General features: G+C 52.3%; 15 protein-coding genes and 1 pseudogene across 15 annotated transcripts; all 16 read left to right on the forward strand.

The window, feature by feature from the left end:
- The first annotated feature begins 3,624 nt into the window (after nt 1-3,624).
- Nucleotides 3,625-10,590, forward strand: LOC134521999 (protocadherin beta-15-like; annotated as a pseudogene).
- A 1,072-nt stretch (nt 10,591-11,662) lies between these two features.
- Nucleotides 11,663-16,079, forward strand: LOC134521992 (protocadherin beta-15-like). Its single transcript, XM_063349169.1, has one exon. It carries the CDS (start codon nt 11,987-11,989, stop codon nt 14,426-14,428), a length of 2,442 nt encoding a protein of 813 aa, XP_063205239.1. The 5' UTR covers nt 11,663-11,986; the 3' UTR covers nt 14,429-16,079.
- Nucleotides 16,080-20,825: 4,746 nt separating this feature from the next.
- Nucleotides 20,826-30,744, forward strand: LOC134521954 (protocadherin beta-15-like). The gene has a single exon (XM_063349099.1). The coding sequence runs from the start codon at nt 24,018-24,020 to the stop codon at nt 27,108-27,110; it is 3,093 nt and encodes a 1,030-aa protein (XP_063205169.1). The 5' UTR covers nt 20,826-24,017; the 3' UTR covers nt 27,111-30,744.
- A 1,079-nt stretch (nt 30,745-31,823) lies between these two features.
- LOC134522062 (protocadherin beta-15-like) lies at nt 31,824-35,684 on the forward strand. The gene has a single exon (XM_063349329.1). The coding sequence runs from the start codon at nt 32,148-32,150 to the stop codon at nt 34,587-34,589; it is 2,442 nt and encodes an 813-aa protein (XP_063205399.1). The 5' UTR covers nt 31,824-32,147; the 3' UTR covers nt 34,590-35,684.
- Nucleotides 35,685-39,270: 3,586 nt separating this feature from the next.
- LOC134521942 (protocadherin beta-15-like) lies at nt 39,271-49,736 on the forward strand. The gene has a single exon (XM_063349083.1). It carries the CDS (start codon nt 39,595-39,597, stop codon nt 42,034-42,036), a length of 2,442 nt encoding a protein of 813 aa, XP_063205153.1. The 5' UTR covers nt 39,271-39,594; the 3' UTR covers nt 42,037-49,736.
- A 4,245-nt stretch (nt 49,737-53,981) lies between these two features.
- Nucleotides 53,982-57,878, forward strand: LOC134522117 (protocadherin gamma-A12-like). The gene is made up of 2 exons (XM_063349421.1): nt 53,982-56,414; nt 57,867-57,878. The coding sequence occupies exons 1-2, from the start codon at nt 53,982-53,984 to the stop codon at nt 57,876-57,878; spliced, it is 2,445 nt and encodes an 814-aa protein (XP_063205491.1).
- A 1,270-nt stretch (nt 57,879-59,148) lies between these two features.
- LOC134521940 (protocadherin gamma-B1-like) lies at nt 59,149-61,782 on the forward strand. Its single transcript, XM_063349079.1, has one exon. The coding sequence runs from the start codon at nt 59,296-59,298 to the stop codon at nt 61,780-61,782; it is 2,487 nt and encodes an 828-aa protein (XP_063205149.1). The 5' UTR covers nt 59,149-59,295.
- A 3,149-nt stretch (nt 61,783-64,931) lies between these two features.
- LOC134522118 (protocadherin gamma-A12-like) lies at nt 64,932-68,532 on the forward strand. Its single transcript, XM_063349422.1, is given in 3 exon segments — nt 64,932-67,485; nt 67,487-67,542; nt 68,517-68,532. Coding segments are annotated over 3 exon segments (2,508 nt in total). The 5' UTR covers nt 64,932-65,049.
- Nucleotides 68,533-81,315: 12,783 nt separating this feature from the next.
- On the forward strand, nt 81,316-83,833 carry LOC134521977 (protocadherin gamma-B5-like). Its single transcript, XM_063349144.1, has one exon. The coding sequence runs from the start codon at nt 81,329-81,331 to the stop codon at nt 83,831-83,833; it is 2,505 nt and encodes an 834-aa protein (XP_063205214.1). The 5' UTR covers nt 81,316-81,328.
- A 2,571-nt stretch (nt 83,834-86,404) lies between these two features.
- LOC134522119 (protocadherin gamma-A12-like) lies at nt 86,405-89,242 on the forward strand. Its single transcript, XM_063349423.1, has one exon. The coding sequence runs from the start codon at nt 86,603-86,605 to the stop codon at nt 89,240-89,242; it is 2,640 nt and encodes an 879-aa protein (XP_063205493.1). The 5' UTR covers nt 86,405-86,602.
- Nucleotides 89,243-97,410: 8,168 nt separating this feature from the next.
- Nucleotides 97,411-99,906, forward strand: LOC134522095 (protocadherin gamma-B1-like). The gene has a single exon (XM_063349395.1). The coding sequence runs from the start codon at nt 97,432-97,434 to the stop codon at nt 99,904-99,906; it is 2,475 nt and encodes an 824-aa protein (XP_063205465.1). The 5' UTR covers nt 97,411-97,431.
- A 2,428-nt stretch (nt 99,907-102,334) lies between these two features.
- Nucleotides 102,335-105,103, forward strand: LOC134522120 (protocadherin gamma-A12-like). Its single transcript, XM_063349424.1, has one exon. It carries the CDS (start codon nt 102,464-102,466, stop codon nt 105,101-105,103), a length of 2,640 nt encoding a protein of 879 aa, XP_063205494.1. The 5' UTR covers nt 102,335-102,463.
- Nucleotides 105,104-111,688: 6,585 nt separating this feature from the next.
- Nucleotides 111,689-114,175, forward strand: LOC134522157 (protocadherin gamma-B5-like). The gene has a single exon (XM_063349477.1). It carries the CDS (start codon nt 111,689-111,691, stop codon nt 114,173-114,175), a length of 2,487 nt encoding a protein of 828 aa, XP_063205547.1.
- Nucleotides 114,176-116,355: 2,180 nt separating this feature from the next.
- On the forward strand, nt 116,356-119,013 carry LOC134522122 (protocadherin gamma-A5-like). The gene has a single exon (XM_063349427.1). It carries the CDS (start codon nt 116,371-116,373, stop codon nt 119,011-119,013), a length of 2,643 nt encoding a protein of 880 aa, XP_063205497.1. The 5' UTR covers nt 116,356-116,370.
- Nucleotides 119,014-122,683: 3,670 nt separating this feature from the next.
- On the forward strand, nt 122,684-125,323 carry LOC134522088 (protocadherin gamma-B5-like). Its single transcript, XM_063349387.1, is given in 1 exon segment — nt 122,684-125,323. A coding segment is annotated over 1 exon segment (2,601 nt). The 5' UTR covers nt 122,684-122,722.
- A 4,388-nt stretch (nt 125,324-129,711) lies between these two features.
- On the forward strand, nt 129,712-132,634 carry LOC134522123 (protocadherin gamma-A10-like). Its single transcript, XM_063349429.1, has one exon. The coding sequence runs from the start codon at nt 129,845-129,847 to the stop codon at nt 132,632-132,634; it is 2,790 nt and encodes a 929-aa protein (XP_063205499.1). The 5' UTR covers nt 129,712-129,844.
- The last annotated feature ends 5,686 nt before the right edge of the window (nt 132,635-138,320 follow it).

Genomic DNA, 138,320 nt, shown 5'->3' on the forward strand with positions numbered 1-138,320 from the left:
GGAAACTGGCCCCCACCCTAACAGGGACCGTGGGTGTGCAAAGGCCTCTGCAAAGCAGTGCGGTTGGGGATAGTGACCTATCCCACTCTTCCTAGAGTGCCAGCTGCAGAGGGCAACTGGGAAGGCTTTGAGCACAAAGTATTCTGATTCCAAATGTTTTGATGGATGACAGCATACATGTTGCTTTGGAGAAGTCTTTCGGGGAGTCCCAGGAGGTTGGGAATTGGTGGATGAAGAACTACTACCAGGGATACGGTTCACTCTCAGGAAACGCAGAGCACTACAGGCATCTGCTCCACAAAGGCCTCAAGAAAAGGATAAGGCCTGAGGACAGGCCGCTGTAGTGATGCTGACCAGAAGACAGTTGTACAGCGAGGGGTGAATGATATACTCTCCAGCTAACCTGAGAGGAATCATAGAATCGTTTGGTTTGGAAGAAATCCTTGAGACCATTGAGTCCTGCCGTTAAGCAAACACTACCAAGTCCACCACTAAACCCTGTCCCTCAACACCATGTCCAGGGATGGCAGACACTACCTTTGGCAGCCCATGTTAATGCTTGGCAATCCTTTTGATGAAGAAATTGTTCATAATATCCAGTCTAAACTTCCCCTATCACAACCTGGGGCCATTTCCTCTCATCCTATCACTTCATACTTGGGAAAAGAGACCGACACCTACCTCCTTAAATCTTTCAGGCAGAGGCCTGTGCTGTCCTGTGCTGTGTTGTATGGCACAAATCCTTTGGTGGGAAGATAAACTCAGCTCATTGTAATCGCAGAGGCTGCAGGCAAGTCCTGCTTGGTACTGGTTAGAAAGCCACCTGCAAGCAAGAAGTCCACCTGCCAAAGTCTTTTACTGCAGCTGTAGAAATGATCAATAGAATTGCTTTCTTGCAGGGAAGTCCTAAGATGGCTTGAATGACTGAAACGGGGACACTCTGTCTTTTCTATGACCAGGGTCTGCACGGCATGTTGTGCATGGCTGCCGTTCTTTCATGAAGCTCCTCTGCTCAGGGTTCTCCACATCTACCCTTCCAGTAGGGTGATCTATAATGGAGAGAGTTGTGAATGACACTTTAGAGAGTGGGCGTGTTTCTCCTGCTGAGATCACAAGGAACCAGCAGCTCCTGGTATAAAAGTGCTGGTTCTCGGGTCGTTCCAGGTCGAAGGTCCAGGTGTCTGATGCAGTTCATAACTGGAAGGTTTCTTACAGTTTGTGACCTATGAAAGGGGACATGGCGTTTCCTGCATTGGAGGGCCAGCACACACGGCTGCGCTTTCCCAAGGGGCTCTTTGCAGGTGCCCTTTAGGAAGGAAAACTTCTAGGCCAGGTAATAGACAGCCCTAGCAGAGGGGAGGCTTTTAACCCCCTGGAAACTGCTTTCAGGGACAAGGGAGCACGAGAGAGCTGGCAGATGTTTAAGGATGCTTTCCACAGAGTGCAAGAGCTCTTGATCCCCACATGTAAGAAATGAGGGAAGGAAGGCAAGACACCAGCATGGCTGAGTAAAGACCTGCTTGTCAGACTAAAGGGCAAGAAGGAAACGCACAGTCAGTGTACAGGGACCTTGCGCAGTTTTGTAGGGATGAGGTCAGGAAGACCAAGGTGTGGCTGAAGCCGAACACAAAGTACAACAAGAAGGGCTTCTAGCGGTATGTCAGACAGAAAGGAGGGTCAAAGAAAGTGTACCTCCGCTGATGAACACGAGTGGCAAACTGGTATACAACAGGCAAGGAGATGGCTGAGGCAGCCAGCAACTTTTTTTGCTTCAGTTTTCACTGTCAGTCTCTCTTCCCACACTTCTCGAGCGGATGGACCTGTAAGCAGGGACCGGGGGAGCAAAGTCCCTCACGCTGTAAGAGAAGATCAGACCAACTGAGAAACCTGAACATAGAGAAGTCTCTGGGACCTGAGAAGATGCCTTCCGGAGTCCTGAGGGAATTGGCTGATGTGGTTGCTAAGCCACTCTCCATGATATTTGAAATGTCATGGCAGTGAGGTGAAGTCCCTGGTGACTTGAAAAGGGAAACATTACACCCATTTTTAAAAAGAGTAGAAAGGTGGACCCTGGGAAGTACCACCTTGACATCCTCCCCTCTGTGACTGGGAACATGATGGAACAGATCCTCCTAGAAATTATGCTAAGGCACATGGAGGGCAGAGATGCACGTCAAGACAGCCAGCATGGTTTCACCAACGTCAAGTCTTGCCTGACCAACCTAGTGATGTGGGTCAACTTATAGGACGGAATGACTGTATGAGAGGACAAGGGAAGACTGGACTGCTGTAAGGCCTTTGTCACGGTTCCCCACAACATACCTCTCTCTAAGTTTGGACACCTGGATTTCACGGATGGAGTATTTGGTGGGTAAGGAATTGTCTGGATGGTCCTATCCACAGAGTCATGGTCAACTCTCAATGTCTGGATGGAGATGAGTGGAGAGTGGTGTCCCTCAGGGGCCCATATGGGGACAAGTCCTGTTTGACACCTTCATCAACGACACAGTGGGATCAAGTGCACTCCCAGCACAGTTGCAAATGGCACCAGGCTGAGTGGTACGGCTGACACGCCTGCAAGGCGAGACTCCGGGCATGCCTTTTGCCTCCCTCGGCCCGCTGCTACGCTGACAGCGACTTCACCGCCGACAGCGTGGATGTGGCCGGCACGGGCACTCTGTGGCCGGCTGAGCGCTACGAAGTGTGCCTGAGCAGCGGCTCGGGGAGGAGGCAGTTCCAGTTCCTGAGGCCCGTCCTGTGCAGCCCACAAAGCAGCGTTGCAGCGGGGCCGGGAAAGAAGAACGAAGATCCCCTGTGCAGCTGGCAGGCCGCGGGCGAGAGGGAAGGCGAGGCGGGGAGCACGGCCCCTCTGCCCGTTCAGCCGCCGGACTGGCCGGACGACAGGCGCGTCCATGCGTGAGCCTTGTTGAAACCCGCCTGCCTTCCCCGTCCTCAGCCCGAGACTCCTGAGTAGATGTAGTGCCGTGCTGGGCTGTTACCTGCGTGCTGCGCCTGCGGGGGTTTCCGCCGGGCTTCCCCGGCCGGGGAAGGCGGCTCGATCCCTCCGGGCTGAGACTCCGCCCCACGGTGCTCCAGGAAATGCCCTGCCCCTCTCTCGACGCCGTGCTCCTGGAAGTGCAGGGAGCGGCCGTCCGGGAGCCAAGGGCGCCCACCTGCCGGAGGGCTCTGGGCAACGGGCATCGGGGAAAGAGACGGGGCAGCTGCCGGCGCTGCCCGTGCAGTCGGAATCAAGCGTCGGCCCCGCAGGACTCCCGGGGCTTCTGCGCTGCGCTTCCCTCGCAGGCGCCGAGTGCGCGCCTCCTGCCGCGGAGCCCCGAGGCGGGCGAGCGGCCGGAGCCGCGCGTGTGCGCGCGGGCCCGTGTGCCGGTGCGAGGCGGCAGCGCGGGCAGCGGGCGGCGGCGGGCGCAGTCCCGCCGCGGGCCGCAGGGTGGTGCTCCCGGCCAAGGCGGCGCCGAGCGGCTGCGGGCGGGGAGGCGGCCCAGCCCAGCCCGCCGCTACACAGCCCAGCCCAGCCCAGCCGATACGAGCCGGGCAACGGCGGCGAGCGGCGGCCAGCGGTGCCCCGTGCCAGCGGCTGCCGGGCCAGGGCGGCCGCGCTCCGTACCGCCATCCGGAGTCGGCGAGAGGGAGGCCGCCCGACCGCCGCCCCGCCGCGCTGCTGCCGGGCGCCGCTCTCTGCGGAGGAGTGCGCGGGCGATCCGCGAGACGGAGGCTGTCCGCCGGCCCGAGATGGCGATCGCAAGGCAAGTGCTTTGTCTCTGTGCTTTCCTCTCCCTGCCGCTCGCTCGCTCCGAGCCCATCCGCTACTCCGTAGCCGAGGAGGCGGCGAGCGGCTCCGTGGTAGCCAACGTGGCGGAGGACGCGGGGCTGTCCTCGGCGCAGCTGGCGGCTCGCGGCGCCCGCCTGGCCTCGGAGGACGGCCGGCAGCACTTTCGCTTAGACCCCGCCACCGGCAGGCTCGTCGTGGCCGAGAGGCTGGACCGGGAGGAGCTGTGCGGCCAGTCCGCTACGTGCACGCTCCCCTTCGAGCTCCTGCTGGCAAACCCGCTGCAGTTCTTTCGGGTGGAGGTGGCCGTGGAGGACATCAATGACCATTCCCCCATTTTCCCGGAGGAAACAGTCACTTTTAAGATCCCGGAAACGAGCAACCCTGGCTCACGTTTCCCTCTGGAGGGTGCTCGGGACCTGGATGTTGGCAGCAACAGCATCCAGGCTTACAGCATTTCTCCCGAGAACGAGTACTTTAGCGTCTCTTCTGGGAGTCGGGTTAAAGGCAAGAAGTACGTGGAACTGGTCTTGGAGAAGGCTCTAGACAGAGAGGAGGAGGCAGAGGTGGTTTTCTGTCTCATTGCCGTGGACGGAGGCTCTCCTCCCAGGAGTGGGACCACAGAAATCCACATTGTTATTTTAGATGTAAATGACAATGCTCCCATCTTCACACAGGAGCTGTATGTTGGGCAGATTTTGGAAAATGCACCTGTAGGTTGGGTATTACTCAGAGTAGTGGCAACTGATCAGGATGTGGGAATTAATGGGGACATCACCTATCGGTTCAGTGAAGGGGTGGGCCAGAGCAACTCAGCATTCACAATTGATCCTACCAGTGGTGAAATTAAACTCACGAAGCCTCTGGACTTTGAGGTGGCAGAGAATCATGAGCTCAGTGTGCGGGCCATGGATGGCGGTGGCCTGTCAGCTATCTGCAAGGTGTTGGTGGAGGTGGTGGACGTGAATGACAACGCACCTGAGCTGGTGGTGAATTCCTTCAACAGCCCCCTCCCCGAGAACGCATTGCCTGGAACAGTGGTTGTCCTCTTTACTGTCAGGGACCGGGATTCTGGTGCGAATGGGAAGATCTCCTGTGCCCTTGAGGACCAGCTATTGTTCTCCCTGCGTCTGGCCTATAAGAACTACTATGAGCTTGTCACCGTCAATGCTCTGGACAGGGAGGAGATGGCACGGCACATCCTCATTGTCACAGCAGCAGACGCAGGGTCACCTCCTCTCACAACCACCCAGACCTTCACGGTGGACATCTCCGATGTCAACGACAATGCACCTGCCTTCAACCAGACATCATACACGATGTATGTGCGTGAGAACAATGTCCCCATGGTGCTTGTTGGAGCTGTCAGTGCTGCAGATGTTGATGTGGGGCCCAATGCCAAGGTGTCATATTTCCTGGCACTGTCCCATCCCACAGAGCAGCCTCCCTGCTCCTGCATCTCCGTGAACTCTGAGAATGGGCACGTGTTTGTGCTGCGGCCTCTGGACTATGAGCAGGTGAAGCAGATTGATGTGCTGGTGAGTGCCTCCGATGCCGGATCTCCTCCTCTCAGTGCCAACGTCACCGTCCACCTTGTTGTGGTGGATGAGAATGACAATGCGCCTCTGGTGCTGTACCCATCACAGGACAGCGGTCCACCATCCAGCGAGCTGGTGCCTGTATCAGCTGAAGCAGGGTACCTCATCACCAAAGTGGTGGCTGTGGATGCAGACTCGGGACAGAACTCGTGGCTCTCTTACCACCTGCTGAAGGCCACCGAGCCCGGGCTGTTTGTGGTTGGTGCCCAAAGTGGAGAGGTGCGGCTGAAGAGGCCAGTGACAGAGAGGGACGCTGTGAAGCAGAAGCTGGTTGTTGTGGTGCGAGAGAGACAATGGGCAGCCACCGCTGTCCGCCACTGCTGCACTGAACGCCCTCCTTCTCAATGACTTCTCAGAAGTGCGCCTACCGCACAGCAGCCTGGCCACGGAGGATGAGAGTGACTCCCTGACAACCTATTTAATCATTTCCTTGACCTTTGTCTCACTCCTCTTCCTCGCATCCATGACAGCCTTCATCACTCGCAAGGTGTGCAAGAGAAAGGAGCTGAAGGCAGGGCACGTGCTTTATGGTGCTGGCAACTTGCAGAGCAGCCTGGCTGATGCAGCCACAGCGGGGACCTTGCCCCATGGCTATTGCTATGAGATCAGCCTCACAACGGGCTCTGGCAACAGCGAGTTCAAGTTCCTGAAGCCCATCCTCCCCAGCCTGCCACCACAGCAGTGCACCACGGTTGGGGGCACCCGCGATGAACAGGATTTCCCCTGTGGCCCCATTACTGCAGAACACTTTGCACCAGACAATCGTGGGACCGTCTCTGCAGAACAGTTCAATAATCTTTCCTTTAACTAGCATGGAGTCAGCACATACAGAGGCTTCATTCACGCCTCACGATAGGAAGGGATCACTGTTACAGCATGTGGCAATGGTTCCTCCCAGGTTAATCTGCATTTGCAATTGGTGTCAGTGATTTCTGCCAAATTCTATGTCAGAAGAAATTTTGTCTCCCCCTCCAAACAAACAAACAAACAAGCAAACAAACAAAAGGACCTCAAGCCTCCTTCACCCAGGAAATAATATTCTTCAGCTGTGAAATGCTTTGAGAGTGGGGTTAGGTCCAGGGTCACCAGTCAAGTTCTTGTCTCGCTTGCTGTTAGGCAAGATCCTGGCCCTCTTATTCTGTGCTGTAACGCAATGGCAAAGTCAGGCAGACAAATCCCATTGTCCTGGTTTCAGGTGGGATAGAGTTAATTTTCTTCCTAGTAGCTGGTAGCCTAGTAGCTGTGTTTTGGATTTAGCATGAGAATAATGTTGATAACACACTGATGCTTTAGTGGTTGCTAAATTGTGCTTGCACTGAGTCAAGGACTTTTCAGCTTCTCATGCCCTGCCAGTGAGGAGGCTGGAGGTGCATAAGGAGTTGTGAGGGGACAGAGCCAGGACAGCTGACCCAACCTGGCCAAAGGGATAATTCATAGCATATGACATCATGCTCAGCCTATTGAGTGAGGGGAACTGGCTGGGCATCTTGGGATGCTACTGAGGAACAGGCTAGGCATAGGTTGGTTGGTTGTGAGCAGTTGTTTTTCATTTGTATCACTTGTTTTTTCTTGTGTTTTAGTGAACTTTTCGTTGTTTTTATTTTCACATTCTTTTTCTTCTTGTTGTTCTTATTATTATTTCATTTTATTTCAATTATTAAAGATTTCTCATCTCAACCCATGAGTTTTCTCACTTTTAGTCTCTCAGTTCTTTCCCACATCCCACCATGGGGCTGTCTAGGGGGGTTAGTGAGTGAATGGCTGTGTGGTGCTTAGCTGCCAGCTGCGGTTAAACTATGACACAGGAGCTCACGGAAATGCCCATAGCCCTTGTCCCAGTTCAGAAAAGCAAGGAAGTTGTGAGTACTGTGTTACTATGTGGTGGAAGCATGGGGGGCTGGCTCTTCCCTGGGTGCTGGATGTCTCTGTCTGAGATGTTTGGGGTCTATGTGTTTTGCCTTCTTGTCACGATGTCTGTCTGGACAGCCATTGTGTGTCTGCATATGCTGCACTAGTGCTGCGTGGTGAGGCAGGGAGTTGCTTACATCAAACCCCTGTGGTGCACGCAGTTCCAGCTCATTGGGCAAGAAAGGTATTTTGTCCCTTTGAGTACAGCAGTCTCCTCTTCTCTAGGGGAGAGCAGTAAGGCACACAAGATCTTCTTTTGGCCCACAAGATGTGGTGGGCGTGCTGTCTTCCTGGGATTACCTTGGAAATATAGCAGTGCTAACAGGAGTGGAATGAAATGGTGCCGAGCATAGCAGAATAGACTAGACTAGAGAAGACTAGAATAGAGGAGAATATTTCAGTGGGGACGGACTTGCCACGATCATTTAGTCCAACTGCCTGAGCACTTCAAGACTGACCAAAAGTTAAAGCATGCTTTTAAGGACATTGTCCAAGTGTCTCTTGAACAATGGCAGCCATGGGGCATCAACCCATTGACTCTAGGAAGACTGTTCTAATGTTTGACCATCCTCTTCATGAAGAAATGTTTCCTAATGTCAAGTCTGGACGTCCCCTGATGCAGTTTGCACCATTGCCACGCGTCCTGCCTCTGGATACAAGGGAGAAGAGATGAGCACCTCCCTCTCTCAGCCTCCTTTTCTCCTAACTAGGCAAACCCAAATCCTTAGCCACTCCTCATAGGACATTCCTGCCAGACCTGTCACCAGATCAGTTGCCCTTCCTCTGGATGCAGCTGAGTATCTTAGCATCCTCCTTTAATGGTGCGGCCCAGGACTGCACAGAGAACTCAAGATGAGGCCGCACCAACACTAAATAGAGTGGGATAATCACCTCTTCTGACTGGATGGTTTCACTGTGTTTGATGCACCCAAGGATGCAGTTTGCTATCTTGGCTGCCAGGGCCCAACGCTGACACGTCCTGGGCCTGCTGTCAACCAACACCCCCAGATTCCTTTCTGCAGGGCTGATCTCCAGCCACTCCTCTCCCAATTTATACTTGTGCCCAGCATTACTGCATCCCAGGCACAGAATCTGGCACTTGGACTTCTTCAATTTCATGCTATTTATGATTGCCCAATGCTCCAACCTAACTAGATCCCTCTGCAAGCCCCATTGTCCCTTGAGAGAGCGAGCAGCACCTCCCAGTTTGGTATCATCAGCAAAGTTGCTAATGATGCATTCAACTCCTGCATCGAGATCATTGGATAAATATTGAACAGAACTGGCCTGAGAATTTCACCCTGAGGAACATCGCAGGTGATATGTCAGCAGCCAGATATAGCCTCCCCCAGCCCCATTGACTACAACGCCTCTTTAGCCTCTTCTTTAGCCAGTTCACCATGAACCTGCTCATCTCAGAGTTGGACAACGTATCCAGAAGAATTCTCTGAGGAACAGTGCCTCAAAATGTACTAAAATCCAGAAATCTACATCCACAGCGTTCCTTCATCCACAGGGCGTGTGACTTCATAATAGAAGGACATGGACCTGTTGGAGCAAGTCCGGAGGTGGGCTGTGAAGATGATCAGAGTGCTGGAGGACCTCTCCTATGAACAGAGGATGAGAGAGTTGGGGTTGCTCAGCCGGGAGAAGGGGAGGCTCCAGGGAGACTTTATAGCCCCTTCCAGTCCCTAAAGGGGGCCTTCAGAAAAGCTGGGGAGGGATTCTTTACTGGGGAGCGTAGCGATAGGATGAGGGGTAACAGTATAAACTGAAAGAGGGTAGATTTAGATTAGTCATTAGGAAGAAATTCTTAGAGTGTGGTGAGATGCTGTCACAGGTTTCCCAGGGAAGTTGTGTATGCCCTGTCCCGGGAAGTTTTCAAGACCAGGTTGGGTGGGGCTTTGGGCAACCTGGTCTTGTGGAAGGTGTCCCTGCCCATGGCAGGGGAGTTGGAACACGATGATCTTTAAGGTGCCTTCCAAATCTAACCATTCTATGATTCTATGATATCAAAGCAGTTAAGCAGGACTTTCCCTTGGTGAACGCACGTTGACTGTGCCTGATGATTGCATTGTTCTTTAAATGGCTGTCATTAGTAACCTGTATGATCTTCTCCATAATCTTTCCAGGATCTGAGCATAGACTAACAGGTCGGTAGTTTTCTGGGTCATCCCTCTTGCCCTTCTTGTAAATTGGAGGAACATTGTCTAGCTTCCAGTCAGCAGGGACCCCTCCCCAGTCTCCCAAGGCCTCTGGCAGCTGATCAAGAGGTCTCTGGCTGTAACATGAACTAGCTCCTTCAGTAATCTGGGACAAAAAATTCCATCAGGCGCCATGGACTTGTGAACATTCTGCTGATGCATCTGATCCCTGACAATTTCTGCGTCCACCAATGGAAAGTCACTGTTCTCGCACTCGCAGCCCTCTGACTCAGTGGACTGGGCAGCCGAAAGTTGATTAGGAGTATTAAAGATTGAGGGAAGAGAAGCATTGAATGCCTCCTCTTCTTCTTCATCCCTGTTGGTCAGGTTACCGTCTTCAACAAGTATCAGTCTCATGTTTTCTTTAGACCTCCTCTTGATATTGACATACTTTAAAAAGCCTTGATTGTTGTCTGATACAATGCTGGCCAATTTCCGCTCTAATTCTGCTTTGTGCATTCGTGTCTTCTCCCTGCATATACAAACCTCAGCTCTGCAGTCCTCCTGCAAAGCCTGACCTTGTTTTCCGAGATCACACAATTTCTTTTTCCTCTTGAGCTCCAGCAGGAGTTCCTTCTTTGGCCAAGCTGCTCTTCTGCCCTGTTTGCTTGACTGTTGACACAGTGGAATTGCTTGCTTGTAGACTGTAACTGTTCAGAGCTGTGAAAACATGCTCATTGCCTTTGGGTGCATTGTAAGGAAACTGCACAAGTTGCTTCAAAGGACTTTGTCTGAAGGTAGAATCGAGATGGACTTGGAAAAGGGCCATTGAGTTTGGTGTCATCTTTGTTGTTCCTGAGTTCAGAGGCTTCTTGATGGGAGGGGAAATCTGTCCCACCAGGATTTCCTGGTTTTGTGTTAGAGTATTTGCATTCTCCTTTTTGCCCTTTCTCCTTCTACTTTGTGAACTGTGTTTGAGCATTGTCTTACCTCTTCCTCTTAAGAAGGACTGTCACTCCATGTATAATATGAGATTGCTTGAATGAAAGCAGTGTGGCACAGAATATTTGGAAACACTGACACTGTGTTGTGCTTGAGTTATAAACTGTACCATTGTAAACAGGGATACTCTTGTGTGTAAAAATGAAATAAAGAGAACTCTGGAATGCCTTGTATGGAGACAGTAGTCTTTGTAGAGATGTTTATTTTTGTTGGAAAGGTCTGTCAAAGTTTTTCAAAAGGCTGCAATTTTTTTTTTCTCATTTTGTCCCTTGCCTGATGTACATCTGAGTGGGTGCAATTCTTCCATTTGGAGATGAAGCCTAAACCGCATTCAGTGATATTGTGGGGAGCAGGGCTTTGCTGGCAGTCCTGCATGGGTCTTTGGGGCACTGAGCTTCTGGTTGCCACAGGGCCTATTTAGATCCAGGTCATTGGAAAGCGGAAATCCCAATTGGTCAATGGAAATCCCATTCTTCCTAGAGCGTCACCTGTGGATGGCAGCTGTGACGTGTTTGAGCCAAAAACATTTGTGACATTAAAGGTGTACGAGTTTCAGAAGATGGATGGCCGAAAAACAGCATACATGTTCCTTTCGGGAAGTATTTGTGGGCACAGGAGGAGGTGGGTATTTGATGAGCGATATCTGCTACCAAGGAAAGGCTTTGATCTCAGGAAATGTAGAAGACTTCACCCATCCCTTCCACAGGGACCGGATAAAAAGGTAACACCGGAGGCTGGTGTAGTGAAGACAATTATCTGTCAAGATGTGAATGCTGCACTATCCAGTTAACCGAAGAAGAATCATGGAATCATTTAGGTTGAAGAAGACCCTTGAGAACATCGAGTCCAACTGTTAAGCTTACATTACCAAGTCCACCACTAAACCCTGTCCCTAAGCACCACGTCCACGGACGCTGGGCGCTTCCGTGGGCGGCCGGTGTAAAGGATTGACAATCCTTTTTGGGTGCAGAAATGCTTCCGAGCAAGGGCAACAGGGATCGGGGAAAGAGACGGGGCAGCTGCCGGCGCTGCCCGTGTGCTCGGAGTCAAGCGTTGGCCCCGCAGGACTCCCGGCGCTCCTGCGCTGCGCTTCCCTCGCCGGCGCCGAGTGCGCGCGTCCTGCCGCGGGGCCCCGAGGCGGGCGAGCGGCCGGAGCCGCGCGTGTGGCGCGGGCGCGTGTGCCGGTGCGAGGCGGCAGCGCGGGCAGCGGGCGGCGGCGGGCGCAGTCCCGCCGCGGGCCGCAGGGTGGTGCTCCCGGCCAAGGCGGCGCCGAGCGGCTGCGGGCGGGGAGGCGGCCCAGCCCAGCCCGCCGCTACCCAGCCCAGCCCAGCCCAGCCGAACCGAGCCGGGCAACGGCGGCGAGCGGCGGCGAGCGGTGCCCCGTGCCAGCGGCTGCCGGGCCAGGGCGGCCGCGCTCCGTGCCGCCATCCGGAGTCGGCGAGAGGGAGGCCGCCCGACCGCCGCCCCGCCGCGCTGCTGCCGGGCGCCGCTCTCCGCGGAGGAGTGCGCGGGCGATCCGCGAGACGGAGGCTGTCCGCCGGCCCGAGATGGCGATCGCAAGGCAAGTGCTTTGTCTCTGTGCTTTCCTCTCCCTGCCGCTCGCTCGCTCCGAGCCCATCCGCTACTCCGTAGCCGAGGAGGCGGCGAGCGGCTCCGTGGTAGCCAACGTGGCGGAGGACGCGGGGCTGTCCCCGGCGCAGCTGGCGGCTCGCGGCGCCCGCCTGGCCTCGGAGGACGGCCGGCAGCACTTTCGCTTAGACCCCGCCACCGGCAGGCTCGTCGTGGCCGAGAGGCTGGACCGGGAGGAGCTGTGCGGCCAGTCCGCTACGTGCACGCTCCCCTTCGAGCTCCTGCTGGCAAACCCGCTGCAGTTCTTTCGGGTGGAGGTGGCCGTGGAGGACATCAATGACCATTACCCCGTTTTCCCAGTGGAAAAAGTCGTTTTTAAGATCCCGGAAACGAGCAACCCTGGCTCGCGTTTCCCTCTGGAGGGTGCTCGGGACCTGGATGTTGGCAGCAACAGCATCCAGGCTTACAGCATTTCTCCCGAGAACGAGTACTTCAGTGTCTCCTTTGCAAGTCAGAGTGAGGACGACAAATATGTTGAACTGGTCTTGGAGAAGGCTCTAGACAGAGAGGAGGAAGGAGAGGTGGTTTTCAGTCTCATTGCCATGGATGGGGGCTCTCCTCCCAGGAGTGGGACCACACACATCCACATTGTTATTCTAGATGTAAATGACAACTCTCCTGTCTTCACACAGAAGCTGTATGTTGGGCAGGTTTTGGAAAATGCCCCTGTGGGCTCTGTTGTTCTCAGAGTGGTGGCAACTGATCAGGATGTGGGAGTTAATGGGGACATCACCTATCAGTTCAGCGAAGCAGTGGGCCAGAGTAGGTCATCATTCATGATCGACCCTACTAGTGGTGAAATTAAACTCACGAAGCCTCTGGACTTTGAGGTGGCAGAGAATCATGAGCTCAGTGTGCGGGCCACGGATGGCGGTGGCCTGTCAGCAATCTGCAAGGTGTTGGTGGAGGTGGTGGATGTGAATGACAACGCACCTGAGCTGGTGGTCAACTCCTTCAACAGCCCCCTCCCCGAGAACGCATTGCCTGGAACAGTGGTTGCCCTCTTTACTGTCAGGGACCGGGATTCTGGTGCGAATGGGAAGATCTCCTGTGCCCTTGAGGACCAGCTATTGTTCTCCCTGCGTCTGGCCTATAAGAACTACTATGAACTGGTGACTGTGAGTATGCTGGACAGGGAGGAGATGGCACGGCGCATCCTCATTGTCACAGCAGCAGACGCAGGGTCACCTCCTCTCACAACCACCCAGACCTTCACGGTGGACATCTCCGATGTCAACGACAATGCACCTGCCTTCAACCAGACATCATACACGATGTATGTGCGTGAGAACAATGTCCCCATGGTGCTTGTTGGAGCTGTCAGTGCTGCAGATGTTGATGTGGGGCCCAATGCCAAGGTGTCATATTTCCTGGCACTGTCCCATCCCACAGAGCAGCCTCCCTGCTCCTGCATCTCCGTGAACTCTGAGAATGGGCACGTGTTTGTGCTGCGGCCTCTGGACTATGAGCAGGTAAAGCAGATTGATGTCTTGGTGAGTGCCTCCGATGGCGGATCTCCTCCTCTCAGTGCCAATGTCACCGTCCACCTTGTTGTGGTGGATGAGAATGACAATGCACCAATGCTGCTGTACCCATCACAGGACAGCGGTCCACAATCCAGCGAGCTAGTGCCTGTATCAGCTGAGGCAGGGTACCTCATCACCAAAGTGGTGGCTGTGGATGCAGACTCGGGACAGAACTCGTGGCTCTCTTACCACCTGCTGAAGGCCACCGAGCCCGGGCTGTTTGTGGTGGGTGCCCAAAGCGGGGAGGTGCGGCTGAAGAGGCCAGTGACAGAGAGGGATGCTGTGAAGCAGAAGCTCATTGTTGTGGTGCGAGACAATGGGAAGCCACCGCTGTCAGCCACTGCTGCACTGAGTGCACTCCTGCTCAATGACTTCTCAGAAGTGCGCCTACCGCACAGCAGCCTGGCCACGGAGGATGAGAGTGACTCCCTGACAACCTATTTAATCATTTCCTTGACCTTTGTCTCACTCCTCTTCCTCGCATCCATGACAGCCTTCATCGCTCACAAGGTGTGCAAGAGAAAGGAGCTGAAGGCAGGGCACGTGCTTTATGGTGCTGGCAACTTGCAGAGCAGCCTGGCTGATGCAGCCACAGCAGGGACCTTGCCCCATGGCTATTGCTATGAGATCAGCCTCACAACGGGCTCTGGCAACAGCGAGTTCAAGTTCCTGAAGCCCATCCTCCCCAGCCTGCCACCACAGCAGTGCACCATGGTTGGGGGCACCCACGATGAACAGGATTTCCCCTGTGGCCCCATTACTGTAGAGGACATGGCACCAGAGAACCCCGGGACCGTCTCTGCAGAACAGTTCAACAGTCTTTCCTTTAACTAGCATGGAGTCAGCACATACAGAGGCTTCATTCATGCCTCACGATAGGAAGGGATCCCTGTTACAGCATGTGGCAATGGTTCCTCCCAGGTTAATCTGCATTTGCAATTGGTGTCAGTGATTTCTGCCAAATTCTATGTCAGAAGAAATTTTGTCTCCCCCTCCAAACAAACAAACAAGCAAACAAAGAAACAAAAGGACCTCAAGCCTCCTTCACCCAGGAAATAATATTCTTCAGCTGTGAAATGCTTCGCGAGTGGGGTTAGGTCCAGGGTCACCAGTCAAGTTCTTGTCTCACTTGCTGTTAGGCAAGCTCCTGGCCCTCTTATTCTGTGCTGTAACGCAATGGCAAAGTCAGGCAGACAAATCCCATTGTCCTGGTTTCAGGTGGGATAGAGTTAATTTTCTTCCTAGTAGCTGGTAGCCTAGTAGCTGTGTTTTGGATTTAGCATGAGAATAATGTTGATAACACACTGATGCTTTAGTGGTTGCTAAATCAAGCTTGCACTGAGTCAAGGACTTTTCAGCTTCTCATGCCCTGCCAGTGAGGAGGCTGGAGGTGCATAAGGAGTTGTGAGGGGACAGAGCCAGGACAGCTGACCCAACCTGGCCAAAGGGATAATTCATAGCATATGACATCATGCTCAGCATATAAAGTGGTGGGAAGTGGCCGGGCATCTGAGAATGCTACTCAGGAAGAGACTGGGCATCAGTCCTTTGATAGTGAGCAGTTGTTTTTCATTTGTGTCACTTGTCTTTTCTTGGGTTTTAGTTATCTTTTGGTTGTTGTTGTTATTTTCCTTTAATTATTATTAGCATTAGTTTTTGTATTAGTATTGGTATTTTAATTTTTTATTTCAATTCTTAAACTGTTTTCATATTAACACAAGAGTTTTTTCACTTTTACTCTTCCAATTCTATCCCCCTTCGCACTGTGGGTGGAAGGGAGGGGCAGTGAGTGAATGGCTGTGTGGTGCTGTGCTTAGCTGCTGACTGCGGTTACACCACGACACACACACTCACTGAAATGCATGCAGTTGTCCACCCGGGTCAGAAAAGCAAGGAAGTTGTGAGTACTGTGTTACTGTGTGGTGCAAGCAAGGGACTCTTTCTTCTTGGGGTGCTGGGTGGCTCTGTCTGACATGTGTGGGCTCTGTCTGTTTTTCCGTCTGGTCTCAATGTCTGTCTGGACAGCCGTTGTGTGCCTGCCTATGCTGCAATAGTGCTTCCCAGTGAAGCAGGGAGTTGCTGCCATCCAGACGCTCTGATCAGGCAAGAAGGGTATTTTCAACCATCACCCACAGATCCCTTTCTGCAGGGCTGCTCTCCAGCCACTCCTCTCCCAATGTATACGTATACACAGTACTACTCTATCCCAGGTGCAGAATCTGGCCTTTGGACTTCTTAAGTGTCATGCCGTTGATGATTGCACAATGCTCCAATCCATCTAGATCCCTCTGCAAGGCCTCTTTTTCCTTCAGAGAGGGAGCAGCACCTTTCTCTTTGGTATCATCAGCAAAGTTGCTAATGGTACCTTCAACTCCTGCACCCAGATCACTGAAAATAGTATTGAACAGGACTGGCCCTAGAATTGAACCCTGAGGAACACCGCTGGTGACATGTCACCTGCCAGACGTTGCTCCCCTATGCACTGCAACCCTTAGAAGCCCTGCCCTTCAGCTGGTTCTTCACCCTGCTGATAGTGAACCCGCTCATCTCACAGTTGAACAATGTATCCAGAAGAATTCTCCGAGGGATGATATCTACAGTCACACAAGAATCCAGAAAAACTACATCCACAGCCTTCCTTCACGCACGGGACAGGTGACCTTATAATAGAAGAGTGTGGACCTGTTGGAGTGAGTCCAGAGGAGGGCCATGAGGATGACCAGAGCACTGGAGCACCTTTCCTATGAAGACAGACTGAGAGAGTTGGGGTTGTTCAGCCTGGAGAGGAGAAGGCTTCAGGGAGACCTTATAGAAGCCTTCCAGTATGTAAAGGAGGCCTCCAGCAAAGATGGGAAGGGACTCTTTACTAAGGAGTGTAGCAATAGGAAAAAGGGGAATGGTTTTAAACTGAAAGAGGGGAGATATAGATTAGATATTAGGAAGAAATTCTTTACTGTGAGGGCGATGAGACACTGGAACAGGTTTCCCAGGGAAGTTGTGGATACCCCTTCCCTGTAAATTTTCAAGACCAGGCTGGATGGGGCTTTGAGCAACCTGGTCTAGTGGGAGGTGTCCCTGCCCACGGCAGGAGTGGTGGATCTAGATGATCTTTAAGGTGCCTTCGAAATCAAACCATTCTATGATTTTATGACATCAAAGCAATTAAACAGGACTTTCCCTTGGTGTACCCACGTTGACTGCGCCTGATGATTGCATTGTTCTTTCAATGCCTTTCAGTAGTACTCAGTATCATCTTCATAATTTTCCCAGGGTCTGAGGTTGGACTAACATGTCAGTAGTTTCCTGGGTCTTCCCTCTTGCCCTTCTTGTAAATTGGAAGAACATTGTCTAGCTTCCAGTCAGCAGGGACCCCTCCCCAGTCTCCCAAAGCCTTTGGCAGCTGATCAAGTGGTGTCTTGCTGTAACACTAACTAGCTCCTTCAGTAATCTGGGACGAATCCCATAAGGCGTCATGGACTTGTGAACATTCCGCTGATGCATCCGATCCCTGACAATTTCTGCGTCCACCAATGGAAAGTCACTGTTCCTGCATTTGTGGTCCTCTGACTCAGTGGACTGGGCAGCCGAAAGTTCATTTGCAGTATTAAAGATTGAGGCAAGAGAAGCCTCGCGGCTTCTTTTCTTTCCTTTACCTAGCATGTAAGTCTTTCCTTTACCTAGCATGGAGTCAGCACATACAGAGGCTTCATTCATGCCTCACGGTAGGAAGGGATCCCTGTTACAGCATGTGGTAATGATTCCTCCAGAGTAAATCTGCATTTTTATTTGGCATCAATGATTTCCTTCAAATTCTATGTCAGAAGAAAGACTATAACCCTCTCCAAATTAGAAACACACAAAGAAAAGAACCTAAAGACTCCTTTAGTCATGAAAGTATATTTCCACTCTGTTACAACCTCTTCCAAAATGCTTTGAGAGGTACAGGTTCCCCAGCGTAGTTTTTGTGTCACTTACTGTCAGGCAAGCCCATGGACCTCTTTCTCTGTGCTGTAACGCAATTTCAAAGTCATGCAGTGAAATCACATTGTCCTGGCTTTAGCTGGGGTAGAGTTAATTTTCTTCGTAGTAGCTGGTATAGTGCTGTGTTTTGGATTTAGCATGTTGATAGCACACTGATGTTTTTGTGGTTCCAAGGTAGTGCTTACAGTAAGTCGAGGACTTTTCAGCTTCTCATACCCTGCCAGTGAGGAGCCTAGGGGTGCAGAAGAAGTTGGGATGGGGCACAGACAGGACAGCTGACCCAAGCAGGCCAAAGGGATATTCTATACCATAGGACGTCATGCTCAGCATATGAAGTGGGGGCAGTTGGCCAGGGGTAGGCTTCGGCTCGGGAAGTGGCTAGTCATCAGTCAGTTGGTAGTGAGTAATTGTTTTTCATTTGCATGATTTGTCTTTTCTTAGAGTTTTGTTATCTTTTCCTCTCCCCCCCCCTTATTATTATTTTATAGTAATATTTTATTTTATTTCAATTATTAAGCTGTTCTCATCTCAGACCTCGAGTTTTGTCACTTTTACACTTCCAATTCTCTCCCCCTTCCCACTGCAGGGGGAGGGGAGGAAGAGTGATAGAGTCGCTGTGTAGTGCTTGTCTGCTGGCTGAAGTCACACCATGACACACATGCTTGCCGAAACGCACGTAGCCCTCTCCCTGCGTCAGCAAAGCAAGGATGTTGTGAGTACAGTGTTACAATATGGTGCAAGCAAGGGGCTCTTTCTTCTCTGGGTGCTTGGCTCTGTATAAGATGTTTGGGGCCTGTGTGTTTTGTGTTCTGGTCACTATGTCTGTCCAGACACCCGTTGTGAATCTGCATACTCTGCACTAGTGCTGCCCAGTGATGCAGGGAGTTGCTCACATCCAGCTGTTGTGATGCACACAGTTCCAGCTCATTGAGCAAGAGTGGTATTTTTTCCCTTTGAGTACAGCAGTCTCATCTTCTCTAGAGGGGAGCAGCAAAACACAGAAGATCTTCCTTTGTCCCATAAGAGGGTGGTGGGCGTTCTGTCTCCTTGGGATTTCCATGTAAGTATAGCAGTTCTAACAGTGTTGGGATGGAACAGAGTAGACTAGACTAGACTAGACTAGACTAGATTTCAGCAGGAAGGCACCTGCAACGATCATCTAGTCTAACCGCCTGACTACTTCAGGGCTGACCAAAGTTAAAGCATGTTGTTAAGGACATTGTTCAAGTGTCTCTTAAACACTGACAGCCATGGGACATTGACCCATCAACTTTATGAAGCCTCTTCCAGTGTATGACCGCTCTCTCAATAAAGAAATGCTTCCTAATGTCTGACCCTCCCCTGATGGAGTTTGAACCATTCCCAGGTGTCCTGTCGCTGGATACAAGGGAGAAGAGATGAGCACCTCCCTCTCTCAGCCAAGTTCTCCAAACTAGACAAACTCAAATCCTTAGCTGCTCCTCGTAGGACTTCACTTCCAGCTTTGTCACCAGCTTTGTAGTAGAAAAACTACATCCACAGCCTTCCCTTAATCCAACAGTCAGGTGACCTTATCGTAGGAGGACATGGACCTGTTGGAGTGAGTCCAGAGGAGTCCACAAAGATGATCAGAGGGCTAGAGCACCTCTCCTATGAAGACAGGCTGAGAGAGTTGGTGTTGTTCAGCCTGGAGAAGAGAAGGCTCTGGGGAGAGTTGATTGTGGCCTTCTAGTACCTAAGAGGGGTCTATAGGAAAGCTGGGGAGTGACTCTTTATCAGGGAGTGAAGTGATAGGATGAGGGGTAATGGTTTTAAACCAGAAGAGGGTAGATTTAGATTATATATCAGGAAAAAATTCTTTACTCTGGGGATAGTGAGACGCTGGAACTGGCTGCCCAAGGAAGTAGTGTATGCCCCGTCCCTGGAAGTATTCAGTGCTGGCTTGTGTGGAGATTTGAGAAACCTTGTCTTGTGGAAGGTGTCCCTGTCCATGGCAGAGGGGTGGGAACTAGGTTATTTTTAGGTCCCTTCCAACTCTAACCATTCTATCATTCTATTATGTCAAAGCAGTTAAGCAGGACTTTCCCTTGGTGAACCCATGATGACTGCGCCTGATGATTGCATTGTTCTTTCAATGCCTTTCTTTCACTAGTACACAGTTATGATCTTCTCTATAGTTTTTCCAGGGTCTGAGGTTAGACTAACAGGTCAGTAGTTTCTTGGGTCTCCCCTCTTGCCCTTCTTGTAAATTGGAAGAGCTTTGGCTGGCTTCCAGTCAGCAGGGACCCCTCCCCAGTCTCCCAAGGCCTTTGGCAGCTGATGGAGAGATGTCCTGCTGTAACATCGACTGGGTCCTTCAGTACTCTGCAACGAATCCCATTAGGTGCCATGGACTTGAGAACATTCCTCTGATACAGCTGGTCCCTGATAATTTCAGTGTCCACTGATGGAAAGTCACTGTTCGTTCACTCGCGGCCCTCTGTTTCAGTGGACCGGGCAGCCCAGCATCAATCTCTATTATTAAACATCGGGTCAAGAAAAGCATTGAATGCCTCCTCTTCTTCTTCATCCTTGTCGGTCAGGTGAGCATCTTCAAAAAGTATCAGTCTAATGTTTTCTTTAAAGCTCCTCTTCCTATTAACATCCTTATAGACTGTAACTGTTCAGAGTTGTGAAAACACGCTCATTGCCTTTGGGTGCATTGTAAGGAAACTGCACAAGTTGCTTCAAAGGACTTTGTCTGAAGGTAGAATTGAGATGGACTTGGAAAAAGCCCATTGAGTTTCTCTGATCGTTGTTCCTGAGTTCAGAGGCTTCTTGATGGGAGGGGAAATCTGTCCCACTAGGATTTCCTGGGTTTGTGTTAGAGCATTTGCATTCTGCTTTCTGCCCTTTTTCCTTCTACTTTGTGAACTGTGTTTGGGCATTGTCTTACCTCTTCCCCTTAAGAAGGACTGTCACTCCATGTATAATATTGGATTCTTTAAAAGAAGGCTGTTTGAATGTTTGAATGGCACAGAATATTTGGAAACGTGACGTTGTGTTGTGCTGCAGTTATTAACTGTAAAGCAGGATACCCTTGAGTGTAAAAATGAAATAAAGAGAACACCTGAATGTCTTGTGTGGAGACAGTAGTCTTTGTTGAGTTGTTTGTTGTTTTTTTTCTGGGGAAGCTCTGTCAAGGTTTTTCCAAAGGTTGTGAGCTTTTTTCTCCTTTTTGTCCCTTGGCTGATGTAAAGTTGAGTGGGTACATTTCTTCAGTTTGGCAATGAGGCCTGTATCACATTGAGTGAAATTGTGGGGAGCACGGCTTTGCTGACAGACCTGTATGGGTCTTCTGAGCACTGAGTTGCTGGTTGCTACAGGGCCCAGTTAGACCCAGTCAGCGGAAACTGGCCCCCACCCTAACAGGGACCGTGGGTGTGCAAAGGCCTCTGCAAAGCAGTGCGGTTGGGGATAGTGACCTATCCCACTCTTCCTAGAGTGCCAGCTGCAGAGGGCAACTGGGAAGGCTTTGAGCACAAAGTATTCTGATTCCAAATGTTTTGATGGATGACAGCATACATGTTGCTTTGGAGAAGTCTTTCGGGGAGTCCCAGGAGGTTGGGAATTGGTGGATGAAGAACTACTACCAGGGATACGGTTCACTCTCAGGAAACGCAGAGCACTACAGGCATCTGCTCCACAAAGGCCTCAAGAAAAGGATAAGGCCTGAGGACAGGCCGCTGTAGTGATGCTGACCAGAAGACAGTTGTACAGCGAGGGGTGAATGATATACTCTCCAGCTAACCTGAGAGGAAAGATAGAATCGTTTGGTTTGGAAGAAATCCTTGAGACCATTGAGTCCTGCCGTTAAGCAAACACTACCAAGTCCACCACTAAACCCTGTCCCTCAGCACCACGTCCAGGGACGGCAGACACTTCCTTTGGCAGCCCGTTTTAATGCTTGGCAATCCTTTTGATGAAGAAGTTGTTCATAATATCCAGTCTAAACTTCCCCTATCACAACCTGGGGCCATTTCCTCTCATCCTATCACTTCATACTTGGGAAAAGAGACCGACACCTACCTCCTTAAATCTTTCAGGCACAGGCCTGTGCTGTCCTGTGCTGTGTTGTGTGGCACAAATCCTTTGGTGGGAAGATAAACTCAGCTCATTGTAATCGCAGAGGCTGCAGGCAAGACACCTGCAAGCAAGAAGTCCACCTGCCAAAGTCTTTTACTGCAGCTGTAGAAACAATCAATAGAATTGCTTTCTTGCAGGGAAGTCCTAAGATGGCTTGAATGACTGAAACGGGGACACTCTGTCTTTTCTATGACCAGGGTCTGCACGGCATGTTGTGCATGGCTGCCGTTCTTTCATGAAGCTCCTCTGCTCAGGGTTCTCCACATCTACCCTTCCAGTAGGGTGATCTATAATAAAGGGAATTGTGAATGACATTTTAGAGAGTGGGCATGTTTCTCTTGCTGAGATCACAAGGAACCAGCAGCTCCTGGTGTAAAAGTGCTGGTTCTCGGGTCGTTCCAGGTCGAAGGTCCAGGTGTCTGATGCAGTTCATAACCAGATGGTTTCTTACAGTTTCTGACCTGTGAAAGGGGACATGGCGTTTCCTGCATTGGAGGGCCAGCACACACGGCTGCGCTTTCCCAAGGGGCTCTTTGCAGGTGCCCTTTAGGAAGGAAAATTTCTAGGCCAGGTAATAGACAGCCCTAGCAGAGGGGAGGCTTTTAACCCCCTGGAAACTGCTTTCAGGGACAAGGGAGCACGAGAGAGCTGGCAGATGTTTAAGGATGCTTTCCACAGAGTGCAAGAGCTCTTGATCCCCACATGTAAGAAATGAGGGAAGGAAGGCAAGACACCAGCATGGCTGAGTAAAGACCTGCTTGTCAGACTAAAGGGCAAGAAGGAAACGCACAGTCAGTGTACAGGGACCTTGCCCAGTTTTGTAGGGATGCGGTCAGGAAGACCAAGGTGTGGCTGAAGCTGAACACAAAGTACAACAAGAAGGGCTTCTAGCGGTATGTCAGACAGAAAAGGAGGGTCAAAGAAAGTGTACCTCCGCTGATGAACACGAGTGGCAAACTGGTAACAACAGGCAAGGAGAAGGCTGAGGCAGTCAGCAACTTTTTTTGCTTCAGTTTTCACTGTCAGTCTCTCTTCCCACACTTCTCGAGTGGATGGACCTGTAAGCAGGGACCGGGGGAGCAAAGTGCCTCACGCTGTAAGAGAAGATCAGACCACCTGAGAAACCTGAACATAGAGAAGTCTCTGGGACCTGAGAAGATGCCTTCCGGAGTCCTGAGGGAATTGGCTGATGTGGTTGCTAAGCCACTCTCCATGATATTTGAAATGTCATGGCAGTGAGGTGAAGTCCCTGGTGACTTGAAAAGGGAAACATTACACCCATTTTTAAAAAGAGTAGAAAGGTGGACCCTGGGAAGTACCACCTTGTCATCCTCCCCTCTGTGACTGGGAACATGATGGAACAGATCCTCCTAGAAATTATGCTAAAGGCACATGGATGGGCAGAGATGCGTGTCAAGACAGCCAGCATGGTTTCACCAACGTCAAGTCTTGCCTGACCAACCTAGTGATGTGGGTCAACTTATAGGACAGAATGACTGTATAAGAGGACAAGGGAAGACTGGACTTCTGTAAGGCCTTTGTCACGGTTCCCCACAACATACCTCTCTCTAAGTTTGGACACATGGATTTCACGGATGGAGTATTTGGTGGGTAAGGAATTGTCTGGATGGTCCTATCCACAGAGTCATGGTCAAGTCTCAATGTCTGGATGGAGATGAGTGGCGAGTGGTGCCCCTCAGGGGTCCATATGGGGACAAGTCCTGTTTGACACCCTCATCAACGACACAGTGGGATCAAGTGCACTCCCAGCACGGTTGCAAATGGCACCAGGCTGAGTGGTACGGCTGACACGCCTGCAAGGCGAGACTCCGGGCATGCCTTTTGCCTCCCTCGGCCCGCTGCTACGCTGACAGCGACTTCACCGCCGACAGCGTGGACGTGGCCGGCACGGGCACTCTGTGGCCGGCTGAGCGCTACGAAGTGTGCCTGAGCAGCAGCTCAGGGAGGAGGCAGTTCCAGTTCCTGAGACCCGTCCTGTGCAGCCCGCAAAGCAGCGTTGCAGCGGGGCCGGGAAAGAAGAACGAAGATCCCCTGTGCAGCTGGCAGGCCGCGGGCGAGAGGGAAGGCGAGGCGGGGAGCACGGCCCCTCTGCCCGTTCAGCCGCTGGACTGGCCGGACGACAGGCGCGTCCATGCGTGAGCCTTGTTGAAACCCGCCTGCCTTTCCCGTCCTCAGCCCGAGACTCCTGAGTAGATGGGGGCCGTGCTGGGCTGTTACCTGCGTGCTGCCCCTGCGGGGGTTTCCGCCGGGCTTCCCCGGCCGGGGAAGGCGGCTCGATCCCTCCGGGCTGAGACTCCGCCCCACGGTGCTGCGGGAAATGCCATGCCCCTCTCTCGACGCCGTGCTCCTGGAAGTGCAGGGAGCGGCCGTCCGGGAGCCAAGAGCGCCCGCCTGCCGGAGGGCTCTGGGCAACGGGCATCGGGGAAAGAGACGGGGCAGCTGCCGGCGCTCCCCGTGCGCTCGGAGGCAAGCGTCGGCCCCGCAGGACTCCCGGGGCTTCTGCGCTGCGCTTCCCTCGCCGGCGCCGAGTGCGCGCGTCCTGCCGCGGAGCCCCGAGGCGGGCGAGCGGCCGGAGCCGCGCGTGTGCGCGGAGGCCCGAGTGCCCGTGCGAGGCGGCAGCGCGGGCAGCGGGCGGCGGCGGGCGCAGTCCCGCCGCGGGCCGCAGGGTGGTGCTCCCGGCCAAGGCGGCGCCGAGCGGCTGCGGGCGGGGAGGCGGCCCAGCCCAACCAGCCGCTACACAGCCCAGCCCAGCCGAGCCGAGCCGAGCCGGGCAACGGCGGCGAGCGGCGGCGAGCGGTGCCCCGTGCCAGCGGCTGCCGGGCCAGGGCGGCCGCGCTCCGTGCCGCCATCCGGAGTCGGCGAGAGGGAGGCCGCCCGACCGCCGCCCCGCCGCGCTGCTGCCGGGCGCCGCTCTCCGCGGAGGAGTGCGCGGGCGATCCGCGAGACGGAGGCTGTCCGCCGGCCCGAGATGGCGATCGCAAGGCAAGTGCTTTGTCTCTGTGCTTTCCTCTCCCTGCCGCTCGCTCGCTCCGAGCCCATCCGCTACTCCGTAGCCGAGGAGGCGGCGAGCGGCTCCGTGGTAGCCAACGTGGCGGAGGACGCGGGGCTGTCCCCGGCGCAGCTGGCGGCTCGCGGCGCCCGCCTGGCCTCGGAGGACGGCCGGCAGCACTTTCGCTTAGACCCCGCCACCGGCAGGCTCGTCGTGGCCGAGAGGCTGGACCGGGAGGAGCTGTGCGGCCAGTCCGCTACGTGCACGCTCCCCTTCGAGCTCCTGCTGGCAAACCCGCTGCAGTTCTTTCGGGTGGAGGTGGCCGTGGAGGACATCAATGACCATTCCCCCGTTTTCCCAGTGGAAAAAGTCGTTTTTAAGATCCCGGAAAGGAGCGACCTGGGCTCGCGTTTCCCTCTGGAGGGTGCTCGGGACCTGGATGTTGGTAGCCACAGCATCCAGGCTTACAGCATTTCTCCCGAGAACGAGTACTTCAGTGTCTCCTTTGCAAGTCAGAGGGAGGAGGACAAATATGTTGAACTGGTCTTGGAGAAGGCTCTAGACAGAGAGGAGGAAGGAGAGGTGGTTTTCAGTCTCATTGCCATGGATGGGGGCTCTCCTCCCAGGAGTGGGACCACACAAATCCACATTGTTATTCTAGATGTAAATGACAACTCTCCTGTCTTCACACAGAAGCTGTATGTTGGGCAGGTTTTGGAAAATGCCCCTGTGGGCTCTGTTGTTCTCAGAGTGGTGGCAACTGATCAGGACGTGGGAGTTAATGGGGACATCACCTATCAGTTCAGCGAAGCAGTGGGCCAGAATAGGTCATCATTCATGATCGACCCTACTAGTGGTGAAATTAAACTCACGAAGCCTCTGGACTTTGAGGTGGCAGAGAATCATGAGCTCAGTGTGCGGGCCACGGATGGCGGTGGCCTGTCAGCAATCTGCAAGGTGTTGGTGGAGGTGGTGGATGTGAACGACAATGCACCGGAAGTGGTGGTAAGTTCCTTCAACAGCCCCATCCCCGAGAACGCATTACCCAGAACGGTGGTTGCCCTCTTTACTGTCAGGGACCGGGATTCTGGTGCAAATGGGAAGATCTCCTGTGCCCTTGAGGACCAGCTATTGTTCTCCCTGCGTCTGGCCTATAAGAACTACTATGAGCTTGTCACCGTCAATGCTCTGGACAGGGAGGAGATGGCACGGCACATCCTCATTGTCACAGCAGCAGACGCAGGGTCACCTCCTCTCACAACCACCCAGACCTTCACGGTGGACATCTCCGATGTCAACGACAATGCACCTGCCTTCAACCAGACATCATACACGATGTATGTGCGTGAGAACAATGTCCCCATGGTGCTTGTTGGAGCTGTCAGTGCTGCAGATGCTGATGTGGGGCCCAATGCCAAGGTGACATATTTCCTGGCACCGTCCCATCCCACAGAGCAGCCTCCCTGCTCCTGCATCTCCGTGAACTCTGAGAATGGGCACGTGTTTGTGCTGCGGCCTCTGGACTATGAGCAGGTGAAGCAGATTGATGTCTTGGTGAGTGCCTCCGATGGCGGATCTCCTCCTCTCAGTGCCAACGTCACCGTCCACCTTGTTGTGGTGGATGAGAATGACAATGCGCCTCTGGTGCTGTACCCATCACAGGACAGCGGTCCACCATCCAGCGAGCTGGTGCCTGTATCAGCTGAGGCAGGGTACCTCATCACCAAAGTGGTGGCTGTGGATGCAGACTCGGGACAGAACTCGTGGCTCTCATACCACCTGCTGAAGGCCACCGAGCCCGGGCTGTTTGTGGTGGGTGCCCAAAGCGGGGAGGTGCGGCTGAAGAGGCCAGTGACAGAGAGGGATGCTGTGAAACAGAAGCTCGTTGTTGTGGTGCGAGACAATGGGCAGCCACCGCTGTCAGCCACTGCTGCACTGAGTGCACTCCTGCTCAATGACTTCTCAGAAGTGCGCCTACCACCCACCAGCCTGGCCACGGAGGACGAGAGTGACTCCCTGACAACCTATTTAATCATTTCCTTGACCTTTGTCTCACTCCTCTTCCTCGCATCCATGACAGCCTTCATCACTCGCAAGGTGTGCAAGAGAAAGGAGCTGAAGGCAGGGCACGTGCTTTATGGTGCTGGCAACTTGCAGAGCAGCCTGGCTGATGCAGCCACAGCAGGGACCTTGCCCCATGGCTATTGCTATGAGATCAGCCTCACAACGGGCTCTGGCAACAGCGAGTTCAAGTTCCTGAAGCCCATCCTCCCCAGCCTGCCACCACAGCAGTGCACCACGGTTGGGGGCACCCATGATGAACAGGATTTCCCCTGTGGCCCCATTACTGCAGCAGACATGGCACCAGACAACCCAGGGACCCTCTCTGCAGAACAGTTCAATAGTCTTTCCTTTAACTAGCATGGAGTCAGCACATACAGAGGCTTCATTCATGCCTCACGATAGGAAGGGATCTCTGTTACAGCATGTGGCAATGGTTCCTCCCAGGTTAATCTGCATTTGCAATTGGCGTCAGTGATTTCTGCCAAATTCTATGTCAGAAGAAATTTTGTCTCCCCCTCCAAACAAACAAACAAGCAAACAAAGAAACAAAAGGACCTCAAGCCTCCTTCACCCAGGAAATAATATTCTTCAGCTGTGAAATGCTTTGCGAGTGGGGTTAGGTCCAGGGTCACCAGTCAAGTTCTTGTCTCACTTGCTGTTAGGCAAGCTCCTGGCCCTCTTATTCTGTGCTGTAACGCAATGGCAAAGTCAGGCAGACAAATCCCATTGTCCTGGTTTCAGGTGGGATAGAGTTAATTTTCTTCCTAGTAGCTGGTAGCCTAGTAGCTGTGTTTTGGATTTAGCATGAGAATAATGTTGATAACACACTGATGCTTTAGTGGTTGCTAAATCATGCTTGCACTGAGTCAAAGACTTTTCAGCTTCTCATGCCCTGCCAGTGAGGAGGCTGGAGGTGCATAAGCAGTTGTGAGGGGACAGAGCCAGAACAGCTGACCCAACCTGGCCAAAGGGATAATTCATAGCATATGACATCATGCTCAGCATATAAAGTGGTGGGAAGTGGCCGGGCATCTGAGAATGCTACTTGGGAGGAGAGTGGGCATCAGTCCTTTGATAGTGAGCAGTTGTTTTTCATTTGTGTCACTTGTCTTTTCTTGGGTTTTAGTTATCTTTTGGTTGTTGTTGTTGTTATTTTCCTGTTATTATTATTAGCATTAGTTTTGGTATTAGTTTTATTATTCTAATATTTTAGTTAATTTCTTAAACTGTTTTCATATTAACACAAGAGTTTTTTCACTTTTACTCTTCCAATTCTCTCCCCCTTTCCACCGTGGGGGCAGGGGAGGGGCAGTGAGTGAATGGCTGTGTGGTGCTTAGCTGCTGACTGGGGTTACACCACAACAGACACGCTCACTGAAATGTATGTAGTTGTCCACCCGGGTCAGAAAAGCAAGGAAGTTGTGAGTAATGTGTTACAATGTGGTGCAAGCAAGGGACTCTTTCTTCTCGGGGAGCTGCTTCTTCTCTGCTCTGTCTGACATGTGTGGGCTCTGTCTGTTTTTCTGTCTGGTCACAATGTCTGTCTGGACAGCCGTTGTGTGCCTGCCTATGCTGCAATAGTGCTTCCCAGTGAAGCAGAGAGTTGCTGCCATCCAGACGCTCTGATCAGGCAAGAAGGGTATTTTCAACCATCACCCACAGATCCCTTTCTGCAGGGCTGCTCTCCAGCCACTCCTCTCCCAATGTATACGTATACACAGTACTACTCTATCCCAGGTGCAGAATCTGGCCTTTGGACTTCTTAAGTGTCATGCCGTTGATGATTGCACAATGCTCCAATCCATCTAGATCCCTCTGCAAGGCCTCTTTTTCCTTCAGAGAGGGAGCAGCACCTTTCTCTTTGGTATCATCAGCAAAGTTGCTAATGGTACCTTCAACTCCTGCACCCAGATCACTGAAAATAGTATTGAACAGGACTGGCCCTAGAATTGAACCCTGAGGAACGCCGCTGGTGACATGTCACCTGCCAGACGTTGCTCCCCTATTCACTGCAACCCTTAGAGCCCTGCCCTTCAGCTGGTTCTTCACCCTGCTGATAGTGAACCCGCTCATCTCACAGTTGAACAATGTATCCAGAAGAATTCTCCGAGGGATGATATCTACAGTCACACAAGAATCCAGAAAAACTACATCCACAGCCTTCCTTCACGCACGGGACAGGTGACCTTATAATAGAAGAGTGTGGACCTGTTGGAGTGAGTCCAGAGGAGGGCCATGAGGATGACCAGAGCACTGGAGCACCTTTCCTATGAAGACAGACTGAGAGAGTTGGGGTTGTTCAGCCTGGAGAGGAGAAGGCTTCAGGGAGACCTTATAGAAGCCTTCCAGTATGTAAAGGAGGCCTCCAGCAAAGATGGGAAGGGACTCTTTATTAAGGAGTGTAGCAATAGGAAAAAGGGGAATGGTTTTAAACTGAAAGAGGGGAGATATAGATTAGATATTAGGAAGACATTCTTTACTGTGAGGGCGATGAGACACTGGAACGGGTTTCCCGGGGAAGTTGTGGATACCCCTTCCCTGTAAGTTTTCAAGACCGGGCTGGATGGGGCTTTGAGCAACCTGGTCTAGTGGGAGGTGTCCCTGCCCATGGCAGGAGTGGTGGATCTAGGTGATCTTTAAGGTGCCTTCGAAATCAAACCATTCTATGATTTTATGACATCAAAGCAATTAAACAGGACTTTCCCTTGGTGTACCCACGTTGACTGCGCCTGATGATTGCATTGTTCTTTCAATGCCTTTCAGTAGTACTCAGTATCATCTTTAATCTATAATTTTCCCAGGGTCTGAGGTTAGACTAACATGTCAGTAGTTTCCTGGGTCTTCCCTCTTGCCCTTCTTGTAAATTGGAAGAACATTGTCTAGCTTACAGTGAGCAGGGACCCCTCCCCAGTCTCCCAAGGCCTCTGGCAGCTGATCAAGTGGTGTCTTGCTGTAACATGAACTAGCTCCTTCAGTAATCTGGGACAAATCCCATCAGGCGCCACGGACTTGTGAACATTCCGCTGATGCATCTGATCCCTGACAATTCAGCATCCACCAATGGAAAGACATTATTCCTGCATTCGTGAACCTCTGACTCAGTGGACTGGGCAGCCGAAAGTTGATTAGGAGTATTAAAGATTGAGGCAAGAGAAGCATTGAATGCCTCCTCTTCTTCTTCATCCCTGCCGGTCAGGTTACTGTCTTCAACAAGTATCAGTCTCATGTTTTCTTTAGACCTCCTCTTGATATTGACATACTTTAAAAAGCCTTGCTTGTTGTCTGACACAACGCTGGCCAGTTTCCACTCTAATTGTGCTTTGTGCATTCGTGTCTTCTCCCTGCATAAACAAACCTCAGCTCTGCAGTCTTCCTGCAAAGCCTGACCTTGCTTCCCGAGATCACACAATTTCTTTTTCCTCTTGAGCCCCGGAAGGAGTTTCCTGTGTGGCCAAGCTGCTCTTCTGCCCTGTTTGCTTGACTGTTGACACAGTGGAATTGCTTGCTTGAAGACTGTAACTGTTCAGAGTTGTGAAAACATGCTCATTGCCTTTGGGTGCATTGTAAGGAAACTGCACAAGTTGCTTCAAAGGACTTTGTCTGAAGGTAGAGTTGAGATGAACTAGGAAAAAGCCAATTGAGTTTTCTCTGATTTTTGTTCCTGAGTTCAGAGGCTTCTTGATGGCAGGGGAAATCTGTCCCACTAGGATTTCCTGGGTTTGGGTTAGAGCATTTGCATTCTGCTTTCTACCCTTTCTCCTTCTACTTTGTGAACTGTGTTTGAGCATTGTCTTACCTCTTCCTCTTAAGAAGGACTGTCACTCCATGTATAATATGAGATTGTTTGAATGAAAGCAGTGTGGCACAGAATATTTGGAAACCCTGACACTGTGTTGTGCTTGAGTTATAAACTGTACCATTGTAAACAGGGATACTCTTGTGTGTAAAAATGAAATAAAGAGAACTCTGGAATGCCTTGTGTGAAGACAGTAGTCTTTGTTGACTTGGGTTTTTTTCTGGGAAAGGTCTGTCAAAGTTTTTCAAAAGGCTGCAATTTTTTTTTTCTCATTTTGTCCCTTGCCTGATGTACGTTTGAGTGGGTGCTATTCTTCCATTTGGAGATGAAGCCTAAACCGCATTCAGTGATACTGTGGGGAGCAGGGCTTTGCTGGCAGTCCTGCATGGGTCTTTGGGGCACTGAGCTTCTGGTTGCCACGGGGCCTACTTAGATCCAGGTCACAGGAAAGCGGCCCCTACCATAAGAGTGTGTACAAAAGCTTCTGCAAAGGAGTGAGGTGGGGGAGTGACCTATCCCATTTTCCCTAGAGCGTCACCTGTGGATGGCAGCTGTGAGGTGTTTGAGCACAAAGTGTTTGTGACCTTAAAGGTGTAGCAGTTTCAGAAGATGGATGGCACAAAGACAGCATACATGTTCCTGTTGGGAAGTATTTGCGGGCACAAGAGTACATGGGCAATTACTGAGTGAAATCTGCTATCGGGGAGAGGCTTTGATATCAGGAAATGTAGAAGATTTCATCCATCCCTTCCACAGGGACCAGATAAAAAGGTTAACACCGCAGGCTGGTGTAGCGAAGACTGTTGTAGGTCAAGACATGAATGCTGCACTATCCAGTTAGCCCGAGTAGCATCATGGAATCATTTAGGTTGGAGAAGATCCTTGAGACCATCGAGTCCAACTGTAAAGCTTACATTACCAAGTCCACCACTGAACCCTGTCCCTAAGCACCACGTCCACGGACGCTGGGCGCTTCCGTGGGCGGCCAGTGGTAAGGCTTGACAATCCTTTTCGTGAAGAAATATTTCCGAGCGCTGGGCAACAGGGATCGGGGGAAGAGACGGGGCAGCTGCCGACGCTTCCCGTGTGCTCGGAGTCAAGCGTCGGCCCCGCAGGACTCCCGGCGCTCCTGCGCTGCGCTTCCCTCGCCGGCGCCTTGTGCGCGCGTCCTGCCGCGGAGCCCCGAGGCGGGCGAGCGGCCGGAGCCGCGCGTGTGCGCGCGGGCCCGTGTGCCGGTGCGAGGCGGCAGCGCGGGCAGCGGGCGGCGGCGGGCGCAGTCCCGCCGCGGGCCGCAGGGTGGTGCTCCCGGCCAAGGCGGCGCCGAGCGGCTGCGGGCGGGGAGGCGGCCCAGCCCAACCCGCCGCTACACAGCCCAGCCCAGCCGAGCCGAGCCGAGCCGGGCAACGGCGGCGAGCGGCGGCCAGCGGTGCCCCGTGCCAGCGGCTGCCGGGCCAGGGCGGCCGCGCTCCGTGCCGCCATCCGGAGTCGGCGAGAGGGAGGCCGCCCGACCGCCGCCCCGCCGCGCTGCTGCCGGGCGCCGCTCTCCGCGGAGGAGTGCGCGGGCGATCCGCGAGACGGAGGCTGTCCGCCGGCCCGAGATGGCGATCGCAAGGCAAGTGCTTTGTCTCTGTGCTTTCCTCTCCCTGCCGCTCGCTCGCTCCGAGCCCATCCGCTACTCCGTAGCCGAGGAGGCGGCGAGCGGCTCCGTGGTAGCCAACGTGGCGGAGGACGCGGGGCTGTCCCCGGCGCAGCTGGCGGCTCGCGGCGCCCGCCTGGCCTCGGAGGACGGCCGGCAGCACTTTCGCTTAGACCCCGCCACCGGCAGGCTCGTCGTGGCCGAGAGGCTGGACCGGGAGGAGCTGTGCGGCCAGTCCGCTACGTGCACGCTCCCCTTCGAGCTCATGTTGGCAAACCCGCTGCAGTTCTTTCGGGTGGAGGTGGCCGTGGAGGACATCAATGACCATTCCCCCATTTTCCCGGAGGAACGAGTTACTATTAAGATCCCGGAAACGAGCAACCCTGGCTCGAATTTCCCTCTGGAGGGTGCTTGGGACCTGGATGTTGGCAGCAACAGCATCCAGGCTTACAGCATTTCTCCCGAGAACGAGTACTTTAGTGTCTCCTTTGGTAGTCGGAGTAAGGGTGACAAATATGTTGAACTGGTCTTGGAGAAGGCTCTAGACAGAGAGGAGGAAGGAGAGGTGGTTTTCAGTCTCATTGCCGTGGATGGGGGCTCTCCTCCCAGGAGTGGGACCACACAAATCCACATTGTTATTTTAGATGCAAATGACAACGCTCCTGTCTTCACAGAGGAAGGATACATTGCGCAGGTTTTGGAAAATGCGCCTGTTGGCTCTGTGGTTCTTAGAGTGACGGCTATTGATCGGGATGAGGGAGTTAATGGGGAAATCACCTATCAGTTCAGGCAAGCAGTGGGACAGAGCAACTCAGCATTCACGATCGACCCTACTAGTGGTGAAATTAAACTCACGATGCCTCTGGACTTTGAGGTGGCAGAGAATCATGAGCTCAGTGTGCGGGCCACGGATGGCGGTGGCCTGTCAGCTATCTGCAAGGTGTTGGTGGAGGTGGTGGACGTGAATGACAACGCACCTGAGCTGGTGGTGAATTCCTTCAACAGCCCCCTCCCCGAGAACGCATTCCCTGGAACAGTGGTTGCCCTCTTTACTGTCAGGGACCGGGATTCTGGTGCGAATGGGAAGATCTCCTGTGCCCTTGAGGACCAGCTATTGTTCTCCCTGCGTCTGGCCTATAAGAACTACTATGAGCTTGTCACCGTCAATGCTCTGGACAGGGAGGAGATGGCACAGCACATCCTCATTGTCACAGCAGCAGACGCAGGGTCACCTCCTCTCACAACCACCCAGACCTTCACGGTGGACATCTCCGATGTCAACGACAATGCACCTGCCTTCAACCAGACATCATACACGATGTATGTGCGTGAGAACAATGTCCCCATGGTGCTTGTTGGAGCTGTCAGTGCTGCAGATGCTGATGTGGGGCCCAATGCCAAGGTGTCATATTTCCTGGCACCGTCCCATCCCACAGAGCAGCCTCCCTGCTCCTGCATCTCCGTGAACTCTGAGAATGGGCACGTGTTTGTGCTGCGGCCTCTGGACTATGAGCAGGTGAAGCAGATTGATGTCTTGGTGAGTGCCTCCGATGGCGGATCTCCTCCTCTCAGTGCCAATGTCACTGTCCACCTTGTTGTGGTGGATGAGAATGACAATGCGCCTCTGGTGCTGTACCCATCACAGGACAGCGGTCCACCATCCAGCGAGCTGGTGCCTGTATCAGCTGAGGCAGGGTACCTCATCACCAAAGTGGTGGCTGTGGATGCAGACTCGGGACAGAACTCGTGGCTCTCATACCACCTGCTGAAGGCCACCGAGCCCGGGCTGTTTGTGGTGGGTGCCCAAAGCGGTGAGGTGCGGCTGAAGAGGCCAGTGACAGAGAGGGATGCTGTGAAGCAGAAGCTGGTTGTTGTGGTGCGAGATAATGGGCAGCCACCACTGTCAGCCACTGCTGCACTGAACGCACTCCTGCTCAATGACTTCTCAGACGTGCGCCTACCGCACAGCAGCCTGGCCACGGAGGATGAGAGTGACTCCCTGACAACCTATTTAATCATTTCCTTGACCTTTGTCTCACTCCTCTTCCTCGCATCCATGACAGCCTTCATCACTCGCAAGGTGTGCAAGAGAAAGGAGCTGAAGGCAGGGCACGTGCTTTATGGTGCTGGCAACTTGCAGAGCAGCCTGGCTGATGCAGCCACAGCAGGGACCTTGCCCCATGGCTATTGCTATGAGATCAGCCTCACAACGGGCTCTGGCAACAGCGAGTTCAAGTTCCTGAAGCCCATCCTCCCCAGCCTGCCACCACAGCAGTGCACCACGGTTGGGGGCACCCACGATGAACAGGATTTCCCCCGTGGCCCCATTACTGCAGCAGACATGGCACCAGACAACGCTGGGGCTCTCTCTGCAGAACAGTTCAATAGTCTTTCCTTTAACTAGCATGGAATCAGCACATACAGAGGCTTCATTCATGCCTCACGATAGGAAGGGATCCCTGTTACAGCATGTGGCAGTGGTTCCTCCCAGGTTAATCTGCATTTGAAATTGGCGTCAGTGATTTCTGCCAAATTCTATGTCAGAAGAAATTTTGTCTCCCCCTCCAAACAAACAAACAAGCAAACAAAGAAACAAAAGGACCTCAAGCCTCCTTCACCCAGGAAATAATATTCTTCAGCTGTGAAATGCTTTGCGAGTGGGGTTAGGTCCAGGGTCACCAGTCAAGTTCTTGTCTCACTTGCTGTTAGGCAAGCTCCTGGCCCTCTTATTCTGTGCTGTAACGCAATGGCAAAGTCAGGCAGACAAATCCCATTGTCCTGGTTTCAGGTGGGATAGAGTTAATTTTCTTCCTAGTAGCTGGTAGCCTAGTAGCTGTGTTTTGGATTTAGCATGAGAATAATGTTGATAACACACTGATGCTTTAGTGGTTGCTAAATCATGCTTGCACTGAGTCAAGGACTTTTCAGCTTCTCATGCCCTGCCAGTGAGGAGGCTGGAGGTGCATAAGGAGTTGGGAGGTGACAGAGCCAGAACAGCTGACCCAACCTGGCCAAAGGGATAATTCATAGCATATGACATCATGCTCAGCATATAAAGTGGTGGGAAGTGGCCAGGCATCTGAGAATGCTACTTGGGAGGAGAGTGGGCATCAGTCCTTTGATAGTGAGCAGTTGTTTTTCATTTGTGTCACTTGTCTTTTCTTGGGTTTTAGTTATCTTTTGGTTGTTGTTGTTATTTTCCTTTAATTATTATTAGCATTAATATTAGTTTTGTATTGGTATTAGCATTTTAATTTTTTATTTCAATACTTAAACTGTTTTCATATTAACACAAGAGCTTTGTCACTTTTACTCTTCCAATTCTATCCCCCTTCGCACTGTGGGTGGAAGGGAGGGGCAGTGAGTGAATGGCTGTGTGGTGCTGTGCTTAGCTGCTGACTGCGGTTACACCACGACACACACACTCACTGAAATGCATGCAGTTGTCCACCCGGGTCAGAAAAGCAAGGAAGTTGTGAGTAATGTGTTACAATGTGGTGCAAGCAAGGGACTCTTTCTTCTCGGGGAGCTGCTTCTTCTCTGCTCTGTCTGACATGTGTGGGCTCTGTCTGTTTTTCCGTCTGGTCTCAATGTCTGTCTGGACAGCCGTTGTGTGCCTGCCTATGCTGCAGTAGTGCTTCCCAGTGAAGCAGGGAGTTGCTGCCATCCAGACGCTCTGATCAGGCAAGAAGGGTATTTTCAACCATCACCCACAGATCCCTTTCTGCAGGGCTGCTCTCCAGCCACTCCTCTCCCAATGTATACGTATACACAGTACTACTCTATCCCAGGTGCAGAATCTGGCCTTTGGACTTCTTAAGTGTCATGCCGTTGATGATTGCACAATGCTCCAATCCATCTAGATCCCTCTGCAAGGCCTCTTTTTCCTTCAGAGAGGGAGCAGCACCTTTCTCTTTGGTATCATCAGCAAAGTTGCTAATGGTACCTTCAACTCCTGCACCCAGATCACTGAAAATAGTATTGAACAGAACTAGGCCTAGAATTGAACCCTGAGGAACGCCGCTGGTGACATGTCACCTGCCAGACGTTGCTCCCCTATGCACTGCAACCCTTAGAGCCCTGCCCTTCAGCTGGTTCTTCACCCTGCTGATAGTGAACCCACTCATCTCACAGTTGAACAATGTATCCAGAAGAATTCTCCGAGAGATGATATCTACAGTCACACAAGAATCCAGAAAAACTACATCCACAGCCTTGCTTCACGCACGGGACAGGTGACCTTATAATAGGAGAGTGTGGACCTGTTGGAGTGAGTCCAGAGGAGGGCCATGAGGATGACCAGAGCACTGGAGCACCTTTCCTATGAAGACAGACTGAGAGAGTTGGGGTTGTTCAGCCTGGAGAGGAGAAGGCTTCAGGGAGACCTTATAGAAGCCTTCCAGTATGTAAAGGAGGCCTCCAGCAAAGATGGGAAGGGACTCTTTATTAAGGAGTGTAGCAATAGGAAAAAGGGGAATGGTTTTAAACTGAAAGAGGGGAGATATAGATTAGATATTAGGAAGACATTCTTTACTGTGAGGGCGATGAGACACTGGAACGGGTTTCCCGGGGAAGTTGTGGATACCCCTTCCCTGTAAGTTTTCAAGACCAGGCTGGATGGGGCTTTGAGCAACCTGGTCTAGTGGGAGGTGTCCCTGCCCACGGCAGGAGTGGTGGATCTAGATGATCTTTAAGGTGCCTTCGAAATCAAACCATTCTATGATTTTATGACATCAAAGCAATTAAACAGGACTTTCCCTTGGTGAACCCATGTTGACTGCGCCTGATGATTGCATTGTTCTTTCAATGCCTTTCAGTAGTACTCAGTATCATCTTCATAATTTTCCCAGGGTCTGAGGTTAGACTAACATGTCAGTAGTTTCCTGGGTCTTCCCTCTTGCCCTTCTTGTAAATTGGAAGAACATTGTCTAGCTTCCAGTCAGCAGGGACCCCTCCCCAGTCTCCCAAGGCCTTTGGCAGCTGATCAAGTGGTGTCTTGCTGTAACATGAACTAGCTCCTTCAGTAATCTGGGACGAATCCCATAAGGCGTCATGGACTTGTGAACATTCCGCTGATGCATCCGATCCCTGACAATTTCTGGGTCCACCAATGGAAAGTCACTGTTCCTGCATTTGTGGTCCTCTGACTCAGTGGACTGGGCAGCCCAAAGTTCATTTGCAGTATTAAAGATTGAGGCAAGAGAAGCATTGAATGCCTCCTCTTCTTCTTCATCCCTGCCGGTCAGGTTACTGTCTTCAACAAGTATCAGTCTCATGTTTTCTTTAGACCTCCTCTTGATATTGACATACTTTAAAAAGCCTGGCTTGTTGTCTGACACAACGCTGGCCAGTTTCCACTCTAATTGCGCTTTGTGCATTCGTGTCTTCTCCCTGCATAAACAAACCGCAGCTCTGCAGTCTTCCTGCAAAGCCTGACCTTGCTTCCCGAGATCACACAATTTCTTTTTCCTCTTGAGCTCCAGCAGGAGTTCCTTCTTTGGCCAAGCTGCTCTTCTGCCCTGTTTGCTTGACTGTTGACACAGTGGAATTGCTTGCTTGTAGACTGTAACTGTTCAGAGTTGTGAAAACATGCTCATTGCCTTTGGGTGCATTGTAAGGAAACTGCACAAGTTGCTTCAAAGGACTTTGTCTGAAGGTAGAATCGAGATGGACTTGGAAAAGGGCCATTGAGTTTGGTGTCATCTTTGTTGTTCCTGAGTTCAGAGGCTTCTTGATGGGAGGGGAAATCTGTCCCACCAGGATTTCCTGGGTTTGTGTTAGAGTATTTGCATTCTCCTTTTTGCCCTTTCTCCTTCTACTTTGTGAACTGTGTTTGAGCATTGTCTTACCTCTTCCTCTTAAGAAGGACTGTCACTCCATGTATAATATGAGATTGCTTGAATGAAAGCAGTGTGGCACAGAATATTTGGAAACACTGACACTGTGTTGTGCTTGAGTTATAAACTGTACCATTGTAAACAGGGATACTCTTGTGTGTAAAAATGAAATAAAGAGAACTCTGGAATGCCTTGCATGGAGACAGTAGTCTTTGTAGAGATGTTTATTTTTGTTGGAAAGGTCTGTCAAAGTTTTTCAAAAGGCTGCAATTTTTTTTTTCTCATTTTGTCCCTTGCCTGATGTACGTCTGAGTGGGTGCAATTCTTCCATTTGGAGATGAAGCCTAAACCGCATTCAGTGATATTGTGGGGAGCAGGGCTTTGCTGGCAGTCCTGCATGGGTCTTTGGGGCACTGAGCTTCTGGTTGCCACAGGGCCTATTTAGATCCAGGTCATTGGAAAGCGGAAATCCCAATTGGTCAATGGAAATCCCATTCTTCCTAGAGCGTCACCTGTGGATGGCAGCTGTGACGTGTTTGAGCCAAAAACATTTGTGACATTAAAGGTGTACGAGTTTCAGAAGATGGATGGCCGAAAAACAGCATACATGTTCCTTTCGGGAAGTATTTGTGGGCACAGGAGGAGGTGGGTATTTGATGAGCGATATCTGCTACCAAGGAAATGCTTTGATCTCAGGAAATGTAGAAGACTTCACCCATCCCTTCCACAGGGACCGGATAAAAAGGTAACACCGGAGGCTGGTGTAGTGAAGACCATTATTTGTCAAGATGTGAATGCTGCACTATCCAGTTAGCCCGAGTAGCATCATGGAATCATTTAGGTTGGAGAAGATCCTTGAGACCATCGAGTCCAACTGTTAAGCTTACATTACCAAGTCCACCACTAAACCCTGTCCCTAAGCACCACGTCCACGGACGCTGGGCGCTTCCGTGGGCGGCCGGTGTAAAGGATTGACAATCCTTTTTGGGTGCAGAAATGCTTCCAAGCAAGGGCAACAGGGATCGGGGAAAGAGACGGGGCAGCTGCCGGCGCTGCCCGTGCGCTCGGAGTCAAGCGTCGGCCCCGCAGGACTCCCGGCGCTCCTGCGCTGCGCTTCCCTCGCCGGCGCCTTGTGCGCGCGTCCTGCCGCGGAGCCCCGAGGCGGGCGAGCGGCCGGAGCCGCGCGTGTGCGCGCGGGCCCGTGTGCCGGTGCGAGGCGGCAGCGCGGGCAGCGGGCGGCGGCGGGCGCAGTCCCGCCGCGGGCCGCAGGGTGGTGCTCCCGGCCAAGGCGGCGCCGAGCGGCTGCGGGCGGGGAGGCGGCCCAGCCCAACCCGCCGCTACACAGCCCAGCCCAGCCGAGCCGAGCCGAGCCGGGCAACGGCGGCGAGCGGCGGCCAGCGGTGCCCCGTGCCAGCGGCTGCCGGGCCAGGGCGGCCGCGCTCCGTGCCGCCATCCGGAGTCGGCGAGAGGGAGGCCGCCCGACCGCCGCCCCGCCGCGCTGCTGCCGGGCGCCGCTCTCCGCGGAGGAGTGCGCGGGCGATCCGCGAGACGGAGGCTGTCCGCCGGCCCGAGATGGCGATCGCAAGGCAAGTGCTTTGTCTCTGTGCTTTCCTCTCCCTGCCGCTCGCTCGCTCCGAGCCCATCCGCTACTCCGTAGCCGAGGAGGCGGCGAGCGGCTCCGTGGTAGCCAACGTGGCGGAGGACGCGGGGCTGTCCCCGGCGCAGCTGGCGGCTCGCGGCGCCCGCCTGGCCTCGGAGGACGGCCGGCAGCACTTTCGCTTAGACCCCGCCACCGGCAGGCTCGTCGTGGCCGAGAGGCTGGACCGGGAGGAGCTGTGCGGCCAGTCCGCTACGTGCACGCTCCCCTTCGAGCTCCTGCTGGCAAACCCGCTGCAGTTCTTTCGGGTGGAGGTGGCCGTGGAGGACATCAATGACCATGCCCCCATTTTCCCGGAGGAACGAGTTACTATTAAGATCCTGGAAAGGAGCGACCTGGGCTCGCGTTTCCCTCTGGAGGGTGCTCGGGACCTGGATGTTGGCAGCAACAGCATCCAGGCTTACAGCATTTCTCCCGAGAACGAGTACTTCAGTGTCTCCTTTGCAAGTCAGAGTGAGGAGGACAAATACGTTGAACTGGTCTTGGAGAAGGCTCTAGACAGAGAGGAGGAAGGAGAGGTGGTTTTCAGTCTCATTGCCATGGATGGGGGCTCTCCTCCCAGGAGTGGGACCACACAAATCCGCATTGTTATTCTAGATGTAAATGACAACTCTCCTGTCTTCACACAGAAGCTGTATGTTGGGCAGGTTTTGGAAAATGCCCCTGTGGGCTCTGTTGTTCTCAGAGTGGTGGCAACTGATCAGGATGTGGGAGTTAATGGGGACATCACCTATCAGTTCAGGCAAGCAGTGGGACAAAGCAACTCAGCATTCATGATCGACCCTACTAGTGGTGAAATTAAACTCACGAAGCCTCTGGACTTTGAGGTGGCAGAGAATCATGAGCTCAGTGTGCGGGCCGTGGATGGCGGTGGCCTGTCAGCTATCTGCAAGGTTTTGGTGGAGGTGGTGGACGTGAACGACAACGCACCTGAGCTGGTGGTCAACTCCTTCAACAGCCCCCTCCCCGAGAACGCATTGCCTGGAACAGTGGTTGCCCTCTTTACTGTCAGGGACCGGGATTCTGGTGCAAATGGGAAGATCTCCTGTGCCCTTGAGGATCAGCTATTGTTCTCCCTGCGTCTGGCCTATAAGAATTACTATGAACTGGTGACTGTGAGTATGCTGGACAGGGAGGAGATGGCACGGCACATCCTCATTGTCACAGCAGCAGATGCAGGGTCACCTCCTCTCACAACCACCCAGACCTTCACGGTGGACATCTCCGATGTCAACGACAATGCACCTGCCTTCAACCAGACATCATACACGATGTATGTGCGCGAGAACAATGTCCCCATGGTGCTTGTTGGAGCTGTCAGTGCTGCAGATGCTGATGTGGGGCCCAATGCCAAGGTGTCATATTTCCTGGCACCGTCCCATCCCACAGAGCAGCCTCCCTGCTCCTGCATCTCCGTGAACTCTGAGAATGGGCACGTGTTTGTGCTGCGGCCTTTGGACTATGAGCAGGTGAAGCAGATTGATGTCTTGGTGAGTGCCTGTGATGCGGGATCTCCTCCTCTCAGTGCCAACGTCACCGTCCACCTTGTTGTGGTGGATGAGAATGACAATGTGCCACTGGTGCTGTACCCATCACAGGACAGCGGTCCACCATCCAGCGAGCTGGTGCCTGTATCAGCTGAGGAGGGGTACCTCATCACCAAAGTGGTGGCTGTGGATGCAGACTCGGGACAGAACTCGTGGCTCTCATACCACCTGCTGAAGGCCACCGAGCCCGGGCTGTTTGTGGTGGGTGCCCAAAGCGGAGAGGTGCGGCTGAAGAGGCCAGTGACAGAGAGGGACGTTGTGAAGCAGAAGCTCGTTGTTGTGGTGCGAGACAATGGGCAGCCACCGCTGTCAGCCACTGCGGCACTGAACGCACTCCTGCTCAATGACTTCTCAGACGTGCACCTACCTCACAGCAGCCTGGCCACGGAGGATGAGAGTGGCTCCTTGACAACCTATTTAATCATTTCCTTGACCATTGTCTCACTCCTCTTCCTCGCATCCATGACAGCCTTCATCGCTCGCAAGGTGTGCAAGAGAAAGGAGCTGAAGGCAGGGCACGTGCTTTATGGTGCTGGCAACTTGCAGAGCAGCCTGGCTGATGCAGCCACAGCAGGGACCTTGCCCCATGGCTATTGCTATGAGATCAGCCTCACAACGGGCTCTGGCAACAGCGAGTTCAAGTTCCTGAAGCCCATCCTCCCCAGCCTGCCACCACAGCAGTGCACCACGGTTGGGGACACCCATGATGAACAGGTTTTCCCCCGTGGCCCCATTACTGCAGCAGACATGGCACCAGAGAACCCCGGGACCCTCTCAGCAGAACAGTTCAGTAGTCTTTCCTTTAACTAGCTTGGAGTCAGCACATACAGAGGCTTCATTCGTGTCTCACGATAGGAAGGGATCCTTGTTACATCTGCATTTGCAATTGTTGTCAGTGATTTCCTATCAAATTCTAAGTGAGAAGAAATGTTTATCTCTACCTGCAGGAAAAAACCAAACAATAGTAACTGAATTTTCCTTCAGTCCAATAAGAATATGGTTTTGCTCTCTTACAGCCGCTTCTGAAATTTTTCAAGAGTGGTGTTTGTTCCAGTGCTCCCAGCTAAGTTCTTCTCTCACTTGCTGGCAGTCCAGCCCGTGGACCTCTTATTCTGTGCTCTAACACAATGTCAAATCAGGCTGACAAATCACATCCCTGCTGAAATGCACATAGTCCTCTTCCCAGCAATGAAGGTGCGAGTACTGTGTTACAATGTGATGCAAGCATCAAGCTCTTTCTTCTCTGGGTGCTGGGTGTCTCTGTCTGAGTTGTATGGGCTCTGTGTGTTTGTCTTCTGGTCAGCTATGTCTGTCTGGACAGCCTTTGTGTGTCTGCCTGTGCTGCAATAGTGCTGCCCAGTGAATGCAGCAGTTGCTCTCAACTACTGTGGTGACCTCAATTCCAGCTCATCAGGTAAGAAGGGTATTTTGTCCTTTTGAGTACAGCAGTCTCACTTCTCTAAGGGAGAGCAGCAAAACGGACAACAAGATCTTCCTTTGGACGATGAGATGGGGGAGGGTGGTCTGTCTTCTTGGGGTTTCCTTGGAAATATAACAGCTGAAGTAAAGTTTGCATAGACTGTAACTGTTCAGAGTTGTTAAAACACGTTCATTGCGTTTGAATGCATTGTAAGGAAACTCCACATGTCACTTCAAGGGCTTTTTCTAAAGTTAGTATCAAGATGAACTTGGAAAAGGACTATTGAGTCTGGTTTCGTTATTGTTACCAAATTCAGAGGTTTCTTGATGGGAGGGGAAAGTGGTCTCAACAGGATATTCTCTGTTTTTGTTAGAGCATTTGCATTCTGCTTTTTGCCCTTTTTCCTTCTACTCTGTGAACTGTGTTTGAGCATTGTCTTACCTATTCCTATTAAGAAGGACTGTTAACCCATGTATAATATCAGATTGTTTGAATGAAACCAGAGTGTGGCACAGAATATTTGGAAACCCTGACACTGTGTGTTGCTACAGTTATGAACTCTACTGTTATAAACAGGGTTATCCTTGTGTGTAAAAATGAAATAAAGAGAACACCTGAATGGCATGTTTGAAAATGGTCTTTGTAGACATGTTTTTTGTGGGAAATCTCTGTGAAAGTTTTTCAAAAGGCCGGGATTTTTTTTTTCTTATTTTGTCCCTTGGCTGAGGTTAGGATGAGCGGGTAGATTTCTTCAGCTTGGAGATGCAGCTAATGGAGTATTCAGGAAAATTGCGGGGAGGAGGGAATTACTGGCAGGCCTACATGAGTCTTCTGAGCACTGAGCTTCTGGTTTCAACAAGGCCCAGTTAGATCCAGAAACTGGCCCCTACCCTAACAGGAAACTGGCCCCTGCCCTAACAGAGGCAGTGGGTATGCAAAGGCCTCTGCAAAGCAGTGAGGTGGGTGGAGTGACTTTTCCAATTCTCTCAACAGCTCCAGCTGCAGATGGCAACTGTGAGGTGTTGGAGCACTAAGTGTTTTGATTCTAAATGTTTTGGAGGATGGATGGCAAAAGGAGAGCATACGTATTCCTTTAGGGAAGTGTTTGGGAAAGCCCTCGGAAGTGGGCAATTGCTGGGATAATACCACTACCTGGGAGAGGATTCACCCTCAGGAAATGCAGAGGACTACACCTGTCCCTTCCTTAAAGGCCCCAATAAAAAGGTAAGTCCTGAGGGCATGCTGATGTAGTGATACTGACTAGAAGACCATTGTACATTGAGGATTGAGTGATCCACCATCCAGTTAATCTGGGAAGGCATAGGCCTGTCCTGTGCTGTCTTATTCTTTGTTGTGCTGCATAAATCCCTGGGTGGCAGGATGAACTCAGCCAGCTCACTGGGGAGCTGGTAGGGAGGGGGAGGGTGGTGTTGTCATGCTGGAGTTGCTGCTTGGAGCGCCCTGGGCTTTGGGTTCTGGTCGGTAAGTGGTGGTACATTAATGGCACTTTGTGTATTCCTCTATCAGTATTATTGTTGTTTTCCCCTTTCCTTTGCTGTTCTGTTAAACTGCCTTCATCTCAGCCCACGAGTTTTGCCTTTTTCTTCTGGTTCTGCCTCCATCCCACTGCTGGGGGAGAGTGAGCAAAAGACCATGTGGTTCTTTATTGCCAGCTGGGGCTAAACCACAACAGTCCTTTTTTGCACCCAACATGGGACGCAAAGGGTTGAGATAACAACAGATCTGACTAGAATATGTTAAAATGAATTTGTTATACACATTTATTTTATTAGTTAAATAGTCACTGGTCACAATGTTGCTTTGTTTGTTTGCATGGCTGTATTATGAAAATTCATATATGCTCATGAAAATTCTTATATGCTCTATGTACACCCTGTGATCCTGTTCACCTCCTCTGGGAGAGAGATCAGATTATCGTTTTGCCGTCCTGTGTAATATCAGCTTATGATATGATAACATCACTCTTCAGGCTGTTATATTGGTGTGTTTATGCAGCATTGCTGTCCTGTTTGTACCTCAGGCACCATCTCTTGGAATTTATTAATAATCGCACCCAATTTATGGGGAAAAAGGGGATTTAGGGGGGGCTAGTTTCCCCAGCTTTTTCACCTCCATTTTCTCCTTTGGGATGAGTACATCGGCTTTTGAGAATTTTGAATATCCTTGGCATGTTCAAACCAGCATGGTTCTGTTGCTACGTATCCTGAAAGTGTTTCAGGTCTTGTTTAGGGTTAAACAACTATTTAAGAATACTACCCAGAGATGTGCCCGAGGCTGGATAGTCATGGGTAGCATGGCATGTGGGAGAATATGAGTGGGTATCTGGAGAACTTCTCACCTCCAATGGTTTGGAACTTCACCTCCAGACAACTACAGGACCCTGATAAAGTGATAAAATATTTGAAAGGAAAACGCTGTGGCTATTCCAGAGAGGCACAACTTACTGCACTGTCCTGGGCCCTGGCCAGTATCTACCAATCACGGCTCAATACTATGCAGCACCCTCAGAGGAAAGAAAGGGAAACCAGACCATCAGACAGGACAGCTACTGCAATCCCTGAGACAGGCACTGATACAGGTACTATGGCTGCTCAAACCCTGGTAACAGGCACTGCAGCTGAATCAGAAAACCAACCCATGAGAGTATCAGGTGCCCCTATTCAGAAGAATAAATACACAAAGAAATTGGTTCACTTAGTAAGGGATGATGATAAACCAGGGCCATCACAAGAACCAGACATAATCACCCAATCCCTATCCCTGAGTGAACTTCGAGTTATACAAAAGATTTCAGCTGCCATCCAGATGAGCACATTGTCATGTGGCTGCTCCAAAGCTGAGATAACGAGGCCAGGAGCTTGGAGTTAGAGAGTAGGGAAGCCAAGCAACTGGCATCCCTGTCTAGGGAAGGGGGCATTGACAAGGCAATTGGGAAAAAGACACAAGCCCTTAGCCTCTGGAGGCCACTCGTGTCAGGCATGAAGAAAAGGTATTCCTTCAGTGAAGATGTTGCATGTCCTCCAAGCAAGTGGACCACCATAGAGAGAGGTATCCAGTACCCCTGAGGGAATTAGCCATGCAGGAGATAGTTTATTATCACCCGGACAATGCATACTTACCCACAGATCCTGATGAAGTCCAATGCACACAGCCCATGTTGTGGAAGTTTGTACAGAGCGCACCATCATCGAATGCCAGTTCATTGGCACTGATGGAATGGAAAGGCGAAGAAGTACCAATGACGGATGAAGTGGCTGGCCAACTCCAGCAATACAAAGAAAGTTTCTCTTCCTCCCTCATCTCAGCTGTGGAGAAACTGTCCTGGAAGTTACAGCAACTCAAAGAATATGTCCTGCTCCCCACCTGTACAGGCCAGTATCTCAGTTCTTAGCAGGAGGCGTCTCTCTGCTCAAGAGACAAGATGTAGAGGGTACTCACCACAAGGCACTGTGTGGTTTTACCTGTGTGACCATGGAAAGGACATGAGGAAGTGGGATGAACAACCTACCCTGACCCTAGAGGTACAAGTACATGAGTCACAAGGAAGAACAATCCAGGAAAAGTGCTTCTCCAGTTTCCAGTGGACAGTTCCCCACACAGAGTAGAAGGCTTGATCTTATTTCTGATCCCCTTGAAGGGACTTATAAGTCATTTTTGCAAGATGTGAGTAAGAGATATTATGGCCATGATTAGAGAGGCCCTGCCTACAGCCAGGTAGAGGAAAGGGACAACCTCATTTATTGGACTGTGTGAATTCAATGGCCTGGCACATCAGACCCACAGGAGTATAAGGCTCTAGTGGACGTTGGTGCACAGTGTACCTAATACCATCAAGCTATAAAGGGGCAGAACCCATCTGTATTTCTGAAGTGACAGCGGGATCCCAACAGTTGACTGTATTGGAAGCTGAAGTGAGCCTAACTGGGAATGAGTAGCAAAAGCACCCCATTGTGACTGGCCCAGAGGCCCTGTGCATCCTTGGCACAGACTACATCAGGAAAGGGTATTTCCAGGACCCAAAAGGGTACCAGTGGGCTTTTGGCATAGCTGCCTTGGAGGCAGAGGAAATTAAGCAGCTGTCTACCTTTCCTGGTCTCTCAGAGGACTGTTCTGTTGTGGGCTTGCTGAGGGTCGAAGAACAACAAGCGACAACTGCACAACATTGCATTGACGACAGTATCACACCAATCGAGACCTTTTGATTCCCATCCATAAGCTGATTCATCAACTGGAGACCCAAGGAGTGATCAGCAAGACTCGCTCACCCTTAAATAGTCCCATGTGGCCAGTGAGAAAATCTAATGGAGAATGGAGACTAACAGTGGACTATCATGGCCTGAATGAAGTTGCGCCACCACTGAGCGCCACCATGCTAGAATGTTAGAATTTCAATATGAACTGGAGTCAAAGGCAGCCAAGTCATATGCCTCCATTGATACTGCTAATGCATTTTTCTCAATCCCTTTGGCAGCAGAGTGCAGGCCACAGTTTGCTTTCACTTGGAGGGGTGTCCAGTACGCCTGAAACTGACTGCCCCAGGGGTGGAAACACAACCCCACCATTTGCCATGGATTGATCCAGACTGCACTGGAACAGGGTGAAGTTCTGTAACACCAGCAATACATTGACAACATCATTATATGGGGCAACACAGCAGAAGAATTTTTTGAGAAAGGGAATAAAAGAGTTCAAATCCTTCTGAAAGCCAGTTTTGCCATAAAACAAAGTAAGGTCAAGGGGCCGGCACAGGAGATCCAGTTTGTAGGAACGGAAAGGCAAGATGGACACCATCAGATCCCAATGGATGTGATCAACAAAATAACAACTATATCTCCACTGACTAGCAAAAAGGAAACACAAACTTTCTTAGGCATTGTATGTTTTTGGAGGATGCATATCCCAAATTACAATCTGATTGTAAGGCCTCCATATCAAGTGACCTGGAAGAAAAATTATTTTAAATGGGGCCCTGAGCAATGGCAAGACTTTAAACAAACTAAATAGGTAGTAGTTCATGCAGTAGCCCTGGGGCCAGTCCAGGCAGGGCAAGATGTTAAAAATGTGCTCTACACTGCAGCCATCAAGAATGATCCTACCTGGAGACTCTGTCAGAAAGCACCGGAGGATACTCAAGGTCAGCCCCTAGAGTTTTGGGGTTGGGGATACAGAGGATCTGAGGCCCACTAAGCTCCAACTGAAGAGATACTGACAGCATATGAAGTGGTTCAAGCTGCTTCAGAAGTGGTTGATACCGAAGTACAGCTGCTCTTAGCACCTCGACTGCCAGTGCTGAGATGAATGTTCAAAGAAAGGGTCCCCTCTGCACATCAAGCAACTGATGCTACATGGAGTAAGTGGGTCACAATGATCACACAGTGAGCTAGGATGGGAAACCCCAGTCGCCCAGGAATTCTGGAAGTGATCATGGACTGGGCAGAAGGCAAAGATTTTGGAATATCACCAGAGGAGGAGGTGACGCATGTGGAAGAGGCCCTACCATATAATAAACTATCAGAAAATGAGGAGAAATATGGGCCCTGTTGTATTGTAGGAAAACATCAAAGGTGGAAGGCTGCTGTGTGGAGTCCTACATGACAAGTTGCAGAAGCCACTGAATGACAAGATAAATCAAGCCAGTTTGCAGGGGTAAAAGCCATCTGGCTGGCTTTAGACATTGCTGAACAAGAAAAATGGACAGTACTTTACCTCTATAGTGAGTAATGGATAGTGGCAAATGCTCTGGGGGGGTGGGCTTTACAGCAATGGAAGCAGAGCAACTGGCAGCACACTGACAAACCCGTTTGGGCTGCTGCACTGTGGCAAGATATTGCTGCCCAGATAGAGAATCTGGTCGTAAAAGTACCTCTTCTTTGATGGTCTGACCTATGAATAATTCAGTCTTATGTTGCCAGTCCAGATCCACCTGAGCCACTTTAATCTTAGCAGCCTGAGGTACTTGCTTGTTGTTTTGATGTTCCCCAGTGGCCCGACTCTTGGGTGAGTATCTATGTGAGGACGACGGCTGAAATATAATTATGGGGAGGCCTGGTGGATTGATTATATCACACTCCCACAAACTGGCCTAGGTAAGTGCCATGTGCTTACAATGATGAGATGGCTGGAAACATACCCTGTGCCCCATGCCACCTCCCAGAACACTATCCTGGGCCTTGAAAAGCAAGTCTTATGGTGACATGGCACCCCAGAGAGAACTGAGTCAGACAACAGGACTCATTTCCAAAACAACCTCATAGACACCTGGGCCAAAGAGCATGGAATTGACTGGGTATATCACATCCCCTATCATGCACCAGCTTCTGGGAAGATTGAAAGATACAGTGGACTGCTAAAACCTACACTGAGAGCAATGGGTGGTGGGACCTTAAAACACTGGGATACACGTTTAGCAAAAGCTACCTGGTTATTTAACACCAAGGCATCTACCAATGGAGCTGGCCCTGCCCAGTCAAAACTTCCACGTACTGTAGAAGGGGATAAAGTCCCCATGGTGTACATGAAGCATATGTTCAGGAAGACACTCTGGGTTAGTCCCTCCTCAGGCAAAGGCAAACCCATCCACAGTGTTGCTTTTGCTCAAGGACCTGGGTGTACTTGGTGATGCAAAAGGATAAGGAGGTTTAATGTATACCTCATGGGGATTTGATTTTGGGTGAGAATAGCCAATAAAACAAATTGTATGATGTTAATTGCCAAATAACCCTGCCACTGTATGTCATCACTACGACAATTACTATGTGCTATATCAATGGAACTATTTTAAGAATCACCGTAACTAATGATGCATGGACTTTGATGAAACTGAATATAGAGCAGCGGTGATGGGACCAGAATGGGCTTCAGCAACTGGTGCCCAGCAACTTCCTCGAGATCAACATCTTCAACCCAGAGACGTTGGGCACAGGCTGCACCAGATACACCAGCCACAAGCTCCAAACTCAGCATGTAACTGTCCAGCACCACACACCTTCTCTCCTGCCCTAAGAGACCGTGATAACAGATGGAGCCCAAAGTAATAGATTAAATGAACTCAATGGATATTTCAGAGAGATTGCCCATAGACTAAGATGATATCTGCATGTACATATATATAAATATATATATAAATATATATATATATATAAAACAGGGAAAAGTGGTTAATTGGAAAGTGTTAAGATCTGGGCATGATATAGATGGTATAGGATAAGGGGTGAATAATGTCCTGTTTCTGGCAGGGATAGGGTTAATTTTCACAAGGAGCTTGGATGGGACAGAGGCAGTTTGGCCGACCCAAACTGGCCAAATGGGTATTCAATGACAAGTGAGTCATGCTCAGCATATAGCTGGGGGAGCTGGTGGCAGAAGGTGGGGGGGGGTTGGGCGGGAAGAGGGACGGGCAGTAGGAGGGGGAGAGGGGGCTTCTCAGAGTGGGCTGGTCTTCGGGTTCCAGTTGGTGAGCGGTGGTACATTAATCATGTTTTGTATATTCCTCTATCAGTATTATTGTTGGTTGTTTTTCTTATTCCTTTGCTGTTCTGTTAAACTGCCTTTATCTCAACCCACGTGTTTTGCCTTTTTCTTCCAATTCTCCACCTATCCCACTCCTGGGTGTGTGTGTGCGTGTGAGCAAAAGACCATGTGGTTCTTTGTTGCCAGCTGGGGCTAAACCACAACAGTGTGTCTGATGCAGTTCATAACAAGATGGTTTATTTTGTTTTTTACACTACGGGAGGGCAAGGCTGTTTCCTGTATTGGAGGGCCTGAACACATTGATGAGCTTTCCCAAAGGGCTCATCGGAGGTGCCCTTTAGGAAGTATAACTTCTTAAGCCAGGTGTTGCATTAAAAAGGTCTTAGTTTTGTCACAGAAACAGGGCCCTGCCAAGGGCCTTCACTGAAACAATTCTGTTTCAGAGCCAATGGCTCTGACTAAGACAGTTTAACATTTGCCCATTTCAGAGACCTGCCAAGGGCTTTTACTGAAATAGCATGACAAAGCTGAAAAGATAAATATTTCCTGCTTCGGAGCCCTGCTAAGGACTTCCACTGAGGCAGTTTCACAAAGTTGAAAAGATAAAATGATTTATTGAAGCAACAGATATAATAGTTTCTGAATTGCTGTTGATAAATGCACTAGCTGCAATAGCGCTAATATACTATAATAATGATAGCAAAATAAATTGATAAATGAATAAATGTTATCACAGGTGTTCTTCACCAAGAGGTGAAGGTGCAATGCTTACCAAGAAGGTGTCCCTGTTTTGGTAGAGGAAGAGGAACACAGCCCATTGACTGTCTCTTCTAGGTCTCAAGTTTCTTCTCCCTCGGAGAGATCTCTCTCTCTCCTGATACTCTCCTCAACATCCCTTACAGAATCATAGAATGGTTTAGGTTGGAAGGGACTTTGAAGATCCCTAGTTCCAACCCCCCTGCAATGGGCAGGGACACCTCCCATTAGACTATAATACACCATATCATATAACATATCAGACCATAATTTATATCCTAATCTTACCTGATCCCTTCCCTGGGGTGATGTTTTAGCATGATTTGGGTGGAGAGTTGGGTGCTATAGTCATATATGTTTAGTGTGTTCTTCTTTTAGCTCATTGCCATACTTAGGGGTGCCAACTTTAATATTTATTTAATGGATAATTAAGCAAAAAGTCTAACTCTGGGCACCGCGGGCTTCCAGATTCTGTGCTGAAGCTGTTTATCTGCCTATTCCTGCATTCACGAAATTTTGAGCCAAAACAGGACTGACCTGCTGCCACAAGACTCCCTTCTTCAACTGTTCTTTACACTGACCTCTCAGCTCTTCCCCACAAGGTTTGCATAGGAGATAAACAGTCATTAGCGTTGTTATCCTCTTACATATTAAATTCCCATATCAGGTAATAGACAGCCCTAGCAGAGGGGATGTGTTTCTGGACCTCTCGGTCACCAGCGCAAGTGAGCTAATCATAGATATCAAGATTGAAGGCAGACTAGGCTGCAGTGACCATGCACTGGTGGAGTTCTCAGTCCTGAGGGATATGGGACAGGTGAAGGGTAAAGTCAGGACCCTGAATTTTAAGAAAGCAAAATTCCAGCTGTTCAAGTCAAAGAGACACCCGGGGAAACTGTCTTCAGGGACAAGGGAGCAGGGAAAAGGAAGGTCAAAGAAAGCGTACCTCCCCTGATGAACACAACTAGCAAACTGGTAGCAACAGGCAAGGAGAAGGGTGAGGTACTCAAGAAATTTTAGCCTCCATCTTCACTAGCAATCTCTCATCCCACACCTCTCGAGTGGATGGGCCTCAAGGCAGGGACAGAGGGAGCAAAGCCACTCTGAATGTAATAAGAAGATCAGGTTCGAGACCACCTGAACATATGTAAGAGAACCTGAGCATATGTAAGTCCATGGGACCTGATGAGATGCTTCCCCGAGTCCTGAGGGAATTGGCTGATGTAGTTGCCAAGCCACTCTCCATGACACTTCAAAAGTCATGGCAGTCAGGTGAAATCCTTGGTGACTGGAAAAGGGGAAACATTGCACCCATTTTAAAAAAAGGTAGAAAGGATGACCCAGGGAACTACCAACCTGTCAGCCTCCCCTCTATGACTGGCAAGATGATGAAACAGATCCTCCTAGAAGCTATGCTAAGGCACATGGAGGACAGAGAGGTACTTCGAGACAGCTAGCATGGCTTCACCAAGGTCAAGTCTTACCTGACCAACCTAGTGGCTTCTAGGACAGATTGACTACATCAGTGAGCAACGGAAGAGCTATGGATGTCATCTATCTGGACTTCTGTAAGGCCTTTGACATGGTCCCTAGCAGAATCCTTCTCTAAATTGGAGACACATGGGTATGATGGATGGACTATTCAGTGAATAAGAATTGGCTGGATGGTTGCACCCAGAGGGTTGTGGTCAATGGCTCAATGTCCAGAAGGAGATCAGTCAAAAGAGGTGCTCTCAGGGGTCCATATGTGCACCAGTACTATTTAATATGTTCATCAATGACATAGTTGGATTGAGTGCTCCTTCAGCACATTTGCAGATGGCACCAAGCTGAGTGGTGCGGTTAACATGCCTAAGGGATGAGATGCCATTCAGAAGGACATGGAGAAGGTCAAGAAGTGGGCCCATGTGAACCTCATGAGGTTCAACAAGGCCAAATGCAAAGTCCTTCATCTGCGTTGGGGCAACCCTCAGTATCAATACAGACTGGGGGAAGAAGGGATCAGGAGCAGCCCTGTGGAGAAGGACTTGGGGGTACTGGTGGATGAAAAAATGGACATGAGCTGACAATGTGCGCTTGCAGCCAAGAAAGCCAGCTGTACCCTGGGATGCATCAAAAGAAACATGGCTGAGGGAGGGGATTCTGCCTCTCTGCTCCACTCTCCTGAGGCCCCTCCTGGAGTGCCACATCCAGTTCTAGAGTCCTCAGTACAAGAAAGACATGGACCTATTGGATCAGGTCCAGAGGAGGACCAGGAAGATAATCAGTGGGACGGAACACCTCTGCTATGAGAACAGGCTGAGAGTGTTGGGATTGTTCAGCCTGGAGAAGAGAAGGCTCCAGGAAGACCTTATTGTGGCCTTTCAGTACTTAAAGAGGGCTTACAAGGAAGATGGAGACAGACTTTTTAATAGGGCCTGTAGTGATAGGGTGGAGGGGTAATGGTTTTAAACTAGAAGAGGGTAGATTCTGATCAGATATAAGGAAGAAATTTTTTATGACATGAGTGGTGAAACTCTGGAACAGGTTGCCCAGAGAAGTGGTAGATGCCCCATCCTTTGTAACATTCAAGGTCAGGCTGGACGGAGCTCTGAGTCATTTAATCTAGTTAAGGATATCCCTGCTTATTGCAGGGAGTGGACAAAATGATCTTTAAAGGTCCCTTCCAACCCAAACTCTTCTACCATTCTATGACTCTGTGAAGCCATGCGGTGGGCAGGACTTGTCAGAGATACTATCCCGAATGCATACATGTAAGGAGTGTTAACAGGGATGATCGCGAGCGCGGGGCTGCAGCAGACGCTGCTCGCTGAGCAGGAGTGGAAGAGCCCGAGCGCTGCAGTGTCTGTCTGCCGCTGCGAGTGTCGCTGTTGGCTGACGCTGAGCCGAAAGGCGGGCGGCGGAACAAGGGCAAGAGGCGAGTGAGCCGCGGGGCTGCAAAGTGCGAGTCCGAAGCAGCACGGGGGGAGCGATCAGAATCGGGCTGCTCGGGGGAAGGTGCGGCGGGAAGAGCGCGGCGGCAGCGGCGACCCGCAGGTCGGCACCGGTGGTCGGAGGGACGAGCGGGCAGCTGGTGCCGGGCTTTGCAATGGCGGAGAGAGGAGGACGCCGGGGCTGGTGGGGACGAGCCCTGTTGTGGTGCGTCCTGGTGGCGGCGTGGGAGGCGGCGTGGGGTCAGCTGCGCTACTCGGTTCCCGAGGAGATGCCGAAGGGCTCGTTCGTGGGCGACGTGGCCAAGGACCTGACGCTGAAGCTGCCGGCGCTCCGCGCCCGCGAAGCCCGCGTTTTTGACACCGGTAGGACGCAGTACTTCGTTTTCGACTTGCAAAACGGCCACTTATCGATGAAGGAGAGGGTGGACAGAGAGAAGATATGCGCAGCTGTTGCTAAATGCGTTCTAAATTTTGAGATTCTTGTTAAAAATCCAGTGAACCTTTACAGAGGGGAGGTAGAAATACTGGATATTAATGATAATTCGCCGACTTTCCCCGAAAGGAACAGCGTCTTGGAAATCAGCGAATATACTGCACCTGGCACGCGTTTCCCATTGGAGAAAGCTCAAGATCCCGACATAGGAGTGAACTCTCTACAGAATTACGAGTGTACCGAGAGCACCTATTTCACCTTGGACGTGAAAAACGGAGACGACGGTATGAAATATCCGGAATTAATATTGGTGAAATCTTTGGATCGGGAACAGCAGGCTGCTCATAATTTAATCCTGACAGCCACAGACAGAGGGACTCCTGTGAAATCGGGATCGACAACAATCAAAATAATTGTGTTAGATGGAAATGACAATGCTCCGGAATTTACTCAGCCCGTTTATAAGGTGACCGTGAGAGAAGACGTGGCCGTGGGAAGCCGGCTGTTACAGGTGTCAGCGACTGACAGAGACGAGGGGCCAAACGCCGAGGTGAAGTACTCGTTCTTTAAAATCCCGGAGAAGTTCGACAAGACTTTTAAACTAGATCCGGAAAGTGGAGAAATTGAGATAACACAGAAGCTGAATTTCGAGGAACAGGAGTTTTACGAATTGGACGTGCAGGCTCGGGACACGGGCGGACTCTCGTCCCACAGCAAAGTTCTCATCACGGTCGCTGATGTGAACAACCATGTCCCTGAGATTGTGATTATGTCCGTGCTCAGTCCGGTCCCGGAAGATACACCGCTGGGGACAGTCATTGCAATTTTCAGCGTTCAAGACCGGGACTCGGGAGCGAACGGCGAGGTGAGGTGCAGCATCGACGGACGCCTCCCGTTCCGTCTGGAGAAGACCTTTGAGGACTACTACCGCGTGATGACTGCTGAGGAGCTGGACCGTGAGACGGTGTCGGAGTACAACGTGACGGTGCGGGCGTCGGACGGCGGTTCGCCGCCGCTGTGGAGCAGCGCGGTGCTGTCGCTGCGGGTGCTGGACGTGAACGACAACGCGCCGGTGTTCGCGGAGGCGCGGTACAGCGCGCGGGTGGCCGAGAACAACGCGGCGGGCGCGCTGGTGCTGACGGTGCGGGCGGCGGACGCGGACTGGGGTCAGAACGCGCGCGTGCGGTACCGGCTGTGGGAGGGGCGCGTGCGGGGCGCGCCGCTGTCGTCGTACGTGTCGGTGCACGCGGAGACGGGCGCGCTGTACGCGCTGCGCTCCTTCGACTACGAGGAGGTGCGCGAGGTGGGGCTGTGGGTGCGGGCGGAGGACGGCGGCGCGCCGTCGCTGAGCAGCAACGTGTCGGTGCGCCTGGTGATCGTGGACGAGAACGACAACGCGCCGCAGGTGCTGTACCCGCCGCCGGCGTCGGGCGCGGGCTGGGCGGGCGTGGAGCTGGCGCCGCGGTCGGCGGAGCCCGGGGCGCTGGTGGCCAAGGTGGTGGCGGTGGACGCGGACGCGGGGCAGAACGCGTGGCTGTCGTACGAGCTGGCGAAGGCGACGGAGCCGGCGCTGTTCCGCGTGGGGCTGCACAGCGGCGAGGTGCGCACGGCGCGGGTGCCGCTGTCCCGCGACGCGGCGCGGCAGAGCCTGGTGGTGGTGGTGAAGGACCACGGGCGTCCGGCGCTGTCGGCCACGGCCACGCTGACGGTGGTGCTGGCCGAGAGCGTGGGCGAGCTGCTGTCGGAGCTGGGCAGCGCGGCGGCGGCGGCGGCGGCGGGCGAGCCGTCCGTCAGCCTGACGCGCTGGCTGGTGCTGGCCGTGGCGGCCGTGTCCTGCCTCTTCCTCGCCTTCCTGCTGCTGCTGCTGGCGCTGCGCCTGCGGCGCTGGCGCCGCTCGCAGCTGCTGGCGGCGGGCAGCGGCGCCTTGCGCGGCGTCCCGGCCTCGCACTTCGTGGGCATCGACGGCGTCCGCGCCTTCCTGCACTCCTACTCGCACGAGGTGTCGCTCACCGCCGACTCGCGCAAGAGCCAGCTCCGCTTCTCGGGCGGCAGCTGCTGCGACACCCTCCCGGCGCGCCCGCCAGCTGAGTCTTCAGGTGATTTCGTGCCTACGGGAGATCGAGTTACCGAGAATGATGGCCAAGTTTCCTTTCAGGTACGTTAATTTATTTTCTTTTGTTTACGCAATGCTTAGGATTGTTAAGGTAGCCACAGACATTTCGAAGTGCATCGTTCGCAGTCTTGTAAATAACATTTTACGATGGTCACCAGTTTATGAATGTCACCTCCTGAACACGTACTGAGTCTGCTGCCTGTGTTTTATGTGTCATGTTCTGTACCTGCTGGGCGGAGCTCGCCTTATCTAGCTGTCTCTAAGACTGGAAGGTTCTGTTGCGTGTGCAGCTGCCCAAGGAAATTTCGGTTTCTAGGTCTTATGACACTTCCTTGACTTTTTTAAGTACTTTTTAATACCCAGTTCCCAGCATTTAGTTGCTATCCCCAGTATTAGCTCTCAATTGCTGGCAGAATTGGGCAACCTTGAACCTGAAAGCCAATAACTGAAGTCCCATGTTACTTGGAAATCTACCTTCAACGAACGAATTAATCAGTCCCAAATAAAGACACTCAAATTTTACAAATAGGTTCGTATTACACGGTGAACCAATTCCTCTGATATCCCATCGAGTTTTTTCCCACTGGTGGGCTTCATGGCTTAACCATTCGATACAAAAGTAATTGCCGGTTAGTGTACAGGCGAAATAGAATATATTTACTAGACTACAGATGGAAAATATTTTAAAAGAAAGTACGATGCATCACAGTCTGTTTATCCTGCGTTTAATTTCGAAATGTGAGTTAATCTCAGACTACAAAATATTTTACTTCTTGTTTTCTTTATAATATAAAACATTCTTTCCTGCCAAACACGCTATTCTGTTCTGAAAGCACATCTACCAAACAGGCTATCTTGGAAGCGGCCTGCCTTATTTCCTCCATTACTGACCTTTCATCAAGGACTGGACAGGCTTTTAGGACTTCAGGAATATAATTAATAAATAATATTACATTGCTGTATTGTTTGTTATTCTGCTATTTATGCCGGTGATACTTTGTATCGTTGCATTTTCAAAAAAATCAACTAGTGGCACATAAAAATGACTGCTTTCAAACTGAGAGAAAATCATACTGTAAGATTCCCAGTGAAGGTCTGCACACGGTTTTTTTGTGCTGATCTTAGATCTTGCCAAAATATTGTGATTTTCTACTGGTGTATACTGTGTGTAGTGGGAATGTAAGCCGAGACATAATCTTCACATGAACTAACCTTGTGGTCGTTACCTCTTTCTGCTGCCACCCATCAGACACAAACTCACATGCATGTGGGAAGAACATGTTTCCCTTTCTGATGCAGGCTTGTTCTTAGCTGCGTCCTCCCGGGATTTCACTGTGCTGTGGCCCGCAGTATCGGGTACAAGGGCGAAGAGAAAATCCTGGAACTAGGAGACATCAATCTCTGCTCGGAAACAGCGATTTGGAGGGTGCTTCGGTGTGTGAAGATACACGAAAATGTGTTTCTGGGTTGTGATATGCAATTCTCGCTATATAGGAGGTGAATTGACCCCATAAATAGCCACATCCTTCTCTTGTCCTCATATACAGATGCCCACATGATTGCTACCCTTTGATTCCTGAAACACTACAAATTCAAACCAGCTTCTTGTTCTGATAGGTTATTCATTTGTTACCGTGAGTTGTGTATAGGTGCAGCTGGAGGAAAAGACGTTATCCTCCACTGGATAAATGGCCAGCGTTAGCAGGAAAACATATTTTCTAACGACACCTTACTGAGAAGGGGAGGAGATCTTCACATTGGCGCCTACAGAGAGTCAGCGTTGGTGTACGCGCGAGAGCTGCTCCTCTAGGTAGGTCGTGTGGAGTGTTTTCTAACCGTTTCTTGTCTTCTACATAAGGGGCTGTGGTGGTATATCCCTCCTTCAGATCTTTTTTTTTAATTTATTCTTCAAAATATGAGAGACAAGATTTTAATGTACAGGTGAGATACCACGGCTTTTCATGAGGATGGGATCTATCTATTTTCTCTTGGCTTGTTCAAGCAACAGTAACGGCCGTCGACATTTGCCAGAAAAATGTTCTTAAGGTTCGAGACCCGCTGCAGCAACGGCCGGCTTAGAAATTGAGGCCGTGGTTTGTGAGAGACACAGACAAAAGAAATTCGGGATTGGATTGTATGGCACTGATACGGTGATGCTGGGTTTTGAATGTCGAAAGAGATGGGATCCAGTAGGCCTGGTGTGCCTGCTGTGGTTTTCTCAGTGGCTGGGATTCCCGGCTTTGCTTGTCCATCAGCGACCACTGTTCGAAGTGGGAAAGCTGAGCGCTAAATCGGGATCGTACAACTATCGAAAATAAAACGACTATCTCCAAGCAGCGTCCATCCCGTCCTGCCGTTTCTCTCACAGTGGGCGGACAAGCCCGCGCCCTCACATTAGAGACCAGTAAGATCACTGTGGGGCAGAGATGGAGATCCTCTCCCACATCCACCAAGCAACGGGGGAGGGTTTTTCTTGCAGAATACTTGCAAATTTAAGAAATTCCTACAATGGGAATTCCTAGATGTACCGTTGCAGCACAGATACAAGTTTTCTGTTTCGCGCTACTGGTAACACCTGCGCTTTCCGGGCACGCGTGTGAGTACGAATTAAGGATGTGCACGGCAGGACCTTCGGGCTGTCGTCTTCCTCTCGGACGCTGCGGTTCTCAGGCACCGGCTCAGGGTGTCGCTGTTGGCCAAGGCGGAGAAGCGGCTCCGCAGTCGTCTCCTCCCCGGACCCTGCGCCCGCGCAGTGCCGGTCCGGGCAGAGCAGAGCAAAGAGAAGAGCAGGAACCGCCCAACTCAGCCGGTCCTCCGATCGGCAACAGGGATTTTATGTATTTATTTCTCTCAGGTACTGATTCAGCTGCTCGGAAAACCCATTTTAAAATCGTCTGCAGGATACGCTTCATCAAAGCAGAGAATGGAGGTCCGACCGGCAGCACAGGGCCGGGTAGCCGCAGGGCGGGTCGCGCTGTTGGCTGTGCTGCTGGTGTTGTGCTGCCGGGCGGCGGCGGAGCGGATCCACTACGCCATTCCCGAGGAGCTGGGCAGAGGCTCGCCGGTGGGGCCGCTGGCGCGGGACCTGGGGCTGAGCCCGGCGGAGCTGCCGGCACGCAAGCTGCGGATAGTCTGTGGTGATGAAAAGCAATACTTCACTCTCGGGGAAGACAATACAAATCTGCGGGTAAACGGGAGGATAGACCGAGAGGGGATCTGCGGGGCCGTGTCGCCCTGTGTCCTCAGCTTGGAGGCAGTAGTGGAAAACCCATTCAATATATTTCATGTAAGCGTTACTATCCAGGATATTAATGACAACGCTCCGCAATTTGACAGAGAATTTGTTGCCATAGAAATGATCGAGTCCACCCCTCCTGGGGCCAGGTTCCCATTGGGCAATGGCAGGGACCCCGACACTGGGGTGAATTCATTGCAAAACTACCAACTTACCCCCAACCCGCTTTTCTCCCTTGTTGTGAGGGAGAGTCCTGATGGGACGAAGCAACCTGAATTAGTGCTGGAGAAAAGCTTAGACCGAGAAAAACAGAGAAATCACCATTTGATACTGACGGCGGTGGATGGTGGGGATCCAGTCCGATCCGGTACCGCCCAGATTAAGATTAACGTGACGGACGCAAATGACAACCCGCCGGTATTCACGAAAGATATTTATAAGGTTCGACTGTTGGAAAACCTGCCAGAGAGCTCCTTAGCTTTTCAGGTGAAAGCTACTGACGGCGACGAAGGCACAAATGCAGAAATTACCTACTCTTTTAGTGACATTGCAAACAGTCCTCATCATCTTTTCACTCTGGACTCCAGGACGGGGGATGTGAAGGTAGCAGGCCCCTTAGATTATGAAGAAGGGAAATATTATGAAGTGACTGTTGAAGGCAAGGACGGGGGTGGGCTGAGTGCGCACGCAAAAGTGCACATAGACATTCTAGATGTGAACGACAATGCGCCAGCGCTTTCCCTCCTGCCTATCCTGAACCTGATACCCGAAGACACGGTTCCAAGCACTGTTGTAGCTGTGATCAACGTCCGTGACAGAGACTCGGGAGATAACGGCAAAGTGAGCTGCAACATCGACGGCGATTTGCCTTTCAGATTAGAGCCGTCATCAGAGAACACCTATAAACTAATAATAGCCAGTGCCCTGGACAGGGAAAAGGACTCCGCTTACAATATCACCATCACTGCCAGGGACCGTGGCAGCCCGTCGCTGTCGAGCCGCGCGTCTCTGGTGCTGGAGGTATCGGACGTGAACGACAACGCGCCGGTGTTCGAGGAGGCGGCCTACAGCGCCTACGTGGCGGAGAACAACGCGGCGGGCGCGCCGGTGGTGCGCGTGCGCGCGCGGGACGCGGACGCGGGCGCCAACGGGCGCGTGAGCTACTGGCTGGCGGGCGGCAGCGCGGGCGCGGCGCCCTACGTGTCGGTGGAGGCGCGGAGCGGCGCGGTGTACGCGCAGCGCTCCTTCGACTACGAGCAGTGCCGCGAGTTCGCGGTGGCGGTGCGGGCGCAGGACGGCGGGGCGCCGGCGCGGAGCTCCACGGCCACGGTGCGCGTCTTCGTGCTGGACCGCAACGACAACGCGCCGCGGGTGCTCTGGCCGGCGGCGGCGGGAGCGGGAGCGTCGGGGTCGGGAGCGTCGTCGTTGCCGGCGGCGTTCGAGGTGGTGCCGCGTTCGGCCGAGGCCGGCTACCTGGTGGGCAAGGTGGTGGCGGTGGACGCGGACGCGGGGCGCAACGCGTGGCTGTCGTACGAGCTGGTGCAGGCGTCGGAGCCGGCGCTGTTCCGCGTGGGGCTGCACAGCGGCGAGGTGCGGACGGCGCGGGCCGTGTCGGAGAGGGACGCGGCGAAGCAGCGTGTGGTGGCCGTGGTGAAGGACCACGGGCAGCCGGCGCTGTCGGCCACGGCCACGCTGCACGTGGTGCTGGCCGAGAGCTTGCAGGAGGCGCTGCCGGAGCTGAGCGAGCGGGCGGCGGGCGCCGACTCGCCGGCCGAGCTGCAGTTCTACCTGGTGCTGGCGCTGGCGCTGCTCTCCGCCCTCTTCCTGCTGAGCGTGGCGCTGGCCGTGCTGGCGCGGCTGCGCCGGGCCGGGCCGCCCGCCGTGCTGCGCTGCCTGGGCGCGCAGCGCTTCTCCGTGCCCGGCGCCGCCTTCCCGGCCGACTTCTGCGAGGGCACCTTGCCCTACTCCTACAACCTGTGCGTGGCGCCGGCCCGCGCCGTGGCCGAGGGCGCTTGGCTGCCGCCGCCGCTGCCCAGCGTGCCCGCGGAGGAGCTGCTCGGCGCGGAGCCCTGCGGGAAGCCGAGCCCGAGCAGCAGCGCCGGCGCGGGAGAGCCGCCCACCGACGCCGACGCCCCGCAGGTGTGTAACCCCTCTCGCTCTCGCTTTTTTCTTTGATTTGTGCTGAACTTCCGTGCCTATTCCCCTGGGATTTCGGGGGGTGATGTGGATGGGGAGTGCTGGTCCTTGTGTCCCTGAAGAAATGAAAGATCGGGGTAACATTATTCCATTCAGAGCAAGCCGTTAGCCGTGCTCTCCTTGATTTATGGGTGCTCACGGGTTGATGTTCAGCTGAGGGGTTTTGTCTCCAAGTCTTGTGCTGCCTAAAGTCTTCTGAGGTATTAAGGGTGAAGGGAATGCTTATTGTGTAGAAAGAGATCCGCTGATTCTGCATGACAGACTCGGGATTGAGACGTGCAGTTGGAGATGTTTCATTTCTGTTCGATTTTTCCCGAAACTGTTCACTTGGGCCTGGTTGATAACTGGACACAAACCCGTTGGTTAATGTTTTTTTCGGTATTGGACTCTAAAAGGAAACGTACTTGTGTCTCCATGAACGGAAAAGTGACGGATTTCTCATCCCTAGTGAAAAAAGAGTGTCGCCCGTCTTTTTTGGAAATGCTGCTGCAGAAATTCCAATAGTGGGACGGGTTAATTTTGTGTTTCTGTGGAGTGCTGATCCTCGTTTCCATGAAAGAAGGAACACCGTATCCCCCTTCCACTCACATCAGGAATCAAGCGTCGGCACTTCTTAGTTCTTTGGTGGTCGCAGGTTCAGGTGAGAGCTTTTGGCTACAACTCTCGAATGAGTTAGTAACGGTGAACCCGGTAAATTAATGATTCTGCATGACGAAGTCCGGAAAATGTGGTGTGGAAAGGAAAGGTGCGTGTGGCTCCATGAATTGAGAAGTGACAGTTTCTTCCTCCCTCGTGAATGTTCCCCTGTTCCACCGTCTGCCCTCATCTTTTGGGGAAAGATTGCTGCAGAAACGGCAGGATTAATGGGATAGATAAACTCTTTTTCCAGGCAGACCTTTTCCGAGTTCTTTGTGCAGTTATTTCTCTTTTTTTTTCTTCCATGCTAGGTGGTAGCTCCCTCTTTTTTTCCCGTTCCTGATCAGTCTTTCATACACAGGTGAAGGTGTAAAATGAGATCTCAAGGGGAAAAAAAAAAACCAACCAAAAAAAACCCCCACAACAACCCCAACAACCTAAATCGGCGTTTAGTACTTCAGAGCCTGTCTTCTTTACCTCTCCCCTTTTCCCAAAACGAGGTAATTGGACCTAATTGATTGCGTTTACGGGGCAATACTTTTTGCAGCAGTTGTTGTGTCTGCCTGTTTACAAGAGGAGGGCTCTACCAGTCCTGAAAACATATGGAAAACAACGGTAGAATACTCAAAATGACAGCAATTAGGCACTTGAATAGACTCCATTTGCACATTTACAATTGGTCCGCTCATAGTTTAAGGGTGTGCAGCCGTACTTGTCTTCTGTCGTCCTACAGTGTGTGGTCGAAAAGGTGAAGAATCAAGAAATAGATGAATACTAATAAGCATCAGTGTTTTACACTATGATTTCTGAGAAAATCAAAGCCCCTTCCTGGTTGTTCGAGCTACTGAATTACTTGTTTAAATGTAAATGTGTATAAACTCTAAAACCCCTAAATCAATGTGGGCTAATGAAAAGGGAAACCACACTGTAGAGTCCTTCAACTTTCCTTTTCCACTATTAGCTGTCACTGTAAATGTACCAGCAGTTTAATGTAATTCATCTTCTCTCAACCAATTTAAAAATACTGTTGAGAAGATACTAATATCCAGAAAATAGCTGGACAAGAAGAATTTAGAGAAAGTCAGCTCTGCCGTATGACTGCTTTCAGCCCCTTTTGCTGGTGTGGGATACAGACTAGGCAGAGAAGCAAAGGCAGATGTGCCTGTTATTCTTCTTGCTGCACTCACAAAGCCATTTTCCCTGCAGATTGCGGGGAACCGAGCAGAAGATTCTGGCCAGGCTCACTGCAGGTGTTTCCCGCCTCCCGGGTAGCTGTAGTACAATGAGTGCAAAGTGATGAAGTGATCTACAGCCTGCAAGCGGAGTGGGTGGGAGAGGGTGATTTTCGAGAAGTAGGGGAGCCTTCTCCTGCGCTGTGTTCTCAGGAATGTCTTCTAGGGAGAAATCCCAAATTAAATGGGATTCTCTCTTGATTGCCCACACCTTCTTCAGCCTTTAAATGTTTAATCTCAGTCAGTAGTGGTGGTGGTGTCATTAACTTGAAGCGTGTTCTGTGTGAACTGTAGTAATTACAGCAAAGTTCCTACCGCTCAGGTTTTTGAACCTAATACCTGGAAATCTGGTTCTCTGCGGCGGGGTGGGTCTTAATATCAGGTTTTCTATGGCAGAGCCTGTTTTCTTTTGCTGGCCCTGTACCAGTCATTCAAGCATGACTGCTACACAAATTCGTGGTGGGGATTGTTATTTGGGATGAATGGGATAAGACTCGTAATACTCTGCGGGTCATATTACGAAGTTGTTTTACTTTACATCTGTCGCCATTAGGAGGTCATTTTTCCCGTGCAGTAGAAATTACACTCATCGTTAAAGAAAGGAACATCTTAGAGAAAAGCCAAAGGAGGTCTCCATTTGAGGGAGGATCTTCATTGCTACTTTGTTCTATTGGTCGGGATGTGGGGAATTAATGTGGCTGCATGACTCTCTTTTGATCTGCAGAAAGGATGAGTGAAAAGTAATGAAACACGACTGCTACAAAATGCCGTGCAATTCGTGATGGCGATTGTGCTGTCGGGCTATATGGATAATGCTTGTAGCATTCTACACGCCATATTCAGAAAAAAATAATAGCTATAATATATCACCATTACAAAAACACGTTTCCCGTGCGATAGAAGTCACACGCCCAGTGAAGGCGTGTTATTTCTTCTGGTCGTGATTTCCTCGAGGATCAAATGAGAGATGCTCTGGAGAAAGGGCATTGGAGGAGATCCGCGGTGGACGGGAAGCGAAGTGTCCGTGGCGAGTGTCCCGTCGGCGCGAACTGACCGTGGGAAAGGGCGGCGGGCAGCGCTGGGTGGCTGCAGTACCGGGAGGAGGCTGCGGGCGCCGCTGTTGACCGAGGAGGAGCGAGAGGAAGGCCGGAGCGGTGCAGGCAGCCCCGCCCGCTGCGTCCAGGCTCGCTCGCTGGCTGGCTGCGTGTCTGGGCGGGCGGGCGGGCGGCCTGCGAGTGTCCCCGCGGTGCGGAGCCGCGGTGCAACGAGGTGGAGGGTCCGGCGGCAGCATCCTGGAGCGGCGACACAGGGACGGAGCTGGAGAGGGAGGCGACACAGCGAGGGGTGGTATTGCGTCGCCGGCGGTGCCGCGTTGGAGATGTTTGCGACGGGGAGGCACTGGGTCCGTCAGGATCGAGCCCTGCTGTGGTGTATCCTGGTGGCAGCGTGGGAGGTGGTGTGGGGTCAGCTGCGCTACTCGGTTCCCGAGGAGATGCCGAAGGGCTCGTTCGTGGGCGACGTGGCCAAGGACCTGACGCTGGAGCTGCCGGTGCTCCGAGACCGCGGTTTCCGCCTCTTGGACAAAGGTAGGACGCAGTATTTCGCTCTGCACGGGAAGACGGGACATTTAGTGACAGCGGAGAGGATAGACAGAGAGCAGCTGTGCGAGAGTGTGCAGCAATGCGTGCTGCGCTGTGAGGTGATCGTGGAGGGGGAGATGCGGGTTTACGGAATCGAAGTGGAAATCAGGGACATTAACGACAACGCCCCCAGCTTCCGAGAGGTAGAAACTGAATTGAGGCTTGCCGAGACGACAGCCCCGGGTTTGCGGTTTCCCCTCCGTGAAGCGCAAGACCCAGACGTGGGACGGAATTCCCTGCAGAGGTACGAGCTGAGCGGCGACGAGCACTTCTCGCTGTCCATGCAGACGGGCCCCGGCGGGGACCAGCGTCCCGAGCTGGTGCTGGCGAAGGCGCTGGACCGGGAGGAGGCGGCCTTTCACGAGCTGGTGCTGAGGGCGAGCGACGGCGGCGAGCCGTCGCGGACGGGCACGGCGCGGATCCGCGTGGCGGTGCTGGACGCCAACGACAACGCTCCCGCGTTCAGCCAGGCGGAGTACACGGTGCGTGTGGCGGAGGACGTGCCCGCGGGCTCCGCCCTGCTCACCGTCACGGCCACCGACGCCGACGAGGGGACAAACGGCAACGTGAAATACAGTTTCCATAAAATTTCAGACCGGGCGTCGAAACTTTTTTCCCTGGACTCTGAGACAGGAGAAATATCCCTTAAGGATGATTTGGACTTTGAGGAAACGTCCGTACATGTATTGCAGGTGCAGGCACGAGACGCAGGAGAACTGTCTGACACGGCGAAAGTTGCGATCACAGTGACAGACGTGAATGACAACGCACCCGAAATGACAGTGTCGTCGGCGCTGAGTGCGATCTCTGAGGACGCCCCGCCGGGGACGGTGGTGGCCCTGCTGCACGTGCAGGACCGCGACTCGGGCCCCAACGGCCAGGTGACCTGCTCGCTCGACGACGGCGTCCCGTTCCGTCTGGAGAAGACTTTTGAGGACTACTACCGCGTGGTGACTGCCGAGGTGCTGGACCGTGAGGCGGTGTCGGAGTACAACGTGACGGTGCGGGCGTCGGACGGCGGTTCGCCGCCGCTGTGGAGCAGCGCGGTGCTGTCGCTGCGGGTGCTGGACGTGAACGACAACGCGCCGGTGTTCGCGGAGGCGCGGTACAGCGCGCGGGTGGCCGAGAACAACGCGGCGGGCGCGCTGGTGCTGACGGTGCGGGCGGCGGACGCGGACTGGGGTCAGAACGCGCGCGTGCGGTACCGGCTGTGGGAGGGGCGCGTGCGGGGCGCGCCGCTGTCGTCGTACGTGTCGGTGCACGCGGAGACGGGCGCGCTGTACGCGCTGCGCTCCTTCGACTACGAGGAGGTGCGCGAGGTGGGGCTGTGGGTGCGGGCGGAGGACGGCGGCGCGCCGTCGCTGAGCAGCAACGTGTCGGTGCGCCTGGTGATCGTGGACGAGAACGACAACGCGCCGCAGGTGCTGTACCCGCCGCCGGCGTCGGGCGCGGGCTGGGCGGGCGTGGAGCTGGCGCCGCGGTCGGCGGAGCCCGGGGCGCTGGTGGCCAAGGTGGTGGCGGTGGACGCGGACGCGGGGCAGAACGCGTGGCTGTCGTACGAGCTGGCGAAGGCGACGGAGCCGGCGCTGTTCCGCGTGGGGCTGCACAGCGGCGAGGTGCGCACGGCGCGGGTGCCGCTGTCCCGCGACGCGGCGCGGCAGAGCCTGGTGGTGGTGGTGAAGGACCACGGGCGTCCGGCGCTGTCGGCCACGGCCACGCTGACGGTGGTGCTGGCCGAGAGCGTGGGCGAGCTGCTGTCGGAGCTGGGCAGCGCGGCGGCCGCGGGCGAGCCGTCCGTCAGCCTGACGCGCTGGCTGGTGCTGGCCGTGGCGGCCGTGTCCTGCCTCTTCCTCGCCTTCCTGCTGCTGCTGCTGGCGCTGCGCCTGCGGCGCTGGCGCCGCTCGCAGCTGCTGGCGGCGGGCAGCGGCGCCTTGCGCGGCGTCCCGGCCGCGCACTTCGTGGGCATCGACGGCGTCCGCGCCTTCCTGCACTCCTACTCGCACGAGGTGTCGCTCACCGCCGACTCGCGCAAGAGCCAGCTCCGCTTCTCGGGCGGCAGCTGCTGCGACACCCTCCCGGCGCGCCCGCCGCCCGCCGAGCCCGCGCCGCTGCTCGCCGAGGACGCTGACGGCGCCCGCCGCGCCGACTCCGCCGCTCCCCCGGTGAGTTCCTCCCACCACGCTTGCTCCGCGATTTCTTCCTCTCCTGCTTCTCTGCCCTTTCTTACCCATGTTGAGGGACACAAGAGATAGACTTTTCTCCTTTCCTTGTTTAGTGTCCTGCTGTAGAATCGTTCAGTGTGAGGTTTGCCTTCGCAGGGAAGTTTTACCTAGGACACGTTATTCCATCTGTATTGTGAGTCCTGGGAGATTCTTGCAATTTGTCTTCTATCCTTAAGCAATAGCTCAATTATGTACTTATGACCAATGGCATAAGGGGAGCTTTGGGAAGAACAATCTGAGTATTCACTGCCTGCTAAACACCTTTGGATCTGATAGTGTGTGGAAGGCCACATCTGTTATATTGGACTGTCCTATGTGTGAGTTTGATGTTTACAGCTGTAAAGGGAAAGACTTTTATAGACCTGTTTTCTTAAAATATTACTGTAAGAAATGCTCCTGCTTGTGACATAAACATGGTTAGAAGTCAAATATTATCCATGGTAAGAATTTGTCTGAGCACCTTTTCTTTGGATGGAGTCTATCTGCTATTTATGAAGAGCTGTGGCAATAATGCAAGCTACAAAGGGTTTTAGGAGAGTCTTGGGGATGACATGGCACATATTTTCTTGATTCCCAGGGTTTATTCCTGGCCTTCTGAAAATGCATCTGTAGGTGTCCTAAATTTTGAGTTTGTGAGTACATCAGTTTGCTTTCCTGTGGCATGTTTTTCCTTGTGATGGTAAGTACATTCTCAACAGTGCTTCTCAGTGGAAGAAATGCTTTTATTTGTTACATACACACGGTGAGAAGTCAGTGCAGGATCAGCAAGAGACTGGCCTCGAAGTGGAAAAAGAGGGGGTTGTATGGTCCATCTGGCCTGGTGGTGCTTTAATATCCTGCCTACTGCCAAGGCCCTTTTCCTGCATCCTGAGAGCAGATGACAATGTTCTGATGAATTTGTCTGCAAGCAATAGCCGTCGAAGTGCAGCATACTTCAGGGGTGCTATTTCTAGTAATTGCTGTGTGAAACGTTCTTCTTCCAGCTCTATGTCCTTCTGAGACTGTGATGTAGAGTTTCATTTTGTTTGTATTAAAGCTTTTCCTAGCCTTGACCGACCATCAGGTGTTATTAGTGGCTCTTGCTCTTGTGAAAGTTACTTGTGAAGTAACTGCTGATGCTTTGTTGGTATCAAAATTGATGTAAATGTAGGGGATGGGAAGGTATTTTTGTGATGAATTTCTGTCATGTCCGGTGCAGGTTTTCCTGTGAAATGTAGTTACTTCATGTGGATGTAAACATTGCATTAATGGTAGCAGAGTTGCATATCTTTGAAATTGCCCATATGCTAAGGAGGAATGATGGTGTCTTTGAGCAGATACTGATGACTGAGTCTTCAACTGGGCATATTGCTTATGTGCTTTAGAACATGAAGAACATGTTTCTTCAAAGGAGTGCAATGAGCAGAGAAGTTGCTCTGCATGTGTCTGCATTGTGATCCTTCTTCTCCCTCAGAAGAAGGATTTATTTCAGTGATGTCTGTCTGCAAAGTTAGCTTCCCCATTGCATGATGTTTGTGCACGTTGAAGGATTCTGTCTGCACAGAGACTCAGCAGGTGGAAGAGTTCACTGTGGTGTGTCTAAAAGGGATATTAAATGTTCAGTTTCTGCCAGTAGTTTTACGAATGCATAGGTGTGGTCCTGTGTATTTTCTTTTTCTTATTGTGCAAAAGAATGACTTTGAGAACTGTGTCTGCGGTGCTTGTTGTGAACTCCTGTGTGATCCTCCCTTGTACATTTTACCAACAAGGTGACCTCCTTGTGACCCTACTACAGTTGACATAATCTGAAATCTTAACTGTGATGCCTTCACTTCTGTAAATTTCCCATTACTTCCTTGTTTTCTCTCATGTTCTAAAGCTAGGCCTTAATTTGGCTGATAGCCCTTAATAATCTATTCAACATTTAAGGCTGGGGAGCAGTTTACTTCCACACCCTGAGGGTGTTCAACTGCCAAGAAACAGACTTTGATATACTCTGTTTCCCTAAGATGTTGCTGAATGAAATGCTCTTTCACCTGTGGCTGAATACATGGCCAAAAGCTGGATTTAGTCTGTGGTGCACCTAAAGTCTGAGAATGTAGAGCAAGGATGGTGGGGAGGACAGATTCCAAACATAAAAAGACGTGGGTCAATGTGGTTTTGTCTGCACAGTGGTTTGATTTCATGCCTGGTGCCAAGGCCTGTGCCATTCATGTTATGTTCCTAACTTCACTGTCCGTAAAGGTTATTGTAATCCTCTGATAATAAAATATTTAAGCATAAGTGTGTTCCTAGAATGATGATGCATGGATAGAATGGCTTAAAATGCCTGTGTGAAACTGTCTTTATCCGCCTCTATCTCCCTGGAACGTTGCGATGTAAAGGTTCTTCACAGTTGTAATTAGACTTTCTTTCGGGCCACTGTTTCCTGGAAGGTCATGGTTTATTTTCCCCATTTCTGGGTTCTGCGATTGCATTTGAAACAGGGAGTGTTGTTTTGTGACAAGTACTTCAACCACTTAAGAAAGAATTTTATGTGTGAGGAAAATAAAGCAGGAGCTAAAGAGGAGTCTCTTCTATATTTTCATAGCTTTAGAAAGATGCCCTTAACAAAGTGCTTACACTTAACAGAATTTTATTGGTAGGGGGATTAGCGGGTGACATAGTGGGGAAAAAAATGGATGTGAGCTGATGAGTATTTCGTGAAATGAAACCCTCTACTATGCAGTCCAGAGTAAGATTTTTAAGGTCACAGCTGGACCTTGAGACCTCAGTGACTTCCAAGTGCTCTGGGGGATGAATTTCAATACCTGCAGTGAAGACCGAGATGTCCTCCCAGTGACTTTCCTCTGACAACAGTTTTCTCTGTTGAGGCTTCCTTCTGTTGCTTGTCTGTTTGGGGTTTTTTTGTTTGGTTGGGTTTTTTCTTTTTTTTGTTTTTTTTTTTTTTTTTTTCTTTTTCTGGTCTCCTATGTTGAAAGATATTATTTAGCTTAGATAAGTAAGTTTTAATTAGAATAATTTACTTAGGGTTATACTGTGGTGTGATTTACGCTGTTTGCCTAGCTTTATTTGGCATCAGAACTAGACTTGCTGAAGCCTTTAGGCTGCAATAGAGCTCATAGTAATTTTCCTAGCAGCTGTGCTGTGTTTGGTCTTTTAGTATGAGGTACATGTGGATTACATGTTGATGATGTTTTGGTAGTGTTTTCCCTAAGTTAGCTGTGTCATATTTGGAAACATCTAAAAGATACAAGTAGAAGTTCAGTTTCTCCTAGTTGATCTAGGAGGCCCACTGTTGCAGTTACATGCATTTTCAAGATGAAAATTGTCCAAAGAAATTACTTTGAGGAACAGTGGCTCTGGTGTTTTGTGTGACCCCTTTGTAAGCCTCTGGTGGACTTTTTACTAACTAGATAGCTTTCTTCTGTACATACTTCAGTTGTTCTCATATAAGAGGAAGTTGTGTGTGCAACTTTTCCTTCAACGGTGTCTTCCTGCAAAAGTAGCTTTCACGTTGTGTGATGTTTGGTCGAGGTGGAAGATTCTGTCTGCCCAGAGACAGGGAAGGTGAAAACATTTGCTGTGATATAATTTGAAATATCTGAAAGATGGGATTAAAGGTTAAATTAGTCCTAGTTTTTATATGAGGCCTACAGTTGTTCCATGCATTTTCCCTATTTCATTGTCAAAAGAAATCACTTTGAGGCACTGTGGCTCTCGGTTTTGGTGTGAGATTCTGTGTGAGCCTCCTGTGGACTTTTTGCCAACTAGATACCCTTCTTGTGTACCTTCTAATCTGACATACCTGACGCATAATCTGTGTATTTGACAAAATCTGAAATGTGAAGCTATGATTCCTTCACTCCTGCAAGCTTCCCATTCTTGTATTAGTGTTTTTGTTTTGACTTGGTTTGGTTTATTTGTTTGCTTGTTTTGTCCAGGTCTGAAGCTGGGCCTCATTGTGGCTGGTAACCCTTAAAACATTGAAAGATCTCTTAGAATTGTTGGGCTGGGGAAGCAGTTTCCATCCATACCTTGAAGATGTTCAACTGCCAAGACAAAGACTTTGATAGACCTCTGTTTCCCTAAGATGTCACTGAAGGAAATGCTCTTTTGCCTCTGTCTGCCATATGGCCAAAATATTGGATGTTGTCCATGGTGCAAGTAAAGGCTGTGAATGCAGAGCAAGGAGCGTGAGAGGCTGGCTTCAAACCATGAAAATAGGTGGGTGACTGTGTCTTTGGCTGAACAATGCTTTGATTTCATACCTGCTTGTCGTGGTTTAGCCTCAGACGGCAACAAAGAACCACGTGCCGCTTGCTCGGGCCTTCCCGATACAGGAAGAATCGGAGGAAAAAAAAAGGCAAGACTCTTGGGTTGAGACAAAGGCAGTTTAACAGAACAGCAAAGGGAACAGGCAAACAACAACAATAACACGGATAGAGGAATATACGAACACGATTACGGAACCGCCGCTCCCCGCCGCTCACTGACCTGACCCGGTAGCCCCAGCCTCCTCCAAGCGGCAACTTCCTGCCCCCTCCCCCGGCAGCTCAGGGTGGGCATGGCTCACATGGCATGGAATACCAGGAAAAATTAACCCTATCCCCGCCGGAACCAGGGCATTATCCACCCCTTATTCCATACCATCTATGCCATGCCCAGCAGGTTCCAATGAATTGCCACCACTTTCCCCTGTCATGTATATATATATACATATATATTCATGCAGATATAATGCCCTTAGTTTATGGGCCATCCCTCCAAAGTGTCCGTTGAGTTCTTTTAATCCACGGCTTTGGGCTCCGTCTGTTAGAACAGTCTCTCAGGGCAGGTGAGATGCTGGGTGGTGCTGGTCTGTTGCATGCTGGTTTTTTCGGAGCTTGTGACTGATGCACCCGGTGTGGCTCATGCTTACAGTCCGTGGGCTGAAGATGTAGATCTTGAGGAAACTGCTGGGCGCCAGCTGCTGAGGTCAGTTCTTATCCCATCATCCCTGTGCCTTACTTGTAGTACAACTGATAGCAATTATAGCAATGAGGACATACAGTGACAGTGTTACTTAGCAATTAACAGCACACAATCTGATTCATTGGCTATTCTCGCCCAAAATCAGATCCCCATGAGGTACACATCGGACTTCCCCATCCTTCTGCATCACCCACCAAGTGCATCCAGGTCCTTGGGCAAAAGCAATCCCACGGATGGGTTTGCCTTTGCCTGAGGCAGGACTAACCCAGACTGTCTTCCCTAGCATATTCTTCATGTGCACTACGGGGACTTTATCCCCTTCTACAGTACGTGGAAGTTTTGATTGGGCAGGGCCAGCCCGATTGTTAGATCCCCTGGTGTTAACTAGCCAGGTAGCTTTTGCTAAATGTGTATCCCAGTGTTTTAAAGTCCCACCACCCATTGCTCTCAGTGTAGTTTTTAACAGTCCATTGTATCGTTCTATCTTCCCAGAGGCTGGTGCGTGATAGGGGATGTGATACACCCACTCGATACCATGCTCTTTGGCCCAGGTGTCTATGAGGCTGTTTCAGAAATGAGTCCCCTTGTCCGACTCAATTCTCTCTGGGGTACCATGTCGCCACAGGACTTGCTTTTCAAGGCCCAGGATAGTGTTCCGGGCAGTGGCATGGGGCACAGGGTATGTTTCCAGCCATCCAGTGGTTGCTTCCACCATTGTGAGCACATAGCGCTTGCCTTGACGGGTTTGTGGCAGTGTGATATAATCAATCTGCCAGGCCTCCCCATATTTATATTTCAGCCATCGCCCTCCATACCAAAGAGGCTTCAAACGCTTGGCTTGTTTGATCGCAGCGCATGTCTCACATTCATGGATGACCTGTGCAATAGTGTCCATGGTCAAGTCCACCCCTCGGTCACAAGCCCATCTATATGTCGCATCTCTCCCTTGATGGCCTGAGGAGTCATGGGCCCACCGAGCTATGAATAGTTCACCCTTACGTTGCCAGTCCAGATCCACCTGAGCCACTTCAATCCTAGCGGCCCGATCCACCTGCTGGTTGTTCTGATGTTCCTCCGTGGCCCGATTCTTCAGTACGTGGGCATCTACATGGCATACTTTCACAACCAGATTCTCTATCCGGGCAGCAATATCTTGCCATAGGTCAGCAGCCCAGATGGGTTTGCCTCTGCGCTGCCAGTTGCCCTGCTTCCACTGCTGTAACCACCCCTACAGAGCATTTGCCACCATCCATGAGTCAATGTAGAGATAAAGTACTGGCCATTTTTCTCACTCAGCAATGTCCAAAGCCAGCTGAATGGCTTTCACCTCTGCAAACTGGCTCGATTCACCCTGTCCCTCACTGGCTTCTGCAACCCGTCGTGTAGGACTCCACACAGCAGCCTTCCACTTTCGATGCTTTCCCACAATACGGCAGGACCCATCAGTGAACAGGGCATATTTCTTCTCATTTTCTGGCAGTTTATTATATGGTGGGGCCTCTTCTGCACGCGTCACCTCCTCCTCTGGTGACATTCCGAAATCCTTGCCTTCTGGCCAGTCCATGATCACTTCCAGAATTCCTGGGCGATGGGGGTTTCCCATTCGAGTTCGCTGCGTGATCAGTGCAGTCCACTTACTCCATGTAGCATCAGTTGCACGATGTGTGGTGGGGACCCTTTCTTTGAACATCCAACCCAGCACTGGCAGTCGAGGTGCTAAGAGGAGCTGTGCTTCTGTGCCAACTACTTCCGAAGCAGCTCGAACCCCTTCATACGCTGCCAATATCTCTTTTTCTGTTGGAGTGTAGCGGGCTTCGGATCCTCTGTATCCCCGACTCCAAAACCCTAGGGGTCAACCTCGAGTCTCCCCTGGTGCTTTCTGCCAGAGGCTCCAGGTAGGGCCGTTCTCCCCGGCTGCAGTGTAGAGCACATTTTTAACATGTTGTCCTGCCCGGACTGGCCCCAGGGCCACTGCATGGACTATTTCCTGTTTGATTTGTTCAAAAGCTTGTCGTTGCTCAGGACCCCATTTAAAATCATTCTTCTTCCGGGTTACTTGATACAGAGGGCTTACAATTTGACTGTAATCTGGGATATGCATTCTCCAAAAACCCACAATGCCTAAGAAAGCTTGTGTTTCCTTTTTACTAGTTGGTGGAGACATAGCTGCTATTTTGTTGATCACATCCATTGGAATCTGACGGCGTCCATCTTGCCATTTTATTCCTAAAAACTGGATCTCCTGCGCAGGTCCCTTGACCTTACTTCGTTTTATGGCAAAACCAGCTTTCAGAAGGATTTGGACTATTTTACTCCCTTTCTCAAAAACTTCTTCTGCTGTGTTTCCCCATACAATGATGTCATCAATGTACTGCAGATGTTCTGGAGCTTCACCCTGTTCCAGTGCAGTCTGGATCAGTCCATGGCAAATGGTGGGGCTGTGTTTCCACCCCTGGGGCAGTCGATTCCAGGTGTATTGGACACCCCTCCAAGTGAAAGCAAACTGTGGCCTGCACTCTGCTGCCAAAGGGATTGAGAAGAATGCATTCGCTATATCAATCGTGGCATACCACTTGGCTGCCTTGGACTCCAGTTCGTATTGGAGTTCTAGCATGTCCGGCACGGCAGCACTCAGCGGTGGCGTGACTTCATTCAGACCACGATAGTCTACAGTTAGCCTCCACTCTCCATTAGATTTTCGCACCGGCCATATGGGACTGTTAAAGGGTAAGCGAGTCTTGCTGATCACTCCTTGAACCTCTAGTTGACGAATCAGCTTATGGATGGGAATCAGAGAGTCTTGGTTAGTGCGATATTGCCGCCGATGCACCGTTGTGGTAGCAATCGGCACCTGTTGTTCTTCGACCCTCAACAACCCCACAACAGCAGAGTCCTCTGAGAGACCAGGCAAGGTACACAACTGTTTGACTTCCTCTGTCTCCAAGGCAGCTATGCCAAAAGCCCAGCGGTACCCTTTTGGGTCCTTAAAATACCCTCTCCTGAGGTAATCTATACCAAGGATGCATGGAGCCTCTGGGCCAGTCACAATGGGATGTTTTTGCCACTCATTCCCAGTTAGGCTCACTTCTGCCTCCAGTACAGTCAACTCTTGGGATCCCCCTGTCACCCCAGAAATACAAATGGGTTCTGCCCCTCTATAGCTTGATGGTATTAAAGTACACTGTGCACCCGTGTCCACTAGAGCCTTATACTCCTGTGGGTCTGATGTGCCAGGCCATCGAATCCACACCGTCCAATAAACCCGGTTGTCCCTTTCCTCCACCTGGCCGGAGGCAGGGCCCCCCTAATACTCGTCATAGTATCCATTACTCACTTCTTGCATAAATGACTTGGAAGTTCCTTCAAGAGAATCAGAAGCAAGATCAGGCCTTCTGCTCTGTCTGGGGAACGGCCCACTGGAAACTGGGGCGGCACTTTTCCTGGAGGGATCCCCTTTTGTGGTTGTTCTTCCTTGCAACTCCTGTACCCGTGTCCGCAGGATCGAAGTAGGTTGTCCATCCCACTTCCTCATGTCCTCTCCGTGGTCCCGCAGGTAGAACCACAGGGTGCCTCGTGGTGTGTACCCTCTGTACTCTCTCTCTTCAGTGGGGAAATGCCTGCTTCTAATAGCTGAGACGCTGGCCCGTGCAAGTGGGGAGTAGGAGATATTCTCTTCAAGTTGCTGGACCTTCTGCGACAGTTTCTCCACAGCTGAGACAAGGGGGGAAGAGAGACTTTCTTCATATCGCCGGAGCCGGCCAGCCACCTCATCCACCGTTGGTCCCTCTTCACCTTTCCATTCCATTACTGCCAGTGAGTTGGCATATGACAATGGTGCGCTCCGCACAAACTTCCGCCACATGGGCCTTGTGCATTGCACCTCATCAGGGTCTGTGGGTAAGTCTGCATTGTCAAAGTCATAATAAATCATCTCCCGCACGGCTAATTCTCTCAGGTACTGGATACCTCTTTCCATGGTAGTCCACTTGCTTGGCTGACATACAACACCCTCACTGAAGGGGTACCTCTCCCTCACACCTAACAGGAGTCGTTTCCAGAGGCTGAGGGCTTGGGTCTTTTTCCCAATTGCCTTGTCAATGCCGCCTTCCCTAGACAGGGATCCCAGCTGCCTGGCCTCCCTACCCTCTAATTCCAGGCTACTGGCCCTGTTATCCCAGCACCGGAGCAGCCAGGTGACAATGTGCTCGCCTGAAAGTCGGCTAAAATCTTTTCGCATATCCCGCAACTCACTCAAGGATAGGGATTGAGTAATTATCTCTGGTTCTGCCTCTTCCTCCTGCTCTCGTGATGACCCTGGTTCATCATCATCTCTTACTAAGTGAACTGATTTCTTTGTGTACTTCTTCTTCTGTATGGGGGCAACTGATACCGGCACGGGTTGGTTCCCTGGTTCAGTGGCAGTGGCTGCCGCAGGGGTTGCAGTAGCAGCAGTGTCTGTCGCAGGGGTTGCAGTAGCCGCAGTGTCCGTCGCAGGGGTTGCAGTAGCCGCAGTGTCCGTCGCAGGGGTTGCAGTAGCCGCAGTGGCTGCTGGTCTGGTTTCCATCTCTTCCCCCTGAGGGTGCTGCATAATTCTCAGCAGTGCCTGGTAGATACTGGCCAGGGCCCAGCACAATGTGGTGAGTTGTGCCTCTCTAGAATAGCCACAGCATTTTCCCTTCAAATATTCTACCACTTTATCAGGGTCCTGTAATTGTTCAGGGGTGAAGTCTCAGACCATTGGAGGTGAGTAGTTCTCTAGGTACCTGCCCATGCTCTCCCACATGCCGTGCCACCCCTGACTATCCAGCCTCGGAGCAGATCTCCGGGTGGTAGTCTTAAATAGTCACTTAACCCTAAACAAGACCTGGAACGTATTCAGGAGACATAACACTAGGAACACGCTGGTTTGAGTATCCCAAGGATATTAAAAATTCTCAAAAGTTGTCATACCTGACCCGAAGGAGAAAAGGGAGGCAAAAGAGCTGGGGAAAGTGCCCCGCCCTGTTTCCCCCACAGACTGGGTGTAATTATTAATAAATTCTGAGAGACGGTGTCCAATGTACGGACAGGACAGCAAAACCACATAAACACCCCAAAATAGCTGTCTGAACAGTGATGTTATCATATCATAAACAGATATCGCACAGAACAGCAGAATGATAATCCTCATCCCTCTTCCAGACACAGTAAACAGCATTGCAGGGAGTACATAAGCCATATAGGAATTTATATAACACAGCCATGACAACAAACCAAGCAACATGATGACCAGCGACTATTTACCTAATAAAATAAATGCATACAAAAAAAAAATATCTGTTTTTCCACGTTCTAGTTGGATTCTGTCATTATCTCAACCCTTCGAGCCCCACGTTGGGTGCCAAAAAGGACTGTCGTGGTTTAGCCTCAGATGGCAACAAAGAACCACATGCCGCTCGCTCGGGCCTTCCCGATACAGGAAGAATCGGAGGAAAAAAAAGGCAAGACTCTTGGGTTGAGACAAAGGCAGTTTAACAGAACAGCAAAGGGAACAGGCAAACAACAACAATAACACGGATAGAGGAATATACGAACACGATTACGGAACCGCCGCTCCCCGCCGCTCACTGACCTGACCCGGTAGCCCCAGCCTGCTCCAAGCGGCAACTTCCTGCCCCCTCCCCCGGCAGCTCAGGGTGGGCATGGCTCACATGGCATGGAATACCAGGAAAAATTAACCCTATCCCCGCTGGAACCAGGACACTGCTGCCAAGGCCTGCGGCATTCATGCTGTGATCATGGATTCTCTGTCCTGAAAGATGATGCTAGTCCTCCAATCATAAGGTATTTGCACACTAAATGTGCATGTAGAATGATGATGCATGAGTAGAAGGCTTATAATTCCTGTGTGAAACCTCCTTGATATAGTGCTGTGTTTTGTATTTGGGATGGACATAGTGTTGGTAGAACAGTGATGTTCTTGGTTGTGCTAAGCAGTCAAGGCCTTTTCTGCTCCTCACGCTGCCCTGCCAGTGGGTAGGCTGAGAGTGCACAAGAAGTTGTGAGGGGATACAACAAGGACAGCTGACCCCAACTGACCAAAATGCTATTCCATTCCATGTGACATCATGCTCAGTATATAAAGTTGGGGGAAGAAGAAGGAAGGGGGAGACAAATTTGGAATTATGGTGTTTGTCTTCCCAAGGAACTGTTACACGTGATGGAGCCCTGCTGTCCTGGAGAGGGCTGAACATGTGCCTGAACATGTGCCTGCCGATACGAAGTGGTGAATGAACTCCTTATTTCACTTTGCTTGTGTGTGTGGTGTTTTCTTTACTTATTAAACAGTCTTTATGTCAACCCATGGGTTTTCTCACTGTTACCGTTCTGATTCTCTTCCCCACCCCAAATGGGGGAGAGAGCAAGAGGCCATGTGGTCCTAGCTGCCAGCTGGAGTTGAACCTTGACAGTGATACAGATGGTAGGATTCAGTGTACCCACAGCATTTTGCAGACAACACCAAGCTGAGTGGTGCAGTTAATTCACTAGAGGGAAGGGATGCCATTCAGAGGGATCTGGACAGGTTGGAGGGGTGGCTCCATGTGAAACTCATGAAGTTCAAGAAGGCCAAGTGTGAGGTTGTGCACCTGGGGCAGGGCAACCCCCACATTTTATAGAGACAGAGGTAGTGAGAGCAGCCGTAGAGCCCAAGAAGGACGTGACCAGCAGGTCGAGGATTCTCCCCCTCTACTCTGCTTTCATGAGACCCTACCTGCAGTGCTGTGTCCAGTTATGGGGCCCACAGTCAAAAAAGACGTTGACGTGCTACAGTAGGTCTACAGAAGGACAGAAAAATGGCCAAAGGACTGGAACACTTCTGCTTGCTATGTAGAATGGCTGAGAGAGTAGAGGTTCTTCAGCCTGGAGAAGATAAGGCTCTGGGGAGACTTTATTGTGCCTTTTCATTAAATAAAGGGGGCTTCTAAGAAAGATGGAGAGTTTTTACCAGGTCCTGTTGTGACAGGAGAAAGGCAATGGTTTTAAACTGAAAGAAGGTAGATTTCAATGGAACATAAGGAAGAAATGTTTTACGATGAGGGTGGTGAGATGCTGAAAGAGGTTTCCCAGAGAAGTTGTGCATGTACCATCCACAACTTGACCAACAGGTTGCGGGAAGGGATTTTCCACCTCTGCTCTGCTTTCATGAGTCCCCACCTGGAGTGCTATGTCCAGCTATGGAGTCCACAATTGAAAAAGACATGGACCTTTTAGAGTAGATCCAGAGAAGGATCAGGAAATTGGTGAAAGGGCTGGAATATTTCTGTTTGCTATGTAGCAGGCCTGAGAGAGTAGGGGTTCTTCAGCCAGGAGCACAGAAGGTTCTGAGGACACTTTATTGGACTTTCTTATTATATAAAGGGGGCTTCTAAGAAAGACAGAGAGTACTTTTTACCAGGGCCTGTTTTGATAGGAGAAGGGACAACAGATTTAAACTGAAAGAGGGTAGGTTTCAATTGGACATGAGGAAGAAATGTTTTACAATGAGAGTGGTGGAAGAGGTTTCCCAGAGAAGTAGTGGATGTGCCATCATTGGAAGGATTCAAGGTCAGGTTGGGTGGGCCTTTGAGCAATGTGATCTAGTGAAGGATATCCCTGCTCTTGGCAGCCAACTAGATGATCTTTGAAGGTCCCTTCCAACCCAAACTTTTCTATGATTCAATTAAAGACTCGATGTGGCTTTGCACTTTCCCATTGTCAGTCCCTCAAGTATGGACGTGCAAAAGAAGGAACTTTTGTGAACTACAAACAAAATAGCTAATGTTCCTCTGCTAACTTGGAGCTATAAACCTTCCTTAAGGGTGATACTTTTCTCAGTGTGATACTTCTCCCTAAAAAAAAAAAAGTCAACAGTGGTCAAACGTGAGAGATTTCAATGAGACAAAGGGGGAATTGCAGGGAAGGTGGAAACACTTTGGAGGTCTGGCGTGACAGGATTGAAAAGACTTGTGCTTCATTCTTTTTCTGATCACTTATGAATTACTGAAATACAAATATTTCCTTCTGAGTCCCCCATAAAGGAAGCAGAATTGAAAATACCTGACAGAGTGCTAAAAGTCTCCTAATGCATTCTGTAGTTGTAGCATCATATCTTGCTCTTATAACTCTCTCTTGATGTTCTTAAGTGCAGCTCAGTTCCTCTACGTATTGCTCTGCCACAAAGATTTCCTTCAAATATTCACTATGACTCAAGGAGATGACCTAAAAATACTTGACAGCGTATGTCAGTTTTAAAAGCCTTTGAAGTTGAACCAAGAATGTGTTTCTGTACTTCCGGATTCTGGTGCACAAACTGTATCTCAAGTACAAGAGTTACACAAAAAGTGTAAAGTGTCTTAGAACATGGCATTTAAGATTTTGAATTCAATTCTCAGAGTGTGCATGAGGAAACTTCTTTATTGCCCTTGAACACTTACTTCCTTCTTGGTTTTCATGCCAACTAACACCACAAGCCCTAAAAGTCCTTTATCAAGCGTAATAGTAGTTTAAAAATCCACTGCAAGTAGAAAATCCTTTTCAGTATGAGACTGCTGTTGGTGTTAAAATGAAGAGCGTTCCTGCTAAGAATTAAGCAAGTGCCTCCGTGCTTACTGAACCTAAAAAAGGAGAGACCCCAAAGCTGGGGGCAGCCACTGAAAAGCGGCCAAAAGTCTGGGCCCCGGGAGCGCGGACATGGGCCGGCTGCGGTGTCGTGGCGGCGCCTCCGGGTGCCGCTGTTGGCCGACACGGAGCCGCGCTGGAGCCGCAGCCGAAGCCGGAGTCGCGGCAGCGGCAGGAGGGAGGAGCGCGGCAAGCTCTGGCGAGAATGGCGGTGAGGCAGAATCAGACTGACTGTCGGCGGCGAGCGGCCGGGCGAGCGGTGCTGCTGCCCGCTTTGCTGCTGGTGTTGTGCTGCCGGGCGGCGGCGGAGCGGATCCGGTACGCCATCCCCGAGGAGCTGGGCAGAGGCTCGCTGGTGGGGCCGCTGGCGCGGGACCTGGGGCTGAGCCCGGCGGAGCTGCCGGCACGCAAGCTGCGGGTGGCGTCTGCCGCTAACAGGCAGCTGAAATACTTCACGGTGAGCGGGGAGAGCGGGAACCTGTACGTGAGCGAGAGGCTGGACCGGGAGGAGATGTGCGGCGAGTCGGCGTCCTGCTCCGTCAGCTTCGAGGCGCTGGTGCAGAACCCGCTCAACGTTTTCCACGTCGAGGTGGCCATCCAGGACGTCAACGACAACGCGCCGACCTTCAGCAAGGCTGCTCTCCACCTCGAGATCGCAGAGTTGACCCTTCCCGGGGCTCGTTTTCCGCTGGAGATGGCCCGAGACGCAGATGTGGGCAGCAATTCATTACTGACTTACCAGCTCACTGCCAACCCGTCCTTCACTCTGGCCCTCAAGGAGAGACCGGGTGGAAAGAAGCAGCCGGAATTAGTGCTGGAGAGAGAGCTGGACCGGGAGAAGCAGAGCTCCTTTGAGCTGGTGCTGACGGCGGTGGATGGCGGGGACCCCGTGAAATCGGGGACTGTCCAGGTTCGCGTGAACGTGACGGACGCCAACGACAACGCGCCCGTGTTCAGTAAGAGCGTGTACGAGGCGCGAGTGCGGGAGAATGTGCCGTCTGGTTCGCTGGTGGTGCGGGTGCGAGCCACGGATGCGGACGCGGGGTCCAACGGGCGGGTATCCTACTCCTTCGGCAACGTCCCGGACGGCGTCCGCGCCTTGTTCAGTGTCGAGAGCGACAGCGGCGAGGTGAGGACGGCGGGGCCCCTGGATTTCGAGGAGAAGAGGAAATACAGCTTCGGTCTGGAGGCGAGAGATGGCGGAGGTCTGGTGGCGCACTGCGAATTGCAGATCGACATCAGCGACGAGAACGACAACGCTCCCGAAATCACGGTGTTGTCGGTGTCGAGCCCTGTGCCCGAGGACGCGCCGGCCGGCACGGTTGTGGCCCTACTGAACGTGAACGACGCGGACTCTGGGGAGAACGGTCAGGTGTGGTGCGAGCTGTCGGGCGAGGCGCCGCTGTCGATGGTGTCGTCGTCGGTGGGGTCGTACAAGGTGGTGACGGCGAGCGCGCTGGACCGCGAGCAGGCGTCCGAGCACCGAGTGACGGTGGTGGCCAGGGACCGGGGCAGCCCGTCGCTGTCGAGCCGCGCGTCGCTGGTGCTGGAGGTGTCGGACGTGAACGACAACGCGCCGGTGTTCGAGGAGGCGGCCTACAGCGCCTACGTGGCGGAGAACAACGCGGCGGGCGCGCCGGTGGTGCGCGTGCGCGCGCGGGACGCGGACGCGGGCGCCAACGGGCGCGTGAGCTACTGGCTGGCGGGCGGCAGCGCGGGCGCGGCGCCCTACGTGTCGGTGGAGGCGCGGAGCGGCGCGGTGTACGCGCAGCGCTCCTTCGACTACGAGCAGTGCCGCGAGTTCGCGGTGGCGGTGCGGGCGCAGGACGGCGGGGCGCCGGCGCGGAGCTCCACGGCCACGGTGCGCGTCTTCGTGCTGGACCGCAACGACAACGCGCCGCGCGTGCTCTGGCCGGCGTCGGGGTCGGGAGCGTCGGGGTCGGGAGCGTCGTCGTTGCCGGCGGCGTTCGAGGTGGTGCCGCGTTCGGCCGAGGCCGGGTACCTGGTGGGCAAGGTGGTGGCGGTGGACGCGGACGCGGGGCGCAACGCGTGGCTGTCGTACGAGCTGGTGCAGGCGTCGGAGCCGTCGCTGTTCCGCGTGGGGCTGCACAGCGGCGAGGTGCGGACGGCGCGGGCCGTGTCGGAGAGGGACGCGGCGAAGCAGCGTGTGGTGGCCGTGGTGAAGGACCACGGGCAGCCGGCGCTGTCGGCCACGGCCACGCTGCACGTGGTGCTGGCCGAGAGCTTGCAGGAGGCGCTGCCGGAGCTGAGCGAGCGGGCGGCGGGCGCCGACTCGCCGGCCGAGCTGCAGTTCTACCTGGTGCTGGCGCTGGCGCTGCTCTCCGCCCTCTTCCTGCTGAGCGTGGCGCTGGCCGTGCTGGCGCGGCTGCGCCGGGCCGGGCCGCCCGCCGTGCTGCGCTGCCTGGGCGCGCAGCGCTTCTCCGTGCCCGGCGCCGCCTTCCCGGCCGACTTCTGCGAGGGCACCTTGCCCTACTCCTACAACCTGTGCGTGGCGCCGGCCCGCGCCGTGGCCGAGGGCGCTTGGCTGCCGCCGCCGCTGCCCAGCGTGCCCGCGGAGGAGCTGCTCGGCGCGGAGCCCTGCGGGAAGCCGAGCCCGAGCAGCAGCGCCGGCGCGGGAGAGCCGCCCACCGACACCGACGCCGACGCCCCGCAGGTGTGTAAGCCCTCTCGCTCTCGCTTTTTTCTTTGATTTGTGCTGAACCTCCGTGCCTATTCCCCTGGGATTTCGGGGGGTGATGTGGATGGGGAGTGCTGGTCCTTGTGTCCCTGAAGAAATGAAAGATCGGGGTAACATTATTCCGTTCAGAGCAAGCCGTTAACCGTGCTCTCCTTGATTTATGGGTGCTCACGTGTTGATGTTCAGCTGAGAGGTTTTTGTCTCCAAGTCTTGTGCTGCCTAAAGTCTTCTGAGATATTAAGGGTGAAGGGAATGCTTATTGTGTAGAAAGAGATCCGCTGATTCTGCATGACAGACTCGGAATTAAGACGTGCAGTTGGAGACATTTCATTTCATGATGTTCATCTCAGAGGTTTTTGTCTCCAAGGCTTGTGCTGCCTAAAATCGTCTGAGTTATTAACGGTGAAGGCGAAACCTTACCATTCATGATCTGTGTTTTATACACAGGTGAAGGTGTAGGCCGAGATCTGGAAAAAAAAAAAAAAAAAAGAAAGTAAAATAAAAAGAGAGAGGTACTTGGACCTCCAGGTTGGTCGCGTTGACAGGGGTATACTAGACCGCGAAATTCAGTGTATCGGACAATTTTGCAACAGTCGTTGTATCTGCCTGTTTACAATGGGAGGGCTCTACCCATCCTGAGAACAAATGTCCATCGAGAAGGAAGTACTCCAAATGAGAGCAATTAGGCACTTTAACAATATCCATTTCCACATTTACCTGTGTTCCGGGCACAGTTTAGAGTGTGCAGCCGTACTTGTCTCACGCCGTCCTACAGTATTTGGTTGAAAAGGTGTCCTACCAGCGTGAAGGATCAAGAATTAGATGAATGCGTTACTAACAAGCATCAATCTCTTAGACCGTGATTTCTGAGAAAATCAAAGCCCCTCCATGGCCATTCAAGCTATCGAATTACTTGTTTAAAATGTAATTTGGAGTATTAAAAGTGGAAACCACATGTTAAAGTCCTTCCACTTTCCTTTTCCAGTATTAGCTCCGTCTGCAGATGTACCAAGATTTTAGGGTAATTCAGCTTCTCCCATCCAATTCAAAAATACTGTTGAGAGTAGACCCATATCCGGAAAACAGGTGGACAAGAAGAATTTGCGGCAAATCAGCTCTATCGTATGGCTGCTATCAGCCCCTTTTGCTGGTGTGGGATATAGACTAGGCATAGGAGAAAAGGCAGATGTGCCTGTTATTCTTCTTGCTGTACTCGCAAAGCCATTTTCCCTGCATTTTGTGGGGAGCTGAGCAGATGATTCTGGCCAAGCTCACTGCAGGTTCTTCCCGCCTCCTGGATAGCTGCAGTACAATTAGTGCGAAGTGATGACCCACAGCCTGCAAGTGGAGTGGATGGGAGAGGGTGATTTTCGAACATTAGGAGAGCCTCCCTCTGTGCTCCTTTGTAAGGAATGTCTTCTATGGAGACATTCCATAGCCCATGGCAGGTGCCTGATCAACTCCACCTCCTCAGGATCTTTACTGGCTTAGCTGGCATATATTCTCTGTTGATTGATCCCGCCTTCTGCAGCCTTTAAATATCTAGTCTCAGTCAGTGGTAGTGGTGTCGTTAATTTGAAGCGTGTTCCGTATGAACTGTAGTATTTACAGCAAAGTTCCTGCTGCTTGGGTTCACAAGCCTGATACCTGATAACCTGGTTCTCGGCGGCGGGGTGGGTCTGAATATCACGGTGTCTGTAGCTCAGCCTGTTATCTTTTGTTTTCCTTGTACTGGTCATTCAGGCACCACTGGTACAGAAATTCGTGATGGGGATTGTGCTTTCGGACGAATGGGATAAGGTTCATAATATTGTACAGGTCATATTCCGAAAAAATATTTTAATTCATATATAACGTCATTAGCAAGTCATTTTTCTCATGCGGTAGGACTAACAGTCCCACGGGATGATTCTACGGTTGTAATCACCTTGATGAAAAGGAAGGATGATGTCGCATCGTTGAAGAAAGGGACGGCTTAGGGAAACGCCAATGCAGGATATCTCTTGGTCTCCATTTGAGGAAGGATCTTCATTGCTGCTTTGTTCTATTTTTCGGGATGTGGGAAATTCATTGATCTGCTGATGAAAACGTTATGCAAGCACGACTGCTACTAAATGCTGTAGAATTCGTGATGGAGATTGTGCTGTCGGACTAATGGGATAAGGTTCGTAATATTCTATACCACGCAAAATATAAAACTCGACATACAAAAAAATTATTAGATATAATATATAACCATTACAAAAGTATATTTCCCGTGCGGTAGAAACACCACAAAGAGGGAAGACGTGTTATTTCTTTCCCGTCTTGATCACTTCGAGGATCAAAGAAGTGATCTGCTGGAGAAAAGGCATCGGAGGAGATCCGCGGTGGACGGGAAGCAATGTGTCCGTGGCGAGTGTCCCGTCGGCGCGAACTGACCGTGGCAAAGGGCGGCGGGCAGCGCTGGGCAGTGCCGGGTGGCTGCAGTGCCGGAAGGAGGCTGCGGGCGCCGCTGTTGACCGAGGAGAGAGAGGAAGGCTGGAGCGATGCAGGCAGCCCCGCCCGCTGCGTCCAGGCTCGCTCGCTGGCTGGCTAGCTGGCTGGCTCTCTGGGCGGGCGGACTGTGAGCGTCCGTGCGGTGCGGAGCCGTGGTGCAGCGAGGTGGAGAGGCCGGCGGCAGCGGCCGGGAGCGGCGAACCTGTGCCGGAGCTGGAGAGGGAGCTGTATCGTGCGTCAGATCGTCGTGCGGCAACGGTGAGGTGCCGTCCCTATTGAGGTGCCGGCAGTGCCGCCTCGGAGATGTTTGCGGCGGGGTGGCTCTGGGTCCGTCAGGATCGAGCCCTGCTGTGGTGTGTCCTGGTGGCGGCGTGGAAGGAGGCGTGGGGTCAGCTGCGCTACTCGGTTCCCGAGGAGATGCCGAAGGGCTCGTTCGTGGGCGACGTGGCCAAGGACCTGGCGCTGGAGCTGCCGGCGCTTCGCGCCGGCGGTGTTCGCGTTATGCTGGAAGGCAAGGGACAATATTTTGCTCTGGACATAAAGACTGGCCATTTGTATGTAAACGAACGGATAGATCGGGAACAACTCTGTGGACGAAAAGCAGACTGCGTAATAAAGTCAGAAATTCTTCTGAAGGGGCAGATGAAAATATATAAGGTGGCTATTCACGTTACTGATGTTAATGATAACACTCCCCTCTTTCAACTCAGTGAATTCGTCCTGAGAGTGAATGAAAACGCAGTTAAAGGTTCGCGGTACCTCCTGCCCAAAGCCCAAGACGCCGATATAGAGCAGAACACTGTACAGACGTACGAACTTAGCGATAACAAGCATTTCTCCCTGGAAGTGCAAACGGGACCAGACGGCTCGAAATTCGCCGAGCTGGTGCTGGCGAAAGCGCTGGACCGGGAGGAGGCGGCCTTTCACGAGCTGGTGCTGAGGGCGAGCGACGGCGGCGAGCCGTCGCGGACGGGCACGGTGCGGATCCGCGTGGCGGTGCTGGACGCCAACGACAACGCTCCCGTGTTCAGCCAGGCGCAGTACACGGTGCGTGTGGCGGAGGACGTGCCCGTGGGTTATCACCTGCTTACCGTGAACGCTACGGACGCGGACGACGGAACTAATTCAGACATAACATATTCCGTCAGAGAAAGTACAGACAAAGCATCTTCTATTTTCCACCTCGAGCCTAAAACAGGGGAACTTACAATTCAGTGCGAACTGGATTATGAGGACGATGAAAGTTATGAGTTAGAAATAGAAGCCCGGGATGGCGCTGGACTCTCGACTCGGGGAAAAATATTGGTGCACATTGATGACACAAACGACAACGTTCCCGAGATTACAGTGTCAAGCAGCATAACAGACATTGCTGAAGACGCTCCGTCTGGAACAGTTGTCGCTCTTCTGAGAGTCAAGGACCGGGACTCGGGCGACAATGGGGAGGTGAGGGTTTCCCTACAGGGCAGTCTGCCTTTCCGTCTGGAGAAGACTTTTGAGGACTACTACCGCGTGGTGACTGCCGAGGTGCTGGACCGTGAGGCGGTGTCGGAGTACAACGTGACGGTGCGGGCGTCGGACGGCGGTTCGCCGCCGCTGTGGAGCAGCGCGGTGCTGTCGCTGCGGGTGCTGGACGTGAACGACAACGCGCCGGTGTTCGCGGAGGCGCGGTACAGCGCGCGGGTGGCCGAGAACAACGCGGCGGGCGCGCTGGTGCTGACGGTGCGGGCGGCGGACGCGGACTGGGGTCAGAACGCGCGCGTGCGGTACCGGCTGTGGGAGGGGCGCGTGCGGGGCGCGCCGCTGTCGTCGTACGTGTCGGTGCACGCGGAGACGGGCGCGCTGTACGCGCTGCGCTCCTTCGACTACGAGGAGGTGCGCGAGGTGGGGCTGTGGGTGCGGGCGGAGGACGGCGGCGCGCCGTCGCTGAGCAGCAACGTGTCGGTGCGCCTGGTGATCGTGGACGAGAACGACAACGCGCCGCAGGTGCTGTACCCGCCGCCGGCGTCGGGCGCGGGCTGGGCGGGCGTGGAGCTGGCGCCGCGGTCGGCGGAGCCCGGGGCGCTGGTGGCCAAGGTGGTGGCGGTGGACGCGGACGCGGGGCAGAACGCGTGGCTGTCGTACGAGCTGGCGAAGGCGACGGAGCCGGCGCTGTTCCGCGTGGGGCTGCACAGCGGCGAGGTGCGCACGGCGCGGGTGCCGCTGTCCCGCGACGCGGCGCGGCAGAGCCTGGTGGTGGTGGTGAAGGACCACGGGCGTCCGGCGCTGTCGGCCACGGCCACGCTGACGGTGGTGCTGGCCGAGAGCGTGGGCGAGCTGCTGTCGGAGCTGGGCAGCGCGGCGGCGGCGGCGGCGGCGGGCGAGCCGTCCGTCAGCCTGACGCGCTGGCTGGTGCTGGCCGTGGCGGCCGTGTCCTGCCTCTTCCTCGCCTTCCTGCTGCTGCTGCTGGCGCTGCGCCTGCGGCGCTGGCGCCGCTCGCAGCTGCTGGCGGCGGGCAGCGGCGCCTTGCGCGGCGTCCCGGCCTCGCACTTCGTGGGCATCGACGGCGTCCGCGCCTTCCTGCACTCCTACTCGCACGAGGTGTCGCTCACCGCCGACTCGCGCAAGAGCCAGCTCCGCTTCTCGGGCGGCAGCTGCTGCGACACCCTCCCGGCGCGCCCGCCGCCCGACGAGCCCGCGCCGCTGCTCGCCGAGGACGCCGACGGCGCCCGCCGCGCCGACCCCGACGCTCCCCCGGTGAGTTCCTCCCACCACGCTTGCTCTGCCACGCCTCCCTCTCCCGCTTCTCTGCTCTTTCCCAGCCGTGTTCTCTGTCCTGTCTGTAGGATGAGGTTTATTTACAAGGAAGGCAAAGCTTCGTTGATCATCTCGCTGTGTGGTGGTGCCTCTTTCTCTGGGGAGGTGAACGTGGTCTCATTGCTTAGCGTTAGAGTAGTTGTGTGAGTCAGGAGAAGTGGGGCAGCTGTTGTCTTGAGTTTGGTTAGATCAGGGCTTTGTGTTGTTATCATGTGCCAGGTCGTTTCTCATTTTGTCCTCTAACGTGAGTAACACCGATTTACTTGTCAGTATTAGCTCTTCTCAACGAATGTTTTGCATTGTCAGCAAAAGGCAGTTTTCTTTATTAGCAGGGTCAGCTATCTTCCTGACAGCACCTGTGCTTGAGTAGGATGGAGTGTCTTCAAATGGACTGTTAATGGCGCCGTGTTTTACTTAGCTGCTCCTGCTTTCTGCTCTTCTCAGGCTTTTTGTTTCTCCATGATAACGGAGCCATGATGGCTGCCTCTGAAGGTCTATTCCGTGGAGATGTGTTTTGCTGATTCCCGCTTTTTTAAAGTTCATTTATTGGAAAGCCTCTGGTTGTGTCTTGTTTGGACCATAGATGCTATGGTAAGAGCCATATGAGGGTGGGAGGGGAGAGATTCAATGTGTGTGGGAAGACATAAGGAATGGGATGCAGACGTTCACTGACCCAGCCTCCCCTGGTGGACCACTCCCCTTTTATTCTTAGACTCCTGATGTTTCTTCTCTGAAGTGTCATGAGCAGACGATTGTATCTTCCTTCTCAGTATGGAGATGTGAAGATATCTATGTGAAGTCCATGGGGTGCTCCTCATGAAAGGTGAAGAGAAATGTTTTGGGGCACCTGGCTCTTTTATGTCGTGTGCTTGTAAATTATAAGGGTCAAAGAACTCCATGCAAGTTGTGAAGGGCTGGAGATGAGAGTGGTGGGAGCTGTGGGGGGGGGGCACAAGAGATATGTTTGTTCCCTTCACTGTTCAATGTCCAGCGGTAGTATCATAAAATGTCAGTTTCATCTTCCCAAAGAGATTTGGCTAGAGGACATGTGGTTTCAGCTGTCTTGGGAGCCCTGGGATGTTCTTCCTCTGGTTTTGCATGTTGTTGTCAATACTTACCTAACAATGAATTATGTACTTATGACAAGCGCCATAATGGGAGCTTCGGGAACAGCTAACTGTGTATTTGCTACCTTCTAAACACATGATTTATGTGCCTTCATTGTGTGCCATAATCTAGAAGTGTATGTTGTGATCCCTTCTTTTCTGTGGGGGCTCACTTCTTGCCTTACTTGTGATGATCTGAAGATGGGCCTTTGTATCTGATAATGTGTGGAAGATCACATCTGTTACATTTGTCAGACTGTCTTGTACATGCCTTTCATGTTTACAGCTGTAGAGAGAGACATGTTTCCTTAAAATGTTAAGGAGAAATATATCTTCCTTCTTAGGATGGAGATGTGAAGATACCTGTGTGTATGATAGTGGTAAGTGTTGAAGAAAAATGGTTGGGGCAACTGGCCTTTTCATGTCATGTGCTTGCAAATTATAAGGGTCAAAGAACACCATGCAAGTTGTGAAGGGTTGGAGATGCGAGTCCTGGGAGCTGTGCATGAGGGGCTCTTGAAGGACACAAGAGATATATTTACTCCTTACCCCATTCAATAGTATCATGCAACACGATCAACCTGTTCTCTTATCAACGCTTATAAATACTTAAAGGGTGGATGTCAGGAGGATGGGGCCAGGCTCTTTTCAGTGGTGCCTGGCGACAGGACAAGAGGTAATGGGCACAATCTTGATCATAGGAAGTTCCACCTAAACATGAGGAGGAACTTCTTGACTTTGAAGGTGGCAGAGCACTGGAAGAGGCTGCCCAGAAAGGTGGTGGAGTCTCCAACTCTGGAGACATTCAAAACCTGCCTGGACGCATTCCTGTGTAACCTGCTGTAGGTGACCCTGCTCTGGCAGGGGGTTGGACTAGATGATCTCCAGAGGTCCCTTCCAACCCTATGATTCTATGATTCTATGATTCTATGCAGTGCGAGTTTCATCTTCCCAAAGAAATTTGGCTAGAGGACGGGCGATTCCATCTCCATTGGGAGCCATGGGACATTCTTTGTTTGTGTTTGCAAGTTGTCGTTCTGTTGTTTGCAATTCTCAACTAGCAGTGAATTATGAACTTATGACAAGTGCCATAATGGGAGCATTGGGAAGCGCCAACCATGTATTTTCTACCTACAATTATGTGAATTAGGTACCTACCATAAGTGCCATAATCTAGAAGAGGATGTTGTTATCCTTTCCTTTCTGCAGGTGTTCACTTCTTGCCTCGATCGTTGTGGTGATATAAAGGTGGGCCTTTCTGTCCGGTAGTGTGTGTAAGAAACTGTGAGTGTTGTTTTGCAGCAAATATTTTCTTCCCTTGTCAAGCCTTCAGCCACCTGAAGAAGCCTAGAACAACTTGAGAAAGAGGCCTATAATAAGTGCTTGCACTTATGGCTTCATATTTTTCCGCAGATGAGCAGGCAACAGAGAAGAAAAATTGATGAGAACTGATGACTATTTCTTAAAGTGAACCTCTGTGAGATGCAGTCCAGAGGAAAACCTCAGGTTTGCACATGTGCTTGAAACATCAGTGATTTGCAGGTGCTCAGGGGGATGAATTTCAACACCAGCAGTGAAGACTGAGAAAAATTCCCAGTGAGTTTGGCAAGACTTTGTCTTTAATGGTTCCTTGCCTTCCTGATCTGATTTTGTTCAGCTCCTGGTTTCCTCTGTATGTAGGTTAAGTTTGAAGTAGTGGCATATCTTCGTTTAGCCACATGTTGTGCGCTAGTGCCTCTTGCTTAGCCTTCCTTTTTTGTGGAAGGCAGGAGATGTGAGGTTATATTTGCATTCTGGTTGTGTTAGGGAGAGGGGATTAAAGCATGATGTCAGTAGAAGTGCCATCTCTGTGGAACAGTGTGTGTGATAAAAGATGGGAGGAAATTCTCCAGAAGTTGATAGTTAGATTTTCCCCAGTCTCTGTTGGATGAGTGCTCCTTTTTTAGTTCAGACATTTATCATCCATGTGCTTTACAATCCTTCTATTTCTTCACAGAATATTAGTTAGCAGACAAATGTACCTCTTTTTTTGGTGTGATCTTGGTGCATTACACTCTCATGAGATGTTTTTGCCAATTCTGAGGGTCAGAAGCAAGCCTGCAGGTTGTGTAGGGTTGTAGAGAAGACTTGGGGAAGCTCTGTTGGTAGGGGGCCATAGAAGAACTGATGGTCATTTCCCTGCCTGTCATAGTTAGTCTGTTGGGTACATGGTTGTGGTACTATGCAGTTTCAATTCCTTCTGATGAATATGTTTGCCCTAAGATATATTATTGCACCTGATCTGTTTCTATCTGTTCCAATAGAATATAATATAGTACACAGTATATATTTTATAGTATTTAATATAGGAAAGAGCTATAGTCAGTAGCTCACTGTCGAGGTGGGCACCAGTAACATGGGGTGTTTCTCTAGGGTCCATACTGGGACCAATACTATTTAATATATCTCAATAATATCTGCCTCAATGAGTGTCTTGGTTTCATCTGGGATGGATGTGATGTTCTTGCTAGCAGCTGATATAGTGCTATGTTTTGGATTTGGGGTGGAAATAGTGTTGGTATAAGAGTGATGTTCTTGGTTGTGCTAAGCAGTCAAGGCCTTTTCTGCTCCTCATGCCACCCCCTGCCAGTGGGTAGGCTGGGAGTGCACAAGAAGTTGGGTGGGGATACAGCCAGGACAGCTGACCCAGACTGACCAAAGGACTATTCCATACCTTGTGGCGTCGTGCTCCGTATATAGAACTGGTGGAAGAAGAAAGAAGGGTGAGAATTTTGGAGTTATGGCGTTTGTCTTCTCAAGTAGACATTACGTGTGATGGAGCCCTACTTTCCTGGAGATGTCTGAAGAACTGGCTGCTGATAGGAAGTGGTGAATGAACCCCTTATTTTGCTTGCCTTGTGTGCATGACATTTTCTTTACTTATTAAACTGTCTTTTTCTCAGCCCATGAGTCTTCCCACTTTTGTCCTTCTGATTCTCTCCACCATCCCAACCAGGTAAGTGAGCAAGAGTCTGTACAGTCTTAGCTGCTGGCTGTGGTTATCCCACAACAATGACATAGATGGTAGGAGTGATCGCACAGCAAGATTGCAGACAACACCAAGTTGAGTGGTACCATTGATTCACTGGAGGGAAGGGAAGCGATCCAGAGGGACCTGGACAGGCTGGCAGAGTGGACCCATGTGAACATAATGAAGTTGAAGAAGGCCAAGCTCAAGGTCTTGCACCTGGGTGAGGGCAGTCCCCAGTTTCAATACAAACTGGGTTACTGAGAGTACCCTTGTGAAGCAGGACTTGAGGGTAGTGGTAGGTGACAAAAAAGACATGAGCTGGCAATGTGCACTTGATTTCCAGCGGCATTATTGCTCAGAGTTATAGTTGGTATGAGAGGCAGGGAAAGTGGAGTTAACTGTTGACTTGAGTTTCTTTAGAGCGAGGCTTTGTATTTTATTATGCATTACTGTGTTACACACTGTTCACTGACCCACTGTCTCCTGGAGGAGAACTCTTCTTTTACTTTTAGAACCTTGATGTTTCCTTTCTAAAGTGCAGTCAACACACAAATCTATTTTCCTTCTTAGTACAGAGATGTAAAGATATGTACGTGAAGTTTGTGTCCTGGTGCTCGTGCAGTTTATGGAAAAATGGTCTAGAAAGTTGGACATTTGAAGCCATGTGCTTGCCAAAACTCCATGGAAGTTGTGTGGGGTTGGAGAAGAGCAATGCAAGTGTCTTCTTCCCATATAAGTTTGGTCAGAGATATTGGGAGCTCTGGGAGGTGCTTCCTGTGTGTTTGCATGTTGTCATCAATTTTTAACTAACATTTTATTGAAGTACTTATGATAAATCTGTAAGGGGAACTGTGGAGGAGCCAACTGTGTACTCATTTCCTACTAAATACCTTAATTGTGTTTCTACTCTAAGTGCCATAATGTAGAAGATTATATTCTAATCCCTTCCCTTTTACAGGTGTTAACTTCTTGCCTTCCTTGTTTTGATGACCTCAAGGTGAGCTGCTTTTTGAGATAATGTGTGGAAGACGCCATCTGTTACATTTGTCTGACTGTCCTGTGGGTGTCTTTCATGTTTACAGCTGCAAAGAGCTTTCACAGACATGTTTCCATAAAGGGTTACTGTGTTACTGTAAGCAATGCTCTTGCTTGTCACATACAGAAGCTGAGAAGTCAAATATTATCCATGGCAAGATGTTGTCTGTGCAACTGTTCTTTGGGTGGAGTCCATCTGCAAATTAGGAAGATCAACAACCATGCAAGCTCTGAATGGTTTGAGAAGAGTCTCTGGGGTGCTGTGTGTGAGAAGGTACTGGTGGAGGGAAGGCATGTGTTTTGTCAGTTCTCAGGGTTTCTTCCTGGCCTATGGAAAATAGGTCTCAAAGTATCTTATTTCTGGATATCGCATAGTAGTTTGGACTCCAGCTGGCTAAGTTGTGGGTTCATCAGTTTACTTTCCTGTTGCATGAGGATTCCTGTGAATTCTGGTTTAATTCTTGCCCTTGCTTGTTGCAAAGAGGTAAAGGTTTACCCCTCTGTGTTTGATAATGTGTCCTAAAATATGTGTCTGATAATGTGTCACTGGAAGGAATGCTCTTGCTTGTTGAATACTTGTGGTGAGAAGTCCTTGCCACGTTGGTGAGAGAGTGTCCTTGAAACAGGAAGAAAGGGGATTGTACACTCCATCGGGCTGGGCTGTGGTATAATTCCACGCCTGCTGCCAAGGCCTCGGTCACTTACACTAAGGCTGCCTTTAAGAAACTCCTGAAAGGGAATGACAACACTCTGATGAATTTTGTCTGCAAGCAGTAACCATGGACGTGCAAACACGCTTCAGGGTTGGGCACTGTGTCTAATACCTGCTGTATGAAATGTCATCTGTCCATCTATATATCCTTGAAAGACTGTGATGTGGAGTTTTATCCTGGTTGTATAAAGGTTTCCCCAGCCTCGACCAATCTTCAGATGTTATCCATGCTTCCTGCTAATGTGAAATGACTGCTGATGTTTTGTCAATATTAAAATTGGTGTGAATGTAGGGGATGGGAGGGTATTTTTGTCAGAAATTTCTGGTTTTGGAATTGTTATTTGAAGCATGCGTGAGGCAGTTGCTCATTTAATGACCTGCCATGTCTGGTACAGCATTTCCTGACAATGCTAGTTATTAGGCATAGATGTAAACATTGCATTAATGGCTGCACAGTCACATAACTTCCAAAGTGCCCATGTGCATGATGGTGTCTACGAGCTCTTGAACTGAGTTGCGGATCCCTTATGCCCCTTAGAACATTTACTTCTGTTTCCCTGAAAGAAATGGTCTTTTTCCTGTGGCTGACACATAACCAAAACATGGGATACTGTCTGTGGAGTAATTAAAGGCTGTGAATGTAGAGCAAGGAAGGTGAGAGGTGGGTTAATGTGGTTTTGTCTGAACAATGGTTTGATTTCATGCCTGGTGGCGAGGCCTGTGCCATTTTTTCTGTGACCCTGGTTTTCCTGTTGTGAAAGTCACGTAAGACAGAATTTTATGTGTAAGGAAAATGAAGCAGAAGCTAAGAGACAATCTGTTGTCATTTCTGAGAAGACTGAACTTGAGAAAGAGGCCCATGATAAGGTGTTTACACCTATGGATCCATATCTGTGGGAGATGAGCTGGCCACAATGTAGAGGGACATTGCTGTGAGCTGACGATTGTTTCTTAAAAAGAAACTACCTACTAATTAATCCAGAGTGAGATTTTAGGGACACACTTGTAGCTTGCTATATGAATGAATTCTGGTTTGGTGACCCATTCCCTATTACACGGCAGCTTGTCTTATATTTTGGCTGATTATCAATCATGTGCTTTATGATCTTCTGTTTCTTCTCATAATGGTGGTGATCAGATAAACGTACCTCCCTTCTTGGTGTGCTCATAGTGCATATCATCTCATGATTTGATTTTGCCAGTTATGAGACAGTCAGATGTAAACCTGTCAGTTGTGTTGGGTTGTAAAGAAGACAAATGAGCTCTGAAGCAGTTGAGGTTCTTCAGCATGCAGAACAGAAGGCCCTTGGGAGACCTTATTGTTAATTTCTAATATATAAAGGAGGTTTAAAAGAAAGATGGAGAAAGACTTTTTACCAGGGCCTGTTGTGCCAGGACACAGAGCAATAGTTTTAGACTGCAAGAAGGTAGGTTTCAAACAGTCAAAAAGGAAGAACTGTTTTATGATGAGAGTGTTGAGGCAGTGGAACAGGTTGCCCAGAGAAGCTGTGGATGCAGCAGCACTGAAAGGCTCAAAGGACAGATTTAATGATGCTTTGGGCAACCTGATCTAGTGAAGACTGTCCCTGACCATGGCAAAGACGTGGCTTCCATCATCCTTAAATGAACCCAAACCGTTCTATGGTTCTATGAAAGACATGATGAGGCTTTGCACTTTCCCATTTTCCACTTCTCCAGGTATGGAGAGGCAAAAAAAATAACTTTTTGGTGAAGCAGAAACAAAATACTAAATGTTTCTCTGCTGTCTTAACATAGAGTTATAAAGCTTGCTTTTAGGATGATACATTTCTTAGGGTGACTATTCTTCTCCTTAAAATAAAAATCTAAAGTGGGTAAAACGTCAGAGACTTCCATGAGCAAAAGGAAGACATGCAGTGAAGATGGAAACCCTTTGTCAGCCCACCATGAAAGAACAGCCCTAACTTCTGCATCATTCTATTTCTGATTACTTACTGATTACTGAAACAGGAATCATTCCTTCTTGGTAGTCATACCATGTCAGGAAACCAGAATTGAAAATACCTGAAAGAGTTCTAAAAAGCCATGCCGTGTTTCTTGCTCTTATAGATCCTTCTGGATTTTATGAAGAGCAGCTGAGTTGCTTTATTTCTTGCCCTGCCATGACTATTTACTACCAACTATTCTTATGGCTCAAGGAGATGACCTAAAAGTACTTGACAGCGCATCTCAGTTTTAAAAGCCTTTGGAGTTGCTGCAAAAAAATATTCCTGTGCTTCCTGATTCTAACAAAAGAGAAACCACAAAGCTGGGGGCAGCCACTGAACAGCGGCCAAAAGTCTAGGCCGCGGGAGCGAGGGCATGGGCCGGCTGCGGTGTCGTGGCGGCGCCTCCGGGTGCCGCTGTTGGCCGACGCGGAGCGGCACTGGAGCCGCAGCCGGAGCCGGAGTCGCGGCAGCGGCAGGAGGGAGGAGCGCGGCAAGCTCTGGCGACAATGGCGGTGAGGCAGAGGCGGCGGCGAGCGGTCGTGCGAGCGGTGGTGCTGCCCGCTTTGCTGCTGGTGGTGTGCTGCCGGGCGGCGGCGGAGCGGATCCGGTACGCCATCCCCGAGGAGCTGGGCAGAGGCTCGCTGGTGGGGCCGCTGGCGCAGGACCTGGGACTGAGCCCGGCGGAGCTGCCGGCACGCAAGCTGCGGCTCAGCGCGGAGAAGCAATACTTCACGGTGAGCGGGGAGAGCGGGAACCTGTACGTGAGCGAGAGGCTGGACCGGGAGGAGATGTGCGGCGAGTCGGCTTCTTGCTCCGTCAGCTTCGAGGCGCTGGTGCAGAACCCGCTCAACGTTTTCCACGTCGAGGTGGCCATCCAGGACGTCAACGACAACGCGCCGACCTTCAGCAAGGCTGCTCTCCACCTCGAGATCGCAGAGTTGACCCTTCCCGGGGCTCGTTTTCCGCTGGAGATGGCCCGAGACGCAGATGTGGGCAGCAATTCATTACTGACTTACCAACTCGCTGCCAACCCGTCCTTTACTCTGGCCCTCAAGGAGAGCCCGGATGGAAGCAAGGAGCCGGAATTAGTGCTGGAGAGAGAGCTGGACCGGGAGAAGCAGAGCACCTTTGAGCTGGTGCTGACGGCGGTGGATGGCGGGGACCCCGTAAAATCGGGGACTGTCCAGGTTCGCGTGAACGTGACGGACGCCAACGACAACGCGCCCGTGTTCAGCAAGAGCGTGTACGAGGCGCGAGTGCGGGAGAATGTGCCGTCCGGGTCGCTGGTGGTGCGGGTGCGAGCCACGGATGCGGACGCGGGGTCCAACGGGCGGGTGTCCTACTCCTTCGGCAACGTCCCGGACGGCGTCCGCGCCTTGTTCAGTGTCGAGAGCGACAGCGGCGAGGTGAGGACGGCGGGGCCCCTGGATTTCGAGGAGAAGAGTAAATACAGCTTCGGTCTGGAGGCGAGAGACGGCGGCGGCCTCACCGGGCACTGCAAGGTGCAGATCGACATCAGCGACGAGAACGACAACGCTCCCGAAATCACGGTGTTGTCGGTGTCGAGCCCTGTGCCCGAGGACGCGCCGGCCGGCACGGTGGTGGCCCTGTTGAAAGTGCGGGACCGTGACTCCGGGGAGAACGGTCAGGTGTGGTGCGAGCTGTCGGGCGAGGCGCCGCTGTCGATGGTGTCGTCGTCGGTGGGGTCGTACAAGGTGGTGACGGCGAGCGCGCTGGACCGCGAGCAGGCGTCCGAGCACCGAGTGACGGTGGTGGCCAGGGACCGGGGCAGCCCGTCGCTGTCGAGCCGCGCGTCGCTGGTGCTGGAGGTGTCGGACGTGAACGACAACGCGCCGGTGTTCGAGGAGGCGGCCTACAGCGCCTACGTGGCGGAGAACAACGCGGCGGGCGCGCCGGTGGTGCGCGTGCGCGCGCGGGACGCGGACGCGGGCGCCAACGGGCGCGTGAGCTACTGGCTGGCGGGCGGCAGCGCGGGCGCGGCGCCCTACGTGTCGGTGGAGGCGCGGAGCGGCGCGGTGTACGCGCAGCGCTCCTTCGACTACGAGCAGTGCCGCGAGTTCGCGGTGGCGGTGCGGGCGCAGGACGGCGGGGCGCCGGCGCGGAGCTCCACGGCCACGGTGCGCGTCTTCGTGCTGGACCGCAACGACAACGCGCCGCGGGTGCTCTGGCCGGCGTCGGGGTCGGGAGCGTCGGGGTCGGGAGCGTCGTCGTTGCCGGCGGCGTTCGAGGTGGTGCCGCGTTCGGCCGAGGCCGGGTACCTGGTGGGCAAGGTGGTGGCGGTGGACGCGGACGCGGGGCGCAACGCGTGGCTGTCGTACGAGCTGGTGCAGGCGTCGGAGCCGTCGCTGTTCCGCGTGGGGCTGCACAGCGGCGAGGTGCGGACGGCGCGGGCCGTGTCGGAGAGGGACGCGGCGAAGCAGCGTGTGGTGGCCGTGGTGAAGGACCACGGGCAGCCGGCGCTGTCGGCCACGGCCACGCTGCACGTGGTGCTGGCCGAGAGCTTGCAGGAGGCGCTGCCGGAGCTGAGCGAGCGGGCGGCGGGCGCCGACTCGCCGGCCGAGCTGCAGTTCTACCTGGTGCTGGCGCTGGCGCTGCTCTCCGCCCTCTTCCTGCTGAGCGTGGCGCTGGCCGTGCTGGCGCGGCTGCGCCGGGCCGGGCCGCCCGCCGTGCTGCGCTGCCTGGGCGCGCAGCGCTTCTCCGTGCCCGGCGCCGCCTTCCCGGCCGACTTCTGCGAGGGCACCTTGCCCTACTCCTACAACCTGTGCGTGGCGCCGGCCCGCGCCGTGGCCGAGGGCGCTTGGCTGCCGCCGCCGCTGCCCAGCGTGCCCGCGGAGGAGCTGCTCGGCGCGGAGCCCTGCGGGAAGCCGAGCCCGAGCAGCAGCGCCGGCGCGGGAGAGCCGCCCACCGACGCCGACGCCCCGCAGGTGTGTAAGCCCTCTCGCTCTCGCTTTTTTCTTTGATTTGTGCTGAACCTCCGTGCCTATTCCCCTGGGATTTCGGGGGGTGATGTGGATGGGGAGTGCTGGTCCTTGTGTCCCTGAAGAAATGAAAGATCGGGGTAACATTATTCCATTCAGAGCAAGCCGTTAGCCGCGCTCTCCTTGATTTATGGGTGCTCACGGGTTGATGTTCAGCTGAGGGGTTTTGTCTCCAAGTCTTGTGCTGCCTAAAGTCTTCTGAGATATTAAGGGTGAAGGGAATGCCTATTGTGTAGAAAGAGATCCGCTGATTCTGCATGACAGACTCGGAATTAAGACGTGCAGTTGGAGATGTTTAATTTCATGATGTTCAGCTGAGAGGTTTTTGTCTCCAAGGCTTATGCTGCCTAAAATCGTCTGAGTTATTAACGGTGAGGGCGAAACCTTACCATTCATGATCTGTGTTTTATACACAGGTGAAGGTGTAGGCCGAGATCTGAAAAAAAAAAAAAAAAAAAGAAAGAAAGAAAAAAAAAGAGAGAGGTACTTGGACCTCCAGGTTGGTCGCGTTGACAGGGGAATACTAGACCGCGAAATTCAGTGTCTCGGACAATTTTGCAACAGTCGTTGTATCTGCCTGTTTACAATGGGAGGGCTCTACCCATCCTGAGAACAAATGTCCATCGAGAAGGAAGTACTCCAAATGAGAGCAATTAGGCACTTTAACAATGTCCATTTCCACATTTACCTGTGTTCCGGGCACAGTTTAGAGTGTGCAGCCGTACTTGTCTCACGCCGTCCTACAGTATTTGGTTGAAAAGGTTTCCTACCAGTGTGAAGGATCAAGAATTAGATGAATGCTTTACTAACAAGCATCAATCTCTTAGACCGTGATTTCTGAGAAAATCAAAGCCCCTCCATGGCCATTCAAGCTATCGAATTACTTGTTTAAAATATAATTTGGAGTATTAAAAGTGGAAACCACATGTTAAAGTCCTTCCACTTTCCTTTTCCAGTATTAGCTCCGTCTGCAGATGTACCAAGATTTTAGGGTAATTCAGCTTCTCCCATCCAATTCAAAAATACTGTTGAGAGTAGACCCATATCCAGAAAACGGGTGGACAAGAAGAATTTGCGACAAATCAGCTCTATCGTATGGCTGCTATCAGCCCCTTTTGCAGATGATTCTGGCCAGGCTCACTGCAGGTACTTCCCGCCTCCTGGATAGCTGCAGTACAATTAGTGCGAAGTGATGACCCACAGCCTGCAAGCGGAGTGGATGGGAGAGGGTGATTTTCGAACATTAGGAGAGCCTCCCTCTGCGCTCTTTTGTAAGGAATGTCTTCTATGGAGACATTCCATAGCCCATGGCAGGTGCCTGATCAGCTCCACCTCCTCAGGATCTTTACTGGCTTAGCTGGCATATATTCTCTGTTGATTGATCCTGCCTTCTGCAGCCTTTAAATATCTAATCTCAGTCAGAGGTAGTGGTGTCGTTAATTTGAAGCGCGCTCCATATGAACTGTAGTATTCAAAGCATTAAGGTATTTAAAGCGTAAAGTATTTAAGGTATTCCTGACGCTTGAGCTAGTGAGCCTGATACGTCTGGTTCCCTGGGGGAGCGTCTGAGTATCACGTTTTGGTTTTCACAGCTTATTTTCTTTGCTGGCCTTACACCAGTCATTCAAGCACGACTGCTATAAAAATTCATGTTGAGGGTTTTGCTTTTGGACTAATAGAATAAGAGTCATAACAGTATACAGGCCATATTAAGTAAAAGACAATATTTTATTTCACATCTATAGCCATTAGCAAGTAATTTCTCCCGTGCGTTACAAATAACATGCGTCATTAAAGAAAAGAACGGCTTAGGGAAAAGCCAATGCAGGAAGTCATCGGACTCTATTTGAGGAGGATCATCCTTGTTCCTTTGCATATTTTTCGGGATGTGGGGAATTAAATGGGTGAGGGAAACGTCATTCAAGCACGACCGCTAAAACCGCTGTGTAATTCGTGATACAGATTGTGCTGTCGGACTAATGGGACAAGACCAGTTATATTCTATACAACATATTAAGAAAAAATAATAGATATAATCTATCATCATTACAAAAACATGCTTCCGTGCGGTAGAAATCACAGGTCCACGGAAGGTCTATTATTTCTTTCTGTCGTGATTAATTCGATAATCAAAGAAGTGATGGATGGTTTGGAGATAAGGCATCGCAGGAGGGATCCCCAGGGGAGGGGAAACGATGTGTCCGTGTCGAGTGTCCGTCGGCGCTACCTGCCCGTAGGAAAGGGCGGCAGGCAGCGCTGGGCAGTGCTGTGTGGCTGCAGTGCCGGGAGGAGGCTGCGGGTGCCGCTGTTGACCGAGGAGGAGCGAGAAGGCGGCAGGAGCGGTGCAGGCAACCCCGCCCGCTGCGGCTCGGCTCGCTCGCTGGCTGGGCGGTCGGTCTGTCTGCGAGCGTCCGGGTGGTGCGGAGCCGTGGTGCGGAGGGGCCGGGGGCAGCGGCGAGAAGGGGAAGGAGCCTGATCGGCAGCCGGATCGGGAGGTAGATCGGGAGGCGGAACGGCGCGCGGCGGTGCCGCGTCGGAGATGTGCGTGTTGGGATGGCTCTGGGTCCGGCGGGATCGAGCCATGCTGTGGTGCGTCCTGGTGGCAGCGTGGAAGGCAGCGTGCGGACAGCTGCGCTACTCGGTTCCCGAGGAGATGCCGAAGGGCTCGTTCGTGGGCGACGTGGCCAAGGACCTGGCCTTGGACCTGCCGACGCTCCAAGACCGCGGCGTCCGCGTTGTCTCCGAAGGTAGGACACAGTATTTCGCCCTGCACGGGAAGACGGGACATTTAGTGACGGCGGAGAGGATAGACAGAGAGCAGCTGTGCGAGAGTGTGCAGCAATGCGTGCTGCGCTGTGAGGTGATCGTGGAGGGGGAGATGCGGGTTTACGGAATCGAAGTGGAAATCAGGGACATTAACGACAACGCCCCCAGCTTTCGAGAAACAGAAACGGAGCTGAGAATGAGCGAGACGACAGCTATGGGGTCGCGTTTTCCCCTGGCCGAGGCTCACGACCCGGACGTGGGACGGAATTCCCTGCAGAGGTACGAGCTGAGCGGCGACGAGCACTTCTCGCTGTCCGTGCAGGCAGGCCCCGGCGGGGACCAGCGTCCCGAGCTGGTGCTGGCGAAGGCGCTGGACCGGGAGGAGGCGGCCTTTCACGAGCTGGTGCTGAGGGCGAGCGACGGCGGCGAGCCGTCGCGGACGGGCACGGCGCGGATCCGCGTGGCGGTGCTGGACGCCAACGACAACGCGCCCGCGTTCAGCCAAGCGGAATACACGGTGCGTGTGGCGGAGGACGTGCCCGTGGGCTCCGCCCTGCTCACCGTCACGGCCACCGACGCCGACGAGGGGATGAACGGCAACGTGAAATACTCGTTCAAGAAAATCTCAGACAAAACCTCGAAAATTTTCCAGCTGGACGTCGAGAGGGGAGATATCATTCTGGTGCGGAGCTTGGACTTCGAGGAAGGCGACTCGTACAAGGTGGAGGTGCAGGCACATGACGGCGGGGGCCTTTCCGACACTGCAAAAGTCACAATCACGGTGACAGACGTGAATGACAACGTGCCCGAGATTTCGGTGCGGTCGGCGTTGAACGACATCTCTGAGGATGCCCCGCCGGGGACGGTGGTGGCCCTGCTGCACGTGCAGGACCGCGACTCGGGCCCCAACGGCCAGGTGCGGTGCAGCATCGCCGAGAGCCTCCCGTTCCGTCTGGAGAAGACTTTTGAGGACTACTACCGCGTGGTGACTGCCGAGGTGCTGGACCGTGAGGCGGTGTCGGAGTACAACGTGACGGTGCGGGCGTCGGACGGCGGTTCGCCGCCGCTGTGGAGCAGCGCGGTGCTGTCGCTGCGGGTGCTGGACGTGAACGACAACGCGCCGGTGTTCGCGGAGGCGCGGTACAGCGCGCGGGTGGCCGAGAACAACGCGGCGGGCGCGCTGGTGCTGACGGTGCGGGCGGCGGACGCGGACTGGGGTCAGAACGCGCGCGTGCGGTACCGGCTGTGGGAGGGGCGCGTGCGGGGCGCGCCGCTGTCGTCGTACGTGTCGGTGCACGCGGAGACGGGCGCGCTGTACGCGCTGCGCTCCTTCGACTACGAGGAGGTGCGCGAGGTGGGGCTGTGGGTGCGGGCGGAGGACGGCGGCGCGCCGTCGCTGAGCAGCAACGTGTCGGTGCGCCTGGTGATCGTGGACGAGAACGACAACGCGCCGCAGGTGCTGTACCCGCCGCCGGCGCCGGGCGCGGGCTGGGCGGGCGTGGAGCTGGCGCCGCGGTCGGCGGAGCCCGGGGCGCTGGTGGCCAAGGTGGTGGCGGTGGACGCGGACGCGGGGCAGAACGCGTGGCTGTCGTACGAGCTGGCGAAGGCGACGGAGCCGGCGCTGTTCCGCGTGGGGCTGCACAGCGGCGAGGTGCGCACGGCGCGGGTGCCGCTGTCCCGCGACGCGGCGCGGCAGAGCCTGGTGGTGGTGGTGAAGGACCACGGGCGTCCGGCGCTGTCGGCCACGGCCACGCTGACGGTGGTGCTGGCCGAGAGCGTGGGCGAGCTGCTGTCGGAGCTGGGCAGCGCGGCGGCGGCGGCGGCGGCGGGCGAGCCGTCCGTCAGCCTGACGCGCTGGCTGGTGCTGGCCGTGGCGGCCGTGTCCTGCCTCTTCCTCGCCTTCCTGCTGCTGCTGCTGGCGCTGCGCCTGCGGCGCTGGCGCCGCTCGCAGCTGCTGGCGGCGGGCAGCGGCGCCTTGCGCGGCGTCCCGGCCTCGCACTTCGTGGGCATCGACGGCGTCCGCGCCTTCCTGCACTCCTACTCGCACGAGGTGTCGCTCACCGCCGACTCGCGCAAGAGCCAGCTCCGCTTCTCGGGCGGCAGCTGCTGCGACACCCTTCCGGCGCGCCCGCCGCCCGACGAGCCCGCGCCGCTGCTCGCCGAGGACGCCGACGGCGCCCGCCGCGCCGACCCCGACGCTCCCCCGGTGAGTTCCTCCCACCACGCTTGCTCTGCCACGCCTCCCTCTCCCTCTTCTCTGTCCTTTCCCACCCGTGCTCTCTGTCCTGTCTGTACGATGAGGTTTAGTTACAAGGAAGGCAAAGCTTCGTTGATCAGCTCGCTGTGTGGTGGTGCCTCTTTCTCTGGGGAGGTGAACGTGGTCTCGTTGTTCAGCGTTAGAGTAGTTGTGTGAGTCAGGAGAAGTGGGGCAGCTGTTGTCTTGAGTTTGGTTAGATCAGTGCTTTTTGTTGCTATCATGTGCCAGGTCGTTTCTCATTTTGTCCGCTGACATGTGTCAGTATTAGCTCTTCTGAAGGTATGTATTGTATGACCAGCAAAAGGCAGTTTTCGTTATCAGCAGGGTCAGCTATCTTCCCGACAGCACCTGTGCTTGAGTAGCATGAGAGTGTTTTGGAAGGGACTGTTAATGGCTCCCTGTATAACTCAGCTGCTCGTCGTTTCCACTGTTCTCAGCCTTTCTGTTTCTCCATGGTAACGTGGTGGGCAACGATATGTCTTTGTATTCGTTCATGCTTTGATCTTTGTGCACCGGGTGGAGGAAGGGACTGGGCAACAACTGGTCCCTTGTCGATGTCTGTCTGCCTGATTTGAAGATGAAGGACAACCGTAGAAGTTGTGAGTATTTGTGAAGGTTCTTGGGTGGTTGCATATGAAGGGGTATTGGAGGAAATGGGAGATGTGTTTTGCTGATTCCCTGTCTTCTAAGTTTGACTTCTTTGAAAGAGAGCTAGATGTGTCTTGGCTTAACGATACATGCTATGGCAAGAGCCATAGGAGGTTGGGAGGGGAGAGATTCAAGGTATGGGAGGAGACCTAAGGAGGGGGCTTGGCCCTATGAAGATGTTCACTGACTCCATCTTTTCTGGAGGACAGCTCCTCATTTACATTTAAAACCACCATGTGTCTTCACAGAAGGATGGTGAGTAGACAAATATATGTTCTGTCTTAGTACAGAGATGTAAAGATATTGATGTGAAGTCCACGGGTGATTCTGGTGCGTGTTGAAGAGAACTGGTCTGAGCAACCGGACCTTTGATGTTATATGCTTTCAAATTATGAGTGTCAAAGGACACCATGCAAGTTGTGAATGGTTGGAGATGACAGTCCTGGGAGTCTTCGTGAGGGTCTATTGAAGGACACAAGAGATTTGCAGTTTTCCCTGTTTAGTGTCCATGTGTGATGTCATGCGATTGCATCTTCTGAAAGAATTTTTGCTAGCACATATATTATTCCAGCTGTATTGGGAGCCCTGGGTTGTTTTTCCCATGTCATTGCAGGGTGTCATCATTTCTTAACTAACATCTGAATTGTGTAGTTAGGCGAAATGACATAAAGGGAGCTTTATGAAGAACAAACTGTATTCATTTTGTACTAAATACCTGAATTATGTACCTACTGTAAGTTCCATAATCTGGAAGCGTATGTTGTGATCTCTTCCTTTCTGCATGTGTCAGCTGGGCTATTCTCTCTGACAACATGTGGAAGATCTCATCTGCGATATTTGTCTGACTGTCCCGTATGTGGCTTTCATGTTTACAGCTGTAAAGGGAAAGACTTCCGTAGACATGTTTGTTTTTTTTTTTTAAATATCACTGGGAGAAATGCTCTTGTTTGTCACATGCACATGGAAAGAAGTCAAATATTATGCATGGTAAAGAGAAGTTGTCTGTGCATCTTTTCTCTCATTGGAGTGTATTTCCAAATTTGGAAGATCAGGGTTTGTTGCTAGACTACCTAAAATGAATCTGAAGGTGTCTCATTTTTGGATATCACACTACTCATATTCCAGCTGGCCAAGTTGTGGGTTCATCAGTTTGCTTTCCTGTTGCATGGTTTCCCATGAGTGGCAGTTATTGCGCACTAATGCCGACCTTACATTAAGGTTTGAGAGTGACCTGTCTTCCAATTTGCCCAATGTGCTGAGGTCAGATGATGCTCTCTTTGGGGTGATACTTAGGCTACTGGGTCTCTTTGCATGTGTCCATGTTGCGATCCTTGTTGTCTCTAAGGAGAAGTTGTGTGTGCAACTTTTCCTTCAATGGTGTCTGTCAGCAAAGGTCATTTTCACATTGCAAGACGTTTCGTCAGGGTGAAAATTTCTGTCTGTGCTGATACAGGTCAGGTGAAGAAGTTTGCTCTGCTATAATTTGAAATCCGTGTTGTGATCCTTAGTCTCCATATTATTTAATTTGGTTTGTATTATTATTATTATTATTAGTAGTAGTAGTAGTATTTTTGTCCAGGTGTAAAGCTGGGCCTCATTGTGGCTTGTAACATTTAAAACCCTAAAAGATCTTTTGTAATTGTTCGGCTGGGGGAACAGTGGGCGTTCATTCCTTGAAGTTGTTCAGCTGCCAAGACAAAGACTTTGATGGACTCTGTTTGCCTAAGGTGTCACTGAACGTAATGGTCTTTTGCCTGTGGCTGACATTTGGACAAAATATTGGATACTATCTGTGGTCAAGTAAAGGCTGTGAAAGCAGAGGAAGAAGGGTGAGAGGCTGACTCGGAACCATGCAAATAGGTGTGTCACTGTAAATTTGGCTGATCAGTGGTTTGATTTCATGCCTGCTGCCGAGGCCTTGGGCGTTCATGCTGCGATTGGAGATTCCCTGTTCTGAAAATCATAAAGTATTTGCACAATAAAAGTGCATCTAGAACGATGACGCATGGGTAGAAGGGTCTAATTCCTGCCTGAAAGCTCCTTTATCCGTCTGTATTTCATTGGAAAACAGGTATGTGGAGTTTCTTCATAGATGTAATTACACTTTCTTTCAGGCCTTTGTGTCCTGCAAGGTCATGGTTCATTTTCCCCATGGCTGCATTTTTCCTTTGAATTTGAAACTGTGGGTGTTGTTTTGTAGCAAATATTTTCTTCCCTTGTCAAGCCTTCAGCCACCTAAAGAAGCCTAGGATGACTTACCTTGAGAAAGATGCCTATAATAAGTCTTTACTTTTACAACTCCATATTTGTCTGCAGATGAGCAGGCCACAGAGTAGAAAAAGTTGATGAGAACTGATGACTATTTCTTAAAATTAACCCTTGTACGATGCAGTCCAGAGGAAGACCTTAGGTTTGCACTTGTGCTTGAAACATCAGTGATTTGCAGGTGCTCAGGGGGATGAATTTCAACACCAGCAGTGAAGACTGAGAAGACTTCCCGGTGGGTTTCTCAGCAAGACTTTGTCTTTAATGGTTCCTTGCCTTCCTGATCTGATTTTGTTCAGCTCCTGGTTTCCTCTGTATGTAGGTTAACTTTGAAGTAGTGGCATATCTTCATTTATCCACGTGTTGTGCGTTAGTGCCTCTTGCTCATTCTTCCATTTCTGTGGAAGGCAGGAGATGTGAGGTTATATTTGTGTTCTGGTTGTGTTAGGGAGAGGGGATTAAAGCATGATGTCAGTAGAAGTGCCATCTCTGTGGAACAGTGTGTGTGATAAAAGATGGGAGGAAATTCCCCAGAAGTTGATTGTTAGATTTTCCCCAGTCTCTCTTGGATGTGTACTCCTTTTTTTGGTTCATATATTTATCGTCCATGTACTTAACATGCTTTCTATTTTTTACATAGAATGTTGGTGAGCAAATCTACCTCCCTTTTGGCTTGATCTTGCTGCATTATAGTCTTGTGATATGTTTTTGCCAATGCTGAGGGTCAGAAGCAAAGCTGCAGCTTGTGTAGGGTCGTAGAGGAGACATGAGGAAGCTCTGTTGGCAGTGACATCATAGAAGAACTGATGGTCATTTCCCTGCCTGTCGTAGTTACTATGTTAGGTGCATGGTTGTGGCACTATGCAGTTTCAGTTCCTTGTGCTCAATATGTTTGGGCTAAGAAATGTTATTACAGCTTTTCTGTTCATTTGTATATGTTTTTAACTCTTGCCTTGATTGTCATGAACAACAGCCAGTCCTCAGGGTGTCTGATGAAATGTGGAAGGTCAGATTGCTTCTAATTGTCTGAGTGCAGGGGCACTTCCTGTGGCCACCTTGAAGGGTCACAGCTGTAAGAAGGGCAGCTGTTGTGTGCATACCTGTGCTGCCAGAGGCACACTTGTTTGTAGGGAAAGAAAGGAAACCCATTTCTACTGCAGTCTTCAAAGTGCAGAGCGGCAACCCAGCCCAGCCAAGGTTTCCATGAACAGAGTAGGGATCAGTGGGGGAACACGTGCAGGGTGTTCCCCACCACATGTCCAATTGCATGGTGGCCTCTGAGTTGGAGAGATATGGGTTGGACAGGTGGACTGTTAGATGGATAAGGATCTGCTGGCTGGCTGCATCAAAAGAGCTATAGTCAGTGGCACAGTGTCCAAGAGGAAACCGGTAACATGTGGTATTCCTCAAGGGTCTGTACTGTGTCCAATACTATTTAATGTATCTCAATAATATCTTGCTGAATGAGTGTCGTGGTTTCATCTGGGATGGACTTGACTTTCCTACTGGCATCTGGTAGAGTGCTATGTTTTTGATTTGTGATGGAAAAAGTGTTGGTAAAACACATATATTTTTAATTGTGCTAAGCAGTCAAGGCCTTTTCTGCTCCTCATGCTACCCCTGCCAGTGAGTAGGCTGGCAGTGCACAAGAGGGGATACAGCTGGGAGAGCTGACCTGAACTGCCCAAAGGGCTATTCCATACCATGTGACATCATGTGCAGTATATAAAGCTGGGGGAAGAAGAAGGAAAGGAGGGACATTTGGAGTTATGTTGTTTGTCTTCCCATTAATCCTGATGGAGGCCTGCTTTCCTGGAGAGGGCTGAACATCTGCCTGCCAGTGGGAAATGGTGAATGAATTTGTTTTTCAGGAGCTTTGCTCATGTGCTTGTGTGTGTGTCTTTAAACTGCGTTTGTCTCGAGCCATGAGTTTTCTCCCTCTTACTCTTCTGATTTTCTCCCACATCCAGCCCTGGGAGTGAGCAGGCGGCTGCGTGGTCTTAGCTGCAGCCTGTGGTGAAACCACACACAATGACACAGAGTGAGTGATCAGTGTGGGAGTGAGGGATCAGAGTGAGGGAGTCAGTGATCCCACAGGAAGTTTGCAGATGACTCCAAGCTAAGCGGTGGAGTTGATAAGCTGGAGAGAAGGGATGCCATCCAGAGGGATCTGGAGAGTCTGGAGAAGCTGGTCCTTGCAAATGTCATGAAGTTCAATGAGGCCAAATGGGAGGTCCTGCACCTGGGTCAGTGCAATCCAGAGTTTCGATACATAGAGGGGGATTGTGAATAGCCTTGTGGAGAATGACTTGGGGGTACTGGTGAGTGACAAATGGGACACAAGCTGGCCATGTGCACTTGCTGCGCAGAAAGCCAATTGTATCCTCAGCTGCATAACAAGTAGCGTGGCCAGCAGGTCAAGGGAGGTTATTCTCCCCCTCTACTCCACTTACAAAAGACATCACCTGGAGAGCTGTGCACAGCTCTGGGGCCCACAGTCGAAAAAGACATGGAGCAGTTAGAGTAGGTCCAGAGAAGGATCAGGAAAATGGTGATAGGGCTGGAACATTTCTAGTTGCTATGTAGAATGTCTGAGAGAGTAGAGGTTCTTCAGCCTGGAGAACAGAAGGCTCTGGGGACAATTTATTGCTCCTTTTTATTATATAAAGGGGGCTTCTAAGAAAGATGGAAACAGATTTTTACCAGGGTCTGTTGTGACAGGAGAAGAGATGATGGATTTAAACTGTAAGAGGGTAGGTTTCAATTGGACATAAGGAAGAAATTTTTTACAATGAGGGAGGTGAGGCACTGGAAGAGGTTTCCCAGAGAAGCAGTGGATATGCCATCCTTGGAAGGTTTCGAGGTCAGGTTGGACAGAAATTTGAGCAATGTGATCTAATGAAGGATGTCACTGCACATGGCAGAGGGGTTGGACTAAATGATCTTCAAAGGTCCATTATGACTCAAACCATTTTATGGTTCTATGAAAGGCTCGACATGGCTTTGCACTTTCCCATTGTCAGTCCTTCAAGTATGGAGACGCAAAAGGAGCAACTTGTGTGAATCACGAACAAAACTGTAAATGTTGTTCTGCTGTCTTACCATACAGCTATACATATTATATTTAGACTGATGCATTTCTCAGTGTGATTATTCTTCCCCCTAAACTAAAAATCAACAGGGGGACAAACACCCGAGACTTCCATGAACAAATGGAAGCAATTCAGGGAAGAAAGAAAACCTTTGCAGGTCCAGCATGAGAGGACTGCAATGACTTCTGCTTCTTTCTGTTTCTCACTACTTATTTTTTACTCCAACAAGAATATTTCCTATATTATAATACCTAACTGGGTATTCATCCCAGGTAAGGAAAGAACAGTTCAAAGTAACTGACAGAATGCTAGAAAGCTCTTAAAGACTTTGCTAGCTATAAAATAGCTTCCTGCTATTATGGTTGCGGCTAGACTCATGAAGAGCACCTGAGTTCCTTTATTTATTGCTCTGACACGAATAGTTATTTCAGAGTATTTATTGCGTCTGAAGGAAATGACCTAAAAGTACTTGACAGCACATCTCAGTTTTAAAAGTCTTTGGAGTTGATGCAAGAAAATCTTCCTGTGCTTCCTGATTCTAACAAAAGAGAGACCCCAAAGCTGGGGGCAGCCACTGAACAGCGGCCAAACTACTAAGTCCCCGGGAGCGCGGACATGGGCCGGCTGCGGTGTCGTGGCGGCGCCTCCGGGTGCCGCTGTTGGCCGACACGGAGCGGCGCTGGAGCCGCAGCCGCGGCAGCGGCAGGAGGGAGGAGCGCGGCAAGCTCTGGCGAGAATGGCGGTGAGGCAGAACCGGCGGCGAGCGTTCGGGCGAGCGGTGGTGCTGCCCGCTTTGCTGCTGGTGTTGTGCTGCCGGGCGGCGGCGGAGCGGATCCGGTACGCCATCCCCGAGGAGCTGGGCAGAGGCTCGCTGGTGGGGCCGCTGGCGCAGGACCTGGGGCTGAGCCCGGCGGAGCTGCCGGCACGCAAGCTGCGGGTGGCGTCTGCCGCTAACAGGCAGCTGAAATACTTCACGGTGAGCGGGGAGAGCGGGAACCTGTACGTGAGCGAGAGGCTGGACCGGGAGGAGATGTGCGGCGAGTCGGCGTCCTGCTCCGTCAGCTTCGAGGCGCTGGTGCAGAACCCGCTCAACGTTTTCCACGTCGAGGTGGCCATCCAGGACGTCAACGACAACGCGCCGCACTTCCTGCGAGACAATTTCCAGCTAGAGATCAGCGAGTTGACTCCTCCCGGCGCTCGATTTGCCTTGGGCGTCGCCGAGGACGCAGACGTGGGCAGCAACTCGTTGCAGGGCTACGAGCTGGAGGCCAACGGGTACTTCGAGGTGGAGGTGAAGGAGAGGCAGGACGGCAGCAAGTTCGCGGAGCTGGTGCTGCACCGTTCGCTGGACCGGGAGAGCGAGCAGAGCCTGCGTCTGTTGCTGACGGCGGTGGACGGCGGCGATCCGCCCCGCAGCGGCACCGCCCAGCTCTGCATCAACGTCACGGACGCCAACGACAACCCACCCGTGTTCGCGCAGGAACGGTACCGCACAAGCCTGCGCGAGGACGCGCCGCCGGGCTCGACGGTGCTGAACGTCTCCGCCTCCGACGCCGACGCCGGCACCAACGCTCGCATCACCTACGGCTTCCAAGAAGCTCCGGCCAAGGTGCTTCAGAAGTTCGTGGTGGAGGCGGAGAGCGGGACGATCAGGCTGCAGGAGGCGCTGGACTTCGAGGACACGCGAGGGTACACGCTAGTGGTGGAGGCGAGGGACGGGGGCGGTCTGGTGGCGCACTGCGAAGTGGAAGTGGAGGTGCTGGACGTGAACGACAACGCTCCCGAAATCGCGGTGTTGTCGGTGTCGAGCCCGGTGCCCGAGGACGCGCCGGCCGGCACGGTCGTGGCCCTGTTGAACGTGAACGACGCGGACTCCGGGGAGAACGGTCAGGTGTGGTGCGAGCTGTCGGGCGAGGCGCCGCTGTCGATGGTGTCGTCGTCGGTGGGGTCGTACAAGGTGGTGACGGCGAGCGCGCTGGACCGCGAGCAGGCGTCCGAGCACCGAGTGACGGTGGTGGCCAGGGACCGGGGCAGCCCGTCGCTGTCGAGCCGCGCGTCGCTGGTGCTGGAGGTGTCGGACGTGAACGACAACGCGCCGGTGTTCGAGGAGGCGGCCTACAGCGCCTACGTGGCGGAGAACAACGCGGCGGGCGCGCCGGTGGTGCGCGTGCGCGCGCGGGACGCGGACGCGGGCGCCAACGGGCGCGTGAGCTACTGGCTGGCGGGCGGCAGCGCGGGCGCGGCGCCCTACGTGTCGGTGGAGGCGCGGAGCGGCGCGGTGTACGCGCAGCGCTCCTTCGACTACGAGCAGTGCCGCGAGTTCGCGGTGGCGGTGCGGGCGCAGGACGGCGGGGCGCCGGCGCGGAGCTCCACGGCCACGGTGCGCGTCTTCGTGCTGGACCGCAACGACAACGCGCCGCGCGTGCTCTGGCCGGCGGCGGCGGCGGGAGCGTCGGGGTCGGGAGCGTCGTCGTTGCCGGCGGCGTTCGAGGTGGTGCCGCGTTCGGCCGAGGCCGGCTACCTGGTGGGCAAGGTGGTGGCGGTGGACGCGGACGCGGGGCGCAACGCGTGGCTGTCGTACGAGCTGGTGCAGGCGTCGGAGCCGGCGCTGTTCCGCGTGGGGCTGCACAGCGGCGAGGTGCGGACGGCGCGGGCCGTGTCGGAGAGGGACGCGGCGAAGCAGCGTGTGGTGGCCGTGGTGAAGGACCACGGGCAGCCGGCGCTGTCGGCCACGGCCACGCTGCACGTGGTGCTGGCCGAGAGCTTGCAGGAGGCGCTGCCGGAGCTGAGCGAGCGGGCGGCGGGCGCCGACTCGCCGGCCGAGCTGCAGTTCTACCTGGTGCTGGCGCTGGCGCTGCTCTCCGCCCTCTTCCTGCTGAGCGTGGCGCTGGCCGTGCTGGCGCGGCTGCGCCGGGCCGGGCCGCCCGCCGTGCTGCGCTGCCTGGGCGCGCAGCGCTTCTCCGTGCCCGGCGCCGCCTTCCCGGCCGACTTCTGCGAGGGCACCTTGCCCTACTCCTACAACCTGTGCGTGGCGCCGGCCCGCGCCGTGGCCGAGGGCGCTTGGCTGCCGCCGCCGCTGCCCAGCGTGCCCGCGGAGGAGCTGCTCGGCGCGGAGCCCTGCGGGAAGCCGAGCCCGAGCAGTAGCGCCGGCGCGGGAGAGCCGCCCACCGACGCCGACGCCCCGCAGGTGTGTAAGCCTTCTCGCTCTCGCTGTTTTCTTTGATCTGTGCTGAACCTCCGTGCCTATTCCCCTGGGATTGGATGGAGTGAATGGGATATGCTGTGGGTGGGGAGTGCTGGTCTGTGTGTCCGTGGAGAAATGAAAGATCGGTGTAACTCCCTTTCATTCAGAGCAGGCCATTACCAGCTTTGGTTGGTTACCAGCTTTGGCCGTTACCTGCTTTGGTTGGCCGTTACCAACCAAAACTTCTTGGTTTATGGGTGGTCACGGGTTGAGGTACAGCTGAGAGGTTTTGTCTCCAACTCTTGCTACTTATAATCGTCTGAGGTATTAAGGGTGAAGGCGAATCCTTACTGTGTAGAATGAGATCCGCTGGTTCTGCTTGACAGACTCGCGATTGATACTTGCAGTTGGAGATATTTCCTTTCTGATCGATATTTCCCCAAACTATGTACTTGGATCTGGTTAATAGATGGACAGGAACATTTTGATTAATGGTTTTTCAATATTGGAATCTCAAAGGAAACGTGCGTGTAGGTCCATGAATGGAAAAGAGACAGATTCTTCGTCCCTAGTGAAAGCAGAGAGTGTCGCCCAGCTTTCGGGGGAAGGCTGCTGCAGAAATGGCAGCATGAATAGGACGAATGAATTTTGTCCAGGCATGATTTTTCCGAGCTCCCTGTGCAGTTATTTCTCTCTGTCTTTTTTTTTTTTTTTTTTTGTTCTTCCATGCCCTTTGGTTGTTCCCTCTTTTTACCCTTCCTGATCTGCCTTTCATACACAAGCTGAGATACAGAATAGGATGTCAAGGAAAAAAAAAACCTCGCATTTAGCATTTCAGACCCTGTCGTGTCTTCCTCTCCCCTTTTTCCAAAGAGAGGTGCTTGGACCTGGTTGATCGCCTTGAGAGGGGAATGCTAGACTGAACAACTTATGAGCAACTTGTTGAAAGAGTTGTGTCTGCCTGTTTACAAGGGGAGGGCTCTACCCGTCCTGAGATCACATGTAAATGGACTCAAAATGAGAGCACTTAGGCACTTGAAGTCCATTTGCACCTTTACAAATGGTCCGGGCAGAGTTTAGGGTCCTGTGCCGTCGTAGAGTAGTTGGTGGAAAAGGTGTCCTACCAAAGTAAAGATGCAAGAAATAGATGAATGCCTTACTAATAAGCATCAGTCTATTACCGCTTGGTTTCCGAAAAAAAAGTCAAAGTGTCTTTCGCTTGTGTCAATGAGCCTGATATCTCAGGTTCTGCGCGGCGTGGTCGGTGTTTATATCACGTTTTGTATAGAAGAGCCTGTTATGTTTTGCTGTCTTCGACCGAATGATTCAAGCATGCCTGCTACAAAATTCCTGAGGGGGACCGACATTTGCACGAATGGTATCAAACTCGTAATAATCTACAGGTCATATTACGAAACAATATTTTACTTCCCATCTATCGCCAATAGCAAGTCATTTTTCCTGTGCGATGTAAATAACATGCATCGTTAAAGAAAAGAAGGACTTAGAGAAAAGGCAATGCCGGAAATCCCTACTGTCCTTGTGAGGAAGGATCTTCCTTTTGGTTTGTTCTACTGGTCAGGATTTGGGGAATTAATGTAACTGTATGACGCTTTTGGATTTCCAAAAAGGGTGAGGGAAAATTAATTCAATTGCGACGAGAAAAAAGAAAAAAAAAAAGCTGTGCAATTCGTGGTGGAGACTGTGATTTCGGACGAAAGGGTTAAGGGTCACAGTATTTTGCACGTCATGTTCAGAAAGATTAACAAATATATCACTGTTACAAAACGTGTTTCCCGTGCAGTAGAAATAACACAAAACCGGAGGGCTTGTTATTACTTTCTGCTGGTCGTGATGTCCTCGAGGATGAAAGAAGAGATGGTCTGCAGAAAAGGCATCGCAGGAAATCCGCGGTGGACGCGAAGCGGTCTCCGTGGGCAGCGCTGGGTGGCTGCAGTGCCGGGAGGAGGCTGCGGGTGCCGCTGTTGACCGAGGAGGAGCGAGAAGGCGGCAGGAGCGGTGCAGGCAACCCCGCCCGCTGCGGCCAGGCTTCCTCGCTGTCTGCCTGGCCGGCTGGGCGGTCGGTCTGTCTGCGAGCGTCCGGGTGGTGCGGAGCACTGGTGCAGCGAAGCGGAGGGGTCCGCGGCAGCGTCGGGGAGCGCCGAAACGGTCCCGGAGACGGATCGGCAGGCGGATCGGGAGGCGGAACGGCGGGCGGCGGTGCCGCGTAGGAGATGTTTGCGGCGGGGAGGCTCTGGGTCCCGTGGCAGCGAGCCCTGCTGTGGTGCGTCATGGTGGCAGCGTGGGAGGCAGTGTGGGGACTGCTGCGCTACTCGGTTCCTGAGGAGATGCCGAAGGGCTCGTTCGTGGGCGACGTGGCCAAGGACCTGGCCTTGGACCTGCCGACGCTCCAAGACCGCGGCGTCCGCGTTGTCTCCGAAGGTAGGACACAGTATTTCGCCCTGCACGGGAAGACGGGACATTTAGTGACGGCGGAGAGGATAGACAGAGAGCAGCTGTGCGAGAGTGTGCAGCAATGCGTGCTGCGCTGTGAGGTGATCGTGGAGGGGGAGATGCGGGTTTACGGAATCGAAGTGGAAATCAGGGACATTAACGACAACGCCCCCAGCTTCCGAGAGAAACAAACGGAGCTGAGAATGAGCGAGATGACAGCCCCGGGGTCGCAAATTCCCCTGGCAAAGGCTCACGACCCGGACGTGGGACGGAATTCCCTGCAGAGGTACGAGCTGAGCGGCGACGAGCACTTCTCGCTGTCCGTGCAGGCGGGCCCCGGCGGGGACCAGCGTCCCGAGCTGGTGCTGGCGAAGGCGCTGGACCGGGAGGAGGCGGCCTTTCACGAGCTGGTGCTGAGGGCGAGCGACGGCGGCGAGCCGTCGCGGACGGGCACGGCGCGGATCCGCGTGGCGGTGCTGGACGCCAACGACAACGCTCCCGCGTTCAGCCAGGCGGAGTACACGGTGCGTGTGGCGGAGGACGTGCCCGTGGGCTCCGCCCTGCTCACCGTCACGGCCACCGACGCCGACGAGGGGATGAATGGCGACGTCAAGTACTCATTTCAAACGGTTTCTGTGAAAGCCTCGAAGATTTTCCATCTGGACCCTAAGACGGGAGAGATCACGCTGTTGCGTAGCCTGGACTTCGAGGAAGGCGACTCGTACGAAATGGAGGTGCAGGCAAGAGACGGAGGAGAGCTTTTCGACACGTCAAAAGTGACGATCACAGTGACAGACGTGAACGACAACGCGCCCAAGATCTCAGTGCGGTCGGCGCTGAGCGAGATCTCTGAGGACGCCCCGCCGGGGACGGTGGTGGCCCTGCTGCACGTGCAGGACCGCGACTCGGGCCCCAACGGCCAGGTGCGGTGCAGCATCGCCGAGAGCCTCCCGTTCCGTCTGGAGAAGACTTTTGAGGACTACTACCGCGTGGTAACGGCGCGGGAGCTGGACCGTGAGGCGGTGTCAGAGTACAACGTGACGGTGCGGGCGTCGGACGGCGGTTCGCCGCCGCTGTGGAGCAGCGCGATGCTGTCGCTGCGGGTGCTGGACGTGAACGACAACGCGCCGGTGTTCGCGGAGGCGCGGTACAGCGCGCGGGTGGCCGAGAACAACGCGGCGGGCGCGCTGGTGCTGACGGTGCGGGCGGCGGACGCGGACTGGGGTCAGAACGCGCGCGTGCGGTACCGGCTGTGGGAGGGGCGCGTGCGGGGCGCGCCGCTGTCGTCGTACGTGTCGGTGCACGCGGAGACGGGCGCGCTGTACGCGCTGCGCTCCTTCGACTACGAGGAGGTGCGCGAGGTGGGGCTGTGGGTGCGGGCGGAGGACGGCGGCGCGCCGTCGCTGAGCAGCAACGTGTCGGTGCGCCTGGTGATCGTGGACGAGAACGACAACGCGCCGCAGGTGCTGTACCCGCCGCCGGCGTCGGGCGCGGGCTGGGCGGGCGTGGAGCTGGCGCCGCGGTCGGCGGAGCCCGGGGCGCTGGTGGCCAAGGTGGTGGCGGTGGACGCGGACGCGGGGCAGAACGCGTGGCTGTCGTACGAGCTGGCGAAGGCGACGGAGCCGGCGCTGTTCCGCGTGGGGCTGCACAGCGGCGAGGTGCGCACGGCGCGGGTGCCGCTGTCCCGCGACGCGGCGCGGCAGAGCCTGGTGGTGGTGGTGAAGGACCACGGGCGTCCGGCGCTGTCGGCCACGGCCACGCTGACGGTGGTGCTGGCCGAGAGCGTGGGCGAGCTGCTGTCGGAGCTGGGCAGCGCGGCGGCGGCGGCGGCGGCGGCGGGCGAGCCGTCCGTCAGCCTGACGCGCTGGCTGGTGCTGGCCGTGGCGGCCGTGTCCTGCCTCTTCCTCGCCTTCCTGCTGCTGCTGCTGGCGCTGCGCCTGCGGCGCTGGCGCCGCTCGCAGCTGCTGGCGGCGGGCAGCGGCGCCTTGCGCGGCGTCCCGGCCTCGCACTTCGTGGGCATCGACGGCGTCCGCGCCTTCCTGCACTCCTACTCGCACGAGGTGTCGCTCACCGCCGACTCGCGCAAGAGCCAGCTCCGCTTCTCGGGCGGCAGCTGCTGCGACACCCTCCCGGCGCGCCCGCCGCCCGACGAGCCCGCGCCGCTGCTCGCCGAGGACGCCGACGGCGCCCGCCGCGCCGACCCCGACGCTCCCCCGGTGAGTTCCTCCCACCACGCTTGCTCTGCCACGCCTCCCTCTCCCGCTTCTCTGCTCTTTCCCACCCGTGCTCTCTGTCCTGTCTGTACGATGAGGTTTAGTTACAAGGAAGGCAAAGCTTCGTTGATCAGCTCGCTGTGTGGTGGTGCCTCTTTCTCTGGGGAGGTGAACGTGGTCTCGTTGTTCAGCGTTAGAGTAGTTGTGTGAGTCAGGAGAAGTGGGGCAGCTGTTGTCTTGAGTTTGGTTAGATCAGTGCTTTTTGTTGCTATCATGTGCCAGGTCGTTTCTCATTTTGTCCGCTGACGTAACACCGATTTACCTTTCAGTATTAGCTGTTCTGAACGAATGTATTACATTATCAGAAACTGGAAGTTTTCCTTATTTTCAGTGTGAACTTACTAGGTACTAGGATGTGCTGTTGAAGGATAAAAGAGGGATGGTTTGCTCTTTCCCTTTTCAGTGCCTAGCTGTAATTTAACACAATGCAGATCTCTTCTCCCTGTATAAATTTGGTCTGAGATATTCGGAGCTCTGGGAGGTGCTTCCTCTGTGTTTGCATGTTGTCATCAATTTTTAACTAACATTTTATTGAGGTACTTATGATAAATCCATAAGGGGAACTTCAGAGGAGACAAGTGTGTATTCATTTCCCACTAAATACCTTTATTATGTACTTGCTTCCTTCCTTTTTGCAGGTGTTAACTTCTTGCCTTCCTTGTTTTGATGAGCTCAATTTCGGCTTCTTTTTGAGATAATGTGTGGAAGATGCCATCTGTTACATTTGTCTGACTGTCCTGTGGGTGTCTTTCATGTTTACAGCTGCAAAGAGCTTTCACAGACATGTTTGCATAAAGGGTTAATGTAAGCAATGCTCTTCCTTGTTACATACAGAAGCTGAGAAGTCAAATATTATCCATGGTAAGGAGATGTTGTCTGTGCAATTGTTCTTTGGGTGGAGTCCATCTGCAAATTAGGAAGATCAACAACCATGCAAGCTCTGAATGGTTTGAGAAGAGTCTCTGGGGTGTTGTGTGTGAGAAGGTACTGGTGGAGGGAAGGCATGTGTTTTGTCAGTTCTCAGGGTTTCTTCCTGGCCTATGGAAAATAGGCCTCGAAGTGTCTTATTTCTGAATATCGCATAGTAGTTTGGACTCCAGCTGGCTAAGTTGTGGGTTCATCAGTTTACTTTCCTGTTGCATGAGGATTCCTGTGAATTCTGGTTTAATTGTTTGTTGCTTGTTTGTTGCAATTACCTTGCTTGTTGCAAAGAGGTAAAGGTTTGCCCCTCTGTGTTTGTTAATGTGTCCTAAAATGTGTGTCTGATAATGTGTCACTGGAAGAAATGCTATGCTTGTTGCATGCATGTGGTGAGAAGTCCATGCCGCATTGGTGAGACAGTGTCCTTGAAACAGGAAGAAAGGGGGTTGTACTCTCTATCAGGCTGGGCTATGGTATAATTTCATGTCTGCTGCCAAGGCCTCTTACACTAAGGCTGCCTTTAAGAAACTCCTGAAAGGGAATGACAACGCTCTGATGAATTTTGTCTGCAAGCAGTAACCATGGAAGTGCAAACACGCTTCAGGGTTGGGCACAGTGTCTAATACCTGCTGTATGAAATGTCATCTTTTCATGTATATATCCTTGAAAGACTGTGATGTGGAGTTTTATCCTGGTTGTATAAAGGTTTCCCCAGCCTCGACCAATCTTCAGATGTTATCCATGCTTTCTGCTAATGTGAAATGACTGCTGACGTTTTGTCAATATTAAAATTGGTGTGAATGTAGGGGATGGGAGGGTATTTTTGACAGGAATTTCTGGGTTTGAGCTTGTTATTTGAAGCATGTGTGAGGCAGTTGCTCATTTAATGACCTGCCATGTCTGGTACAGCATTTCCTGACAATGCTAGTTATTAGGCGTAGATGTAAACATTCAATAATGGCTGCAGAGTCACATAGCTTCCAAAGTGCCCACGTGCATGATGGTGTCTACGAGATGATACTTAAGACTGATTCTTGAACTGAGTTGCAGATCGCTTGTGCCCCTTAGAACATTTACTTGTGTTTCCCTGAAATGAAATGCTTTTTTTCCTGTGGCTGACACATAGCCAAAATATGGGATATTGTCTGTGGAGTTATTAAAGGCTGTGAATGTAGAGCAAGGAAGGTGAGAGGCTGTCTTGGAACCAGGAAAATAGGTGGGTTAATGTGGTTTTGTCTGAGCAATGGCTTAATTTCATGCCTGGTGCCAAGGCCTGTGCCATTTTTTCTGTGACCCAGGTTTTCCTGTTGTGAAAGTCACGTAAGACAGAATATTATGTGTGAGGAAAATGAAGCAGAAGGTAAAAGAGAATCTGTTGTCCTTTCTGAAAAGACTGACCCCTTAATATGTTGTTTAAACATCTGGCTCCATGTTCATGGGAGATGAGCAGGCCACAGAGTAGAATAAAATTGATGAGAACTGATTGTTTCTTAAAAAGAAACCACCTACTAAATAATCCAGAGTGAGCCTTTAGGGCCACACTGGTAGCTTGCTGTATGAATGAATTCAACTTTGATGACCCATTCTCTGTTAGATGACAGCTTGTTTTTTATTTTGACCAATTATCACTCATGCGCTTTAGAATCCTTTTTCTTCTCAGGATGGTGGTGAGTAAATAAATATACCTCCCTTCTTTGTGTGCTCATAGTGTATTATCCTCTCATGAAATGTTTTTGCCAATTAAGAGAGGGTCAGAAGTAAACCTACCAGTTGTGTAGGGTTATAGAGAAGACAATTTAGCTCAGAAGCAGTTGAGGTTCTTCAGCATGGAGAACCGAAGCCTATGGGGAGACCTTATTGTTCCTTTCTAATAAATAAAGGAGGCTTAAAAGAAAAGCGGAGAAAGATTTTTATCAGGGTGTGTTGTGATAAGACAAGGGGCAACGGTTTTAAACTGCAGGAGGATAGGTTTCAAATGGTCAAAAAGGAAGAACTGTTTTATGATGAGAGTGTTGAGGCAGTGGAACAGGTTGCCGGGAGAAGTTGTGGATGCAGCAGCACTGAAAGGGTCAAAGGACAGGTGTAATGGTGCTTTGAACAGCCTGATCTAGTGAAGGATGTGCCTGACCATGGCAGAGAAGTGGACTGCATCATCTCTAAAGGAACACAAACCATTCTAAGGTTCTATGAAAGATTTGACGTGGCTTTGCACATTCATGTTTTCTGCCCCTCAAGTACAGAGGTTAAAAAAATAAGGAACTTCTGTGAGTGACAAAACTGTAAATGTTGTTCTGTTGTTCTCTTAATATAGAGATATACAGCTTGGTCTTAGGATGATACATTTCTCAGAGTGATTATTCTTCTCTTTAAAATATAAATCGACAGTGTGACAAACGCCAGAGACTTCCATGAGCAAAAGGAAGACATGCAGTGAAGACGGAAACCCTTTGCCAGCCCATCATGAAAGAATAGCCCTAACTTCTGCTTCATTCTGTGCCTGATTGCTTATTGATTACTGAAACAGGTATCCTTCCTTCTTGGTAGTCGTCCCATGTCAGGAAAGCAGAACTGAAGATACCTGAAAGAGCGCTAAAAAGCCATGCCATCATCTCTTCCTCTTATAGATCCTTCTGGATTTTATGAAGAGCAGCCGAGTTGGTTTTTTTATTACTCCGCCATGAGTAGTTACTACCGACTATTCATTGTGAGTCAGTGTATCTCAGTTCTAAAAGCCTTTGGAGTTCCAGCAAGCAAGTGCCCCTGCGCTCCCTAATTCTAAAAAAAAGAGACGCCAAAGCCGGGGGCAGCCACTAATCACTAAAAAGGCTGCGGTGTCGTGGCGGCGCCTCCGGGTGCCGCTGTTGGCCGACAAGGAGCAGCCTTGGAGCCGCAGCCGCGGCAGCGGCAGGAGGGAGGAGCGCGGCAAGCTCTGGCGAGAATGGCGGTGAGGCAGAGGCAGAGTGAGAGGCGGCGGCGAGCGGTCGGTCGAGCGGTGCTGCTGCCAGCTTTGCTGCTGGTGGTGTGCTGCCGGGCGGCGGCGGAGAGGATCCGGTACGCCATCCCCGAGGAACTGGGCAGAGGCTCGCTGGTGGGGCCGCTGGCGCGGGACCTGGGACTGAGCCCGGCGGAGCTGCCGGCACGCAAGCTGCGGCTCAGCGCGGAGAAGCAATACTTCACGGTGAGCGGGGAGAGCGGGAACCTGTACGTGAGCGAGAGGCTGGACCGGGAGGAGATGTGCGGCGAGTCGACGTCCTGCTCCGTCAGCTTCGAGGCGCTGGTGCAGAACCCGCTCAACGTTTTCCACGTCGAGGTGGCCATCCAGGACGTCAACGACAACGCGCCGACCTTCAGCAAGGCTGCTCTCCACCTCGAGATCGGTGAATGGACCACTCCCGGGGCTCGTTTTCCGCTGGAGATGGCCCGAGACGCAGATGTGGGCAGCAATTCATTACTGACTTACCAACTCGCTGCCAACCCGTCCTTTACTCTGGCCCTCAAGGAGAGCCCGGATGGAAGCAAGGAGCCGGAATTAGTGCTGGAGAGAGAGCTGGACCGGGAGAAGCAGAGCTCCTTTGAGCTGGTGCTGACGGCGGTGGATGGCGGGGACCCCGTGAAATCGGGGACTGTCCAGGTTCGCGTGAACGTGACGGACGCCAACGACAACGCGCCCGTGTTCAGCAAGAGCGTGTACGAGGCGCGAGTGCGGGAGAATGTGCCGTCCGGGTCGCTGGTGGTGCGGGTGCGAGCCACGGATGCGGACGCGGGGTCCAACGGGCGGGTATCCTACTCCTTCGGCAACGTCCCGGACGGCGTCCGCGCCTTGTTCAGTGTCGAGAGCGACAGCGGCGAGGTGAGGACGGCGGGGCCCCTGGATTTCGAGGAGAAGAGGAAATACAGCTTCGGTCTGGAGGCGAGAGACGGCGGCGGCCTCACCGGGCACTGCAAGGTGCAGATCGACATCAGCGACGAGAACGACAACGCTCCCGAAATCACGGTGTTGTCGGTGTCGAGCCCGGTGCCCGAGGACGCGCCGGCCGGCACGGTGGTGGCCCTGTTGAAAGTGCGGGACCGTGACTCCGGGGAGAACGGTCAGGTGTGGTGCGAGCTGTCGGGCGAGGCGCCGCTGTCGATGGTGTCGTCGTCGGTGGGGTCGTACAAGGTGGTGACGGCGGGCGCGCTGGACCGCGAGCAGGCGTCCGAGCACCGAGTGACGGTGGTGGCCAGGGACCGGGGCAGCCCGTCGCTGTCGAGCCGCGCGTCGCTGGTGCTGGAGGTGTCGGACGTGAACGACAACGCGCCGGTGTTCGAGGAGGCGGCCTACAGCGCCTACGTGGCGGAGAACAACGCGGCGGGCGCGCCGGTGGTGCGCGTGCGCGCGCGGGACGCGGACGCGGGCGCCAACGGGCGCGTGAGCTACTGGCTGGCGGGCGGCAGCGCGGGCGCGGCGCCCTACGTGTCGGTGGAGGCGCGGAGCGGCGCGGTGTACGCGCAGCGCTCCTTCGACTACGAGCAGTGCCGCGAGTTCGCGGTGGCGGTGCGGGCGCAGGACGGCGGGGCGCCGGCGCGGAGCTCCACGGCCACGGTGCGCGTCTTCGTGCTGGACCGCAACGACAACGCGCCGCGGGTGCTCTGGCCGGCGGCGGCGGCGGGAGCGTCGTCGTTGCCGGCGGCGTTCGAGGTGGTGCCGCGTTCGGCCGAGGCCGGCTACCTGGTGGGCAAGGTGGTGGCGGTGGACGCGGACGCGGGGCGCAACGCGTGGCTGTCGTACGAGCTGGTGCAGGCGTCGGAGCCGTCGCTGTTCCGCGTGGGGCTGCACAGCGGCGAGGTGCGGACGGCGCGGGCCGTGTCGGAGAGGGACGCGGCGAAGCAGCGTGTGGTGGCCGTGGTGAAGGACCACGGGCAGCCGGCGCTGTCGGCCACGGCCACGCTGCACGTGGTGCTGGCCGAGAGCTTGCAGGAGGCGCTGCCGGAGCTGAGCGAGCGGGCGGCGGGCGCCGACTCGCCGGCCGAGCTGCAGTTCTACCTGGTGCTGGCGCTGGCGCTGCTCTCCGCCCTCTTCCTGCTGAGCGTGGCGCTGGCCGTGCTGGCGCGGCTGCGCCGGGCCGGGCCGCCCGCCGTGCTGCGCTGCCTGGGCGCGCAGCGCTTCTCCGTGCCCGGCGCCGCCTTCCCGGCCGACTTCTGCGAGGGCACCTTGCCCTACTCCTACAACCTGTGCGTGGCGCCGGCCCGCGCCGTGGCCGAGGGCGCTTGGCTGCCGCCGCCGCTGCCCAGCGTGCCCGCGGAGGAGCTGCTCGGCGCGGAGCCCTGCGGGAAGCCGAGCCCGAGCAGCAGCGCCGGCGCGGGAGAGCCGCCCGCCGACGCCCCGCAGGTGTGTAAGCCCTCTCTCGGTTGTTCTTGATCTGTGCTGCACCTCCGTGCCTGTTCCCCTGGGATTGGATGGAGTGGATGGGAGCTGGTGTGAATGGCGAGCGCTGGTCCTTGTGTCCGTGAAGAAATGAAAGATTGGCATAACTCTATTCCATTCAGAGCAGGTCGTTAGCGGCCGCACTCTTTAGTTTATCTTTAGTCATGGGTTGAGGTTCAGCTGAGAGGTTTTGTCTCCAACTCTTGTGTTGCCTAAAATCGTATGAGTTAGTAACGGTGAAGGCGAATCCGTACTGTGTAGAATGAGATCCGCTGCTTCTGCATGGCAGACTCGGGACTGACTCTTGCAGTTGGAAATGTGGCCTTTCTGATATATTTTTCCCAAAACTGTGTGTACTTGGATCCGGGTGAGAGATGGACACAAACACGTTGGTTAATGGTTTTTCAATATTGGACTCTCAAAGGCAACCTACATGTGTCTCCGTGTATGGAAAAGAGACAGATTGCTGCCTCTTCATAACTGGTAGCGGTAGTGCGAGGGGCTCACATTGTGTGTCTGGGGAGCGTTGATCCGATTGTCCGTGAGGGAAGGAACGGGATTTCCCCCTTCCACTCACAGCAAGAATCAAGCGGCGGCACTTGTTGTTCACGTGTTCACGTAACAGTGAACGTGGGAAATTAAGGATTCTGCATGACGGAAACCGCGGTGAACCGTTTGTTTAGGCATTTTTCTTTTCTGGTCGCTTTTTCTGTAACTGCTGTACTTGGACCTGGTTGATAGCTGGATGCAAAGCCGCTGGTTAATGCTGTTTCCCAAAGGAAAGGTGCCTGTGGCTCCATGAATGGAGAAGTTACAAGTTGTTCCTCCTCACAGTTACAGAATGTTCCCGCTTTCCCCCTCTTTTGCCGTGTGCCCCCTCATCTTTTTGAGGAAGGTTGCTGCGAAGTGTCAGCATTAGTTAGACGGATGAATGTTTTCCGGAGATGATTTTTCGGAGCTCTTTGTGTAGTGATTTCTCTTTTTTTTTCTTCCACCTGGGTGGTAGTTCCCTCTTTTTTTCCCGTTCCTGATCTGTCTTTCATAACCAGCTGAAGGCAGAGGCGAAAGTGTAGAACGGGATCTCAAGGAAAAAAAAAATCGCATTTAGCATTTCAGAGCCTGTCTTCTTTTCAGCTCCCATTTTCCCAAAGAGAAGATCCTGGAGCTGGTTGATTGCGTTGACAGGGCAATACTAGACTGAGCAATTTGATCTCTTGGCCACTTATTGCAACAGTTGTTGTGTCTCCCTGTTTGCAAGCGGAGGTCTCTAGTCAGCCTAAGGACATATCCAAAACCAGAAGGAAATACTCAAAAGGAGAGCAATTAGGCACTTGAATTGAGTCCATTTGCACATTTACAAATGGTCCGCGCAGAGTGTAGGGTCAACAGCCGTGCTTGTCCTCTGCCGTCCTACAGTATTTGGTTGAAAAGGTGTTCTACCCACGTGAAGACTTAAGAATTAGATGAATTGGCTTTACTAGATGGCTTTACTAGTGAGCATCAATCTCTTAGACCGAGATTTCTGAGAAAATCGAAACCCCTTCCTGGTCGTTCAAGCTATCGAATTACTTGATTAAATGTGATGTGTGCTCTTAAAAAGGGAAACCACAGGTTAAGGTCCCTCATCTCTCCTTTTCCAGTGTTAGCTTTCTCTGTAGAAGTACCAATATTTTAGTGTAATTCGGTTTATAAAGGGAGAACTTTACTCATCTTGAGAACATAAATAACATGAGAACAGCCATCCTATAGCTTTTGGTTGAAGAGCTGTCCTACGAACATGAAGATTCAAGAATTAGATGAATGTTTTATTAATAAGCATCAATCTCTTACATTGCGATTTCTGGAAAAAAAACTTTCTGGCAGCATGGTCTAGTGACCCTGATACCTCTCGTTGTCCGGGTCGGAGCGGATTTTAATAGCACGTTTTCTACAGCAGAGCCTCTTATCCTTTGCTGTCCTTGTAGTAGTCATTCAAGCAAGACTGCTAAAGCAATTTCTGATGGGGATTGTGCTTTGCGCAGATCTTTAACCATCATATTTTAGTTTACGTCTCTCGCCAGTACGAATTCGTTTTTCCCGCGCCTATTCCCCTGGGATTTCGGGGGTCGGTGTGGATGGGGAGGGCTAGTCCGTTTGTCTGGGGAAAGAAGAAAGATTGTGGTAACTCCCGTCCATTCAGAGCAGGCCGTTACCAGCGGCACTCCTTGGTTTCTCGATGGTCACAGGTTCAGGTTCAGCTGAGAGGTTTTGTCTCCAACTCTTGTGCTGCCTAAAGTCGTCTGAGTTATTAAGGGTGAAGGCGAATCCTTACTGCGTAGAATGAGATCCGCCGATTCAGCGTGACAGACTCGGGGTTGGCATTTGCAGTTGGAGATGTTTCCTTTCTGACGGAATTTTCTCCGAAACCGTGTACTTGGACCTGTTTGATGGCCAGACACAAACCCGTTGGTTAATGGTTTTTCGGTATTGGACTCAGAAAGGAAACGTGGATGTGGCTCCATTAATGGAAATGTGACAGGTTCTTCATCCCTAGCGAAAGGAGAGAGTGTTGCCCAACTTCTGGGGGATTGCTGCTGTAGAAATGGCAGAAATGGTAGCAGTAATGGGAAGGGTTAATTCTATGTGTCTGGGGTTTGCTTATTCTCGTCTCCGTGAAGGAAGGAATGGGGTATCCCCCTTCCACTCCCAGCAGGAATCAAGGGGAGGAATTCGGAGACCTGTGGAATGATTTATTAACGCTGAACGCGGTAAATTAAGGGTTCTTCATGACGGAGTCGGGAATGTGTGGTGGACGGTAGGTGATTTTTCCTTCCTGAACGCTTTTCCCAAAGCGGCTTTACTGGGACCTGGTTGATAGCTGGATAATACAAACAGGGTGGTTAATTCTGTGGTACGAAGGAAAGGTGGGTGCGGCTCCATGAATGAAGAAGTTAGAGGTTTTTCCTACATTTTTTAGATATGTGCCCTCTAGTCTTTTTGAAGAAGGCTGCTGTAGAAATGGCAGCATGAATGGGACGGATGAATTTTGTCCAGGCATGACTTTTACGAGTTTCCTGTGCAGTTATTTCTCTCTCTTTCTTTTTCTGTTCTTCCATATTCTTTGGTTGTTCCCTCTTTTTACACTTCCTGATCTGCCTTTCATACACAAGTTGAGATACAGAATAGGATGTCAAGGAAAAAATCCCCTCACATTAAGCATTTCAGAGCCTGTCTTGTTTTCCTCTCCCCTTTTCTCAAAGAGAGGTGCTTGGACCTGGTTGATCGCCTTGAGAGGGGAATGCTAGACTGAACAACTTATGAGCAACTTGTTGAAAGAGTTGTGTCTGCCTGTTTACAAGGGGAGGGCTCTACCCACCCTGAGAACATATGTAAATCGACAGTGAAATACGCAAAATGGGAGCAATTAGGCACTTGAATGAAGTCCATCTGCACGTTTACAAACGCTCCGCACAGAGTTTAAGGTCTTGTGCCGTTCTACAGTATTTGGTTGAAATGGTGTCCTACCAAATAAAGATGCAAGAATTAGATGAATGCGTTACTAATAAGCATCAATGTATTACACTCTGGTTTTTGCAAAAAATCAAAATGCTTCCCGGTTGTGTTAATGAGCCTGATATCTCAGGTTCTTCGCGGCGTGGTCGGTGTTTATATCACTTTTTGTATAGAAGAGCCTGTTATGTTTTTCTGTCCTCTTTCGAGTGATTCAAGCACGCCAGCTACAAAAATTCCTGAGGGGGACGGTGATTTTGGAGGAATGGGATGAAATAATCTACAGGTCGTAATAATCTACAGGTCATATTACGAAACAATATTTTACTTCACATCTATCGCTAAAAGCAGTCATTTTCCCTTTTCGGTAGACATAACATGCATCGTTAAGGAAATGAAGGGCTTAGAGAAAAAGCAATGCCGTAAATCCCCGCTGTCCCTTTGAGGGAGGATCTTCCTTGTTGCTTTGTTCTATTGGTCAGGATGTGGGGAATTAAAGTAGCTGTGTCACGCCCTTTTGTTTTCCAGAAAGGGTGAGCGAGAAGAAATTCGAGCACGACTGCTACAAAAGCTGTGCAATTCTTGGTGGAGATTGTGGTTTCGGACGAATGGGATATGGATGGCAGTATTTTGCACGTCATATTCAGAAAGATTAACACATATAATATATCACTGTTACAATACTTGTTTCCCGTTCGGTGGAAATAACACAAAACCGGTACGCGTGTTATTACTGGTCGTGACCTCCTGGCGGACCAAAGAAGAGATGTGCTGTAGAAAAGGTATCGCAGGAGATCCGCCGTGGCCGGGAAACGATGTGTCCGTGTCGAGTGTCCCGTCGTGGAAAGGCGTGGTAAAGGGCGGCGGGCAGCGCTGGGCAGCACTGGTTGCTGCAGTGCCGGAAGGAGGCTGCGGGTGCCGCTGTTGACCGAAGAGGAGCGAGAGGAAGGCACAGCGCTGCAGGCAGCTCCGTCCGCTGCGGCCCGGCTCGCTGCCTGCCTGCCGTCTGGGACGGCGGTCGGTCTGAGAGCGTCCGGGTGGTGCGGAGCTGTGGTGCAGCGAAGCGGAGGGGCCCCCGGCAGCGTCCGGGAGCGGCGAGACGGGAACGGAGCCGGATAGTCAGCCAGATCGGGAGGCGGAACGGCAGGCGGCGGTGCCGCGTAGGAGATGTTTGCGGCGGGGAGGCTCTGGGTCCGGTGGGAGCGAGCCCTGCTGTGGTGTGTCCTGGTGGCGGCGTGGGAGGCGGCGTGGGGACAGCTGCGCTACTCGGTTCCCGAGGAGATGCCGAAGGGCTCGTTCGTGGGCGACGCGGCCAAGGACCTGGCGCTGGAGCTGCCGGCGCTCCAAGACCGTGCCGTCCGCATTTTAGGCAGAGGCCGAACGCAGTATTTCGCCCTGCACGGGAAGACGGGACATTTAGTGACGGCGGAGAGGATAGACAGAGAGCAGCTGTGCCGGCTGGTGGAGAAATGCGTGCTGCGCTGTGAGGTGATCGTGGAGGGGGAGATGCGGGTTTACGGAATCGAAGTGGAAATCAGGGACATTAACGACAACGCCCCCAGCTTCCAAGAGGCAGAAATGGAGCTGAGAGTGACAGAGATGACAGTTCCGGGGTCGCGGTTTCCCCTAGCTGAGGCTCACGACCCGGACGTGGGACGGAATTCCCTGCAGAGGTACGAGCTGAGCGGCGACGAGCACTTCTCGCTGTCCGTGCAGGCGGGCCCCGGCGGGGACCAGCGTCCCGAGCTGGTGCTGGCGAAGGCGCTGGACCGGGAGGAGGCGGCCTTTCACGAGCTGGTGCTGAGGGCGAGCGACGGCGGCGAGCCGTCGCGAACAGGCACGGCGCGGATCCGCGTGGCGGTGCTGGACGCCAACGACAACGCTCCCGCGTTCAGCCAGGCGGAGTACACGGTGCGTGTGGCGGAGGACGTGCCCGCGGGCTCCGCCCTGCTCACCGTCACGGCCACCGACGCTGACGAGGGGATATACGGCGACGTCAAATACTCGTTGAAGAAAACGAAGGATATGGCGCTAGAGTTATTCCATCTGGACTCTGAGACGGGAGTGATCACTCTGTTGCGTAGCCTGGACTTCGAGGAAGGCGACTCGTACGAAATGGAGGTGCAGGCACGGGACGGCGGGGCTCTTTTTGACACGGCGAAAGTGGCGATCACTGTGACAGACGTGAACGACAACGCACCCGAAATGACAGTGACTTCTCAGCTAAGCGAGATCTCTGAGGACGCCCCGCCGGGGACGGTGGTGGCCCTGCTGCACGTGCAGGACCGGGACTCGGGCCCCAACGGCCAGGTGCGGTGCAGCATCGCCGAGAGCCTCCCGTTCCGTCTGGAGAAGACCTTTGAGGACTACTACCGCGTGGTGACTGCCGAGGTGCTGGACCGTGAGGCGGTGTCGGAGTACAACGTGACGGTGCGGGCGTCGGACGGCGGTTCGCCGCCGCTGTGGAGCAGCGCGGTGCTGTCGCTGCGGGTGCTGGACGTGAACGACAACGCGCCGGTGTTCGCGGAGGCGCGGTACAGCGCGCGGGTGGCCGAGAACAACGCGGCGGGCGCGCTGGTGCTGACGGTGCGGGCGGCGGACGCGGACTGGGGTCAGAACGCGCGCGTGCGGTACCGGCTGTGGGAGGGGCGCGTGCGGGGCGCGCCGCTGTCGTCGTACGTGTCGGTGCACGCGGAGACGGGCGCGCTGTACGCGCTGCGCTCCTTCGACTACGAGGAGGTGCGCGAGGTGGGGCTGTGGGTGCGGGCGGAGGACGGCGGCGCGCCGTCGCTGAGCAGCAACGTGTCGGTGCGCCTGGTGATCGTGGACGAGAACGACAACGCGCCGCAGGTGCTGTACCCGCCGCCGGCGTCGGGCGCGGGCTGGGCGGGCGTGGAGCTGGCGCCGCGGTCGGCGGAGCCCGGGGCGCTGGTGGCCAAGGTGGTGGCGGTGGACGCGGACGCGGGGCAGAACGCGTGGCTGTCGTACGAGCTGGCGAAGGCGACGGAGCCGGCGCTGTTCCGCGTGGGGCTGCACAGCGGCGAGGTGCGCACGGCGCGGGTGCCGCTGTCCCGCGACGCGGCGCGGCAGAGCCTGGTGGTGGTGGTGAAGGACCACGGGCGTCCGGCGCTGTCGGCCACGGCCACGCTGACGGTGGTGCTGGCCGAGAGCGTGGGCGAGCTGCTGTCGGAGCTGGGCAGCGCGGCGGCGGCGGCGGCGGCGGGCGAGCCGTCCGTCAGCCTGACGCGCTGGCTGGTGCTGGCCGTGGCGGCCGTGTCCTGCCTCTTCCTCGCCTTCCTGCTGCTGCTGCTGGCGCTGCGCCTGCGGCGCTGGCGCCGCTCGCAGCTGCTGGCGGCGGGCAGCGGCGCCTTGCGCGGCGTCCCGGCCTCGCACTTCGTGGGCATCGACGGCGTCCGCGCCTTCCTGCACTCCTACTCGCACGAGGTGTCGCTCACCGCCGACTCGCGCAAGAGCCAGCTCCGCTTCTCGGGCGGCAGCTGCTGCGACACCCTCCCGGCGCGCCCGCCGCCCGACGAGCCCGCGCCGCTGCTCGCCGAGGACGCCGACGGCGCCCGCCGCGCCGACCCCGCCGCTCCCCCGGTGAGTTCCTCCCACCACGCTTGCTCTGCCACGCCTCACTCTCCCTCTTCTCTGTCCTTTTCCACCCGTGTTCTCTGTCGTGTCTGTAGGATGAGGTTTCGTTACAAGGAAGGCAAAGCTTCTTTTCTCCTTTTGTCCCCGACATGTTTCAGGATTAGCTCTTCTGAACCCATGTATTGCATGATCAGCAAAAGGCAGTTTTCGTTATTAGCAGGGTCAGCTATCTTCCAGACCGCACCTGTGCTTGAGCAGGATGAGAGTGTTTTGGAAGGTACTGTTAATGGCTCCCTGTATAACTCAGCTGCTCGTCGTTTCCGCTCTTCTCAGCCTTTCTGTTTCTTCTTGATAACGGGGTGAGCAACGATATGTCTTTGTATTCGTTCATGCTTTGATCTTTGTGCACCGGGTGGAGGAAGGGACTGGGCAACAACTGGTCCCTTGTCGATGTCTGTCTGCCTGATTTGAAGATGAAGGACAACCGTAGAAGTTGTGAGTATTTGTGAAGGGTTTTGGGTCGTTGTATATGAAGGGGTATTGGAGGAAATGGGAGATGTGTTTTGCTGATTCCCTTTCTTTTAAGTTTGACTTCTTTGAAGGAGAGCTAGATGTGTCTTGGCTTGACGATACATGCTATGGCAAGAGCCATAGGAGGGTGGGAGGGGAGAGATTCAAGGTATGGGAGGAGACCTAAGGAGGGGGCTTGGCCCTGTGAAGATGTTCACTGACTCCTTCTTTTCTGGAGGACAGCTCCTCATTTACATTTAGAACCACCATGTGTCTTCACAGAAGGATGGTGAGTAGACAAATATATGTTCTCTCTTAGTACAGAGATGTAAAGATATTGATGTGAAGTCCACGGGTGATTCTGGTGCGTGTTGAGGAGAACTGGTCTGGGCAACTGGACCTTTGATGTTATATGCTTTCAAATTATGAGTGTCAAAGGACACCATGCAAGTTGTGAATGGTTGGAGATGACAGTCCTGGGAGTCTTCGTGAGGGTCTGTTGAAGGACACAAGAGATTTGCAGTGTTCCCTGTTTAGTGTCCATGTGTGATGTCATGCAATTGCATCTTCCCAAAGAATTTTTGCTAGCACATATATTATTCCAGCTGTATTGGGAGCCCTGGGTTGTTTTTCCCATGTCATTGCAGGGTGTCATCATTTCTTAACTAACATCTGAATTGTGTAGTTAGGCGAAATGACATAAAGGGAGCTTTATGAAGAACAAACTGTATTCGTTTTCTACTAAATACCTGAATTATGTACCTACTGTAAGTTCCATAATCTGGAAGAGTATGTGGTGATCTCTTCCTTTCTGCATGTGTCAGCTGGGCTATTCTCTCTGACAATGTGTGGAAGATCTCATCTGCGATATTTGTCTGACTGTCCCGTATGTGGTTTTCATGTTTACAGCTGTAAAGGGAAAGACTTCCGTAGACATGTTTGTTTTTTTTTTTAAATGTCACTGGAAGAAATGCTCTTGCTTGTCACATGCACATGGAGAGAAGTCAAATATTATGCATGGTAAAGAGAAGTTGTCTGTGTGTCTTTTCTTTCAGTGGAGTGTATTTTCAAATTTGGAAGGTCAGGGTTTGTTGCTAGACTAAGTAAAATGAATCTGAAGGTGTCTCATTTTTGGATATCACACTACTCATATTCCAGCTGGCCAAGTTGTAGGTTCACCAGTTTGCTTTCCTGTTGTATGATGTTTCCCATGAATGGCAGTTATTGCGCACTGATGTTGATTTTATATTAAAGTTTCAGAGTGACCTGTCTTGCAAGTTGCCCAACACGCTGATTCAGATGATGCTCTCTTTGGGGTGATACTTAGGTGACTGGGTCTCTCTTGAAGTTACAAATCACTTATGCCCTTGAGAACACTTGTCATTTTTTTCAAATGAGTATGATGAGCAGAGAAATCTCTTTGCATATGTCCATGTTGCGATCCTTGTTGTCTGTAAGGAGAAGTTGTGTGTGCAACTTTTCCTTCAGCGGTGTCTGTCTGCAAAGGTCATTTTCACATTGAAGATGTTTGGTCAGGGTGAAAAGTTCTGTCTGTGCTGAGACAGGTCAGGTGAAAAAGTTTGCTGTGGTATAATTAGAAATCCTTGTTGTGATCCTTGTTCTCCATATTTTTTAATTTGGGTTGTATTATTATTATTATTATTATTATTATTATTATTATTATTATTATTACTATTACTATTAATATTATTACTATTATCAATACTACTACTGTTATTACTATTATTACTATTACTATTATTGTTATTGTCCAGGTGTAAATCTGGGCCTCATTGTGGCTTGTAACCTTTAAAACCTTAAAAGAGCTCTTGTGGTTGTTGGGCTGAAAGAGGAATGTACGTTCATTCCTTGAAGTTGTTCAGCTGCCAAGACAAAGACTTTGATGGGCTCTGTTTGCCGAAGGTGTCACTGAATGTAATGCTCTTTTGCCTGTGGCTGACATTTGGACAAAATATTGGATACTGTCTGTGGTCAAGTAAAGGCTGTGAATGCAGAGGAAGGAGGGTGAGAGGCTGGCTCTGAGCCATGCAAATAGGTGTGTCACTGTGGATTTGGCTGAGCAGTGGTTTGATTTCATGGCTGCTGCTGAGGCCTGTGCCATTCATGCTGTGATCGGAGATTCCCTGTCCTGAAAAACCATAAAGAATTTGCACAATAAAAGGACATGTAGAATGATGATGTATGGGCAGAAGGGTCATAATTCCTGCGTGAAAAAAGCTCCTTTATCCATCTGTATCTCATTTGAACACAGCTATGTTGAGTTTCTTCATAGATGTAATTACACTTTCTTTTAGGCCTTTGTGTCCTGCAAGGTCATGGTTCATTTTCCCCATGGCTGCATAGCTCTTTTGAATTTGAAACTGTGGGTGTTGTTTTGTAGCAAATATTTTCTTCCCTTGTCAAGCCTTCAGCCACCTGAAGAAACCTAGGATGACTTACCTTGAGAAAGAGGCCTATGACATGTCTTTCCGTTTACAACTCTCTATTTGTCTGCAGATGAGCAGGCTACAGAGTAGAAAAGTTGATGAGAACTGATGACTGTTTCTTAAAATGAACCCTTGTACGATGCAGTCCAGAGGAAGACCTTAGGGTTGCACTTGTGCTTGAAACATCAGTGATTTGCAGGTGCTCAGGGGGATGAATTTCAACACCAGCAGTGAAGACTGAGAAGACTTCCCGGTGGGTTTCTCTGCAAGACTTTGTCTTTAATGGTTCCTTGCCTTCCTGATCTGATTTTGTTCAGCTCCTGGTTTCCTCTGTATGTAGGTTAAGTTTGAAGTAGTGGCATATCTTCATTTATCCACGTGTTGTGTGCTAGTGCCTCTTGCTCATCCTTCTGTTTTTGTGGAAGGCAGGAGATGTGAGGTTATATTTGCGTTCTGGTTGTGTTAGGGAGAGGGGATTAAAGCATGATGTCAGTAGAAGTGCCACCTCTGTGGAACAGTGTGTGTGATAAAAGAGGGGAGGAAATTCCCCAGAAGCTGATAGTTAGATTTTCCCCAGTCTCTGTTGGATGTGTGCTCCTCTTTTAGTTCAGACATCTATCCTCCATGTACTTAACATGCTTTCTATTTTTTCACAGAATGTTGGTGAGCAAATCTACCTCCCTTTTGTCTTGAACTTGCTGCATTATACTCTCATGATATGCTTGTGCCACTGCTGAGGGTCTGAAGCAAAGCTGCAGCTTGTGTAGGGTTGTAGAGAAGACATGGGGAAACTCTCTTGGCAGAGGGGCCATAGAAGAACTGATGGTCATTTCCCTGCCTGTCGTAGTTACTATGTTAGGTGCATGGTTGTGGCACTATGCAGTTTCAGTTCCTTGTGCTCAGTGTGTTTGGGCTAAGAAATATTATTACAGCTTTTCTGTTCATTTGTATCTGTTTTTAACTCTTGCCTCGATTGTCATGAACAACAGCCAGTCCTCAGGCTGTCTGATGAAATGGGGAAGGTCAGATTGCTTCTAATTGTCTGAGTGCAGGGGCACTTCCTGTGCCCACCTTGAAGGGTCACAGCTGTAAGAAGGGCAGCTGTTGTGTGCATACCTGTGCTGCCAGAGGCACACTTGTTTGTAGGGAAAGAAAGCAAACCCATTTCTACTGTAGTGTTCAAAGTGCAGAGCGGCAACCCAGCCCAGCCAAGGTTTCCATGAACAGAGTAGGGATCAGTGGGGGAACACGTGCAGGGTGTTCCCCACCGCATGTCCCATTGCATGATGGCCTCTCAATTGGAGGGATATGGGTTGGACAGGTGGACTGTTAGATGGATAAGGATCTGCTGGCTGGCTGCATCAAAAGAGCTATAGTCAGTGGCTCAGTGTCCAAGAGGAAACCGGTAACATGTGGTATTCCTCAAGGGTCTGTACTGTGTCCAATACTATTTAATGTATCTCAATAATATCTTGCTGAATGAGTGTCGTGGTTTCATCTGGGATGGACTTGACTTTCCTGCTAGCAGCTGCTGTAGTGCTATGTTTTGAATGAGGGTTGGAAATAGTGTTGGTAAAACACTGACGCTTTTGGTTGAGCTAAGCAGTCAAGGCCTTTTCTGCTCCTCACACTGCCCTGCCAGTGAGTAGGCTGGCAGTGTATAAGAAATTGTGAGGGGATACAGCCAGGACAGCTGACCCAAACTGCCCACAGGGCTATTCCATACCATGTGACATCATGTGCAGTATATAAAGCTGGGGGAAGAAGAAGGAAAGGGGGGATGTTTGGAGTTACGCCGTTTGTCTTCCCATTAATCCTGATGGAGGCCTGCTTTCCTGGAGAGGGCTGAACATCTGCCTGCCAATGGGAAGTGGTGAATTAATTTGTGTTTCAGGAGCTTTGCTCGTGTGCTTGAGTGTGTGCCTTTTCTTTTACTTTTTAAACTGTGTTTATCTCAAGCCATGAGTTTTCTCCCTCTTACTCTTCTGATTTTCTCCCCCATCCAGCCCTGGGAGTAAGCAGGCATCTGCGTGGTCTTAGCTACAGGCTGGGGTGAAACCACAACAATGACATAAAAATTTTCTGCTTGCTATGTAGAAGGGCTGAGAGTGTAGAGGTTCTTCAGCCTGGAGAACAGAAGGCTCTGGGGACATTTTATGGCTCCCTTTCTTACATGAAGGGGGCTTCTAAGAAAGATGGAGAGAGACTTTTTATCAGGGCCTATTGTGACAGGAGAAGACACAATGGTTTTAAACTGTAAGTGGGTAGATTTTGATTGGACATAAGGAAGAAATGTTTTATGGTGAAGGAGGTGAGGCACTGGAAGAGGTTTCCCAGAGAAGTAGTGGATGTGCCATCATTGGAAGGTTTCAAGGTCAGGTTGTATGGGGCTTTGAGCAATGTGATCTAATGAGAGATGTCTCTGCATGTGGCAGAGAGGTTGAACTAAATGATCTTTAAAGATCTTCTCTGCTCTTTCCCAACCGTGTTCTCTGTCCCGTCTGTACGATGAGGTTTATTTACAAGGAAGGCAAAGATTCGTTTATCAACTCGCTGTGTGGTGGTGCCTCTTTCTCTGGGGAGGTGAACGTGGTCTCATTGCTCAGCGTTAGAGTAGGTGTGGAGGCAGGAGAAGTGAGGCTGCTGTTGTCCTGAGTTTCATTGGAGCGGAACGCTAGACTGTGGCCTTCTCACATGCCAGGTTGTTTCCCTTTTTGTACCGACTTTCCTGTCACTATTAGGAATTCTGAAGGTATGTATTGCATGATCAGCAAAAGGCAGTTTTCGTTATTAGCAGGGTCAGCTATCTTCCCGACAGCACCTGTGCTTGAGTAGGATGAGCATGTCTTGAAACAGACTGTTAATGGCTCTGTGACCATTTCCTCTCCTGTTTCTCTTCCCTTTCCTACCTGTCTTCTGTGTTGGAGAGAGACTTTTCTCCTTTCCTAGTTCAGTGCCCAGCTCTAAGATCATGCAATGTGGGGTTTAGCTTCTCAAATAAGGCTGGCCTAAAACATGTTACTCCAATTCTATTGTGAGCCCTGGGAGGTTCTTCCTCTGTGTATGCAGGTTATCATCCATTCTGAAGTAAT

Source organism: Chroicocephalus ridibundus, chromosome 11 (assembly GCF_963924245.1).
Source record: "Chroicocephalus ridibundus chromosome 11, bChrRid1.1, whole genome shotgun sequence".
Lineage (NCBI taxonomy): Eukaryota > Metazoa > Chordata > Aves > Charadriiformes > Laridae > Chroicocephalus > Chroicocephalus ridibundus.

What these genes read in the sequence shown, in the direction of transcription:
- LOC134521992 (XM_063349169.1), top strand. Translation starts at nt 11,987, where the DNA reads ATGGCGATCGCAAGGCAAGTGCTTTGTCTCTGTGCTTTCCTCTCCCTG.
- LOC134521954 (XM_063349099.1), top strand. Translation starts at nt 24,018, where the DNA reads ATGCCATGCCCCTCTCTCGACGCCGTGCTCCTGGAAGTGCAGGGAGCG.
- LOC134522062 (XM_063349329.1), top strand. Translation starts at nt 32,148, where the DNA reads ATGGCGATCGCAAGGCAAGTGCTTTGTCTCTGTGCTTTCCTCTCCCTG.
- LOC134521942 (XM_063349083.1), top strand. Translation starts at nt 39,595, where the DNA reads ATGGCGATCGCAAGGCAAGTGCTTTGTCTCTGTGCTTTCCTCTCCCTG.
- LOC134522117 (XM_063349421.1), top strand. Translation starts at nt 53,982, where the DNA reads ATGGCGGAGAGAGGAGGACGCCGGGGCTGGTGGGGACGAGCCCTGTTG.
- LOC134521940 (XM_063349079.1), top strand. Translation starts at nt 59,296, where the DNA reads ATGGAGGTCCGACCGGCAGCACAGGGCCGGGTAGCCGCAGGGCGGGTC.
- LOC134521977 (XM_063349144.1), top strand. Translation starts at nt 81,329, where the DNA reads ATGGCGGTGAGGCAGAATCAGACTGACTGTCGGCGGCGAGCGGCCGGG.
- LOC134522119 (XM_063349423.1), top strand. Translation starts at nt 86,603, where the DNA reads ATGTTTGCGGCGGGGTGGCTCTGGGTCCGTCAGGATCGAGCCCTGCTG.
- LOC134522095 (XM_063349395.1), top strand. Translation starts at nt 97,432, where the DNA reads ATGGCGGTGAGGCAGAGGCGGCGGCGAGCGGTCGTGCGAGCGGTGGTG.
- LOC134522120 (XM_063349424.1), top strand. Translation starts at nt 102,464, where the DNA reads ATGTGCGTGTTGGGATGGCTCTGGGTCCGGCGGGATCGAGCCATGCTG.
- LOC134522157 (XM_063349477.1), top strand. Translation starts at nt 111,689, where the DNA reads ATGGCGGTGAGGCAGAACCGGCGGCGAGCGTTCGGGCGAGCGGTGGTG.
- LOC134522122 (XM_063349427.1), top strand. Translation starts at nt 116,371, where the DNA reads ATGTTTGCGGCGGGGAGGCTCTGGGTCCCGTGGCAGCGAGCCCTGCTG.
- LOC134522123 (XM_063349429.1), top strand. Translation starts at nt 129,845, where the DNA reads ATGTTTGCGGCGGGGAGGCTCTGGGTCCGGTGGGAGCGAGCCCTGCTG.